The 126,062-nt window shown below is 56.6% G+C and overlaps 4 protein-coding genes, 1 long non-coding RNA gene and 1 other non-coding gene across 10 annotated transcripts; 2 read left to right on the forward strand and 4 right to left on the reverse strand.

Moving 5' to 3' along the window:
* Window positions 1-6,994: 6,994 nt before the first annotated feature.
* On the reverse strand, window positions 6,995-49,421 carry CYGB (cytoglobin). 2 transcript variants are annotated; one of them, XM_032199603.1, is made up of 4 exons: window positions 49,310-49,421; window positions 19,621-19,840; window positions 12,298-12,529; window positions 6,995-11,732 (listed from the first exon to the last, which is right to left on the reverse strand). In XM_032199603.1, exons 2-4 carry the CDS (start codon window positions 19,761-19,763, stop codon window positions 11,568-11,570), a joined length of 540 nt encoding a protein of 179 aa, XP_032055494.1. In that variant the 5' UTR covers window positions 19,764-19,840; window positions 49,310-49,421; the 3' UTR covers window positions 6,995-11,567. The 2 variants fall into 2 exon arrangements, with proteins under 2 accessions (XP_032055494.1, XP_032055493.1); XM_032199602.1 differs by lacking the exon at window positions 49,310-49,421 and having other exon boundaries at window positions 19,621-20,125.
* Window positions 48,525-52,045, forward strand: LOC116496473. Its single transcript, XR_004254024.1, has 5 exons — window positions 48,525-48,569; window positions 49,263-49,369; window positions 50,394-50,482; window positions 51,212-51,283; window positions 51,962-52,045. It is a non-coding gene; the product is annotated as an uncharacterized LOC116496473 (long non-coding RNA).
* Window positions 49,106-49,180, forward strand: LOC116496740. The gene has a single exon (XR_004254039.1). It is a non-coding gene; the product is annotated as a small nucleolar RNA R38 (small nucleolar RNA).
* Window positions 52,046-52,070: 25 nt separating the features above from the next.
* On the reverse strand, window positions 52,071-62,146 carry ST6GALNAC2 (ST6 N-acetylgalactosaminide alpha-2,6-sialyltransferase 2). The gene is made up of 10 exons (XM_032199600.1): window positions 61,782-62,146; window positions 57,604-57,693; window positions 57,439-57,487; window positions 56,714-56,888; window positions 55,808-55,973; window positions 55,584-55,722; window positions 55,296-55,399; window positions 55,107-55,190; window positions 54,376-54,475; window positions 52,071-54,268 (listed from the first exon to the last, which is right to left on the reverse strand). Exons 1-10 carry the CDS (start codon window positions 61,904-61,906, stop codon window positions 54,101-54,103), a joined length of 1,200 nt encoding a protein of 399 aa, XP_032055491.1. The 5' UTR covers window positions 61,907-62,146; the 3' UTR covers window positions 52,071-54,100.
* Window positions 62,147-69,298: 7,152 nt separating this feature from the next.
* Window positions 69,299-86,752, reverse strand: ST6GALNAC1 (ST6 N-acetylgalactosaminide alpha-2,6-sialyltransferase 1). The gene is made up of 9 exons (XM_032199424.1): window positions 86,672-86,752; window positions 76,233-77,133; window positions 73,344-73,512; window positions 72,976-73,147; window positions 72,626-72,764; window positions 71,980-72,083; window positions 71,328-71,417; window positions 70,167-70,266; window positions 69,299-69,763 (listed from the first exon to the last, which is right to left on the reverse strand). The coding sequence occupies exons 1-9, from the start codon at window positions 86,689-86,691 to the stop codon at window positions 69,593-69,595; spliced, it is 1,866 nt and encodes a 621-aa protein (XP_032055315.1). The 5' UTR covers window positions 86,692-86,752; the 3' UTR covers window positions 69,299-69,592.
* Window positions 86,753-95,382: 8,630 nt separating this feature from the next.
* MXRA7 (matrix remodeling associated 7) lies at window positions 95,383-121,993 on the reverse strand. 4 transcript variants are annotated; one of them, XM_032199552.1, is made up of 5 exons: window positions 121,452-121,993; window positions 114,152-114,212; window positions 110,596-110,695; window positions 108,622-108,702; window positions 99,727-101,488 (listed from the first exon to the last, which is right to left on the reverse strand). In XM_032199552.1, exons 1-4 carry the CDS (start codon window positions 121,914-121,916, stop codon window positions 108,669-108,671), a joined length of 660 nt encoding a protein of 219 aa, XP_032055443.1. In that variant the 5' UTR covers window positions 121,917-121,993; the 3' UTR covers window positions 99,727-101,488; window positions 108,622-108,668. The 4 variants fall into 4 exon arrangements, with proteins under 4 accessions (XP_032055440.1, XP_032055443.1, XP_032055442.1 ...); XM_032199549.1 differs by lacking the exons at window positions 99,727-101,488; window positions 108,622-108,702 and adding an exon at window positions 95,383-96,654; XM_032199551.1 differs by lacking the exon at window positions 108,622-108,702.
* Between the last annotated feature and the right edge of the window lie 4,069 nt (window positions 121,994-126,062).

Consider the following 126,062-nt stretch of genomic DNA (forward strand, 5'->3'; position numbering starts at 1 on the left):
GTGCCCCCAATATCACCCTTGGGTGCTGCTCAGTGTCACCCGTGGGTTCCCCTGGTGCCACCTGTAGGTGCTCCCAATGTCACCCGTGGGTGCCCTGTGGGTGCCCTCCAATACCACCCCTGGGTGCCCCCAGTGCCACCCCTGGGTGCTCACTACCCCACCACCCACTCCCAGAGCCCCTCTGGGTGCTGTTGTCCCCCCCAGCCACCAGCTGAGCCCCCGGGAGGACGGCACCGAGGGCGGATTTGGGGTTCCAGAGGGGCTCCGCAGGGCACTCCGGGGCCATGTGCTGCAGGACTGGGTTTGGGGTAACGCCAGCAAAGGGGACCCCCAGGGGGTGCCGACCCCATCCCCACCGAACCCCATCCCCACCGAGGGGACCCCACAGGGGCACGGCGGGCACCCTGGGGCACAGCGGGGTGGCACCACGGGTCCGGGCACGTCCCCATAAATTTATGGGGCTGCAGAGCCGGGCTCTCGGAGGTGCTCCCGGAGGAGTGACCGGCGTGGGAAGGGCTGGAAAGGGCCAGGCGTGGAGCCGGGGGTCAGTGGGGGAGCCCCGGGGGAGCCCCGCGCTGGCCTCTGGGGTCCCAGGAGGAGGAGACCCCGCAGGGTCCCCGTGCCAAGCCAGCAGAGCGTTGGGCAATAAGGAAGCGAAGCAAATGACCGAAAAAACCCCAAGGGCGTTGAGTCAGCGTGCCGGGACACCGCGTGGATGGCTGGAAGTGCCGGGGCTGGCCTGTCCCCAACGGGTTTTGGGAAGGGGCCACGGCGCTGCGCTCCCCGTGCTGGCTGACCCCACTCTGGGTGTGCCAAGGCCGGGTGGGGACGGTGGGGACGGTGTCTGGGAGGGGTCCCCAGCTGCGGAGGGGCTCCGGGGTCCAGCACCAGCTCCTCTGGCCTTTCAGACCCACAAAGATGGGCAAAATACCCCATTTTCATAACCTTGCTGCTTCTGCCCCAAACCCCACGCTCCTGCCCTGGGGCTGCACCCCAAGCTTTCATTTCCCCCACGCACCAACCCCTTCCTAAACCACCTCAACCCAGAACTTATCCCCCCCTGCTTGCCCCCTGCCTGCCCCCAGCTTCTTGTGGGGCCCCCCTGGGCACATCCCGGTGTTCGATCCCTCCTGTCCCAGTGCCACCAGCAGCCACCAGTGCCACCAGCATGGCCCTGGCCGGGAGCTGCCCGCAGCGCTGCCGTTCCCGGCACGGACAGCAGAGGCCAGGCCACGGCCGCTGCAGGCGCTGCAGCAGGGGATGCTCGGCCTCTGCCGGTGCTCAGCACCCTCGTGGCACCCGTGTCCACCCCACGCGTGTCCCCTGGGTGCCTGGCGTGGTGGCACCGCCGTCCCCTGCGCAATGGGTGGGCACCGTCACCTGCCCGTGCCCGGGGGCTGCTCCTGCTCTGCCCCCTTTGGGACCTCAGGGATGCTCCTGGCCCCCTCCAGCCCTGGGCAGCTTGGGACCCCCTGCTCCTGCACCCAGGGGTGCTGGGACCCCACTGGGTCCTGCCCCAGCTGCATCTCCCCCAGCCCATGGGCCTGGGGGGAAATCCTACCGGTGCCCCCTCCTGGTGCTCTTTCCTCCCTCCCTTGCTCCTTGGCCAGCCTGTGGTGGGGAAGCACTCAGAAATAAAGCAATCCCTAATGAAATTAAGGGTTGGCAATCAAAGACGGGCTGCCCGGAGTTCCCCTGCTGCATTTCCCCCCTCTTTTATTGCTCTCCTAAGGAAAAAACCCCTGGCATGGCTCTGGGGTGATGCAGCCGGGAGGACAGGGCAGGGGCTGGGAGCTGCCCGCTCCCCTCGCCGCCTCTCCCAGCCCTGGGGATTCTCCTCCCTCTGTGAACGATTCCTGGCCAGGCGATAAAGCTGGGGATGTCCTGGCTTGGTGGCGAGGCTGGGGGCCAGAAGATGCCACCTCTGCCCCACGCACGATGTGGGGTGGCACGGGGAGGAGGCAGGGTTGGAGCGGGCGAAGCGCAGCGGCGTGGCGCGGAGGAGGAGGTGACCTTTGTGAAGCAATCCTCCTCGCCTGCTGCTATTTATCCAGCCTTCCCCGCAGCTCCTCCTGCTGAGCCCGGCCTGGTACGTGCTGGCAGCTCCTCTCCACAGCTCCCCGGAGCCCCCCGTGAGCGTCCAGGTGCCCGCAGCCTCCGCCTCTGCTCCCCCAGGAACCTCTCCAGCCTCTTCTGGTGGGGGCGAGGGCACGGAAAGGGCTCAGACCGGGCAGGATTCAGCGCCCCCACATGCAGGGTCCCATTTTCCCCCGGGGGAGATGGCGCAGAGCAAGGCTGGAGTGCCACAACGGCCGCTTCCCCGGAGCATCCTCATCGGCACCCCGGTCTCTGCGGGCACCCGGCCTCTCCGTGGGCACCCGCTGCCTCTGGGCACCCCATCTCCATGGGGTCTCTCGTTCCTGTAGGCACCCCTGCCTCTGCGGACACCCCGGCCCTGCAGGCACCCTTCTGCCACCTCTGGTCCCACGCTGTGTTATGGCACCAGTGGCTTGTCACTCCCCAGCCACCATCACGAGCATCGTTTTAAAACCAAGTTCCTGCAGCTGCCGGTTGATCCCAGACTCCGATTCCTGCTTTTTTTTTTTTTTTCATCCGCTCATCACCAGCAGAGCCAGCACGGATGTCACCTGGTGCCCACATCGGGAAGCAGCAGGCAGCGTCACCATCCCGGGGGGACAGCGGCACCGCTGGGTGTCACACACGGCCACGCACCTGCTGGGTGGCACCGAGACCTCGGCATATACGCGGGATGACACGCAGACAGAGAGAAAATACATCAGTAGGGCGTGGTGTAACTGCAGCTCCCGGCACAGCCCCAGGCAGCGCGCAGCTCGGTGGGCACTCACCGCTCGTTTTCTTCCTCCTTCGCTCTTCCTCAGATCCCATGAACCCGCTGTGGTGTGCAGTGACAGCAGCTCCGTCACCCTCCTGCTCCATTTGTTCCCTCCCCCCCCCAAAAAAAACCCACAACCATTCTCTTTATTCTGTTCCCCTCCCAAATTTAAAGCAAACCCATTTACCCCGTCCACGCACCGCTGCCCTTTGTGTCTGGCCTCCTGATACCCTTTACCAAGAAAACGATGAAAAGAGGGAAAATATTTGTAGTTACTTATTGGAATGTCCAAAAAAAAAAAAAAAAAGAAAAGAAAAAAGAGAGAAAGTAAATGATCTGCACTATTGATTAGAAAAACATCCCTAAAAACGTCCCTAAAAGAAATCAATCCCTGGGCTGTGCTGCTCAGACCCAAAAGCACTCTGACGGGACAGGGCCCTGGGGTTAGGGGGTTTCAGGGTCTCTTCAGACCACCAGCCTCAAAACTGATGGAACAAACAGCACCTGGGATGGTCTGAAGGGTTCCCTTAAAGCAAATGTACCCATCTGTCGTGGTTTAACCCGGCTGGCAGCTAAACACCACGCAGCCGTTCGCTCACCCTCCCCCCTCCCTCTCTGGGACGGGGGAGAGAAATGGAAAGTGAAGCCTGTGAGTTGAGATAAAGACAGTTTAATAAGACAGGAAAATAATAATAACAATAATAATAATGATGATACAATGGTGATAATACGAAAGTAATAATAGTATGTACAAACAAGTGATGCACAATGCAATTGCTCACCACCCGCTGACCGATGCCCAGCCTAACCCCGAGCAGTCCGGCCCCCTCCCCCCGGCTAGCCACCCCTATATATTGTTTAGCATGACGTCAGATGGTATGGAATACCCCTTTGGCTAGTTCGGGTCACCTGTCCTGGGTCTGTCCCCTCCCAGCTCTTACTGCACCCCCCAGCCTGCCTGTTGGCAGGACAGAGCAAAGGCTGAGATGTCCTTGGCTTAGTATAAGCACTGCTCTGCAACAATTAAAGCATCGGGGTGTTATCAGCACTCTTCTCATTCTAAGCCAAAACACAGCATTCCACCAGCTACTAGGAAGAAAATTAATTCTGTGCTAACTGAAACCAGGACACCATCAGTTTTATTTTATTTTATTTTATTTAAAGGATTCATAATAAACACCGATAGTTCCTGGAGGCTGGTGTGTGATAAAGCTCCCGGAGCTGCTGTGGAGGGACCTGACCCCGCTGCCATCCCCTCGGGGCAGGGCAGGGGAAAACCCCCAAAACAGGGGGACTGAGGTCCAGCGATACAAATTACAGCTTAATTGCAATTAATTGATGTAGGGCACGAAGAGAGTGGGGCTGCTGCGGGTGCGTGGGGATGGAAATCCTGCAACTGCAAACAGGCTGCGGGGTTTGGGCACCCTCACAGTGCTCTGGGATGCACGGGGATGGTGCTTTGGTCTGCTTTGGCCCCAAAAACCAGATGGTGAAGCTGTCCGGGTTGGGTCCCTCCAGGTTGCTGGTGCTTGGGGCCACCATGGGGCCAGCTCCTGTTTGTGGGGCCATGAGGTTTCCCTGTGTGCCCTCACTCCCCCTGACCTTGGGGGAATGGGAAGGGGCTCTCCAGGAGGAGAAGGAAGAGGAGGAGGAGGAGGAGGAGGAGGAGGAGGAGGAGGAGAAGGAGAAGGAGAAGGAGAAGGAGGAGAAAGAAAGAACAAGAGGAAGAGGAGGAGGACGAGGAAAAGGAGAAGGAGAAAGAAGAGGAGGAGGAGGAGGAGGAGAAGAAGGATGATGATGAGGAGGAGGAGGAGGAGGAGGATGAGGATGAGGATGATGAGGAGGAGGAAGCCGCCTGCCCCCTGCAAGCCCCCAGCTCTGCTGTCTCTCAGCAGTGCCTGTGAGCAGAGCAACCTGGCTGTGAATTACCCCGCGGGATTTTCCTCCCCCTGGCGCTGTGCCTGCCTCCCTCGGCTGCCAAAGGCCCGGGAATTAATCTCGGCCCGCTGCTGACAGCGTTTACATTGGGCGCAGCTCAGATAAACCAGATCAGAGCAGGAGCCGGGCGAGGAAGGAAGGGCTGAGCTCCTGCTTTGTGTCAGCCCCACCAAGGCGGCTGCGCCCCGGCCCCGCGGCGTCGCTCCAGCACCCAGCGGCCCCAGCCGGGCGGCTCCGAACCCCCCCCCGGGGCTGAGGGTGGCCGTGGGGAGGTTTGGAGACAGGGCTGCTCCTGGACTTTCATTCTCTGAAGGCACTGGAGAATAAGAAGGGGAATTTTGGGCACGTGGGGTTGGTCTGCAGCCCTGTGTCCCCAGGATGTGGACCCGGTGGGGGACGGAGCATCCCCTGGCACCGGGTTTGGGTGTCCCCGTGCTCCTCAGACCGAGGGTTTCTCCTTGCGAGGGCTGCTTTTTAATAACCATTTGAACAGCTATTTGCACAGCACAGTTCTTGCAGCCTCTCTGCCTTGCAGATGGATTCCTGCCTGGCCCTTGCGACGACCTCCGGCTCTCCCCATCGCTGTCCGCGGGCAGGAGGTGGGCAGAGGGTGGGGATGTGCCCCCCAGATCCCACTCGGAGCCCCCATTCCCCACGGGCAGGGCTGGCTGAGCTCTTTGCAGACCCCACAGCCAGCAGGGACAGGCTGGGAGCACACCCCGTGCCACGGCTCAGCCACCCAATTCCCCTCTCCCTCCGTTCCCCACCCCATAAAACCCCACCGGGGCCACCAGGGTGGTTCCTAAAACCCCTGCTCCCTGGGGTAAGGGTTTTCTCCTGGAAAACATCATCCCAGGGCAGTGACACTGGGTTTTGGGATTTTCTGGGCATGGAGCAGCAGGAGGAGGGCGCAGCCCCATCACCCAGGTGCCCACGGCAGCCCCCAGCACACCCCCAGCCTCAGCCTCCCGCGGCGCCTCTGCTCTCCCTTGGGTTTGGGTTTGGGTTCGGGTCACGGCGCGCTCGTCACAGCCACCCCCGGTGACGGGCCCCGGGGGTAAATATTAGTGCGAAGTGAAGGGCTGTGTAAATATTTCCGCTCGGCAAGGTAATGATGAAGCTCCCAGCTCCTTTTCAACCAGGCGCTGGAAAAAACCAGCCCCGTGCTCGTGGTTTCCCGTCAGCCCGGGCTCTGGCTGGTCTCAGCGCTGCATGCGGAGCTCCCGGAGCCTCGTGGCCCCACCGAAATCCCCCCCGGAGCCGCCCGGTCCTTTCGCTCCTGGTGGTCCCCTGCAGGGGCTGGCCTTTGGCTCTCCACTCCACGGCTGTGGCTACCCAGAGCCTCCTGCCACAGCCCTGATCCCCTCCTTCTTCCATCTCGGACCTCTCCGAGACCCCCAGCCTCAGACCCAGACCCTAAACTGGGAGCGCTCCCCTTGGAGCTGCTTGTGGCTGGGCGCCGGGGCTCTGTCACCCCCACGGGATGAGTTTTTCCCCCCCCTGGAAGCCCGCTCTGGTGCTGAGGAACTTTTATGGGCACTATCAGAGAGGAGCACAATAAAAGGGAGCGCCTGGATGGTTTTCCAAGCCCTGCACCTCGAGGAAATGAGGCTTACGGGCCAGTGACGTGCATCTGGCTGCCTCCTGCCCATCCTCTGCCAGCAACGTTTGGACAAGTCGGCCCCGGTCAACCAAATCTGACGGGGATCCCAAATGCATCATGAGCCTGTTCTGCGTGGCAGGGAGCAGGAAAGACCCCAGAGGGAAACTGCACCGTGCTGGGACCCCATCCCACCGCAGCAGGACTCAGCCACAGCACGAGGCACGCGAGGAGCTGCGAGGGATGGAGCAAAGACCTTGGCTCCTGCTGCTTGGAGAGCTCTTTGCTGTTCCTACAGGCTGGGAACCACCTCCTGGTCCTGATCCCGGCTGCTGCCTCTCGTAGCAATCACCTCTGTGCGTTTCCCTTTTTTTTCCCCCCACTGCCTCCTGCAGCAGGGATGGGAAGGGGGTCTCTTGGGCACCTCCCCCAGCCCTGGGTAGAAGTGGGGTGAAGGACAAATTTCATCCCTTTACTGCTTATTTCTGGTCACAAGGCTCCACCACTGGTCCCCCAGCGTGCAGACAGCCACGAGGCAGCCCCCGAACCCCCATCAGGACGGCTGCAGCCCCCCAGCAGGAAAGAAACCAGGACGAGCCAGCGGGTTTTTGATCGATTTATCCACTGAAGATACAAGTTTCAGTTTAATAACACCATTCTGTCTGGTTACAAACATACTAAAAACCTACAAAAAAGGAAAAAAAACAAAAAACAAAAAACAGTTACATCCATCATACACTAGACGGCATGTATAAAACCAGCACGGAAGCGCCGAGAAACACGTACATGGAGAGCATCCGCAGCAGCATCGGTAACGGTACAGACACAGAGCTACATCAGAGCGCGCCGGCTCACGTCTGTGGGTCACTGGGGGACGGCTTCGGACAAACTAACATTAGAGACAACTTCAGCTATGGAGAATAGTTGGCGGCACAGCCCGCTGAAGGGGTCAGAGCCAGGCGGGCAGCTTTATCCCTCCCGAAGCCGGCCCGCGGGGCGGTGGCGGCGTTCCCGTCCTCGCCTGCCCTCCCGGTGCCGCCGCAAGTGGCCCTGAACTGTCCTTGCACAGGCACCAGCACACCAGGGCTGAGCTCTGGTGGCCAAATTCTGGTCCCCCCTGGAGTCTCCGGGGAGGTGCCCCGGGGAGCGAGGGGTCCCAGCTTCCCCGAAGAACGAGGGTAGGGACACGGCCGGGCTCCCCATGGGGCTCCCCGGCCCGGCAGGGAGGTGATGGAGGGGGCACAAGGTCCTCGGGGGCTCCTCGCCTCTGGTGGAGTCGGAGTCTCTCTCTAAGTGTGGGTGTGAATGAGACGCAGCGATGGGTGCACAAGCCGTGGTGGTGAGGGGATGGGGTGGACGGGGTCTGTGTCCCACCCCCACCCCAACGCTCCCGCTGGCCCCGGGCACGGAGCGCCAAACGCGGTGCCAAATTAGGGGGGAGTTGGGTGCCCCCAAAGGGAGCCACGAGGAGATGCCTGGGGCCAGATCCTGCCCTGGGGCTGCCAAATCCCACCCCTCCAGCTCAGCATTCACCCCGCTGGCGGGGGCACAAACCTTTCCCACCGGCTCACGGCTCCAAGCCCAGCGCTGAGGCTAAGCCAGCGGCACCGAGCTGCTGTACGAGCGAGGGGCCACATCCTGCCCTGGTGCCAGGGGTGACACCCCTGATCATGGCAGGCTCACGGGGGGCACAGGAGCACATGGGAGGCGAGGTGCCACGCTTCCCGGAGCGCAGGACGGCCACCAGCTGCCAGCTGGCTGTGACACCGAGCAGCTGCGCACGCGTGCGCACGTGTGTGCGCTGGAGAGCCAAGCCCTGCCCTCCCTTTCCGCTCTTCCCCACCGCATTTTTCATCCCTCTGTCACTCCGGAATGATATTTTTTCCTTTTTCTGTTCATTTTCATCTCTCCCCAGATGACAATTTTCCCGATTTAAGCCATGTCTGCTTTGCTGAGGGCGGCAGAGCGGGGGCGTTCGCTTTATCTCTGTCTCTTCCCCGAGCGAGCTCTGCCCTGGCCACCTTCCCCACTTCATTTTTACTTCCTACAGAGCTGGTAAAAATAAACATGTTTTGTTTGCATATATTTGAGTGGCTCGCAATTTGGCTGATGGGGTGGATCCTCGAGGGACAGCAGCTGCACGCATCTGGATTTGGTTTAGAAAAGTATGTCTGGAAAATAAACAAGCCCGACACACACATGCGTGCACACATGCAGCCATGGGCCAGTTTTTCTAGGCATGGAGGGGGAAAAAAAAGAATAAACTAAACAGAGGGAGGGAAAAAAGAAGAAACCAAACAATGTCCCAAGGTCCTGCAGCTCTGGGGGTGGTGTCTGAAGAGCAGGGGGCACTGGTGGGGATGGGGCTCAGACCCCAAGCCCACCTAACTTCATGCCTAACCGGGGCTGGCCACATCAAAGGACAGTTGTCCAAGCCCTTGGGGACAGGGCTGTCCCCAGCCTGAGCCACCCCAGGGGTCCCAAAGTCTCACCAGAAGCTGGGGAGGGACACGAGGGTCCCTGCAGGCACCTGGTCCATGGCTTTGAGGTGGGGGGACCTGACTGCTGCTGGCTGCTACCCTGAAGTCTGGGCACTCAGGTGGGGCAGAAGTGAACGCGGGGACTTGGTGGCCTCCCCACGGTCACCTCCCCTCAAACCACATCCAGCTGGAGCCGAGGGAGAGGGGCCCTTGGCACTCAGCAGAGCATCCCCATCCCTAAGCCCAGCCACGGAGCAGACGCCCCCATTTCTTTCTAGCTGGAGCAATTTTCTCTGATTTCCTCAGGGCCACGGCTGAGCTTAGTTGTGGTTGAGGGAAGAGCGAGCAGAGGAAAAGGTTTCCTCCCAAAAATAAGATCTCTGCCTGGAGAACATTAACCTCAAAAGGTTAACACGTGAACTTTTGTCTAAAGATGAAACATCCCCACACGGCCCGGCGGCCGCGGAGCACGGCGAGTACTGAACTCGGCGAAAACACGCCTGGCTGGCCCCGAGGATTTGGCAGAGCTCGGTGCAACTGCACTTGCGAGAGCCTGGTGATGAAGACAAGAAAACTTGCAGCCCCAATCCAAGCGATCGCCCTCTGCTTTGGGCTGGAGCAAAGCCAACGACCGGCCAGGTCTTTTCCCATCTGCAAGGGCCTGATCCTGACAGCGGCCAGCTGCGAGCGCAGCTGATGGTTGGAAGGTGCCTCTGCAAGCAGCTGCTTGGATGCTCAGAGCTGAGCCAGAAGGAGCTGGCACCTCTAGGGGTGCAGGTTGGTGGGCTGAAATTCAGGGGTGCTGACTACCAGGGACCCTGCTCCAGGGGCAGTGCCCCTCCTCGCCCCATGCCCACCTTCCTAAAGCTGCAGTGTCCCTCCCTGGTTCAGGCAGACTTTGGAAATCCTCCTCCTCTTCCTCCTCCTGGCAGCTTTCTCCCCCCTCCCTCTGCCTCTCCAAGAGGCTGAAGGCTCTCCTGCTGGCTCCCCTCGCAGCCCAGGACAGGCTGCGAGCCAGGAAGGTGCGGGAGCACAACCAAGGGGCTCCGGGTCCTCCCCAAATCCCCCTTTGCCTAAAGCCAGGGGACAACGGGACAAACTCCAGGCTGCACATAACCGAGCCCAGAGGATGCGAGGAAACCTCCAGGGCTGGTGTTTGCCCCTCTGTGTGGGCTCCCACCTCCCCAAAGCAAAACCCTGGTACAGCCAGAGAAGGGAGGAAGGGAAAACCCTAAAACATCTGTAGGGGCAGGCACAGGAGCCCCAGGGACCTCTCCAGATCGCATCCAGCTTCTTAAGGGAAGGGCCAGGGCACGTCACTGTTCAGGCAGCAAAACACCCCAAAAAAAGAGTAAAAAGGATTCCCTGCGGGTGCTTAAAAGAAGAAAGGGGCCAGCTGTGGGCAGGCAGAGCAGGAATTCCTGGCTGCTCACCCACACAGGCTCGGATGGGGGACACAGGTGACGGTGTAAGGGGCATTTGGGAAGTACCAGGTGGCAAGGATGCCAAAGCTTCCTAGCTAAATACGAGGCTCCATCCCTGAACCCCCACCAGCCGGCCCCCAAGCACCCTATAAAGCTAACACGTGTGTGCAGGAGGTAACGGGGCCGCCCCATGGGGAGCCCTCTGCCGGGACGGGTGGGAGCACTGCTGGGCCCACGAGGTCCTCCTGCACGGACAGATCCCTACACCAGGCACTTTATCTGGAGGAGCCCAGCCTCACCAAGAGGGCAGGAACATTCTTTCCACGAAAGCTTTGATTTTACCAGGGCAGGGACCTCCCTTCGCCCCCAGGAACCCCTCCTGCTGCAGCCAACTTCATCTTCCCCCTCCCTCAGTTCCCAAATTTCCCTTCTCGCCCTGGCTCCACGTCCCTGCCGGACAGACAGACGTACACACATGAACTACCAGGGCTGTGGGCAGCAGCCAAGGCACAACACGTGCCACCTGAACCCATCCTCACACACATCCCTGCCACCAGCATCGTCCCCACAGGACCCTCAGGGAGGCGAGTGGGCTCACGCGCCCACCTGGAGGCACCCCATCCATCCCTTTTCTCTCTCCTAACGAGGCCAAGCGGCACATCCATCCATCCCCTTGCTCCCTGCAGCTCCAGGATGGTCTGCAACGGGCAGCCAGGAGCTGGGGGCGAGGAGGGCAAGGAGCACTGGCCCGGGGACGCAGAGGGTGCGGGGCAACCCCGCGAGGCTGCGGGGAGCGGTGCAGGCAAAGCGAAGCGCGGTGGGCGGGAGGGCAGCCGGTGGTCCCAAAAAAAAAAGCGAGGAGCTGGGTTTCCCCGAGGGGCTTTGCATGGAAAGCGAGGGTGGCTGAGGATGGTTTCGCCCACCGGTGAGCTGCGTGTTGCTGCCTTTCGGCACAGCTCGCCCGAGGGACGCGGCGGCGGCGAGCGCGGGATTTGGTGATGGACGGGCTGGGATGGGAGGATGGAGCCCACAACCAACGCACCCCCTGCTTCACCCCAACCCCCACACCCTTCGTGGTTCTTTTTGGCTTGTCGTTGTGATTTATTATTATTATTTTTTAAACCCTATGGAGATCAAATTATGACTTGGCAACTCCCGGAGCCGGCCCCACCGGGCTCCCCAGACCGAGCGAAAGATCTTTGAGAAGAGACCAGAGCGGGGTCCTGGCGTGAGCGACCCCCTCCCCGCCTCTCGCCCGTGCCCGCTGTCCCTCACAGGGTGGCGTTGGGGTACGGTGCCCAGCCCACCTCCTTGTACGCCGCCGTGACGTGGGTGTAGATGAGGGTCCGCATCTTGGTCCAGGCGCCGTGCGCCTCCGGGGTGAAGTCGTTGCCGTACGCCTCGGAGATGACCTCCAGCAGGACACCAGTGAGTTTCTGGGGGGATAAGGGTCTGATTAACTCCACAGGCAGCGCAAAATAGTGAAATCAGTTGTTTTTTCCCCCCCCTAAGGAAATCCAGAACTGTGGGTGAGATCTGGGAACGACAGACCCATATGGGATGGGTGCAGGATGTCAGGTCTCACAACACCCCGGGGTAAGGGATGGGGCAGGAACCCAGGCTGTGTGGGACAAGGGGCGCTGCTTGTGCTCTCAGGCATCCCCCTAATTTCAGCATTTCTCATGCTTTAAGTGCCCTCCACCATGACTGATTTCTAGAAGATCCGACAAGGGGATGGACTTACAGCCACGACCGTGCTGGAAGGGGTTGCAGGACACCAGTGGGTGGGGAGAGGTCCTTGAAACCCCAAAGCTCCAGCAGCGGCTGCATTTGGGAACGGTGCTCTGCACGGGACAGCATCTCAGGGGGAAACACAGCCACGTGGGGAGCACCCCACCAACACCCAGCCTCAGATCAAGAGCAAGCAGCACCTCCGTGCCACCGCTCCCTCTCCCCAGGTCCAAAAACACCCCCCAGGATATTTTCGCTCCCATCCTTTACCTTAAAGTAGACGGGCTCCACTTTGTGCTTGAGAGCGTGGGCCTTGCCCACCAGGGCCAGGACGGAGGAGACCTTCTCGGGGTCGTTGAGGTTCTCCACCACGGTGTTAATGGCCCCCATGACCCGCTGGGCGTGCTTGCGCAGCTGCAAGCTCCTCTCCATCTCCAGCGTGTCGTCCATGTGCTTGAACTGGCTGAAGTACTGCTTGGCCGAGGGGAAGTTGACAAAAAACCTTCGGAGAGAGGACAGACACGAAGCGCAGTGAGGAGATGAAGCAGAAAATGGAGAGGTGGAGGCACTGGGAACGACCCCACCGGGTTTGGCACAGGCTCCTCGTGGAGCTCTCAGGGAATTCGGGAGGGTAACGCCTTGCTCCCAGACCTCCCCTATCTGCTAGGGGGGCGTCCCAGCTGGATGCTCACCAACAAAGCAGAGGCACAGCTGAGTTCTTTATCACCATATCCACACCTCTATCACCGTACCCAGACCAAGATCTTTATCACCATACCCAGAGGCTCCAGCCCAGCTGTGCCAGACGCCGCATCCACCCCCCGGACATCAGCACCACGGGGGCTCAGAAAGCAAGACACAAGTGTCCAAAATCCCTCCTTCAGCTCAGCCAGCCTCTCCCTGCCCCAATCCCACTGCTCCCAGTTCCTTTCTGCTTCCCCTTTCCCAGGATGCCCCCAGCCTGAAAGATCTCACCAGAGATCCCCAGCAGGGTCCCAGCCCAGAGAGAAACGTGCTGAGCACACATCCCTACCAGGAGCCATCCCCACACACCACAAGGATACCCCCCAAGCACTCAGCCTGGCCCCTGACCACCTGGGGACCCCCTTTTCTGTGGGATCAATCAACCCCAATGAAGCACAGCTGGGACAAACAAAGCAGGCAGCTGTCCCCGGGCACCAGGCACCCCCCAGCTGGGATCCTCGTCCCCCCTCGCCACTCCACAGGCAGTGGGAATTTGGGGCCCAGGCTCGTTTGCTGCTTGGTTCCCCTGCTCCCTGCCTGTCCCCGCTCCCTCGGTTCGCCGCCGCTTCCCCGAGGCACCTGGGACTCATCAGGCGGCCCCAAAATAGGCTCCGGAGGTGTGAAGAGTGCACGGCGGAAAGGATGGGGGAGGAAGGAAGGTGGAAAGGGGGAGACGAGGTGGGAAGGACGGTTGTTCCTCCCTGCTCCAAGGGTTTTCTGCCCTTCCTCCCTCCCAGCATCATGCAGCTTCCCCCCTGCCGTGCCCTGTTGTCCCCGCAGCCCCCAGCTTTCTGCTCCAGCCAGCACCGAGATCAAGGATGCCCAACCCTTCTAGGGCAGAGCTCGGGTTTTGGCTGTCCCCGTTCACGGATTTTCCCCTCCTGCTGCCCAGACATCCACCCACATCCCCCCAAAAGCCCCATTTAGCTGCAGCTCACAGGCACGATGCGAGGACCCGGGGAACGGGCTTGGAAATAATCCTGGCACGAATCATGCTGTGCCAGCAGGACCCTGGGACCTACAGGGGCTGCGGCATCACCCCGTAAAAAGAGGGGCCAAAAGGAGCCCCCGGGGGCTGTGTCCTCCCACAGCACCAGCAGAGGCCCCGACCTTGCCCCCAGCATCACCGGCACCTCCCTGCCTCCCCCGTGGCAGCAGGGACGGATCCAACCCCAAAACCCTGCGAGGAAACGTCTGCGGGGCCAGGCCAAGAGAGGGAGCGAGCCTCTCTTGCTTAATAAACAGAGAAGATTAATTTAACACAAAGGTTAAATATAACCCGAGGGAAGGAGAACAAAAAAAAAAAAAAAAAAAAGGAAGAAATAAAGTATCTCAAACAATAACGAATTAGAAGAGGTGTTTGTTGTTTTTTTTTTCCCTGTCTACAGAACATTTTTTGAGTTCAAACATCTCAGGCTCTGGAATTTTGTTGGCTCGGGGTGTGTGTGTGTGTGTGTGTGTGTGTTTGGGGCTTTTTTCTTCGCTGGAGTCATTAAAAAATATGACATTTACCATTGCATATCACGCGAAATTATGATTGATGGAAAGCAGACGCCCGAATGCCGATCTCATTAAATTTCTTTTTAAGCGATCCCGCTCTGCGCCCGCTAATTTGCTCCCTGGGAGCTCCATCTGGACGGGGCGGACAGGATGTCAGAGTTGCCTTCCTCCCTCCTCTGCCCTTCTAACAACTTTAAGGCCGCAGCCCTTCCCGGCGGCAGAGCCAAAGGAAATCATTAAGGTGCAAACCGCGCCGGCCCCGTGAGCCTGCTTTGCGCCCAGGCGCGGGGTGCTGCCTTGCCTCCTGTTCCCCATCTTCCCCCCTCCACCCATCCCTGCAGGACAAAGGGAGCAGGGAGAAAACCTTCAAACCCAGCTGTTCCCTTCCTTCCCCGTGCTCCGAGCTCCAGCTGGAAGCAGGGCACGAGGCGCTTCGTCACCTCGGTGCTTCGTTCACCTGGCAAACCGCGGGGAGAAATCTGGCACCGAGCTCTCCAAACTGCAGGGGGGCTTCAGGCAGAAGCAGGGAGCACTCGGAGACTTGTTGTTGGCTTTGCGTGCTGGTTTCGTGCTCAACCTGCAGTCTATCGGCTTCATTTTGGGGCTGGGGCTGCTGGGCACCGTGTGTGTTAGCAGGGGGAGGGAGCGAAGGGGCCGGGATGCCCCGATGGAGCCCAGGGAGGTTTGGGGAGAAGGCAGCGACCCCCGGCACGCATCCTGCCTGCTGTGCCCAGCTCGCAGCCCCACACTGCCTGGCAAACCTGGGGGCGAGGTTAAGGAGAGCACTGGATGTACAAATTACCAGAACCAGCTCGGCTTTCCCACCGCCCTTCATTTTCCCACATCCCCTCCTCCCAGAGCCTTCATCCCCAGCATCATCCCCAGCCCCTCCGCGCACACATCCCAGCCTCTTCCCTGCCTGTGGCAGTGGCACGGCTCAGGGACAGCCACGTCGGTGCCACCTGCGGGGCCCTGGTCCCCATGGGGTGCTTTGGAGTCCCCCAGGGACCTCTCCATGGCCCTGGGGCTGTGGGGATGCCCGCACAGCCACGTCCCCCCCGAGCATCCCAAAGGGAGCCGCGGTCCCACAGGACCATGAACCAAGGCACCACCGAGCACCCTCCCCTTTTTCTACCTCCTGGGGGTCTGCCATATAAAAAAAAATCCCTTTCTCTCGCCTGCCCTCAGTGCCAGAGCACGGCCCCGTTGGTCCCTGGCCTTTCCTCCAGAAAAACATCAATTCAGACGGGCCGCAGTGATTCACGAGCACGTGATGCTCCGTGGGACGGGGACATCCCCACCGGGGGGTCAGCCTTGGCTCTGGGCCCCTTCCCAACAAAATATTTCAGGGAGGGATCTCGGGGTGAGCTGCTCTGCTCTGAACATTTACCACCCGGCAGCCAGAGAGGGGCTCCGTGCCCCGAGGCGCGCCTGGACGCAGCGCAAATCAGCCTCGGGCAGCAGCCGCACGATCGTCCCTTTAAATGTCATTTTGGGGGCTTCAACCTGTGTAATTTGGGACCTCAACCCTCTTAATTTGGGGTATTCAACCTGTTTAATTTGGGGTATTTGATCTGTTTAATTTGGGGGATTCAACCCACTTAATTTGGGGGATTCAACCCACTTAATTTGGGGCTTCAACCCACTTAATATGGGGCTTCAACACATTTAATTTGGGGGCCTCAACCCATTTAATTTGGGGGATTCAGCCCGTCTAATTTGGGGGATTCAGCCCGTTTCATCAGCTCAGCCAGCTGAAAAAAGACAGACCGTTTTTTCCACCCTGCAGCCCGATTACTCAAGCTCTTTGGTATTTTCTCCCAATTCTTCGGACGGCGCCAGGCGCTTTTCCATTTCCAAGCCCTTCGCAGGCGGTCGGAGCCCAGGTGTGTCAGCTCAGACAAGCGGCCGCCGAAAAAAAAAATCCGGGGGCCTGGATCTGCCTCCTCTGCCCCTCCTACACCTCTGCTTCGTGCGCGAGAGGGGGAGCGGAGACGGAGGGATGGAGGAGGCAAAAAAATTGGAAATGTGGAAAGGCGAAAATGGGCCTGGGGCAGTGACAGGGGGAAGGGATAACCCCCCCCCCCCCCCGGGACACGGCACAGCTCTCGCATTTGGTGTGGGTTTGACTAATGGGAACCATCCCTGGCTTTCATCCCCACGAGCCCGGGGGGATCCATAAAGTTTTGTGGTCCCACATCCGCGACCGCAGAGCGTGTGTGTGGGTGTGGGAGCGGCCGGCAGGGCACGGGGGGGGCTTTGATGGCTTCCCAGGCTTCGTCGGGGGCTACGAAAGAGCCGGGACCCCCAGCCCCAGCGGTGCTCAGCCCCTCTCATGTTGGGCACCCGGCACTGGGTGGGCACCGGGGGGCTCTGAGCAGATGCCGGAGCTCTGTGCCAGGCTCCCCCGCCACGAGGTCTCCAAATGGGAGAGTTTTCCAGAAAGACCCAAATCCTCGAGCACAGATGGGGAAACTGAGGCACGGCGACGTGCCCGGGGGCACGGGGAGGACACAGGTGAGCGTCAGCCCTGGCCTGTTGGCTGTGCTGGCCGGAGCGACCCAGCCAAAATAAAAACCCCAAATGTGCAGGACTGGGGTCTGGAGCCCCATCCAGCCCCGACCCCAACACCAGCCCCAGCAAGGGTTAAGGCAGCTGCTGCGAAATGGATCCCGGCAGCGTTACCCACAGAGGGCCCCGAGCTCCCGAGGAGCAGGAGGAGGAGGAGGAGGAGGATGAATCTGTGCTTCCTCCGGAGCGAGGCTCCCCCGCCGAGGGAATTGGCAATTAGCGGGATCTGACCGCACGGCGCACGTTCCCATGGCCCGGTGGCCGCTCAGCCAGAAGTCCCCATTATTCCCCTTCACGTCCCGCTGCACCCCGGTGGCCCCACAGGCTCAGGACCCCGCTGTGCCTCTGGAAGGGACCCGACCGCTGCAGCCACCAGGGTTGGGAACCCTCCGGGCATGACCCCGTGCCTCAGTTTCCCCAGCTGCCAAGCGGAGGGTGGGAGGAGAGGGGTGGAAACATTGGGGATGGAGAGGAGGGAGCTGTGCTGCAGGTTCCCTGCGGGACCCCCCCGCCCCATGCCTGGGTTTTGGGTGGGCATCGCCCCCTCTCCGCCCTGGGGGCACAGGATCAGCCCCCGGGTTGGTTTTGACCCTTTATTCCCGAGCCCCGTGTGCATCCTGCATGGCGAATCGTGGCTCCCTGCCCCGAGCAGCTCCTGGGGCATGGGCTGGGGGCTGAGCAGCCACATGGGGCGTGGGGTTCCCTACAAGATGAGCACAGCTCCCCGGTCACCACCCCAAAAACAGAAATACGGCTTCTGATCAATCTGCTGGGCTTTATGGGGCTGCACATGGGGTCGTGCCGGGGAGGGACCCGTGGCCGTGCAGCCCCTGCCCCTCTCCCCAAGCCCCCTTCTCGCACTCCCCTCTCTGCCTGAAAGCCCAGACCCCACCTGAGGCCCCCCAGGGATGCCCCGGTGAGGGAGCAGGGCTGGGATCCCCAGGGCCAGCTCTGTCCTGCCCCGTTGGCATTTGGGGACACCCCTCAGCACGGTTCCTCGGCTCTCCTTGGGGACAAGAAACCCAGACCAGAAACTTGTGCTGGGAGAGTTTCAGTCGGGACCGGAGCTCGGCCACGTGGTTCCCAATGCTGCACCTCGCCGTCCTCGTCCCCAGCCCTGCTCCGAGCCTGTCCCTGTGCCGTGGGGACACCGAAAGCAAGGAGCTGCCCTGGGCACAGCCCCATGAGGGATTTGGCCACGCACAGCTGCCGGCCAAACCCTGCCCAGCTCTTTCTGGCACTGCCATTGCCAACCTGGCTGCTGCACGGGGCTCTGCCCACCGGTGAGACAGCAGCAGGGACCCCACACCCCGTTCTCCCCTCTCTTCCACCTCCTCTGCCCCTGCCAAAGCTCACAGGAACGGGAAAAGGGGCATGGAAAAAGGGAATTTGGCATCCCTCGGATCTTTGCCACGTGCAGGCTTCATGCCAGGCCCTGGGGGTTTGGTTCCCCAGGCTGGTGGGGAAGGCTGCGGGTAAGATTTAGGCGCCGAACCCACAAAGTGGCGGATGGAAACCCCCCTGTGCTCGGGGCACCAGCTCTCAGCCCCCGGAAAACTTTTGGGTGGCTGTTCATAAAAAGTGCGTGCAGGCGAGGGGCTCTCCACGCACAGAGCCCCCGCTGTGGGGGCACGGGGGGAGGTGACAGCCCCGGCCCCTCTTTGGGGTGCACGGGGCTGGGTGCTGGCAGTGGGAGCCTGCCCTTTTGCTGCTCCCCAGTGGGTGCTGGAGGTTTGTGGCTCCAGGGAGCCCCTCTGCTGCCTGCCAACAGGTCAGTGCAGGCAGCTCGCCTGCGCCTCTGCCCGTCCTCCTCTCCCCTTTGAAATCCCCTTGGTGCTCAGCACCGCCGGCACCGCGGGCGCTCAGCATCCCTGCAGCCCCACGGGACTCACTCAGCGCCTTCCCCAGGCACAGCTCCCACCCCAAACAACGACCAGCCAGCGACAAGAACCCCCTCCTGCCCCTATTTCCCCCCACGGAGCCTCTTTCCCTTTTTGCTTTCGGCACAACCCGGGGGCTCGCCGCTCGCCCATCTCTCTGCCACCCGGCCCCACGCTGCTGGGGGATGCTCCGAGCCATCAGGCGATGCCCCACGCCTCGGGCAGTGCCCAGTGCCCTGCTCCTGGTCCTGCTCGGTCCCTGCCACCCCCCGGTACCACTGTCCCCCCCCCCGCCTGTGCCCTCCGCACCCCCTCCCGCAGCCAACTTCGGCGCTCTCCTTCCCGCCGACGCTGCCGCCGGAGGGCCAGATGGTGCCCTCGGAGACACCTGCTTGGGTTTTGTCTTGGCTCCCAACTCGCATTATTTCACCCGCCAGCCTGGTACGTACCAAAGCCATCCGCACGGATCTATTTGGAAGGAGGGGGGGGGGAGGAGAGAAAAAACAAACAAAAAAAAAAACCAAAATCCCACAACAAAACCAACCCAGCCCCGGCGAGCCGAGCCCGGCGCCGCTCTCCCTCCTCCGCGCTCCCCCACCTCCGCGCGCAGGCTAAGGTGACCTTTCCGAGGGAAGCAGCTTCCCACAAAGTCCCCGCAGAGAGGCTCCCCCGCTCCCCCCGCCGCCGCCCCCCGGCTCGAACGTGTTGAAATCAGAGGAGTGCTGTGAAACCGTCCCTGCGCCCAGCCAAGCGATGCACCGAGCGAGCTCCCCACTCGCTGTCATTCATCGCATGCCGGTTCTATATATTGTTCTGCCTCTTCCTTAGCTATAAAGGGATGCGCCTGGATCCGCTTCTTGCTTATTTTTATTTATTTATTATTATTTTTTTTAAATACCTGATGAGCACGGAGACCCCGACGTCCTCGCAGTTGGCGTACACTCTGCTCCATGTCTCCTGAATCACCTTCTTCTCCGCCTCCGAGATCTCTTCACTTCTTTCCCACCTCTCGATCTCCATTTCTCCCTGGACTTTCTCCATGGGGAGCCGCCGGCACGATCCTCCGGGAAGCCAGGAGGAGGCTCGGGGAGATGCGTGTGAGTGTGCGCGGGGATCTCCTGCGAGAAGAGAAGAGGTGTCTGCTCGGCGGCCGCTGGCGGCTGTGCCGGCGGTGTGAGCGCTGCCTGCCTGCCTCTGGGCGAGCTCAGAGAAGATCCCCGTGGCCGGGAGCCTGCGGTTACAGCCCAGGGCTCCCCGTGCCTCCCATGGCCGCGGCGAGCCTCCGCTCAGCCCGGGTGCGTGCGGCTGACTGCTGGGAAACTGCCCGAAAGTAAAATATTCAAAGGCATTGCAAGACCAGCCTCTTCCCCAATGTGTGAACGTGAGCTCACTTTCTCCCTCTCTCCTCCTCTCTCCCACTCCTCCCTCCTGCTCTCTCTGCCTCTTTTTTTTTTTTTTTTTTTTTTTTGAGAGGCAGAGAGGAGGAAGAGGCTCTGGGCAGCATCAGGACGGTGCGCTGGGGAGGGGGGCGGGGGGGGGAGGCTGGAAGTTTTTTTATGATTTTTTTTTTTTTTTTCTTGTAAACAGTGCAGAGGAAATTCCAGATCCGAAGCGCGCCGTTAAACTTATCCCAGCAGCTGGCTCAGCTGAGCTCTGCCTCTCCTCTTGCCCCGGCGCTACCTCATTTTGCAAGCGCTCGTGTTTTGGGCGATAAATCCTCGGAGCCACGAGCAGCCTCGCCCGCGGCGCTCCTCTGCCACCCAAGGGAGCCTGTGCCCGTCCCGAGGGACTTGCTAATGGGAAGGGTTTGCTTTCCAGGGGCTGAATGGCAAAGGGAGATGGAGTTCAGGCAGTGGGGAAAGAAATGAGGGGGTTAGTGCACGGGGACACCTCCGCGCCAGGCTCCCCGCTGCCCCTGCGTGTGCCTTTGGGTTGTTTTTACCCAAATGCCATTTGCAACTCCCTGCAAATCGGGCACATCAGCCCTGCAGATCCGGCATATCAATCCCTGCAGGGCAGGGAGAAGGGAACTACCGAGACTTGTAATAACCACTGGTCCCCCAGAGGGAGATCGGAGACAGGAGAACACAGCCCGCGAGGGAGCCCGGGCTCCTCCACCGCGCTCCTGCACCCTGCTGTGCGCCCTGGCAGAGGAGCAGTGGTCGGACAGACAGACACAGACAGACACACAGACACACAGACACACAGACAGACACACAGACAGGCAGAGGGAGCAGCTCTGGAGGGGCTGGGGCTCTGTTCCTGCAGACCCCCGGAGGCTTTTCGCTCCGTTTCTCCTCCAAACCAGCCCCGGCCACCGCCCCGATACCAGCAGCGAGACCGGCGGCGTCAGCAAATCTTCTGCAGATGGAAAGGGAGCAGGCGGAGGGGGTGCTGCTGCCACCACCCCGCTGCAGGTCCCCCCCCAGGAGGCCAGGACCCCCCGACACCGGCACAGAGCCGAGCCCCAAAGCCTGCACAACCAGCCCTCACCGAGGGGGCCAGGATGATCCGTGTCACCAGCAACACCACCAAAATCGCTGGGTTTAAGCTCGAGATCCTGCTCCACCCCAGCACCAAGCTGCTGTGCTCAGGAACAGCTCGGATTGGGGCGAATATGAAAACTCAAACCACCATCCAGGTGGAAAATGGGTGAAAAAAAAAGGGCTCTCCTCCTCGGAGCTCTCCTACCTGGTGCTTCCACCAACCCAGTGGCATCAGTCAGAGCTCTGCCTGCTTTCTGGCACCAGGGGTCAAAGCTTTTGGGTTGAGAGGCCCGAAGCTGTATTAGGAATGAGTGAGGAGTCCCCAAGCCCTCCCCAAGAGGGTTCCTGCCCCTCTCTGGGGACGTCACACCCGGCTGTGCCCCGTGCACGGCTCCTTCCCAAGGAGGAAGGTGCTTGCAGGCACAAGAGGGTGGCTGTGCTGCAGTGGGATGCTCCACGCCAGCCGGCTGCCTACAAACCCCAAAAAGATCCCAATCACCCTCAGCTTCTGCTTCCCACCCCAGACGTGTATTAGGGATGAGCACAGCCCCATGCTGTCACCTGGCAGCATCCCCTTTCCATGTTTTCCCCCAAATAATGCTCCCAGGGAGCTCGGGGTTAGCATTGGCTGGGGGTCTGTGGTCTCTGCCCACCTCCTGGGGCTTGGGAACAAGGACAGGGGGCTTGGACCCCATGGAGAAGGCTGATATGGCATCAGCCTGGGTGACCCCATCCTCTGCTTTCACCCCTAAAATGGATGGGGATGGGATGGGATGGGATGGGGATGGGGATGGGGATGGGGATGGGATGGGGATGGGGATGGGGATGGGGATGGGGATGGGGATGGGATGGGATGGGATGGGATGGGGATGGGGATGGGGATGGGGATGGGATGGGGATGGGGATGGGGATGGGATGGGGATGGGGATGGGGATGGGGATGGGGATGGGGATGGGATGGGATGGGATGGGATGGGATGGGATGGGATGGGATGGGATGGGATGGGATGGGATGGGATGGGATGGGGATGGGATAGGATGGGATGGGATGGGGTGGGGATGGGGATGGAATGAGATGGGATGGGATGGGGATGGAATGGGATGGGATGGGGTGGGGATGGGAATGGGGATGGGGATGGAATGAGATGGGATGGGGTGGATTTCCCAGCCCCCTGCCCCCCGTGTGCCGTGCTCGTGCGTGGTGCGTGGCCGCCTGCCGACGGCTTCTCCCGCTCCCCTGCCCTCCCACATCGCCTCTCCTCCTCCTCCCCGCGCGCTGGGTGCAATGAGAAATGTACTTGGCTCCCGATCCTAGAGTGGGAGGTGAAGGCAAAAAAACGCGACTTCAGCTCCACGGCGCGTGGGAGGTGGCTGATGGCAGCTCTCCACCCTTGACTCCTTGCTGAGGCTGAGGTGGGAGCCCCGCGTCCACACCTGGCCAGCTCTGGGCCCTCTGGGCTGAGCCCACCACCCCTGTGCACGGGGACAGCGGTGGCGTTGGGTTCCTGGAGTAAAGCAGGGGGCTCAAGGTGTCCCCGGGAGCAGGTCCGTGCCCTCGGACCCCTCGGACCTTCCCACGGGCAGAGTTTTGAGGCCACGTGCTTGGATTTCCCCGTGGGAGCCCACGGGGAGGGAGCTGCTGGGGCTGCCCAGCTCGCAGCCCTGCTGCTGGCATGGTGCTGCCCGGCCGAGGACCACTGCTGGAGACCCCCAGGACACCGACCTGGCCAGAAGATTTGAAGAGAAATGCAGCAGAGTGCAGCACCGTGGCACAGCCCGAGGCATTTAGAAGCAGAGCCCTGGCTCCTGGCAATTTTTCCTGCGCCCAGGACGGGGCGGAGGGCACAAGGTGCTGCCACGCTCGTCTCATTTTTGCTCCCATCCCCATGGCAGAGAGCTACCGCGGGTTGTGCACACACGCAAGGCTGGGTGCTGCTCCTCCACCCCCCCCCCAGCAGCCTGCTCGCTCCCCCGGGGGCTGCGCCCTCACCCCCAGACTCTGGACGTGTCCCCCCCGGCACCGCCGACCCCAAGCCCCCGTTGCCAGAAGGGCACTGCCCTCACCCAGCTGTGAAGTCCTGGCCTGAAAAAGGAATAAGGAGACTTTAGGAAAGGGCTTTGCAGTGCCTGCTGCAGCCGGCCTCGCCGGGAGGGGAGGATTTAGCTTAAAGCCTGTGCAAATGCTCTGCGCTTATTGCAGGTTTCCTTCCCCTGGCTTCTCGGATCCCAGGAGACCCGCACACAGCCGCAGCTCCAGCTCTGGCTTTCAGCTGTGCCGGAGGGGGATGCGTGGGGAGCACAGCCCCAGATGAAAGGGGAGAGGGCCAGCACGGCCCCCCCGATCCACCTGGGGCTGCCCCACTGCCCGCACCCACCCCCCGTGGGGCTTGGACCCCCGGGTTTAATCACACCTCCGTTACCGTGCCGCGGTGCTATTCCCTCCTGAGCACCAGAAGTGCGGCGAGACCCCTCTCGGGGGCTCGTCCCCAGCCCCCTGTCCCCACACAGCTGTGGAAAGCTGTTCTGGAGAGCTGGTGTCCCCCCGCTCTGTTCCCCTCGACCCCTCGCCAGCTCCGGTCCTGGGGAAGTGAAACCCAAGCTGTTTGTGCGGCGCGAAGCCCGGGGCAGACATTCCTCCCCTGATTGAAACCAGACCTCCCGCGAGGCTGCCGGCGCTGGTGGGGAAGGCGTACGGACCGGGGCAGAGCGGGATCTCTTTCCAAAACAGATTTAGGTTCTTAGGTTTCCCAACTGGGTCGAGGTCCCAGTGCTGCGGCCTCGTGCAGAGACCTGGAGCCGAAGCGATCCCCGAGGGGACCCCAGCCCCTGGCTGCTCCCTGACCCCCATCCCAGCCCTCCCGGCACCACAGGATGGGGATATCTGCCCCGGGGGGTGTCCCGGAGGGGCAGGGACGAGGCTGGGGTGGAAAATGCTGCTGAGGCTTCGGCACAGGGAGCGCGGGATGACGATGGGCAAACACGGCCGGCAGCAGCTGCGGGCACAGGGGAGGAAGGTGGGTGAGATGGGGATGTCCCATCTTGTGTCACCCCCTCCTTCACCCCCCCAAAAAATCCCTACCAAGCCACACAACCTGAAAAAACAAACATTGAGAAATCCAAGAGGGGAAAAAAAGGGAAGTGGGGAGGTCAGCGGGGCTCGGCACGGGGCTCGGCTGGAGAGCGGGGCCAGAAGCTGCTGAGGCAGCCCCTGGTGAGCGTTTCCCCCCCGGGACCAACCTGGTCCCATCCCAGGAGCTGCTGCAACCCCCCCACAACCCTCCCCACCGAGCTTTTCGGGAACTGAAACTCTGTGCTGCAAGCTGCGGGGATGAAGCAAGAGGCGCTCGGGTAGGAAGCGGTGAGTGTGCGCCACGGCGCGCCGCGGGGCAAGGTTTATTCCTCACCACCCCGGTGCCAAAGGGCTTGGAGCCCACAGCAGTCAGATACCAAGCTCTCCGTGGGCTCCCAGCAGGATTTGGCCACCCCGTGCCCGAGCACCAGCAGCCCTGTGACAGCCTGGCACGTCGGCAGTAAGCGAGGCTGACAGGGCTATTGGAAAACAAGTCGGCACTTCCAAACAGATTCTCTTTGCTGCTCTTTTCCTTCCTGAAGCCTGGCCTGGCTGTGGCAGGGGTTGCTCAGGAAAGCCAGCAAGCTAATATATTCATGTCATCTTGCATTTGGTGCCAGGACATGAAGTAAACACTGTCAGGGACCTCGCTCAGGTTCAAAGCCGAGCCCTGTTTCTTATTCCGATCACATTATCCATGCTCCCCGTACAGATTCATTGATTCATATCTTAAAAAGAAAAGCCTTCAAAACCCATTAAGTCTGCCTTGCCATTCCAGCCCTGCTCTCAAGGGCTAGGGCAAGAAGCATTAACTAATCTGCTCACATTACTTTGCCTTTGAACCGAGCATCTCGCCGTGCCAATCAAGTGTGTTTGGAAGTGATACGCTCCGGCGCAGGGCAGGCTCGGCCGGCGAGTTCACTGCATGGCAAATAAGCCCAGGAGCCAGCACCTGGGTGCTGGGTGGGCGAATCCACCCCGCTGGGCTCCCCCCAGCCCCTCCGCCTGTCCCCTTGGGGTGCTGGGGGTCGGCACGGCCCCGGCTCAGCCCCGACCCCGTGTCCCCGCACCCTGCCCGGTGCCAGGCACGGGTCAGCCCGTGGTGTCCCCCTCCGGTTGGGTGTGGAGGTGGGAAGGGTGGAAACGGGTCCCCAGAGGAGACTTTGCCTTGGCCCTGCCACGGGCTGAGCTTTCTCAGGACCTCTGATGGTGGCTGGGGCACGAGAGCGGGGACCTCGCGGTGTCACCCGGCCAGGGGCGAGGGGCTTTCACGCAGCGACGCCCTCCCGGGGATTACGAAAGCTGCGCTGCCTCTTGCCAGGGAAGGGAAGGTCCTTCCAGTCTCCTGGGCTCTGGCTCAGCCAGCACTCGCTGTTTATTTGGCTTCGAGGAGCTCGCAGCATACCCCAACGTGCTCCTGGGAGCCCCGAGTGCTCTAGCGTGGCTGCCCAGGGCATCGGGCTGGGCTTCCCAGTGCCCCGTACCCCTGCAGCCTGCCCTGTCACCTGGGGAGGAATTATTCCCTCTCCTTTCGGTCTGGCTGAAGGGGATGCTCGGGGTGTTCCTGGCACAGGCTCCTGAAGGCTTCCCATCCCTCCGGAGCCAGCAGGGAGGCCGGCTCCATCCTCTCCACCCTCATCCGACCCCCGCGTTCAGGTCCTGGAACTGTTTACTGGACAGGCTCGGAGGGATTTGGCTTTACTGCTGTTTCAAGTGCTGCTGATGGCTGTTGTTTTTGAGGTTTGGAGCAGTCCAAGAGGATGTTGCCATCGAGCAGGGATTAATCACCGCCGTCCCAGGCTCCTGCGGTGGCTGGGCTCGCAGAGCATCTCTGGCCCCAGCAGAGCCAGGCTTCCCAGAAAGCTCCCCATCGCCTTCTGTTTCAGATCCCATCAGCTGATGAACCAGGACCAGGCGAGGTTATTTGGGTTTGACCCCGATTTCAAAATCCTTTTGCGTGGGGAATCGGTTTTCCAGCTGGGAAAGGGGAACAGGGACCTGGGGAAGGAGCGTGGGGCCAGCTCCGTGCTGTGCCGGGGGAGAGGTGTGCGTGCCGCCGAGAGCGGGGAGGAGGAGGCAAAGCTGGGGCGAGGGGAGGATGCAGACAAGGTCTCAGGATCAGCTGGCTGAGACGTATCCATGGGGAATTACACGCAGGTCTGAGCCTGTCAGATTACCCGAGCCGGGAAGGGGGGAGCGGGATGAGGCAGGAGCCAGAGGGAAAGGGAGAGAGGGGAGGAGTGGGCAGAAAGTGGGCAAGGAGGGGAGGGAGGCAGGCAGGAAAGGGGGGAGCAGAGGGGAGCCCCCAGCCCTGGCCACGAGGGGTGCCGGGGTGGGCTGGTGGGGGCAAGGAGGAGAGGGGAGAAATGGGATGGAGGGGGTGGAAAGAGGCTGGGAGCACCAGGAGCCCCCCCAGAGCCCACCTGGCCGAGGGCTGGGGCGGGTGCCCAGCCAGGGCGCGAGCACGGCGTGCCACAAGCAATTAAGTGCTAAGGTCAGAGGCGAGCGTCCTCATTTGCTGCCTGTTAATTACTCCTGATCCTGCTCTAATTCCTCCTAAAGCCAGCCCCGAGGAGAGCCTTGGGGTGGCCGCTGGGGACAGGCCAGTCGGGGTGGCCGCGGGGAGCCGGGCAGGGCCGCCAGCCCCCGGGGACCCTCGGGGAGGGCGGCGAGGGGCGGCCGCGCTGCGCGGTGATGGAGGCAGCGCCATGTGCACCACCGTCCTGCTCATCGGCACGCTGGTCGTGATGCTGCGCCGCCGCTTCTTCAACAAAGTGGAACCGTACGTCCTCCCCCTTCCCCGGCCCCTCGGGGACCCCCACAATTTGGGGCAGGATAACTGAGGGTGGCCCCCGGGGTGGTTGGAGGGGTTTGGTTTCCTTCTGGATTCTGTGCTCCGGGGGGGGGCACCAGGCAACGCGCCCCTGTGCCGGGCGTTGTGGGATGCGTTGTCCTCTCCTCCTGGTGGGCCAGCAAGGAAGAAATGCGGGCTCAGTCCTGTCCCTTTGTGGGGCAATTTGCCTGGGGAGGAAGCCACGCAGTGCTCTCGGGCATGGGGACGTGACCAGGGACACCCCAGCAGCACCGAGCCCCCAGCCTTCACCTGCTGCACTCTCGCCACGGGAAGGTCCTGCCCTGTCCCTGGGGCACAGGGAGCAGATGGGAAGGGACCTGGGACCATGGGGTGGGCTCTGTGTGTCCCCACCACGACACGGGCACGGAGCCGGCGGCTGCGGCTACCTGCGGCTCCCCGCGGCTCTCGGCAGGGAGCTTTGCTCCCATCCAGGGCTCTCCGCCCTCTCCACCGCCAGGCTCAGCTCGAGGTTTCCGCTGTAGACGCGCAAATCTATTTACCAGCGGAGACTGGAGACATCTGAAAGTGGGGAGGTCAAATTGGCACTTAATGAGCCAATTAAGTCGGGGCAAGGAGAAGCAGGACTCGAGGCAGGGAAGGCATCTCCTGCCCTGTGCGCCCGCCAGCCCTCCCTGTGCTACCTGCACCCCCGGCTGAGTTAAAGGCTTCTTGGTGCCTGAGCAAACGCTCTCCCTGCAGGCGTGGGGCTGTCAGGGGGGCACCAGGGGGTGTTTGAGGCACCTCCAGCTGCAGTTTGAGCCCTGCCCCAGGGCAGCGTGCCTGGTGCTGGCAGCTTGAGGCTGGGCACAGCATGAGGGCTCCCTGGCACGGCACAGGACCCCGAGCAGCACAAGGGAAGGACTCACAGGTAGGCAGCCAGGAGAAGCTCCCTCCAAGCCCCACTGCAGCTCTCAGACAGGCGTGAGACGCCGTGTGCTGCTTGGTCACTTCTTTTGGAGATTAATTGCTCTCATCGCTGGAGACCACCGGCGATTCAAACTTAAAAGCGCAGCAGTCACATCCCAGCGAGTCCTGCAGCGGGTCTGTGGCAGAGAACAAACCTGTTCCTGCAGGGGAAGGTAACAGGTTTTCTGCTCGCTCTATTTTGGTCATCCATCTACCCACCTCGCTCTGCGCTGGCATAAATCACTGCAGCTCCGCTGACAGGTTTATGCCAGGAGAGAATTCATCTCCAGCCTCTCGTCGTCTGGAAAATAGAAGTGACAGGAGGAAGAGAAAGAAGCGCTGCCCAGCAGGGGTTGTGGAGAAATGTTACGGGCAGAAGGGAGCAAGGCTTCGGATGGGCACTGGGGAGGGCAGGCAGTGTCCTCCGGTGTCCTCCAGTTCTGATGCAGCTGGGTGCTGGTGGGTGAAAGGGCCAGGCTCAGGCCAGGCAGCCACCGGGGTCCCCATCCAGCAGTGAGGCTGGGATTTCCACCAGATGTGCCTTGCTCGGGATGACCCCTGGATTAAAGATCTCTCCAAAAACCAGCGCAGAGCGAGGAAGAAGGCAGGAGAGCACACACGTTGTGTGGGATCAGGCTGTCGCGGCGCAGGAGCGTCCCTCCGGCTCTGACGTCCCCGTGCGCCAAGCAGGGCGTGCGTCCTGGGCAAAGGACACAAATGAACAGCACAGGCAAGAAGAGATTATGTAAAATCCCCCGCTCGTTGACCTCCTTCACGTCCCGTCTTCTATTTATAAGCCTTGGGGCTTCCAGGGGACAGCGCGGGGTGCCCTTGGCCCGTGCTGGCAGGGCCAGGGTGCTCAGCCATGGGGCTGGGGGCTCAGGCTGGTCCCTAGATTTGGCTCTCACCGTCTTGAAAAAAAAAGGTTTGAAGGGTCTCCTCCTGGCAGCCCGATGGCTGGAAGTGAAGTGCTCACCTGGACACAGAGGGGCGGGGAGGTCCAGGGGGGATCCTTGGGCTTCAGCCCTTGGGTTTGCTCATCGAGCAGTGATTTACTCGCCGGTTTATGGGATATTCAGTGAGAACATCCCGGGCTGGTTATGGATGTCTGCTCTGCTTGCCTTCCCCAAGATCTTCCCCTCTGGTCCCTGCTGGGGTTCGCTGGGCAGGGGCAGCTCCTGGAGGTGTGGGGTTTGGGGAGAGGGAGGTGCTGCTGGCCCACAGCTTGGTCTCGGTGCTGGCTCACGGCACGCAGGGTGGTGAGCACCCAAGGCAGCAGGGGAGCACCCAAAGGAGCCTGCAGGGAAGAGGCAGGAGTGCGAGGGGACACGTCCTGCAGGCAGGGTCTTGAGGAGGGAGCAGAATGGGGGCTCCGTGGTGCAGGGCTGGGCCAAGGCAAAGCAAAGGGAGCACTTTGGGGAAGGGAAACGTGGCTTTGCCCTCACTGCTGCTTTCTCAGCCCCCCTCAGCAGGGCAGGAACAAGTCCCCCAGACCCAGGAGGGTTGTTTTACTGGGAGAGGGTGCGGGGACAGGGAACGTTTGGTGCCTGCACCAACCTCTCCCCCCACGAGGACACCTTCATCGCGCCCCACGCCCCAAGGCAAGAACAGACCCTCTGCACCTTGGGCTGAAGAAAACAGAGCCGGTAGCTTGGCATCATCTGGATTCCACCTCCCAGCTCCATCCCCTCTGGGAAGCAGGACGTGACCTCCTCATTTCCAGCGCCAGGCACGGCTGGCAGCCAGCAGCAGCGGCGCACGGCTCCGCATCTCCGGGCTGGAGCAATCAGCGCGCAGCAGGCATGCACAGACAAGTGTCAGCTGAATTTCTGTGCGACTTTAAATACATTAGCAAGGCCACAAGTACAGCTCCGAAGTGCTGCAGGCACAGCCGGGCTGAGAAATAACCCCCCGAACCCACCAGCAGGGAAATAACCCACCTCCTTCCACGGGAGACAAGGCAAGAGCTGGCTTTAGCACCAGCTTCCCCCCTGATATCTATAAAGCAAGAGAGCAGCTCTGCTCGCTGCCTTGCTGCGCTTTAATCCAGTACCACAAGGGTCAATTCTGTGCCACTTCTGCGGAGTCATTATACCGCCTGTTATATAAATGTCTGGGCATGCACAAAAGGCAGTGCTGATACAGTGGCTCCGACACCAACTCTCTCCAACACCTGCTTTTCAGCTGGAGAGAGAGCTGAGCACAAGAACATCTCGAGAGCTGTCACACAGAAAGCTGCTGTCTTTCAAGCTGAATGGAGGTCTAAATAGCTCTCACTTCTCCTTTAGAATCTCATTTCTAAATGCAATTAATACTGGCACATGCATAATGAGAGACTGACGAGCGAATACAGACTCCGGCAATAGAGAAGCCAGCCCCAAGTGCTATGTAAATATTACAAATCCTCACTAGAAGCTGACCCGGGGAAGACAGCTTTCTGATGATTAAGCCCAAGTGACAATGCGACTGGATTCCTACATCTGTCACAATACTACCTGCTGATACATAATGAGCTACTCTAAAAGAACCAGCCCTCGCCGCTCTTCAATGCAGATAAAATGTCTATTTGCAGAATGTAATTAATCTCTTCTTCAAAATCAGGAACCTTAGTGTCCTTGGTAACAACATGCCAGTGACTCAGAGGGAGTCTCAGGCTTTTTCGCCTGGTTTTTGAGCGAGATGTTGGAAGTGACCCCAGATTCTCGTGCTGGAAAAGAGCGACGTGCCGGGTACCCGCAGGCGGGGATGGGTTTCACCCCCTGCTCCGGGCTCTGCAGGGTCCCTCTGTTGGCTCCAGGCGATTCCTGGGCACGGCTCAGCCACGTTCACTGAGAGGAGATGCCCACACCTGGCCCCCGAGCAGCCACGCACCAATTCCCCTCCGCCACCAGCTGCTGAACCATCACGCCGATCGCCTTCGGGTGCAGCTCGCGCAGGGAAGGGCACCAGGAGCAGGGCAGGGCGAGAATCACAGCATCAAAACGCTCTCCCCTAGGGCTCCCACGGGCAGCAAGCACCGTGCACACACGTGTGGCTGTTCCCCAGGCAGCTTCCGACCCCGCTGCTTTATTTCAGCCTGGTGGGGCAGGGGATGGAGGTTTGAAGGCACAGCCGAGGTGCGGAGCCTTGGCACCAGCACGGGGACGTGCTGCTGGCAGAGCCCCTGCTCCCTTCCCACTTGCTTGGGCACCACTGGCTCTTCTGGCCTCCCAGATCCAGGCAGGTGCCGTGGGCACCCAAAATTCAAATTCCTGCCACCCAAAAGCACCCCGGGGCCGTGGCAGCTGCCTGTGAATGGCACCGGGATGGAACCGCTGCTGGGCTTCACGCACTGACCCGGTTCGGGATGAGCCCCGGTAAAGGGATCACTGGTTGGGAAGAGGGGGTGATGGAGGGCTTGTGTGATTTCTTTCTTTTCCTGGAATAATAAAAATAATAATAGTATTTGTTGGCTAAACTCATCGTATTTGCAGCAATACCTCGTGGGACTTCAGTCGAGGTGCTTGGCCACCCTACAAGGGATGCTCACCCTTGTCCTCTGCCCGTTGCTTTGCAGGGACGGGGGAAAAATGGGGAAAATGTGGGATTTTCCTGCTACTGAGGGCTCAGCTCCTTGGGTGCAAAGCCTCCCTTTCTTGCAGCGAGTTAGCATTTAGAAAGGCAGACGAGCACAGAACAAGGTGCTGCCTGCAGGCTGCCGGGGGGCTGCAGCAGCCCCCCAGCCCCGGCTCACCCCTTCTCCTCCATCCCCAGGCACCCCGAGGGAGAGGAAGAGCCCAGGAGGGAGGCTGGCTCCGACCCTGGCACCACGTAGCACCGCTCCGGAGTAAAACCAGGTGGGATGTAGCTGTTAGGTGGGAGCCAAGCAGCTTTGGGGAAATCGGGGGAAGGAAGTGCTATCTTGGGGAAAAAAAATAAATAAATGGGTTTTGCCTTTCTGCCCTGCCACGTTGCTCATGGGCTCTACCTGTGTTTTAACGGTGGTTTCTCTGTGTTTCCCCCAGGATTTCTACGTCTCGTTGCCTGTCGGTGAGGCTGTGAGGGCTCTGGAAAAGCGGCTCGTCCTGGGGGGAGGAAAGGAGAGAAGCGCTCGGAGCCCGAATTGGCCGGATCGGAAGGGAAAAGCAGATTTCTCTGGCACTCCCACTAGCAGCCCGGGTCCCAGGTGAGGGCACATCCAGCCTCTCCTCCCCAGCCTCCTGCCTGCTGCCCCGACGTGGGGACATCTCCTGGGGACAGAGCCCGCGGGGCTCCAGCTGGGGTGGGCACGGGGCATGTGGGGGCTGCTGCAGCCTCGTGTCCTGCACCACGACCCCAGGGCATGAAGCTCCAGGCTCTCCGTCTGCAGATCCCGGTGATCTCAGCCCTGCGAGGACACCTTTGGTGTTGAGGCTGAGGATTCCTTGGCCTGGGCTGGGTTGGGACATATTTCCTAACCCCCCCCCAGCCTGCAAAGCACTGGCCAAACACCCACGGGCGGCTCGTGGGATCGCCCTGCCCTGCCTTCCCTCGGACCAGTTCCCTGATAACCCTGCCCACAGCAGCTCCCAGCCAGCCACCAACCCTTCCTCCTCCTCCTCCTGCAGCCTCCCACCTTGGCACACGCCGACACCCCCAAAAAAAAAAAAAAAAACAAAACCCCGCTGCGCTCTGCACCGGCAGCCACAACACCGACAAAGCCCCGGCGCCCCGGCTCCCCTCCTGCAGCTGAAGGGGAACCGGGGCTAAATGCTGGCAGAAGAAACAAATTCCCCCGTTTTGCAGGGAGCACATGGGGGGGCAGCCAGCAGCCCCCTGCCGATGCCCCCCGGGTGCCGCGCCGCAGCCCGCGGGCACGGGGCGCTGGCACGGCCCCCTCCCAGCGGCGGGGCTGGCGCGGCCCCCGCAGCTCTCCCAGCTCCACAAATTCGTTAATAAAAGATCAGTTTGCAGGCGCAGCTTGCTGTAGATGACAGCATTAGAGGCGCATCTGCTTCTGCTAAGCACCAGTCTCGTGCTGGGTTTCTTTGGTCCATTTGCGGCAGGGAAGAGTTGCTTTCGGCAGTCAGAGCTGTCTCGCGTCTCGGAGAGGTGGGGGGGGGAGTAGGGGGTGAGGGGAAGATATATTTTCGGCTCTATTTAGCCACAAAAATTTGGTTTCGGAATAAAGACAAATATTCCTGTCTGCTGCCAAACTGAGGCAGGCGATCTCTGTGCAAGCCTCCGTTCGTTTGAGAACCCGGTGTCCTGCTGGAAAAATAAATGTTCTGATGGGAAGAGCCTATCGGCGCCTATCGATCCGCCTTCGGGACCGGTGGACTTGCAAACATCAGCTCCGACCTAGCTGAAAAAGCAATTCCCACAGCTTTTGCTGATGGACACGAGGCAGGAGGAGACGGGTCCCTGCGCTTTTGGCGGGCGAAGCGGTTACGCAGCAGAATCCCTGCCGCGGGCACAGCTGCACCGGCCTCACCGCAGCCAGAGCGAACGCTCGGTGCCAAATACGCGGCTTTTCCACCCAGAACGGGCCGGTCGGGAGAGCTGACCACCCTTGGTGGCCACAGGCAGGATGCGGCGAGGGGGAGAGGGAAGCTCCTGATGTGTGGTGGTGAGAAACCAGCCCCGAGGCAAAGCCAGCCCTCCAAGAGTCCCCAGGGGCTTGGTTCTCCACAATGACAAGTTCACAAACGCCTCCAGAGGTTTCCTAATAGATTTTTTTTTCCCCTGAAGCTTTTTAATTAAAAAAAACTCAACTCACTTCCAACATTTTTAATTATCATTATTATTAATTTTTTTTTCCATAAAGGAATTATGATGTGCAGGGAGAATAAAAGTGGTGTTTTACCCGCAGCTGCCTTCATTTGATAGCAGATTAAAAGCAAGACGGAGAGTCGGTAATGCCAGGAGCGGGGGGGGGTCAGGGGATGATGAATAAAAGGCACATGAACCCAAGGCAGCGCAGGAGAGATGGGGGCTGGAGAAACAAAAGCTTGTCTGCACTGGAGCCTCAAAAGCAGCATCAGCTCCTCGGATGAGATAAATCACCTGGGCTCCCCTGACGTGCTGGTATTGCTGCAGCACGGCTTTTGTCTATTGATTTAAGGGAAAAGAAAGGTCAGGGGCTGAGCTGCAGGAGGCGTCGGGGCTGAGCCTGTTCAGCTCTGGGCGGCAGGCGGCGAGCAACAAGCAGGAGCCGCGTTCAGGAGCAGGATGGAGACAAACCCCAAAAGAAACGTACGTGCACCGGTGACACGACAGCCCCAAAACCTTGAATCAGAGCCCGCTGGAGCCCGTTTGCAGGGTTAGGCCAGGCAGAGTTATCCCAGAGTCAGGGAAAATCCAGATCTCAGCCTGGGCTTTACCATCAGCGACTCCGACCTTTCCTCCCATCTGGCCGTGCACACACAAAATGAGAAAAAAAGAAAAAATAAAATAAAATAGAAAGGACAACGAGGGGCCAAATGGAAGGGACACAGCCTGAAAATTGCACGGTGCTGCGGGGAGAGGGGTCACTGCGCTGCCAACCCAGAGAGCAAACATCGGCTACACGGGGGGAGGTCGGAGATTTGGGGGATAAAGGTCTCCTGAGCCCTGCAGCAGGGCCAGCTCTCCGCCTGGGGAGCTCCGAGAGGGCGGATTTCGTGAGAAATGCTCTTTATTTATGCTCAGGGAGCTGCAGCCAGCGGCTGAGCTAAGCGGGGTGAGCCCGCTGGGGCTGCTGGCCCGCGAGGTGTCCGCTGCCCGTGCTGAGAGGCGGGAGGGTCCCAGGAGGTCCTCGGGGGGTGGGAATTCGCTCACTCTCCTCCTCTGCATCGCCCCACAGCTTCAGGATGAAGGCAGGAGCAGCAGTGCCAAGGAGCAGCAGTGCCAGCCCTGGCGGGGCCACAGGCAGCTCTCCGCGGGGCCAAGAGGCTGCGGGGACGCGGTCCTGCCACCGTGGCCCCTCCGAGGAGGAGGGGAGGAAGGAAGGGTTGTGACATCTCCGCCTCCCGAAAATACACTTTGGGAAAAACCGAATGGGAAATGAAAGCGCGAGCGGGCTGGGCACAGCTGGGGCCGCTGGAGGTGGGGTGGGACCGGGGGGTCCCACGCAGGCTCGCGGCGAGCGGAGCTTCGGGGCCGTGCTGGGCTGGGCTCCCCGGGGCTTATCTGCCTGCCTGCCTCCATCGTTCATCCGTGAGAAGGGAAAGGGACCACACAGCAGCAGAAAGGCCTGGAAAGCTGCGAGGGAGAGCGTTCCCAGCTCCCTTCCCTCTCCCGTCAGCCCTGTATGCGGTTGGCTATGGGGGACGTATGGCTCTGCATAGGCTCCGACCCTGTGAGATAACGCCTTGCAATTAAATTCCTAATTACAGCCAGCGAAAGCGCTTCCCCAGCTCCGACCCTCCTGCCTCAATCATGCACGTGGTCGAACTGATGGACCCAGGGAGCCGGGGCCCCACCTCGCCGGGTCTGCCTGCTCCATCCCCTGCACGTCAAACACTGCTCTCTGTCCTCCGCTCCAAGGCGTCCCGAAGGTTTCCTGCATCCAAAAACTTGTCATTTTCTTGGGAAATTAAAAAAAAATTAAAAAAAAAAAAATAAAAGGGGAAAAAAGAAAAGCAAAGCTACAATAGAAACAGGGGGGACAGGGGGGGAGGAAATTGCTTCAAGCTTCTTTATCTCATGGAACAAAAATGCTGCTTAGGGCTGTTCAGGGAAAGAGAGGGTCAAATGTCCCTCATTAACACTGATTTACTAAGAGGGCCGGGAAGCGGCAGAGGGACGCCGTCCAGCTGCCTGGCTCCGTGCAGCGGCCTGGGATCCAGGACCTGTGCTGGGTTTCCAGCAGAGGGTGGAAACCCGCGGACCTCACCTGCTCTGACGCGGTGGCAGGGCTCTCCGGGCTGCCAGCAGCAGCGTGGAAAAGCGGTGATTTGGTGAAAAGAGCAGAATTGGAGTCCTCGGCGGGAGGCTGGCGCTGGGTCAGGGCAGCAATCAGCCCCGGGCAGCTGGAGCCTGGGGAAGGGGAAAGGGAGAAGGCTGGCCCAGATTCGAGGGTGTAAACCAGCAGGGTTCCTCTCCAGAGAGAGCTCAATTACACTGATTTACACTTGCTGCGGATTTGGTCCATTCAACCCAATTAAAACTCCAGAGGAAGTGCAGGGAGGCAGGATGTAATTACCCGCGCTGGAATCCCAGCTCGGAACAGGAGGCAGAGCTCTCCGGATCAAATTAATCCCCGGTGCAACTCTGCCGAAGTTACACCAGGGCTATAATTGGCCTGAAACATTTTAACTATCTCATTTAATGTTATTCATGCTCTGCTGGAGATGAGAATGTTTATCCTAAATGAGAGCCTCTAATGCTCCATAGCAATAATAGAGTGTGAGGCTTATGCGGTTTCTCATTTACGAGGATGCTGGGGAGGGCAGATTGTCACAGAAGATGCGGCAGATCTGGACTCCCCAAATCTTTAACCGTTTCCAGGGCTCCTGGGCTGGCTGCTCGTCCCGGCCTCCGTCTCTTGGGGATGCTGGGGGCTGGGGTAGGGAGGAAGAGGGAGCGGCAGGCAGCGAGACGGGCCCTCCCAGATGAAAGCTCCGATAAATCAGCAGAAATGGCATTTCCTTGCAACAGCCTCGATTCCCCAGCGATGGTGGAAGAGGGGATTTCCACTGCTGGGAGCTTGTCCCCGAGCCTCTGCCGGGAAGCAGCCCCCAGGTCCCCACGGGGGGGGATTGGGGTCAGCGGTGCCGGACGGACACCCCCACGGACACCGCTCCCGGCCGCCGTCCCTGGGGCATCCTCCGGCACGAGGATGGGATGATTCCCGGAAAGCAAAGCCTGGGGTTTGCAGCTCTCTCCCCCCTCCCTGCTCTGGCCGTGGGCTCCTTGCCACGACCGTGGTTTAGCCCCGAAGCCTCCCGCACGCCCCGCGTCCTCCCGGAGCCAGCCTGGCAGGTACCACTCGCTGTGGGCAGCGCAGAGCTGTCGGAGGCTTTGCTCTGATCCATCATTAAACCCTATTTCCACTCCCCAAGCTGCTGTTAAGACAGATCCCTGGTCGTTCTCTCTGCTCCTTTGCCAGTGCAAACCACAGGAAAGGCAGACTGCCTGTTCCAAAGACGTTTTTAATGCCCTGTGGCTCAGCAGAGGCTCGAGCGCTACAATTCATTCTGGCTCCTCTGTGCTCCTCGGAGGGCATCGGATCCTCCTCTCGATACTTCCTCGCCCCTCATAGACGCTACCCTAGTTTTAATTTCCAGGGCTTCCAGGCTGTTTTTAACAATGCTGAGCTTTCAAGTTGCTGCCTCCAAACTTTCTCCAGCCATGCTTTCCCAGAGCCTAAATAGCTTCGATTATTCCCAGATGTTTCTCGCTCGCTAACCCCGGAGCTGTGTTGTGCAACCGCTTGGAAAGACAGCTGGTAGCGAGCAACCTGGGCTCTCCGTCCTGCTTCACCCATTTCTTCCCAAGCAGAGCAGCGATGGGATTTGTCACGGGGATGCAATGCCTTTGGCACCAGGTCATCGTGCTAGAGAGAACAGGCCTGGAGGTGGCTCAGATCCTAAGGAAACCCTCCAAAAGCACAGGTCGTCCTCTCCCGCTGGGTTCTCCTTGTTGCCTGTGCTGAGATCTCGAAGCAGGATGGTGCTGCGGGGCCAGAAGCCCAGAGGGAAGCCCACGAGCAGGCATCACCAGGCTGCCCAGCAGCACGAGCCCAAAGGACCTCGTTCCACCCAGGCTGGACTCGAGCCGCGACCACGCCACGCTGCCAAAGGCACGACTGCAGCCCTGCTCTGCCTGGCCAAGTTTTCCTTGGCCCGGGAGGACGCAGGCAGGAGTGAGTGCGGGGAATAAGGAGCTTCACCCCGCTGGCAGGGCTCCCGACAAACCCCTGCGGCCCTCCCGACCCCGGCAGTGCTGCAGTCTCATGCTTCACGCGCTGCTAACCGCCCACAAAACATCCCCGTTCCCACCAGCAGAGAGCCAGGGCATAGCCGGGCTGGCGGGAGATGATGTTCTCCTTATCCACCATAAATCTTCCCACGATCACCCCGAGTATCGCGTAGTTTTCAGCCCCTCCACCCATCCTGGATCCTTCCCCTTCCCTTTCTCAGCTCCGCACAGCCCCAGGGTCACCGGGACGGGTGGGAGCGCACCGCGCAGCATCCCCCTCCTGCATGTGGAGGACCAGGGCACGGAGCGACCAGGAGGAGGAAAACAAGAAGGGAGAAGCTCCTCCCGCAGCTAAACCCTCGTACAGCCAGCCTGAAACCCCTAGGGAGACCCTGCCCCACAGCAGAGGGGCTGCACCCCGCAGCACCCACCCCACCGCCGTGGTGCCGAGCCCTCGGGGCCGTGCCGAGGAGGAGGAGCAGGGAGTGAGGAGCCTCGGTGCTTGGAAAGAGCAACCAATTTGGTATTATCACAGTCGGTGCCTCTCCGCCAGTGCCCAGAATAACAAATCCCCTTCCACCGGCCGAGCCTGAATTGCTGGAGGAAGCGGCCGAGAAACTTAATTGAGGAGCCGGGTGCGTGCGCGGAAAAACATCGCCCGGCATCAAGGAAGTCACTGTGCTGACAGCTACTGCAGGCGCCGGGGGGAGGTGAGAGGGAGAGCAGCTGCAGGTTTTTAAGTCACACAGCCCCTTCTTTTAGCCTGGGAACAAGGCGAGGCCTGTTTCCATGGGGTCACCCGTTCTGCAGTGGCACCGAGGGGCTCTCAGGGCAGCGCGCTGGGGCTGGCCGGGCACGGTGTGCTCCTCAGCCCGGCAGGAATGAAGGCTCGGGGGTCCCTGCACGCCTCACCGGTCCCTTGGGCATCAGTAGGAGATGTCCTGAGAGCATCCTCAGCATCCTGCGGTCCTGCAGCCGTCTCCTCCCGTGGCCAGGCTGTCAGCTTCACGCCCCTCGCCCTGCCCTGCCCTGCAGGAGCGCAGCCCGCGGCTGGCAGGGCGCAGGATCGCTTCCCCTGGCAGAAGCAAACAAGCAGCCAAAGGCCTGCCGGGGCTGTGAACCTGCCTGTCACGCTCCCTGACAGCCCCGAAACCTTTGGCTGCCTGTGTTTTTCCCCGCCTGTCACCGCCTGTCACAGCCCATGTTTAAGCCTCCCATCCGGAAAGCTTCCCCGAGCCCTCCGCAAAACAGACGGAGGGGGCATGCTCCGCGCCCCCAGGGGTCGGGCACCATCACAGGCACAAAAAAACAACGCTGCCGGGGCTCTGCAGCTCCCTCGCTCCCCGCAGCAGGCACAGGCACAGCCAAACACGAGCCAGCTCTAACTCCTGGCTCCCTCCGACCGCTCATCCCCGGCTTTTTGGCCAGGGGAAGCCGGAGAGAAGGGCAAGGGCTCGGCCGCGCTGCTCTCCTGCCCCCCCTGCTTCCCCTGCTGCTGCTTATTTGACCTGAGCAGCCCCGAGGAATTTTAGTCACGGTGCATTCCTAGCGCAGCATCTGTTTTCGAGAGCAAAACGGGAACAGCTGCCAAGAAACAAATCTTCCCCCGACGCCTGGCACTTCTCATGGGTGGAACGAAACTTCTTGAAACCCCGGGGAGAAAAACCGCCAGGGCTCAGCTGCAGCGAAAGCCATCCCCTGCAGGGAGGGGGCGCAGACAGAGAGTAATGAACTCCCTGACAGCAGCCATACGGCACCGCTCCGAAAGCCTGGAGTGAAAGAGGAGCTAAAGAAAGATCCCTTCCCTCGCTGAAGGCAGCGCCGCAGTGAAGAGCGCACTTTGGCTGACCCCCACCTCGGGTCCTGCATCCACATCCAGCACCCTGCTACCTGCCCGGGCCTGCTGTGCCTATTGTCAGCAGGCGGGGAGGTGGTGGCAATAGGGGACACGCCGAGTACACGCACAGCTTGTTGTGAAAGGGCTTTTGAGGTTTGTCAGGGCTCGGTGAGGGCTGTGAGAAAACGGGTCCTGCTGGGGTCTGGCGAGGAGGGAATTGCGCAGGCTGAGCGGGTGGAGCTGGCCATGTTCCTGGGGCAGCAGAGCTTACAAATACACATAACCCCCTTCCCCAAGGGGTTAATGTCCCCCCAGGTATGGAGGGTGAAGCCTGCACCAGCCTCTGCCATGCCCAGGGGTCGCTTCCCGGATTGCTGTGGCTCGGAGGCTCTCAGGGAGGGGAAAGGCTGGAGCAGACGGAGCCTCCGAGTGCCGGGGGAAGGAGCAGAGCAGCGCGGGGAGCTGATGCAGCAGGCAGAGCTCGGGCTCTGCTTCAGGGACCAGGGAGGGGGGCAGGCAGCCCTTCCTCCGCCGAGGCTGCAGGAGGCAGCCTGCCGGCAGCACGGAGCTGCTCCGTGTTCGCCCTGCTTGGGATTGAGGTCTGAATCGTGTGTGCACCCACCGCAGGCAGCACCCAGCGGTCTCAGCCCGATCTGATGGCACCAGGGCTGATGCACGATCAGCTCCACCTTCCCCGGGCATCATTTTAACACGACGTGGTGAAACCAGACCTGCTCAGGGAGCTGCCAGCCCCAGTCTCACACCACCGCAGCGCTTCGCCCAAGCAGGGGCATCGCGCCTTTCCTCCTGCCGCGAGGCTTTTCAGGCACGGAGCGCGTAGGGTTCACTCCTAGGACATCCCTAGCGCTGAGCTGGGAAGCCTGAGGCAGTGACAGCATGTGGACTCCAGCTGGGACGTGCTCAGGTTGTGCCGTGGAGGTAACGTGGAGTTCACAGCGCATCACAGCCCCGGCCACCAGCTCCCAGGGGGCTGCCGCGAGCGCTGCAGCGGCTGGGGCCGCAGGCAGGTGGTGGCAGCTCTTCAGCAAGCTGAACGCGGGCAAAATAAAACAAAAACGCGATCCTCGACAAAGCAAGGGTTCGTTTGTCACCCATCCAGGATCTCAGGTCGGGTGCGCAGAGCTCCCCAGAGCAGGCTGCAGCTTCTCCTTCTGCCTCTTGGCTGGGCCGGGCCGTTCTGTCGCAGCGACGCGCGAGAAGTCCGCAAACACCATCTGCTGACGGGGAGGAAGGCTTCACGCTGTGCCGCTCTCTTTTATCTCGGTGTAGGTTCTGCACAGAGCTGGTGTGCCGGGAGCAGGCTCCGGGGAGGCAGGAGGACCCGCCAGCGGGGCTTGTTCTCCTGTGTCCCCACACGCAGCCTTTTCCCAGCCCCAAAGCTCCCCCGTGCTGAGAAGCCCCTTTCCCTGGGATCCCTTGGGGGCAATGCCCTGAAGAGCAGGACAGATGCTGCGGGGCACAGGATCTGGAGCATCAGATCCACCCAGAGGCTGGAGGGCACCCACTGGTCCCCAGCAAGCCCTCGATACCCAGGGCTTCGGATCCCCGAGTCCCACTCAGCCTGGAGCCAAGCCAGGATGCAGCTCCTGCTGCAGCCCCGGCTCCTGCTGAGGTCTGACCACCATGAATTTTAGGTCTGGGAAAGGAAAAACCTCGCAGGGAGCACGCAGGCCCTGACCCCGAGAGGAGATGCCCTGGCTGTGAACCGGGATCCTACAGCACGAGGTGCTGGCCAAGCCTCAACATCAAAAGCAGCGCCAGTGCCAAACTGCAGCCTCTTGGAGGAAGAGGTTGGGGAAGTAATAATGAATTTGGAGCCTCCCAACGCGTGTTGGCAGCTGGATCCTCTGGGTGAAGAAAGCCCTGCCAAAAATTAAGGGTTGTTTCTGCAAAGCTCAAACAGCAAACTTGTTTGTCTTTCCTCCTTCCCCTCCCAATCCTGATGTTGTTTTAAACATTTACAGAGAACTTTATACTGTTTAAATAATGATTTGGGAGCGGGGTATGTGTGTGTGTGTGTGTGTGTGCCTGCGTGCTGCGTTCACTTTTTTTGCCAGCTGCACTAAGTCAGCAGCGCTGCACGCACGGCTTCTGCGAAATCAGGTGCTGCAGTTGGAGAGCCGGCCCTGCCTTGTTTGCCTTCCCCCCTGCGAACCTGGGTCGTGTCCCAGCAGGGGAAGGGGACACCCTGAGAGCACCCAGCTCTGTGTGTCCGTGTCAGAGTGCCAGCAAGCGCAGCCCCCATTTTCTGCAAAAAACGGTGCACATCCAGCTCCCCACACACACACACAACCCCTGAGCAGCGCTCCCCAAGGCGCAGGGTACGCACAATGATGCTTTCTGCCCCTAACGCACCAGAAGAAGGTGGAGGAGGATTTCACGGTGCCTGAGCTCTGCCATCCCTGAGCACAGGAGCTCGGGAAGATCAGCCATCTCCCGCGGCGTGCGCTCGCCCGCCCACCGCCTTCAGCAGCGAGGCTGCTGGAGATGACAGCCGGGGGGAGAAAAGGAGAAAGGAGAGCGCTGGGGACGTGCAGGAGGAGACGGCTGAAGGCACAGCGACCTTCACGCAATGGCAAGAGTGCGGGGTCACCGGCAAAGCCGTGGCGCACGTGGTGGTCGCCGCTGCAGGAGGAAGGGCACGTGAATCTCTTCGTCGGGCAGGTCTCCAAGAATTTGGGGGCTGCGTTGCGCTGGTGGAGCTTTGCTCGCAACCTGGCAGGAGCTGGGGTGGAGGGGAAGGCTGTCGAGAAGAGCTAGAGGTTTCTGCAGGATGTTTGGACTGAGCAAAGGCACGGAGCCGCGAGCATGAGACGTGCTGGGGAAGCAGGATGTGGGATAGAGAAAATGTTTACACAGGCGACCGTGGGCTAATCCACGGGAGGCTTCAGAGCCCATAAAAGCCAGCTGTAAGTGGATAGAGCACATTCTGTAGGAAGGCCGTGGTTTGAAACAATGCTAGCCTCCTGCTTTGATCTGTCCTGAAGAGAGCAGGCTCGGGGGCCTGAAAGGAGGGGAGGATTTGTAGATCCGTAAGTTCTGCTGGCACAGGCAGGGTGGGAAGGGGGGACTGCTCAGGATCTCTTCCCAGACAAGAACCTGGGGACATTCAAACAGAAGTAACAAGAGCCAGGTAGAGGACAAACAGAAGGAGGCTGGTCCCCCCACACACAGGAGGGATTGGGCGTTACGGGTCCACAGGGGCACTGGATGTGTTCATGAAGAGTTGTTGAAGTCTCCATTCAGGAGAAAATCCACTGGTGGATGCTCAAAACCAACACCTGGAAAGAGCACACGGTGCTGGGCAGCCCTCGGTCTGATCGGGGCTCACTCCAGGAGATGTGACCTGGGCACTGCCCTCACCAGAGGCTCTTACAGCAGGAGGAGTTGCACAGCTCTGGGACCAGCTGCCCTCTGCAATCCAGCGATTCCTCAGTTTGCCACCTTGGACACGGCCAGCTTTAGGCACTCAGCCTGCTTCCCCTGCAGAAGGGCAAGAAAAATGACCTCAAAGGACCTAAAACAACGTGACCTTTCCTCATTTAAACACGTTCTTCCCCAGTAAGCAATGAAACTAGCAGAGATGTTATTCCTAGAAGTACCCCTAAACAATTATCTCCTTCATCCAGCGTGCACAACGGGAAGCAAGAGGTGAGCCAGGGGTACAACATACACAAGTCTTCCTTCTGGAGGCTGAAAATGGAGAGGTGTTGGTGATTCGTGGTGTCCTCCAACACCACCGCTCGACCTCGGGGCAGCTTGTGCTAATCACATGCACGAATCTGCCTGCTCGCTCCGTGCGTGCCTGGCATATTTCCTCTATCTAAGCACGATAGGTGAAATATTGCTCATATGACAGCACACTTTGCATTGACTGAATCAACGGCTGCACGGCTGAGCAATCCAGGCAAAAAGAAACACTGCTTGTGATGGAAGAGGACCTGAGAGTTTCCTCATTAGTATTGCCTAGATGTTTTTACACCAGTTCACTCCCGTTGTGCTTCCCGTGCCTCTAATCTTGCAGGCTGACACAGAAAATAGAGAGGATCCAGCTCTTTGCTCAAAGCAAGGTCAGCTCCTGGCAGCTGCTTATCTGGCTTGGCCTTAAAGGTCTCCAGCGGTGGAAGCCTTGCTCCTGGTTTCACTCGCTTCAGAGTTGAAGTTTTTCCTACCGTCCTCGAGTGCCTTTGTGTAGCTGTACCCACCTGGGCATGCTCTGAGGATATATGCATTAAACAAACGCATTCATTGATGAAGGAGCTGGGTTCCTCCTGCTGCTGTTTCAACAAGACATCCGTCCGGCCCCAGGATGGTCCCTGGGCTCAGAACAATGTGCTGCGTGCTCTGTTCTGAGCCCAGGAACAAAGCTGTGAGCACAGCCCGGGTAGGCTTTGACCACTGTCTGTGTGGGACATCAGATCTGGAATTAAACAGCCTTGTCTCCTTCCCCCAATACGATCTTAAGCTCCATTCCCCATTGCTGTTGCAGATAGCGCCTTGGGACCAGGTTTGCTGCAACGTGCCCAAAACCCCGTTGAAGAAAGGGACAAGAAACGGGAGGAGCAGTGGAAGGAAGCACAAAGCTCAGCCTTTTTTAGGCCCCGATTACAGCAGAGCATTTCCGAGGCCGCTAAAATTCTCTTTAAGCATACAGGACGGGCTGTGGAGTGGGTTTGAGTTTCATTTAACATTCAACGGAGGCTTAAGGGCTTTGCTGCTGGGGGAAGGGAAGGATGCTTTGTTTGCAGCGTGCCCTGTCCTGTGTGGGAAGATGTTGCTCCTGTCTGCTCCCGAGCCTTCCTCGCATCGCTTGGGACTGATCTGAAGCAGCAGGATTTGATCTGGGAGCTCATGGAAAGCTTAACACCGCCGATCCTTTTCCCTTACAAGCCCAGCACCTGAAATACCAGTGAGCATTCCCCAGCCGAACCCCAGGGGACCGTTCTTTGTGGACACAGCAGGGACCAGCATCGATCCCGTTACCCCCACACCTCATCTTCTCCTCGTGCTTCGCAGCTCCAGCCATGCAGGGGGCTGCTGCCTGCCAGCTGCAGTTAGCCGTGGGGGACTCGCTCCTTAATGCGCTCAAACACCCCGCTCGCTTCCCCCGGCCATATGTCGAAGACGCCAACCCCAGCAGGGTGGCTCTGAGGCTGACGCTTTGTTCCTCCAGGCGTTGTGGAGCCCTGGCTGCAGGGTGGGACGGGGAGAAGCGAGCTGCTATCAGTTCAGCATGGAGAGCTGCTCCCCAGGCAGACACGCAGGCAGCCAAGAGGGGAAAAGGGTGGGAAACAGGGAGGAGACCTCAGTTCAAGCGTGGGATCAAAGCCCAGCCGAAGTTGGAGGGGTTCTGTCATCAATTTCTGTTCAGTTTTCTTTCTTCCTTCCCCTTCTCGGTCACATATTCTGCCCCTTTTCCTGTGCTCTGATCTGGGGATAACCAAATACTCTACAGCAGCACTCAAACTTATTTGCGGAGAGTGATGCTGTGGCTTTGCAAGACTGGAGAATGCTGAAACCTCCAGAGAACAGAAGGGTAAGGTCTTAATCTAGTGCAGGATCTACTGTAGGAAGTAATCTACTCCAGATGACCTGGTGGGAAGAAGCTGGGAGCAGCCCCTGAATGATCCCACATAGCAGATCCCCGTGCCCTTTTAATCGCTTTCTTTACTTGCTCAAAAAAAAAATAAAAATAGAACTCCTTTCAAAGAGGCTGGAGGAAGAAAACACCGTAACTAATGGAGAGCAGCCACAGGAAATCCATCAAAATTATGTCCAAATTGCCTTTGGGAGAAGCTTGGCAACCGCCTGAGGAAGCAGAGCGCATTGAGCCAGAACCACCCCGAGCAGGCTGCTCGCATCCCTGGGCAGGCTCCGAGCCACCCCCAGGTCCTGCTGAGCTTTGGGAGGCTTCGCCTTGCTGCAGCTCCACCACGAAGCTCGCCCCACGATGTGTGCAGCAGGAACGCCCTCTAAAGGGAAGAGCTGAGAAAACCTGACCGAGCCACACAGGCAAAATTGGAGAGATTTAAGAAAAAGGGGCACGGGGGAGGCAATGCCCACCTCCTCTCCCCATCCAGGGTCTTTGTTCTGCTTCCAGAGCAGGTTGGAAAGAGAATTTATGCAATTTATGCGGTGCAATCACGAATAAATCCAGCCAAGCTACTGCACGCTTAGCTAGCGCCATTCACCTGAGCTTTTAGTTGAGTCAGTTCATTACTCGGCACCTTTATAAGAATAAGCACTCTGTGGTGTGAGCAGCTTCCACCCCAAAATCAAGATGGATTAAGACGGTTCTGTCCTTCCAGGATCCAAAGGCTGCACGAGGCAGGATTTTAGCTGCTTTATTTTAAACCTTGATGTCCCTTGGGGATTTAAAAGGCTAAATCTAGTTTGAGTTTTACGTATCTGCTTCTCTGGAAGGCTAAAAACAGGCAGGTTGCCAGCCACATCTTCATAGACGGCAAAAGCCATTGCAACACAGGCAGTGTTATTTACATCCATTCTCTATCATCACCTGCCCTCTTGCTCTCCCTTCCCACCAGGTCAAACACCCTGCAGCAGGCTCTTGCAGGACACAAGGGCCGGGAATCCAGCTCCCACAAGGGCAGGGCATGGGACTTGCTGTCAGCTGCTCCCTTCATGGCCCTGTGCTCCCCACCAGGGCAGCCCACGAGGATTTTCACAGCTAGCGGAGGGCACAGAGGGCTGGGGAAGACCTTGCAGCCAGCTACCTACACTGGAAGCAGTTCATTTCTAACAATACATCGGTGTTTGTTTGCAAACTTCTTGCCCCTCTGTACAGAAGTGCTTCTCACAGCCTATTGACTTTGTAAGAGAGGCTTTCAGGAAGCAACGTGTCGTGTTTTGAAAAAGCAAAGAACTTGTCAGTCAGGTTAAATCTGTGCTCTGGGAAAAAAAAATAAAAAAATAAAAAAACAGGTACTAAAATAGGAGCAAGGCCAGGAAGATCCAGGCACTAGAAATAAACACGACGCAGCGCTGCCTTTCCCTGGGAACTCAACCGCCTTGCCCGGAGAGGGGCCTCGCAGCCATCCCCGGCCATCGGAGGGGATCCAGGAGCAGAGGCTGAGCTCCTGGGCAATGCGGCTCCTCGGGACAAGGTTGGGTGTTGTCTTCACAGACTCAGCAGCTCAGCAGCCAGATCAGACAGATCAGTTAGTCACCCAGCGTAATGCCAGCGTGGGAAGCTTACTGTGGTGCAGGGAACCAGGCACCTTTGTGTTCACAGAACACGTCTTTAGCCAAACACCCCCAGAAACTGGATCCCCCCACTTCAGGATCAACACCTGTTGTACATCAGGCTTTCATCCATGCTCATTTTTCTGCTTTCAGACTCAGATTAGTCTCATCTCCATTTCCAATAATGGACCTTTTCTCCACAAGGGTGCATAAAGCTTTGGGGCAAGAAAGTGGATACTGCTGATCCGCAGCTCCCCTCCTGGTTCTGCTTACACTCCATTACCGCTCGTGAACTAAACAGGATCCTGTAGATTTCGCGGCGGCTTTTAACAGCAGAAACTAATCATAGTACACACTGCAAGCACCGTGTATTCAAAGCACAGCACATACATTTACCAACTAATCTCTGACTAATCCCCAACCTCCAGCTAATTAGCCTTTTTGAAGTGTGCCCCTTCCTGCATGAGCTAATGCTTGTTCAGCCTTTTGAAGCATTTAGCGTGCTAACTACAATCACGTGCGCCTCCCTGGGCAGCGGCACACACGAAGAACCAAGAAAAGCAAACAGCGAGAAGCATGGAAATGCAAAAATCTCCATGCAAGGAGCCTGGGGCCCGGCTCTGAGCGATTCATGGAAGAACTCTACATCTCAAAGCAAATGAGTTATGAAGTAGGTATGTGGCTTATTTTGGAGCCGGGCGCATGCGGGATAGCTCCCAAAGGCATGTACACCCCAACGCGGCAACTCGCCTTGGTTATATGCAGTAAAGAGTGAAATGTGCAGGAAGTATCCCAATATACCTATACATATGCATAACCTATCCCCAATTCATATAAAAATTAGTTCCAAGAAGTCACTTCTATGAACTCCTTCTGTCTGTGCTTGCACAGTGTCTCCTAGTGGTGGTCCCTGGGGGTCATGGGGATGAAGGCTGATAACTCTTCTTCATCACCACCAGCTGACCCCCTGCCTTTGCACAGCCTCAGCTGCTCCTTGGCTCTTGTCCAAACCACAAGGTCGGTCTCAGCTGGTTTTTGGGACATTTTTGTCAGGAAACATCCTCTGTGAGACTCCTTGTTTCGGTTAATTAGCACAGCAGTAAGCAAAGACACTCAGCAACATCTATTTCTCATGCAATTAAGCAAGCCCCCATTCTTCCATTCCTGGCTTTAATAATGATTGTTTTAATTAGAAGTCATTAATGCGATTAAGCGAGCCCCCATCCTTCTATCCCCAGTTTCATGTGTTTCCACAGTGCCGCCTCAGCCACCCGCTGCCCCACTCTGCTCCAGGAGAGGCTGCAAAAGCGGCCTCTGGAGGAGCCAGGCCTCGCCCCAGTGCTACTTTATGCTCGTTTATGTCTTTATTTCTTTATTTTTCTCTTATTGACACCGCCTCAGGCCCGCCCCGGCTGCAGGGTGGAGCAGGGCCCGCCACGGGGCCTGGGGCCCTCCGCAGCCCCGGCCTCACCCCCCCGGGGGGGGGGGCCAGGACTACACTTCCCAGGAGCCCCCGCGCCTCGCCCCTCCCATCCTCTCGCGAGACTTGGCAGGCGCGCGCGGGCCGCTCTCCCTTTCTCCGCGCCGACATGGCGGCCGCGCAGCGCTCGGTAAGTGGGGCCCGCCGCCATCGCCGCCCATCCGCGGGTGTGGCGGCTCCGAGGGGCTCGGGAACAGCACGGGTAGAAGCGGGAGGCGTTTGCGCGCCGCCGTGGCTGCCCATGGCCGTGCGGCGAGGCCTCCGCGTCTTGTGGGGGGCGTCGGATCGCGGCCCCCCCGCCCCCTAATGGTGGGCCCGGCGCGTCATGGCGGCCGGCTGAAGGGGGAGGCAAGGCCGGGCCCTGTGCCCCTCACGGGGACCGGGCCGGCCCCAAAGAGCCGGGTTAAACCGTGTCCGGCTGCCCTGCGGCCCTCCCCGAGCGGGGGCTGCTTCCCAGGGATTTAACGTGGGTATTTAATCCAGCAGCGGGCACGGCTCAGCACTGCTGGCCATACAGGCTTCGTGCAGCGAGGCTCGGCGGCCCGAGGCAGCGTTCCCCATCGCCGAGCCGCCCAGCAATGCAAAACGGAGCGTGCTGTGCCCGCCAGGTGTCGTTGGCACCCGGGGAAGGAGCTGGGAGCAGGCTCCAGGAGGCCTGGGCTGCAGCTGAGCTAGTGATGATTATGTTATCCCTGGCTGAAATCACGTTTTCCCCTGTGGAATCATGATTCTGAGGCTCAGCATTAAAGACAAGAAGATAAAAGCTCCGTGTAGATAATCCATGTTACATGGATTAATGCTCAGTGTCCCTCCACTCTTCCAGGTGGCAGCACGTTGTCGAGCAAGCATAAAAATGCACCTTGCACTCACCTTTCGGGGAAGCTGATTCTTCCACTCTGTTGGCAGCAGACCTGCACCATCAGCACATGGGTGAGAAACAGCAGCATTTAGCTCATCCTGCTTGAGTTTTCTCCTGTTGTTGGGCTGTGGATGTAAGACTTGTTCTGCTGTGTCAGATGATAGCCTTCTCAGGCTGCTGGGAGGAGGTATAAAAGCCTAATGGCTTGATTAGTGTAATTAAGCCAATCAAGGCTGTGGCTTTGTTGCAGCTGCCACCTGAGTGTGCAGCTCTTTGCTACCATGGAGCTCAAACTGAAAGGCAGCACGCAGTGAATGGGGATTTGAATGTTGTTGGTGCCCTGTGGAGCACCTGGTTGTCAACGTTGTCAAAGATGAGCAAGAGTAGAAGGGATTAGAAATTAGAGGGATTGAATGGCAGCCCATTACGGAGACACTTGACACAGCTCATCTCTGAAGTGTGTTTGTCAAAGGAGAAAACCTGGTGAAAGGATAATTGGTCTCTGTGCTAACCTGGAGGTGTACTGGGGTAGTTTTGTGCTTGCGTTGGGTGGCTGGGAGTAGGGAGGTGCAGCTCACGTACACCAAAAGGTCAGCCCAAAAGGGGCACACACTAAAGAACCCTTCCTAGAAGGGATGTGGCTGATGGACATTGAGGGCATTTCTCAAGTCCATGGGTGATTTACATCCCAAGTGAGTGCCTTACTCCTCTCTGCAAGGGGAGTTGTGGTAAGATGTTCCTGTGTGGTGGGGAAAAGTAGCACTGGCTGCTTGAAACAGCTTAAAAGGGTCTAAAGCACCGAAGTCTCAAAGCTAGTGTTTTTGTCTAAGCGAGGATTTAAATAGCACCCATTTCCCAGAGCTTGTCTCTCGAGTGAAACAGATTGAAAACATGAAATATGCTCCCTGTCTCTGAGGGACGTGTTTCTGCTGTGCTAAGTTTGAGACAAAAATTGGCTCTCAGAAAGGAAACCTTCCTCTCCGATTCTTGCTGGGTGACTTGGTGCTGTTTTTATAAGAGAGGGAGAAGAAACAAGGGGAGGACAAACTTCCCTCGAAGGATTGCTGCTAAATGTTCACTGCAACTTATATTTAGGAGGAAAACATGCTGTAGAATCCTGGGTTGTGTCTTCCCCCAAGGACAGCTTTGGTGAGAAGGCAGCTCTGAAGTCGGGCATCAAACTGGTAAGAGAACCCTTGAGCACTGCGTGCTGCTCGTCTTACACCTCACACGCCAAGTCTGTGGGCAGCGTGACTCATCCGCTGACCAGAACACCTAATTTTTGAATGCTTCCCAGGAAGAACACAGGTCATAGACTCCCAGACGTGCCTGCATCTGGGCGTCTCCGCCCTTCAGTTCTGTAGAACTTGACTTCATGTAGCCAAGGACGGGGGAGAAACTGAGCCAGTGATGTGCTGTTATCCCTGTCTGACAACTCATCTGTGAGGGAAAAACTGTCCACTGAGGCTTACGTATTTCCCCTCAGCAGCCCTCCTGCGTCTTGCAAGGGCTAAAGTGACACAAATGACCCCGGGAAGGCAAAATCGGCGCCTGCCTGCTTTCCTCCTGCCCTTGTGATGCACGAGCACGCACAAAAACTTCTCCATGCGCCCGTCTGTCCTTCAGCAGCCGGCCCTCAGGAGCCCAGATGTGGCAAGGTCGTGCAGGGAGTACAATAAACGCAGGCTGCTCTTGTCAGAGCACAGTTTAGTTCTAGATCTGCGAATGGCTTTTAAGTCGCTTGTGCAAACAGTAAGGCACATTGAGAGGGCAGATAAGAAACGTGTTTTTATCTGACGCGATGTACAGTCACTGAACACACACTGTAACTGTGCTTTATCTGCAGGCAGCTGACAGCTGCGTTCTGCTGTAAGTTCCATGCTTTATTTAACAGAACCCGAATTTGTTTGCAGATCAATAATGGTCGGTGACGGGCTGAACCGGCAGGCTTGACAACAGTGGACTGCCTCCGTCCTTAAGTCCAGGTTAGTATACAAAGGGGGAGGGAACGTTACTACAGCCCGGCAGAGTGCTTGCTTTGCAAATACGGTTACCTTCCCCTGAAGTCACTGGGAAGAGCCCCTGGGGCTTCGGGTTTCCACAGAGCGAGGGGAAAAAAGGTGAAGGGGCAGCGTGATGGGAGAAGTAACGGCTGTCCGGTGTTTGGAGAACAGAGAGGGGCAGGAGTTTAAAGCAGGCATGCTAAGGGCAGTGACAGCATTGTTTTGCGGTGTCTCCCAGCACCAGCAGGAGGATCGTTCTGCAGAGGGTCTCACAACTGATAGCACTTCACTTGAAGTGATGTAAAACGGGCACCTGGGCATACTGCGGGCTCTGTCTCTGCTCAGTGGCTGTTACAACTGCGTCACTGGTAAGATCCCAGTAAGACCAGAGAGGATTCAGCTGCTAGTGCTGGTGGCTTTGGGGGAGAAGCACGTTTTAGAACCCTGAAGCCTTGGCTGCAGGGAAGTTAGCTGTGTTACAAAGAGCGGGATCACATTCAGCGTGCAGGCTTCTGCCAGCTGGATGCAGAATAAAGGCTGAGCTGTCGCTCATAAGAGCACTTCCCAGTCTTCTGAGATACGTACTCTTGATTAAATAATGCAAATCAGTGGAAACTTTTCATCTGACAGTTGCTTTTCTGACGCTGTCTTTTCTACTAGGACCTGCTCTGCAGCTGGCTGGAGGAAGGAGTGGTTCCCTGCAGTCTTCTGTTCCAGAATAAAACACAAAAGTATTGAAACTGGCTTGAGAGTTCAAGTGTTTTTTTTGTTTTTTTGTAATGGGTATCTAATCAAACAAAGGATTTTGAGCAGATAGAAAGGATTTCAGAGTGAAATGCTTTGTGAAATCACAGAAACTGAGCTTGCCCTTCACAGCACTGCCTACTTCTCCCCAGTACCTGATGAAGTCTTCAGACTTGAGTGTCTTCTACAGGAAAATGCTGAAGAAATTCATGGTAACCATGATAAAACTTTATGGAAAAGCTAGAACTGGTAAAAACACAGTTCTTGTCTGCTTAGAAGCTCAAAGAGAAGCGAGAGGCAGCAGTCCAACAATCAGGTTCCTTGATAAGGCCATAAAATGAGGGAGGGATGTTTAACTGCAGGGCTAGCCTGCACCAGCGGATAGAAAAACCTCCTTTTTTGGAACAGGAAAGGTGTGTGAGTGCGGCAGCTCCTGTGCACACAGCTCTACCCATGGAAGCTGGCTGGGAGCCCTGGCAGGATGCTTGACTATGACAGCATTCATCTTTAAAAAAAAAAACACATTGCTTTTTGCCATGTGCGTCAGTGCCACCCATCGCTGTGATTACAGCCACATGGCTTGTGCTCATGCTTGGCCAGAGCTAGTTTGAGGAGGTTTTGGTGGCACATTACTGAGGCAGCACGGGAATCAGGCTCCTTCTTGTCCTGGAAGGGGTTCTGCCTACAGGAACAGGCCTAACAGGCTGCCTGGGTACCATTGTGAGGTGATTGACGTGCACAAAGGTTAATTGGAGGCTCCCAAGCCGGGCTCCACACTGGGGATCAGCCCGCCAGCCCGTTTCAGATGTAATCTTCCTCAGCTCGCTCCTAACTAGCTGCGTGCAGCTTGCTCTCACAAAGGGAGATGGAGCCTGGGGGGGGTGCAGGGTTCCCTGGCTAGGGGCCAGGCTATCTCTCACCATCTCTGCAAGAAGTTGCTCCTTCAGCTGCTGGAAAGAAACAGCATCAGAGGTGGGGACGGGCTGCGTGGAAGAGTGCCCGGGGATCCGATCCCACGCAGCCACCGCCCGGCTGGGGGGGTTGTGTCAGGGCCCTGCTCAGCCTCCGAGCCGTCCCCACGTTGAAGCCGCGCTGTTTCACAGCCTCCAGCCCCTCTGCTGCAGGACAGAGGGCATCGTAGCTGACCCACCACAGCAGGCACGGAGGAAAGTTACAAAAAGTTCCTGTAATTGTACAAAATGGGAAAGTTTCAGGGCACAGCGCTCCCCCCGCTGTGTAATACCAACCCTCCAGCCACCCGCACGCATCTCCCACGGCACCATTGCACCCAGGGTTTTTAGTTCACTTTTAGGATTTTTTCTCCTTTTTAAATAGCTTAGCCTTGAAAAAAAAATAATAAATCTGCTGCCACCATACATTATAGGTTTTGTCACAAGAGAGGGCAGCTAAGGCTGTCAGCCCAGAGCTGCCTGACGTTGAGGCGTTAAATAATCCGGGAGAGGAGGTGTCCGAGCACAGCACCACTCTTTAATTCAGACCATCTCGTCTCCAGGCCGAGGATTCCTCCCACTTGTCCTGCCCCGGTGCCGAGCATTTGGGCTGGGGCGTGCTGGCGGAGTGAAGGGGGGTTTCCAGCTGGAAACTGCACGCAGAAAAGGCATCGAATCTCCAGAAAACTCAAAAAAATAAAAGGAACAAAGGTGGTCGGATGTACACTTCATCAGCATCCTCTTCCAGCATCCCCTTGCCCCAGCTGCAGACCAGCACTGTGTTTCCCAGGGCCTGCTGCCACCCCAAGGGACACCTTGGTGGCACGGGGAGGTGACAGCCACGCTCAGCGGCGCTTTTCGGTGCCCTGAAGTCCGCACTCGGTCTCACGGCGCCACGAAGGAGTTGCTGGAGATCCCTGAGGAACCGTGGGCTCTCCCGTTAGCACCATCCCCACGGCTCTGCTGCCAGCTTGCCCGCTCCTCGGGCCGGCCCGTCGCGTCGGGAGAGCCCTGCGGGGACGGCCGGGGCCCTCGGGAAGGAGGAGAGCCCCTCCACGCTGCGCGGGGACGCCTCGGGGTCACCCCGTTGGGCCGGTGCCCGGCCTCAGCGCTGGTACAGCTCCATGATGCCCGCCTGGTGCAAGCTCCTCCACAGCTCTGCTTCCAGCAGCATGTCGTGGTTGGCGTAGAACACCAGGGGTTTCTTCTCCACCTCGTAGTAGTGGTCCGAGAACTGCTCGTAGTTGCCCGTGATGAACCCGTAGGCGCTGACCTGCCACGGGACGGGCGGACAGAGGGCGGTGAGCGCCTCGGGGGGCCCAACAACGCCCAAAAGGGACCCCCCAGGTGTTTGGGGAAGGCGGCCCCGTGGCTTCTTACCTGGTCGCAGGTGTGGAGGGCCGTTAGGAGCATGAGGGCGCCGGTGCTGGGCATGTAGAGGTGGCCGTACTGCATGTTGAGCAGCTCCGAGCGCAGGAACCTGCGGGCGCAGACGCGGTGCTGGAGGGGGGCACGCGGCCAAACAGCACCGCCCGGCGCCTCGCCAGCGCGTGACACACACCCGGCACCTCCGGCCACGATAAGGCAGGGGCACCGAGCGGCAAGCACCCACAAATTCACCGTCTGTGGATTCTCGGGTGTCTGCTACTAAGGTTCAGCTCGTGCTCTGCGAGCTGCTAACACACGCCGCCTCGGTATCTTAAGTTGTCCCAAGCCAGGCACTGGTTTGCGTGAGATGTAGGGGGAAATAAATCCCTTTGGACCTTCTCTCTGCTTCTTTAGACTGGTTCAAAACGGGCTAACGTGTTTTGGGAAGTGGAGGGCCAGCTGAGTGCAGCAGGGCTGTACGAGTCTCCCCGTCAGGAGGAACCGTGTGGCACCGCAAGGAATGGGAATGGCAGGGGGGGGATCTCCCTGCTTTGTCTGCAGAGAGCAGGACAGAGATGGCTCCAGTTCTGGGGACGGACCAGGGCTGGAACCAGGGCTGGAGCCCAGTTTTGGCACTGGGCAGCTGCGGGGCCATGCTGCAGAAAGCGGGGCCGGGAGGCGGGCGGGCAGAGCCGCACACCTCCGGGTGCTGAACCAGGGCTTTGCATCGGGCTCCTCCTCACCTGGCTGTGAGGTAGTGTAGGAAATCTGGGTGCAGCAGCTTGAACTTCTCCGCAGACACCTCCGGTCCAAAATATTTCCGTGGACTGCAGCAGGGAGAGGAGAATGGGTGCCACTTGGGATTTAGCCCAGCGGGGACAAAGGCGGGGGCAGCTCGCGCTCCCTCGGGTGCCTCACCCAAGGGTACTCACTCGTCACCCTTGTCCGAGCCCTCGGGGACCGGGCTGCCCTGGATGGCCGACCTCAGCATGATGTAGTCCCGCACGTCCGAGGGGATGAAGATGTACTTCAGGTCCTGCAGTGGGGACACAGACACGAGGCCTGGGGGGGAGGAATTTGGGGTATTGCCCTCCCGCGGGGTGAGGGCTGAGGCTCCTGCGACTTGGAGAAGGTTTGGGGCAAGGTGTATCCCGGCCTCAGGGGCCAATTTGGGGTCAGCCACCCGCCCCCCCTGCTGTGCCCCATGGTGGGGGTCCCACCTCGGCTTGGGGTATCCGGGTGAAGCCGTACTCCTCGTAGGCAATGAGCGAGTTCTTCATGGTGTTCACCGTGAACCCGTAGAAGGAGATCTTGGTCCCGACGTCCTCCTCGAAGCCCCTGATCACGGCACCGTTGAGCCTGTGGGAGCACCGCGGGGCCGTGTCCGGGGCTGGGACCTCCCCAGCACCCCCAGGACTCCCCCTCAATCCTTCCCCGGCCCCACCTGAACACCAGGTCGTGCGCGTCGATCGCCTCGCCCTGCCGCGAGCCGTTGAGGATGCCGCCGTTGCCCACCACGGCGCAGCGCACGCAGCCCCCCGGGAAGCGGTGCCGGTCGAAGAGGTGCCTGTTGGCCGAGGCGTTGAGGAGCCGGAGGGTGCTGCTGACGGCTGGGTGGGGGGCACACAGGGGAAAAGGGAAAGGTTTGCAGCAGCACGGCTGCGAGAGAGCAAAACCTGCCCCTCGAAGCAGCGCGCAGACAGCCTGGCGCCGCAAAAAAGCTCGTGGCATCCTCATGGGGTCTGCAGGGGGGGTGGACAAACACGAGCTCGAAGTGCTCGGTACCCCCAGAAAGCCAAATCCAGCCACGTTACAGCCCCCAACGTTACTGATCCTGCTCCAAGCAGCGGCTGCCAGGTGCTGTGCATGGCACGGGGACACATCCGGACGTCTCCAGCCCCGGTCCCGTGGGTGCTGATGGCAGCCCGGCTCATTTCCCATCCTGACAATGCCTCCTTGCAGCTGCCCCTGGTTTGCCCCCCCGCCTCGCCGTCCCCAGCACTTCCCAGCCCAAGGCCTGAAGCTGGCGGCTGCCGGGGAGAGCAGGGAGTAGGTTTGGGGTTGGAAGGGAAACAATCTCCTCCGGCAACAATGGAGCGGGTTGTCCGAGGTCCTCCGGGCCCCAGTTAATAATCATGCACACACTGGAGCTTTTATCTGGGGAAAATGTCACAAGATGCTGCGAGTGGCATTTGCAGAGCCATGCCCTCCACCCTGCTCCCGGGGATGTGGAGTGGGAAGGGACCAAGGTCCCCGGTCCCCATTCCCCTGGGGTCCCCAGTTGTCCCCAGTCCCCTTGAGCCACCCCATGCCGCAGCTGCCACCACCCCCAGCCCGCTCGGTGCCCTACCTGCATGGGACAAGCCTTGCCAGCCGTAGGGGACGTGTCGCTCCTTCAGCCTGGTCCAGGTCTTGGGGTTGAAGTGCTGGTCCCACATCAGCACCGGGGTGGCAAACTGGAAGAGCTCCCCAAAGGCGGGGTGCGCCTTGGCTGCCTCCACCACCGAGCGGGGGCAGGGGCTGGGCTGGGGGCGAGAGGAGCTCGGTTCGGACCCCAGGCTGGAGCCAATTTATCCCCAGCATATCCACCCAGCTGGGGACAAGCCCAGGGACAGAACTGCTCTTCACCCATCATGTTTTCTGCTGGGTCACCTCGGCATGGGTGCCTCGTGCCTGGGTCCCCCCAGCCCCCGGCTCCCCATGGCGTGGGAGGATTTGGGCTCACGGAGTCACCGAGGGAGCACGCACCGTGACGGATGCAGCATCTTTTAGTTTTTTACCCTAGCAAAGCACAGCCCTGGGCCCAGCTCCTCGGGAGGCCGGGGCTTTTTTCACAATTCTCCAGCCCAGGTGCCGCTCAGCTGGGGGATCTGGAAGCTCAGGCGTCCTGCCACCACCCCGGGGCAGCCCCAGGAGACCCACGTGCACGGACACGGACAGGCTGCTCCTCCCCACACTAAAAACCCTTCCAGACCGTGCTGCTTTCAGCCCAACTGGCCCCCAGCTTCCCCACCCAGACAGAAAGCCCAGGCAGGAGGAAGCACCAGGAGCACATCACGTTTTGCCAAGCATTACCTGCCTCCGGTTGCGCTCCTCTGGCTGCGAGGAAGGTTTGAAGGACTCCCTGCCAGAAAAAGGGGAACGGAGCTGTCAGAACCTGTCCCTCGGGGCCTGGGGAGCCCCGCAGCGCTCTCCCAGCCTGTTCTGGGTTCCCCACGCACCCCTTTTCCCCCATGTTACCTCTCCAAGCTGCCTCGGAGGGCCCTGTGGCTGCCGGCTGGGTGCGAGGTCCCCGACGGAGCCAGGAGCAGCGGCTCTGGCTGCAGCAGGCTGCAAGGGGACACCGGGATGAGGGGAGGTGGCACCGACCCCACATCCCGACACCCCCCTTCCATGAGAAGCGTGGTGCTGTGCTGGAAAAGTGATGGGAACCGGGGATGTGGAGGGTCCCTGGGGTGCGTGGGGCTGGGTGGGCCGTGCCCTGATGCCCCCATCAGAGATGGGGCTGGTCGGGGACCCTCAGGGGACACAAAACGCTGAGCCCCAAAGGAAGCAGGGCCAGAAGCTGCCAACCAGCTACGTCCCCAGCAAAACCCTTCCCTGGGGGGAAAGGGAAGAAAACCATCAAAGATTTCTTTGGCTTTTCTTCTCTTTCCTGAAGCTGGGTACTCGCTAGCGGGGGTCCCCTCCAGCTTTCCAAGCAAGCACAGCAAGGAAAGGGGAAATAAAACCCTGCTCCCGTGCATCACCAACCGGTGGGAGATGACGGCAGGGAGCTCCCCACCCCGAGCATCTCGGGGGGCCCAGAGCCCCAGGGGTGCCCCCGGGGGGGTTTTGTGGCCCAGCAGGGTCCCAGCCCGGCGGCAGGAGGTGGGCACCCACCGGCGGGGAACAGGCTCCCATTCATCCCCGCACAGAAGGGCCCTTCAGAGCACCCCGGCGCCAGCCCCAGCCGGGGCAGCAGGTGCTCGCGGCAGAGCGGGGTATTGTGGAGCAGACAAGGGCCCCTTGTTACGGGATCTGTGCTCGGGGACAGGTAGAGGCAGGTGGGGAGCGCAGCTCTGCCTCCCCCCGCGCGGCGAGCGTTGGGTTTCCTCCCAGCCACCTCCCCTGTCCCCTGCCGCGGGGACGCCTCCTCCCCACGGGTGCCAGCCCTGTCCCGGAGCTGATCCGGACCCGTTTGCCACCAGGACGCTGCCCAGAGCTGGGTACGGTGTTCCCTGGGGGATTGGCAGCTCCTCGGGCTCCATCCCACCAGTTTAGGACGGGGTTGGCTCAGGATGGGCGATGCCGAGGGCGAAGGGGTCCCCGTTTCACACAGGCTGAGCACCAGCAGCCCCGGTATGGCCATGCCGGGGCAGGGGGGGGGCTGCAGGTGCTGCCCCCAGCCCCATGCACCCCTCGAGGCCACCCCAAACCCGAAGCAGCAGGCACGGTGCTGGGGCTGCCCCACGCACACAGAGCGCCTCGCTGCTGGGCTGGCCCAGCCGCAGGCAGCACGCACTGCTCAGAGCACAGCTCGAGCTGAAAGTCTCAAGAAACAAGAAATTCTTTGCCTGCCGGGTCAGCCCAGCCGTGCCAAACCCTGGTGGCATCTCACAGGTAGCTGAGCCCCAGCCCCGGGCATCTCCTCCATCTGGCACCGCAGGAGATGCCCAGCCCCAGCCCCAGCGCCTCCCCAAAGGAGCTCCTTGGTGTTGCCACCACCCGAACCTGAAGTCCATCCAGAACCAAGTCCTGTGGAGTTGTGGGACCCAAAGCAGAGCACACGAAGCCCCCAGCTCGGCCACCTGCCCCTTTCTGCCACCACGGACACACAGCCCACCAGCGAGCCCCTGGAGCAGTTCCCATCCCTCCCCAGGAACTGCACACAAACGGCCCATCCCTGCCCCAATCCTTCCTCATCCCCTCCCCATCAGGCTCACGAGCCCCAGCTGCACCTCGCTGCCTCCCCAGCTCCTTCCCATCCCCTCCCTTTGATATCCTGGTGCCTTTTTGGTGGGCAGAGACCCCGGCACAGCCCCAGGCTCTCGGCGCCGGCTACTTTGGGCTGTTACAGGAACATCTGGGGCAGCACGGGCTGCTAAAACCCCCTCCAGCTCAGCCTGGCGATGGCTCCCACTTCCCTTTGGTGGCCAAACACGGCGCCGGGTGTTTGCAGATCCCCTCCCAGGCCCTGTGCCGAACCCATGACGCCAACCCAGGCGGCGCCCCCGTCCCACCCGCCGGTGCCATCCCCACGGCACCGTGGCCGCTGCCCAAACCCGGCCGAGCCCGGCGCCTTGACGTCAGTCGCCAGGATGTGGCGAAGCCTCGGTGGCTCCGTGCCCTGCGATGCTTGGTTGACTCAGAAGATGACCCCCCTTCCCCCCCGGGGACCGACAGATGCACAATGGGGCTCCCGGGAAAGGAGTGGCCCGCGGCCGCCCGGGCGCACTGGCCACGGCAGAGGAGCGAGCCAAGCCTGGGTGTGTAAAGCTGTAAAGCTGCCCAATGTGACGCTTCTGGCCCGTGCCCACCCTCCTTTTCCGGAAGATAAATATGTGCACAAGTGTTTCAGAGCACACACTCCAGCGCTATCTTAACCAAACTCTCCTGGGTCCCCATGGGGCTGTTTGAAGGAGCCGGAGCAGCACCGTGGCCGTGGGCTGCGTCCCGCTGCAAAGGGCCGGGCTCGAGGCATCATCCCCTGGTGCAGAGCCAAGGCAGGATGGTGCCCAGCCCATTTGCTGGAATTAAAGCCGTGAGAAGTCCCAGCAGAAATCTGGAGGGGTTTGGAGAAACGTCCAGGCAGGGCGTGGGATGGGGCTGCAGCAGGACAGGCTGGCAGCCCGCGGTGCAGCTGACTCACAGCAGGGACAGGAGGGTTTTGTCCATCTCCACAGGGTCCTCACTGCTGCCACCAGCCTCGTACCGAACCAGAGGGGGTCAGGGCAGTGCCACACGTACCCCTGGTGGGGTGGGTTGGTGCTTGCAGCACCCAGCACCAGGCGGTGCCTCCCGACCCCCTTCGTGCCCGCAAACCTCCCCAAAACGTGGCACCGAAGCAGGAGCACTGCTGGCCCTCCCCTCTTGCTCCAACGGGAGGAAAAGCACAAATCCTGCACCGCGGCTGTGCTTTAGCAGCGAGGAGCACAGCACGCACAGATTTCGCTTCCAGATCCAGCCCTGCATCAGCCCCCGTGCAGCGCTGGTTGCTCCGGGCTTAGGCTTTAACACAACTTTTACGGACGAGCAGAGATTCGGGGTCGGGGTGCGTGTGGACACGGGGAATTGAGGCAAACAGGACCTGCTCTGCCGTGGCTGTGGCTTTAGTGTTTTGCTTTAAGCCAAGGGAAGAAAAAAAAAAAAACACAAAACTGGAAGCATTTTGGAGCCCGTGGTGCTCCCGGGCGCGTTGCTGCGGGCTCCCGGAGGGGCTGAGCAGGGAGCAGCTCAGCACCACAATCGTGAGCGCCCCAGCACCGTGTGGCAGGGGTTGGCTCTGTTGTCACCGCCATCCCCGGTCACCCAGAGCCAGCTCCTGCCACGGGGATGCTCCTGCAGGGAGCAGAGCCCCGCGCCGGGCAGGACGGGAGGGCGCAGACACAGCTCCGTGCTCCCAGCGGGGGAAGAAGCAGCGTGGGGACCCCAGGGCAGCCCACCCAGCTGCACCCCAGTAGCTCCCAGTCCAACCCAGGCAGTTCGTGAGTGGGACCAGGTCCCCACAGCATCCTCCTCTCCCTCCTGAGCTCTGAGAGCACCCACGAGCACCCAGCGTGGAGGAGAGGGGCACCCGTAGCACTCTGCTGGCGTGGTACCCGCTGCTTGGGGCAGAGGAGGGTGCCTGCTCCTGCTGGCACCCCCAGGGCTCCCCAGCACCCAGCCCAGCACCAAGGGGACTCCGGCTGAGCCTCAGGGCAGGGTGGAGGCTGCAGGGGAAGCCCGAAGGGAAAAACGAAGGGGGAGATGCCCACTGCTGGAGCTGGGGACTTGCCGGAGTTTGCCAGCAGCCCCGAGGGAGCTGAGCAGGCTGCGGGCAGCTCTGCCCCGTCCAGGGTCAGTGCTGCAGCGTGGGGCCAGACCCCCCCCGGGGAAAGGAGCCGGCTGCAGCCCGGTCTGCCCGGCTGCTAGAGGTGGTTTTAGTCCTGCCCGGTGCTGAGCACCCTCAGCTGCCCCCACACCTTCTGTGGTTCCTTGGCACCGCGCTGGGCTGAGCCCACGCAGGGACCCCTGCAGCCCCCCCCTCACCCCGGGGTCCCTCCCTGGGCACCCCTGGGTGCTGCTGGTGGCCGTGGGCACCTCGGGGAGGCAGAGCCTGCTGCGATCTCTCCTCAACCCAGCAAAGAAACCGGGGCGCAGTGGGGATAACCTGCTCCAAGAGGCTTGCCCCTGCACCCCAGCACCCCAAATCCCCCTCCCCAGCACCTCGCCCTTACCTGGCTATGACCCTCTGACCAGCGGGCAGCTCCACCGTGGCGTAGTAGTGCCCGTAGAGGACGAGGGAGGATGAAAAAGCCGCCAGCAGCAAGAGGCAGAGACGCTTCCAGTGCGGGGACCCCATCCCGCTGCTCGAGTGGCGAAGGCGATGTTCTGAGCCCTGCGTGGAGCTGAGCCCCCGCTGCCCACCCGTTGGGGTAGAGGTTGAGGCTGGCTCCCTCCTGGCCCCGCTGCACCTCGCAGAGCTCCTCGGATGTCCCTGGGGAGCGGTGGGAGGGAGAGCGTGAGCGGAGGGAGGAGGCACCGGGCTGACTGGTTCGGGCTTGCTGAGAAAAAACGCACTTTTGAGCTGCTTTTGCTCCGAGCCGGGGATTAAACATTTACTCAGACCAACGGAGAAATGAGCTTTTTTTTTTTTTTTTTTTTTTTTTTTTTTTTTTTTTTTTTGCCTCCCTTTCGTGCCACCCACTTACAGCTCACAAAGCAGAGCTTTTCCCCTTTTCTCCCCGTTTTTTTTTTTTTTTTTTGGTAACTTTCTCCTTCGCCTCCAGCCCTGCGCTCCCACGCAGCCCACACCCGGGGACCCCTCGGGGCTGGGGTGGTTGTGGCAGATCAGAAAATCCCAAGCTCCAGCCCCCAGTGCCCGATACAGCTCTGCAGCATGTACACGCAGGGATCCACAAAAGCTCCCCGCCACAGGAGCAAATTTGGGGTGAAACAAGGGGAAAAAAGGCAAAGCTGCCTGAGCGCTGGTGGGGCTACCCGGGACCCGCAGGCTTTTGCAGAGGAACAAATAATTCCCCACGGAATTCCCCAATTTCACGGCAACCAACACGAATTCACAAATTTGTGCTGAATTCGAGTTTGGGCTGGGGAGGGGAGGGCAGGAGGGAAACGTGGACGAAGCATTTTGGTGTTTTCGGAAGGAAAACGCCTCTGGGTCGTTCTTGAAAGAGCATTTCGAGAAAAGTTTAACGACATTCATCACAAGAAAGGAAACAAACCTGAAAACTAAAGGAAACACCCAAACGCTTTCACACTGGGGGAAGGGATCCAGCTGGGAAAACAGGCATTTAAAGTGAGCTGCGGGGATTTTGGGGGGAGGGAGGGGGATTTTTAGGAAGCCACCAGCCTCCGGGAGCAGCAGCAGCAACGAGCCCTGCTCCATCCAGCCCCGCATCCCCCCGGCACCTCCCCAGCCCCCCGCTGGTGCATTTTCCCCAACATTTCTCATCCCCCCCCAGATCCAGGCCCCCCACCTCCATTCCTACCCACACTGCCACACTTCCAGCGATGCTGCTGGTTCAGAGAAAGATAAATGCAAAAATCCCTTTAAACTACCTTGTTTCAGTCTCTTTTTGGCTTTTTTTTTTTTTTTTTTTTTTTTTTTTTTTTTTTTTTTCTTCTTCCTACAAATCCTCTCCTAGCCAAAAGCCAGCTTTAGGGCCACAATTAGTATCAGACCAATAAATCAGAGGAATTAGAGGCTGCTGAGTGGTCTCAGGGCTAAGGCTGAGCTGCAGAGACCCCGAGGGACGCAGCGTAGGGCAGGCACGGAGTGGCGGGGGGGTCCCCTTTAGGAAGGGGTCTTCAGCTGCACCACACCGGGGGGTGACCCTCTGCGGAGGCTGGCAGGGAAAGCACGGCTGTCCCAAAACCCCAGCCAGGGGGACGCAGCTCCCTGGGTCCCCCAGGTGCCAGTCCTGGTCCCCAGGGGGATTTCAGCCCCCAGAATAGGAGGGCACCACGCTGGCCCCATTCCCCTCCATGCACCAAGGGGGATTCCCTCCTTGTGACCCCATGCTTCAGCTCATGTGCTCTCGGCTCTTCGTTAATCATGGCTAATTATTACCAACTGCTCCAGTAAGCCATGGGGGAGCTAGCACAGCCCTGGAGGTGCAAAGTTCCCCCACGAGTGGCCTGGGAAAGTCTGGGATTTGGCACCCGGGGATGTTTGTGGCCCCAAAATGCAGACCCCGGTGAGCAGCAGCATTGGTGCCTTTGCCCTGTGGGGTGGAGGAGCTGCTTGCGGGGTGACACATTTACTGTTTTTTGTTTTTTTCTTTTTTTTTTTTTTTTTTTTCATTAGGGGATGAAAATGAGATGCAGCTCTTCATCTGCTCTGCTTGTTTCATGCTACAATACATTTTGGCCTCTGCCCCAAAATTAAGTGGCGCCTATTTAGAAGTTGAATAAGTGTGAAAACCTTTTAGGGTGATAGTTGCCAAATAAAGATTAGAAAAAGAACACAAAAGAAATTACAATGACAGCCAGTATGTATCATTTTTAGCCTGGGCTTTTTATCCCAGTAATTACCCTTGGAAACAAAACCCGAGCCATCCACATCGCTAGAGAGAGCGGGAGGGAAACGAGAACAATCTGCACCATCGGGCTGTTGGTGGAGGAAAGCCTTGGGGTCTTCGCCATGACGAACTGCCCAGCTGGGAGAAAACGATCTCCAAAAATCTCCCGGAGGATTCATACCTCCCAGTTTGTCCAGCACAGGTTGAAGGGACGTTTAAAAAAGTGCCAAAAACATATCCGTTTATGGGAAATTTCCCTGAAATTCAAAGCATGGACCTTAGAAACGCGTTGTAGCATCAGCCCTGCCAGGGAATGCGGGGCCATATGGCTGCTCGCGGGGATGAGGTGGTTGCATGAGCACGAACCATGAGCAGATGTCTTGGGATGCTGTGCACGGCCCCTTCCCAGCGGGGTGGGAGCATGGCTCGGCCAAAACTCCTCATGCCAGGTCCCTGCAGAGCCAGGCTCAGGCAAAAATCAGGGTGCCTTTGTGGCACCCTGGGTGCTCCCTGCTGGTCCCCAGGGGGATTTTGGGGAGATGTGACTGCACGGAGGGTGTGTGGGCACAGGGAACATGGTGCAGCTACAGGAATAGGGATGCTCAGGGCCGTGCTCAGCACCACCCCGTGGTGCCTGCAGCTCCGAGCGATGGGCTCTGCCTTTCTGCCTTTCACCCCAAAAGGCTGCCCAAGGAATGGGGGAATCCTTTCCCAGGGCACAGCCCCAAACAGATAGTATGGACAGAGTGGGATGCAGCTCGAGGGGAGACCCAGCTGAAGGGGCCCATATTTGCAGCAAAACCAGCAGGATCCAGCCTGCTGGGCAAACACACCCTTTAGTCCCCCCCTGCTCCCTACAAAAGCAGGAACATCACGGGGACGAGCCACAGAGAGGGTGGCAAGCTGGACAGCACCGTGGCTCGCGGTGGCTTGTGCCAGCAGCTGCCGGGCTCGGCCCCGCTCTTATCGCGGAGCCTCCTGTGCATGGCGGTGCTGCCGGTCAGCCCCGGACCATTGACTGGGACAGAGATAAGCCCAGCACACAGTCCGAAGGTCTCTGCAGGGCATGAGGCAACCGCTGAGGCTCTGGGTTATGGCCTGGAGGGGCTCGGAGCTGGAAAACACCTCTGAGAAATTGGGGTGGCACAACCCCAACCGCTCTCTCGCCAGCTCCAGGCTGGGCAGGGCAGGCCTGGAGTGATCCTGCCCGGTTCTCTGCAGGCCAAACAGCCCCAGGGGTTGCTCAAACAGGGGATTGTGTTTGCCACATGGCCCAGGGGGCTGGCCAGGCTCTGTCCTGCAAGGACACAGCTGGGGACAGGGGACGCGGCCTCTGAGTGTGCGATGCTGCTGGCCCCTTGGCTGCCTGCATGGTCCCCGCCTGCAAACACAGCTTTAGGAGGGATGGAGGGAGCCTGGCATGTTCCCAGGCCCCAGCACCTGGGATTTGCTTCCTGAGGGCCCAAACAGGCTGGGGAAACCCCACAGTGCCTGGCAGAGGAAACCCTTGGAACTGGGGCCCGCTGCGTCCCCAGGAGCTGTTTGCCCGCGGGGCCCTGCTCCAACACCCACCCGGAGGTCAGGGCTCGCTGGAAAGGAACAGCCCGGAGGTCATCTGGTACTTGTGTGCAGAACAAAGCCACGGGCTGCTCCTTTATCTTGGTCACCCTCCCCTGTTATCAATAGTTTTTCTCGTCTGACTGCATTTCCCTGCTGCCACATCCCTGCGGCAGGAGGGAACGCAGGGTGAGCGGGGTGCAGGCCTCGCCGCTGCGCAGGCAGGGCCTGCCCCCAAATCCTCTCTCTGCTTGGATAACACAAATAAATACAAAAACCACGCGGCAAGTCACCAGCACAGGGGTTTTTGTGCTGCCCGGGAGCGCCCGCTCCATGCTGGGAAGCTGGGTGCTGGTGTCCGGCAGTGTCCAGCTCACCTTGCTGCTTGGGGTTTCTTGCCTGGGAACAGAGGGACGGGAGTGACAATGTGGATGTCACACGTGGCACACGCAGCAGTGCTGGGGGAGAGAGACATGGGGTAGTCGGCACAGCCCAGAAACCCCAATCTGCCTCCTCCAGCCCAGCAGCGACATGCCTGCAAGCATGCAGTCGGCCACAGCTCCTGCTTCTGCTGGGGACAGGCGAGGCATCACGCCGTGAAAAGGGCAGCGAGGAAACCAAACAAATGATTTGAGGCCCCGCCAGGAATGTGGCACTGCGAGAGAGAGGATTTGTCTCTCGCAGCCCCGCTGGGAGCATCCAGAGGCTGTGTTAACTCCTGGGGAGCCCAGGGAGGAGCGGGGCACGGCGGTACTTCCACCTCGTGGTAAGTTCCAGAAAAAGCAGGACAAACGCGACAGAAACTTCTGGGTGTGCTGATGCCCAGCTTTGTATTTCTTACCCAGATGAGAGGCTCAACATCCCGCTTTAAATCCTGCAGACCCTGGAGCTCCTGGCTGGCAAAGGGGAGCGGGTGCTGCCACCGGCTGGCACTGGGTGCTGTTTTCGTACCCCAGGAGGAGCACTGGGTGCTGTGTTCATGCCCCAGGAGAAGCACTGGGTGCTGTGTTCGTGCCCCAGGAGGAGCACTGGGTGCTGAGGACACCAGACCTCATCCTGCTGCCGGTCCCTCCGCTCGCGCTGCCTCCAGCACCGTGCCACGTTGCACAAGCTGAGGCTGCACCTTGGCACATCCTTGGCAGCTGGGTGGCACTCGAAGCCACCAAATCGCTTCTGCACATGTCCCCAGGTACCTGAAGGTGGTCCCAGGCCATAACCCCATGGGCAGGTGGGCGTTACAAAGCTTGGGACGCCCAGGGACGGCAGCCTGGCACAGCGCGGGCAGCCACAGGGTGCTTGGCCACCAGACCTGGCTACCTCGGACACAGCAGGGTGCTGGCGGGTCCCTGAACAGGAGCTGCCACCTGGTGGCACCGGGACAATGCCGCAGGGACATAGGTGGGGACAGCTGGGTGGCCCTTCACCACGGCACTGTCCTCGGGCATCCCTGCGGCTCCGTTTAGCTGGGCTAGGGAGGCTGGGGATGCGCTGGCACAGCTCGGCATCACCACTTTCCCCCCGGGGGATGCACGAAACCACAGGGCTCCAAACCCTCTCCGGAGCTGGCTCCATCCCAGGAACAGAGCCTGGAGGGAACGGGGTCTGCTGGTCGGGAAAACACACCAGGAAATTTCCTTCCCTTGGTTCTGGGACACCTCAGCCACGGAGGAGCCAGGCACTGGAGGAAAAAAGTGTGGGCTGGGGGCTGCCAGCCCGTCCCCTCCTTGCCCACCACGGTCCCCTTGCTCAGCCCTGTCCCGTTTCCCAGAAGAGAGGGAAACAAAAGAAGAAGAGGGGGGCAGGGAGGAGTTTAACAGAAACTTCTTCCAACTTCTTGGGAGGAGAAAAGCCCTATTCAGACAGGAAGAATAGCCGCTCGGAGGCGGTCACTAAGCAACCCGCAGCAATTCGGCAGGGCCCCGGTGCATGGGCAAGGAACAAAGCCACCTCGCTGCCCACCCAGAGCCATGGGTGGCCTGGCTGCAGGGGACGGGGATGTCCCGCTGAGCCCCGAGCTCCTGGCTGCAGTGGGAGGCTGCCTCGGTTGGCCCTGGAAGGCGGCCAGTCCCCATCGGGGTGTCCCTCTAGGGGAGGCCGTCTGCTGCTTGGGAAGGATTTGGGGTCTGCCCCAAATCCCATGATGGCTCCGCATGGGTCTGGAGCTCACACAGGGCTGTAAGTTATTCCCGACAGAGGCATGTTGAATTTTGGGTAACTGCACGACACCACGGGCTACACCCTCACCCAGAGAAGCTGGATTTATTATTTAGGTTATTGGTGGGGGTAGGGGGCTGGCCTTTGCAAACCCGCTTACTCATGAGAAACCGCTTGATCCCTCCACAGCACAAGCAATAAAGAGACAAAGGAAATCAGTCGGGACAAACCCCGCTGCCAACCCATGCTGAAATGCCTCCCTCGGAGCCCCGGAGATGCTGCAGCACCCGTGAGAAATGCTGGGCGAAAGGAAAACCTCTCGCAGGCAGAGCAGGTCTGCTGGGACCGGGCGGTGGGTGTAGGGCCGGCCCCAGCCCTGAGCCTGGTGGGTGCAGGGAGAGGTGCTGGGCCTGTCTGCACCCTGCAAGTGTTTTTTTTCCTGTGGGGTGTCACGGGGGAAATAGCCAGCCCCCATGCTCTCATCTCCAGCATCTGATATACCCAGAGAGCAGCTGCTGGGACAAGGATGAGCTCTCCGGATGCTTATCCACGTTCTCAGGGAGGCATTTGGCCAGCTCTCATCCCCCTCCTGCAACAGCGGGGTGGGCAACCGGAGAGTGCTCAGCTGTGTCCAGACAAGTAGCACAGCACCCACAGACGGAGTTGTTTTAATTAACAGTCAGCCCTGCCTCTTCCTCTCCCTCCCTTTCCCGGCTTCATTACCTGCTATCTCAGCCTTTAAACAGCTGCTTCGGATGCCCACTAAATAATCACACACCACAGGGTTGGCCAAAGTGGTGCCATTTATTTTGCTTACAAAACCACATTCTGAAGGCCAGCGCTCGGAAGCCTTGCTGGCTGCCACGATGCCTCTCCCAGCACGATGCGGGCGCTGCAGCCAGCAGCAACAGCAGAGCATCCAGCCCCGGAGCTGCAGAGCTCCTACCTCCGCGGGCAGGAGGCAGGCACGGTGCTCCTGGCAGAGCTGGGAGCCACGCGTGCCAAAGCCAGGCACCGGCTTGGCACACCGGGACCGTTAAACAGGATCTGCAGCCAGGGGAGCCCCACAGCAAGAGGCAGGACTTCTGGCAGCCTGCTGCGCTACGGGGATTGTTTGCCTTCCCTTGTGAGTGGGGCCCAGGGCAGCGACTGGACCCCAGGTGTCACAGTGCTCCTTTGGAGGTGTCACAGCGAAGCCACACTCAGGGGCAGAAGTCTCATCCTCTCTCAAATAAACCATCTGGTAGCCAAGTGTCCAGTCTACCCTTCATCTCTACAGCGAGCGGAGTGACAGCAGCACCTCCAGGACAAAAGTCAGCCTCCTGAGACAAGCTCTGTGTGTCTACCTCCATCCACTGCAGAGGGAGCCTCCTTAGACAAGGCACCCGGCTCCAAGAGGGGCACCACCAGCTGTGAGAACCCAACCAGAACAAAACTGGCCCCAGCCTGAGGACCGTTTCCCTGCAGAGGGAAAGCCTGGATGCTGCTTGGATTCACCCTGGATTCCTCTCTCCCAACACCAGAGCACCTGCAGCCACCCACAGCAGTGGCAGCCCAGTCAGTTGGGCCTTCTTTGGTGGCATTTTTTTGCTGCTGTTCTCCTGGTCTGTAGAATTTGCACATTTTTTGAAGCATTGTGAGAGAATAAAGGTTCCGAAGGAGGGAAATATCTTTGTGGAGATGAAACTGTGCCTGGAAGTCCAGAGCTAACCCTGGCTCTGGTGGCCCTCTTACTCATCTGGAGGTCTCCTTGAGGCGGTGTTGAGATTTCCCAGGCAATGTCCCTTGCCACGCAATCAGGATCTCTGGTAGAGCCTAATGATATTCTCATCGTGCAGCTTCTTCCACACCTGCTTCTCCAGGTTGAAGTCATGGTTAATGTAGAAGATCAGACGTTTCCACTCCTTGTCGTAGTAGTGGTCCGAGTACTTCTCGTGACCTTCCGTGATGTAGCCATAGGCACTCACCTGGGAAAGGCAGAGGGCTCAGCGGGGAGAGATACCGAAGGCAGAGGGAGCGAAATGAAATCCTACACAGCTCCCAAACAGGTAGGAGCACAGGACAGGGCTGCAAGTCAGGGCTGCCTCCCAGTGGCCCTGCATGGGCATCCAAGATGGGCTAGACTGTGAAAAGAGGCTCCAGAGAGCCTGATCTCCTCTAAATGACTCCCTGGGAAGCATGACAGCCCTCAGGCCCTGTGAACTATACCAGGGTTGTTTCTCTTGTCCCTGATCTGTTCCCTCCCAGCTGACCAGAAGCCATATAACCTCCAGACACATGACAGTCAGGGTTGGGGCCAGCCATGCTCTGCCCAGTTATCCTGTCCTTGCTTCCAGACTGGGCTGTGTGCAAGAATCACCATGCCCTTACCTGGTCACAGAGGTGGAGGGCAGTCAGCAGCAGGAATGCTCCCGTTGTGGGTCTGTACAGCCGCCAGTAATGTTTTTGCAGATTTTTAGATTTTAAAAACCTGCAGCAGAAGAGAAGAAAGCGTGGAGCGGCTGCTGCTTGTGCTGGTTCAAGCTGGGAATGGCTTGTCCTCCTTGGCTCATGTGGCATTTTCCCTCCTTGCAGCAGCCTGTGGCCATGCTGAGCATTTCAGATAAGCCATGACCGTGCTCACGTGTGGGTAGTGCTGTAAAGCACGAGGCCAGCCCAGAATGTTCCCATCCCCTCCACCGAAACCTGCAAACCTGCACCGAGCCCTGCTCTGCAGAAGGAGGGTCACAAAACCCACTGCGAGCTGCCGTGTTTTGTGCCAGCACTTGTTAGGAAGGTAGGAGCCAGGAAAAAAAAAAAAAAAAAAGCATTTGAGCCCTCTTAGCCTTGGAAAGGACCCAAGTCAGAGGGGAGACGGCAGGACAAGCAGGGGAGTGTGAGCCATCTGGCACTGCGTGTGCTATCTATCGAGGAGGCGTAACGCAGCGCTCAAGGAGACTGAAGGGCAAACACAATCAAAGCAGGGCACAACGGGAACTCGTCTGCCTACACCTCCTGGCCACAAGGCCCACAGCTGGCAGATCTTACAGCGACAGTGGAAAGGACTGGGGACACAAAGAAGCGCAGCCAGGCCAGGTGAATGGGATACTGAAGAAGAGCCCGTTATTGTGCCTGAGGGCACAGCCAACCCCTTGGGTTAAGGCAGGGTCTCAGGAGAGGAGGACTGTTACAGAGCCTTCCTCCAGGGTGCTGAGCAATGGGGAACGTGAAAGGTTGGTCCTGAACTGCATCAACCACTCTGGCACTTGAGCAATGCTCTGCCCTCACCTAACATCGACACCTGCCTGGGACCTCTTTTGGATGCAGACAGCCAAACTGTCTGACAGCTCTTGTTTCTCCAGCTCACAGATGAGATGTTTGTGGATCTGCCCACAACCACCTTCCCCTGCAATACCACCGAGCGCTTGGCACACTGCTGAAGCTCCTCCCCAGTCTGCTGGTGTGGCTGAGCTGCAGTTACAAGAGTAGGCTGGGAAGAGAGAACCCAGAGAGAGCTGGTGCTGGCCACAAAGCACACGGTCCCCAGCTCACCTGTTTTTCATGTATCTGAGGAAGTCTGGGTGAACTACCAGGTATTTGTCCAACGTGAAATCCTCATCGAATCTATCCCGGGGCCTTTGCCTACAGACAGGAATATGGAGATTCAGGACAAGCTTCTGTATTTCATCACGGCTGAAAAGCATCAGCCCTGATGCACTTGGTGATGAGAGAAGAATCACAAACACTCTTAAGTTATTCTGCAACATTTCTTAGATGGCAAAGCCTCCACAGCCTGTGTTGCAGGGGAAGAGATGCAGGAGGAAAAGCAACAACAGGAAACAAATGTCTAAAACATGCATGCTCATAGACAAGACATTGTGAAATCAGGCCTCCATCCACGAGCAGGACCACGCACAGACACTGAATCAAGCAACAGCATGCATTCATCCACAGCTTTCTCTGAGCTCAAGCCACACATCTCTAAACCCAGCTATTTCTAAGAAGGAGATGTATTGGTTACAGCAGTGCTCATAGCTGGGGAGGAAATAATATGTTTCTCCAGATAAATATGGAAGAGGAGGGAGGATTTAACACAGCTTGACCCTGGCCTGCACCTCAGCAGGACTGAGCACCGTGGAGAGGAAGATGGTAGGGCAGAGAGCTCCACACTGAAGGGTGTAGAGGTGGGGCCAGTTTGATTTACCCGTAGTGGTTCAGGAATCCTTTCCTGATGTCCTTGTTCAGCAGAAGAGCCTTCAGCCACTCGTAGTCTCTAGCTCCCTCCAGGAAGTGAATGTATCTGATATGCTAAGACAAAAAATGAGCATTAATGAACAGCACAGGAGAGAGACACCCTGTAGCACCAAAAAGCAAGCGGGCACCTAGGTTCACCAAGTTTTTCAGGCACACACCTCTGATCTTTTAATTATCCCACCGAAGCAGAATGGAGAGGACATCTGATGTATAGCTACTCCGACATGCCAAAGGTTCATGAGGGAGTTCAAACGTTGGAACGTGCTCCCTAGAGAGGTGGCTGGCAATGTTTAGTAAGTATTTGGACAATGCCATTAATAACATTAACGTTTGTTAGCCCTGAAGTGGTGAGGCAGTGGGACTTGATCTTTGTAGGTCCAAGTGACCAATTCTCATCTGTTCTAAAGGGCTGGGGTAGGACTAAAGCAACTTGCCACTGTGAAGACTGACTCTCAAGCCAATGCAGGTTCCCTCGCCAAGGGTAATGCTAAAGGATTAGCTCAGCCCCATTGCTCATCACACATAGAAAGATCAGAACTGAAGGCTAACAGCATCCTGTCAAAGCTGTGCAAGCAAACAGCATGGACCGGACTTACTTTTCCCCGTGGAATCTTGCTGAACCCTTTGTGTTCCAAGATCTGGAGAGAGGACACGAGGGAGAAGGCTGTGAATCCGTAAAAGGAGGTTTTCGTTCCCACATCTTTTTCGTAACCTTTGATTACAGCCCCACTCACCCTAGCCAAGGAAATAAACAGAGGAGCAGAGTTAGCAGGTGACCTTGCAAAAACCTTAGCACCATATTTGTAACAGGAAAAGAGAAAAAACCTTTTTGATTTTTCATCTTTTCCTGCCACCAACCATTTTGGCACTTCAGAGTCAGTGCAATTAGCTGCTAGCCAGAACAGGCTGTGCATCTTGTAAGGGAGCAGCGATCAGACTGCCTTACCGGAACACGTAGTCATGGGAGTCGATCTCCTGGCCCATCCCGGAGTTATTCAGTATTCCCCCGTTCCCCACAACAGCACAGCTAATGCACGCTGACTCGTTTCTGCTGCTGTTGGCCAGGAGCAGCTGCTGGTGGGGCTGTGGGGGCAGCAATGTCATGACCTCTTTCACCACTGCGAAGCAAACATGGGGAAGAATTAGCATCAAGAGCCTCGGGGATGGACCCAGGGAAACCCCCACAGTTTCCCCCATAAGATCCGCCCAGCCTGATGCCTTTGACAGGGAGATCCTGCCAGCCAGCAGCTATTTGGCATCCAGTTCCTGTGGGAGGTTTGGGGATCCCATCCTGACATGCCCCCAGGGACTCACGTGAGTAATTGAGCTCCATGAAGCCGTAGGGAGGTGCGAAGTGCTCCAGGCGGTCCCACTCCCTATCGTTGAAGTACCTCTTATCGGTGAAGAGCATGATGTTAGGCAGGAAAAGATCTCGCAGCCAGTCCGACTTGGCAGCCTTGGCCTTCACTGATTCGGAGCAGGTCTTGAAAAAGAAGAAATAATGAGGGCTGATTAGCAGCGAGCTGATAAACCTGAGTGCCAGTGCATGTGTCTCTGTGTGAGAGTACTGGAAAGAACCAGAGAAGCTCCAGGGGTTCAGGATCCATCCCTCCCAGTGCCCCCATCACTGTGAACATGATGAACAATTTCAGCATTAGATTAACAATTAGCTGATGGAAAATCACTGCCAGATAAGACAGAATTACTGCAGGTCTCTGGGACTTTCCCCATAAGAACAACAGGCCTAAAATGCTCACATGTTTTTAACAGCTCTGGACCCCTCTGCCTGATGCAAAAACCCACCTGTGATGGGTCTAACCTGAATCCACCAGATAAGGCACCTCACAAGGCCCTTGCCCCAGGCAACACACGAATCCACTCACTGACAAAGCTGGGGGATCAGATCACCATTATCACTCCCTCGACAGATAAGGAAAAGCATGCAAACAACTTGCTCAGTGTCATAAAGCAATCACAGGGTGGCATGTAGCCGATAAGGGAATCCAAGTCAGTTTATTCTCTTAACAAGAGCGGGCTCAGTGCAGCTGGAGAGCTCGAGTCCTCTGCTGTGGATTTTCCACGGAGTCAGTTTGGGCTTTTTCACAGACACCTTCACCAAATACTTAGTACCAAAAGATGAAAGAAGACCGAGTGGAGCTGTGTGTCCACCCCAAACCCCCAGCAATGACCAGACATGGCCAAAGCCCTGCGGTGCGCTCCACAGCTGAGCTGGGCTCCGTGCTGCAGGTGACGGTGACATCGTGCCTGTCACAGCAGCACAATGAGAAGAACACCGCGGAGGGTTTGACATTGGCATCATTTCATTTGCAGCATGTTTCACGTCCAGAGACGAGGATGTTCCCTGCTGGCTCATGCTGTACTTGATCCTGTCCAAGGCCTGCTCCTCCTTGTGCCTCCACAGCTAGGCTGGAGGAAGAGCTGACAGCAGAGGGAAGGACACAAAGCAGGTTGCAGTGCTTCCAGTCACTCCCCCTCTCCCACAATTAGAGATCAGCTTTGGGAGCAAGCCCCTGTGCGTGCTGTCTAGATCCAAACCCTCCCTAAAGACCCTCCCGTGTGTATTTCCTCCTCTTTTCACCACCCTGGAAGGGTTTTTCACACTCCATCAGCCGTTCTGCACGCCCAGATGGCCTGCAGCCCCGCTGACAGCAGAACACGCTCTCAGCTTCCCGCTGTAAGCTGTCGGCTCACGTTCCTCTGCCAGCTCCTGCTCTGAGCTTCTGCGATGGGTGCACGTGCTCTGCGGCTCACTGGGGAGGACGGGAGCATCTGGGAGCCAGCAGCAGGATCCTGGTGACCTAACCTCGATGCATGCAGCGCAGTAACGCTGGGCAGGAGGGGTCAGGGATTACCTGATGGTGTGTACACACTCAGCCTCCTATTTCACCCACTCCCATTTGTATTTTGGGTGACTCAAGCCCAGGAGAGACCAGGAACAAAGATGCACATCCTGCTCTACAGACTTGATCGTCTGCCAGGCCCTTCTGCTGTGTCTCAGCAAGGCTGGGCCAGAATGCGAGCTCAAGGGTTTAACAGCCAAGCCTCGCATTTAGCAGAATCACAGATCTTTGGGTAAAAGAATCACAGATCTTTGGGTAACAGAAGGGCCAGCCTCTCCTCTCAAGCAATTCAATGCACGCCCTGTCAGCAAAAGAATGGCACTCACTGCCAAAAGGGGCGAATGGCACCACAGAAAGATGCCACAAGGGAGAGAGAGCTCAAAAAGCAAACTCCAAAGCAGTAATGCTTGTCCCAGGACCTTTTATCAGCCCAGCTCAGCTACCTCTGCTCTCCGTATGTCTCCCAGGGCATCCTGGGCACCCTGAGGTTGGGGAACAGGATTAACTTTTTCAGGAGCAGCCCCTGCTCCACTGGGAGGGGTGTGAGCAGAACAACACGGTGCCTGCAGCCCTGGCAGACCCCTGAAGCAACATCTGCATTCACCCTTAGTGCCAGCACCATGGCGTATGGCAATGGGAGAAGATTGGTAAAGATGGGTAAAGAATCTGCCTGCTCTACATACAGGGTAGAAAAGGTGAATCCCCAGCACCTGGTAAAGACTCCCATCTTCCTTAAAATAAACAAGTAAAAAAAAAAAAAAAAAAAGTTATTTTTTAACCATCGGTACTCCAATGGGGCACACCCACACATAGTTTAATTTTCACCAGTACAAATAAAAAACATGAAAAACGGAAACAGTCTCCACCCTACTGCCTCCAGAGCAGGCATGCAACTGCTTATCACGCATCATCTAATGCTTTTGCTCTGACCTTATTTTGACTTCAGCACAAGCAACTAAGGAAGCCTCCGTTCCTGCGAGACCCTCCTCACCATCCTCCTTTATAGCACAGCACGAGCACGTCAGGTTCCTCCCTGCTGCCAAAATTTTTTTGACTTGCTTTGATAAATACGTACTTGGGTAAGCAGATGTTCAGACGTGTTCCTGCTCCTGTTCCCTCCCCATGACCCTGTGGGGTTTTTGTGTGTGTTTTTTTTGTTTTGTTTTTGTGTGTCTATTTGGTTTTTAGCTGGGCTGCATACAACAGAGATGAAGGCACTGTGTGCCTGTGCAATAGAGCAAGGCACCTAAAAGCTGGATCACCTTGTGGCACACCTAGGAGGAGAGATATTTCCCAGATAAGGAGGTCGACAGGGACAAACACGCACGGCCATCACGCTTACCGCTGGTGGAGCCGAGCTGTCCAGCAGGTACTCATCCTCGAAATCCCACTGTGGCTCAGACTTGAAGTCAGCAGCCCTCAGGCTCTTCTTTTCTGTCACTGCAGCAGTCTGAGTCACGGGTTGCACAGTTTTCACTGACAGAGAAGGGTCCTTTGGTGTTGTTTTGTCTTTGGTTGTGTTGTCTCCATGAGCTACCTTCACCCCAGAGGATGGTTTCTCTGTTGTCTTCTCTTTGACTCCCTCTCCCCTGGGAAGTGATTTTGGCGTTGTCTTGTCATTTACTCCTTCCTTTCCCCCTGGGGTTTGTCTCACCACTGTTTTCTCCTTGTTTCCCTCCACCCTCGTGGCTGTTTCCACCGTTGTATTCTTGATTCCCTCCACCTCAGGGGGCAGTTTCAGAGTCACCTTCTGCATGGCTTCCTCTGCCCCTGGAGCCAGTCTCACTGCTGTTTTCTCCTTGTTTCCCTCCACCTTTGAGGCTATTTCCACTGTGGTACTCTTGATTACCTCCACTTCAGGGGGCTGTTTCAGAGTCACCTTCTGCATGGCTTCCTCTGCCCCTGGAGCCAATCTTGCTGCTGTTTTCTCCTTGTTCCCCTCCACCCTCGTGGCTGTTTCCACTGTAGTGCTCCTGATTCCCTCCACCTCAGGGGGTTGTTTCACAGTCACCTTCTCCTTGGCTTCCTCCGCCCCGGGAAGTGGTCTCGTTGTGTTCTTCTGCTCCTCTTCTTCCCAGCTTGGTGTCCTCTCAGCTGTACCTTGTTCAAGCCTTGTAGTGTTTCTCTCCAAACCCACCTCTGAAATTCCACTTGCGTTCCCATTAGCAGAATAGTCTGAACCTTGTTGCTCTTGGGTGTCCACTCGTTGCACATCTGGGGCGCGCTGGAAAATACTGAACGGCCTGAATGAAGGAAAAGCACACACACTTAGCAGCTTCCAGCACATTTCTTTTGCTCTTCACTTTGCACTTCAGAGCAAATCTGCCACCGAGTTTCTGCAGGGAAGCAACACAACACATCCTTCTCCGCAGGACGCTGCCTGAATTCAATTTCATTTACATATTTGCCACACCAAAGCATTATTCAAATTCCCGTCCCATTCTGCCCTGAACACTGCTCATTTCCACACAAAGCAAGCTCATCTGGGAGACTACATACTCCTCTCTGGCACTTTGCTCATGAATTATCCTCCACATTGGCAGCAACTGCAAACCAGCAGAGAATAGCAGTGGGCAGGACACCCCAGCAATGTCCGCAGGGCACTGTAGGATTGTGTTTCTCAGATGCTGAGCTCAGGACATGGGACGCATCGTGGAGACAGCCACCTGGTGCTCTGCCTTCTTCGCCAGCAGAGCCAGGAGCTGCAGCAGCAGAGTATGAAGATCTGAGGGGACTCAGAAAGGGAAGTCTGATAAAAAGTGAAATTCATTCCTTTACCATATGTCACTTCTTTTACACAGCTTGCACTTACAAGATTGGAAATTACGGCCATAAAATAGTCCTATTGTTACCATTTTATTTATAATCTTGTAGTTGGTGATTGCCCAGCCCTCTTATTTTGTTAAGCTCTCTCTTCAAAGCCTCTCCACCCTTGAGGGAGTCAACAGGTCCTAATTTAGCATCACCTGCAAACTTACTTAGTATGCATCCCAGTCCTGCATCCAGATCATTTATAAGAACATTGGAGAGAACCAAACCCAAAACAGAGCCCGAGAGGACCCCACTAGTGAGCGGCCACCAGCCTGCTGCAACCCCATTGATACGGCTGCCAACAGCAGAAGAGCCACCTGCGACAAGAAGACTGAGACAAAACCCAGAAAAATCACCCAGGCAAAAAGCAGTGGGATTTTGTCCCAAACATTCCTTCTTATCTACACCTGGTTGAAGGGTGGAACAGGAAAAAGGAAGCTGAAAAAATGCTGTGGTTGAGCTCGGACGTACGGCAAAGCTTCTCAGGATAAAGCAGCGGAGTTGCGGCGGGCTGATTTCACACTACGTTTGCCCTTTGCGTGACGCACTTATTTGCATGACGCAGTTGTTACATGATGCTGTGGGCTGCTTCCAAGGTGATAAATGGGGAAAAAAAAAAAACAACTCCACAGATAGCAGGCTGGAGAGAGCAGCTTGCTGCTGAAGCTTCAGAGCAGTATGCCATTCATTCAAGTGGCCAGGAAATTATCAGCCTGTGGAGACTTTTAAAAATCAGTTTTTATCAGATATTTGGACATTTCCAACATCATTTCTATTGGACAGACATGCTGGTAACTGGCTTATCAGCCCTTCCTCTACCTCCTCTCTTTTAGCCAGTTTCAGCCCAGTACACAGCAGTTGTTTTTTATCACAGTGCTTCATGTTTAAATGTGCTACTGTATGCTACCTAATAAAAGGGAAGTTTTTAATTATACTCTACGTAAAGAGAAGTTCAGTAAGGTTGTACTGGCAATTCTTAAATCCCTGAATGATTTTCTGTTGTAATTTTAAGATGTTTAATTTTTTTAAATTAAAAGACAGAGGACAATGAAATGGGACGGCGTGACAAACCATTCACCCCACACACGTGTTATCTCACAGGGAAGATTCCATTCTAGCTTTATTACACTTCAAATTCAAATACTGAGCCAAACAGAGAGCAAAATGCAAAAGTGAAGGACCTTCATATCCAAAACCTTGCTTCATATCTAAAACCTTGCTTCCTGCAGTCAAACCCCCGTGGCTTGTGCCTACACAGGACCTTGCTCTCCCAATCCAGACAACTGGTCAGCCCAGCCCACCAAATTTCAGGTTCTAGAATCCAGCTGGCAAACAGCTGTAGAAGCACAACGATATTTACTGTCATTTTCCTTTGCAATTTACAGAGCCCAGGAACAAGTAAACCATTAAAATGATGCTCGCTGTATTTTATGTTGCATATAAAAGTACAGAAATTGAACAGATAGCCACATACTACTCATGCCTTGTGTTTTATTTAAAATTTCAAAAATATGGATGTTTCCAGAAAAAGTAACCCCCCCCCCCAAAGATGAGCTCACTGGGAAGCTGGGAGCACCCAGGGGTGGTGGGGAGGCTGGGGAGCAGTGCTTCCTACACAGCACAGGGCACCAATGTGAGAACTGTGTTTGTAGTAGGAAAAGCTCAGTTATCTGCTGATTTAACACAAGAACGAGCTTCTGGACAACAGTACCAGAGACACTACCGTGGTCTACACTGTAATTCCCTCCACACCCATTCTTGTAGGATTTACTTAATCATTTATATAAAAAAAACCTATTTGTATTTATCATGTCTGCATGACACGAGTGTCCCAATACACTGCATATTTGTATTAGATGCAGAATTAAATGCAGAGCTCACTTTAAGCATAAAGGTAACCCAGGAAATCAATCCCAGTAATGCAATCTGGACTAGTATTGAATGAGGTCCTCACAGGAGCCACCAGGTAAAAGCAAATACGATGCAGTGCCAAACTATGAAAAGAGTCAGTAAAACAAAAGCTGCTTTCTTGAACAGCTATGCGAGGAAACACTAGAAGCTGGTGATCCAACAGCAGAAAGTTTCAGCCTGCGAGCTTCTAGCAGCGTGCTCTGACTGTCTACACCGTGGTGTGCTAAAGCAAAGCGGGCACCTAACTCCGATCGGAAGTGCAACTTCCAGGGTAAAAGGAGAGAGGAATGAAAGAGAGGATAACCAGGCAGCGTGTGTTGCAAGGAAGCTGGGCTCTTACCTGAAAACGCTTTTCTCCAAGCCAAACAAGGAGCTAAAATTAGTAACGGTGAGGAAAAGTAGCATTAAGCCAAGAAGCCCAACAAAGGCTCTGGGAGCTATCAGAAGCTTTCTGATGAAAAGAACCATGGTGAGATGCCTGGGAGAGACGAGAGGCTCTGCTGCTGCTACCCAGAGGTGCTTGCTAGGCAGTGCTTTCCACAGGTATGTGGAAGGAGTGGGCTGGTCTTCTCTCTGGGTTTCCCTATGAGAACATGCACACCCTCCCTGCCGACGTTCCCGGACACTTTGCACACAGATCCAACTTCTCAGACCAGCCAGCCACCTTGCACTGCTCCCGACTATCACCCTAAGCTCACTGCAACACGGAGCAGGGAACGAAACACCTTTTCCTGCAGCCAAGGGAGGTTTCCTCTATTTTCCTCAGTGAGGTTAGTCTGGTGTGAGAAGGAAACCCTTCGCCTCAAATCTGGGGAGAAAAGTGGGAACATTTGTGTGAATTAGGAGAGCACCACACTTTGCAGACAAAGAAACTAACTTTCAGGCTACCACCTGCCCATGGGCACAGGAAGATTTTTCAGCGTAGCCATAAACAGATCTCTCCTCTTTTCTTCTTGCTGTAACTGCTCGTAGCTCCGATCCAAAGCCAATCCCTGCCCCAAAAAGCTGATGGCTACATACACATCCATTTTTACCTTGTGACTGCTTCGCTACAAGTCGGAGTTGGACTCCTTGCAAATCCACTACAGAGGAGGAATTTGTGTTTAAGGCAGCTTAGTGCTCAGCTAGCGCATTGTAGGGCTGGGCGCAGCCAGACAGTCCCCTCCCTCTCTAACAAAGCTGACCTGCCTTTGAGGCAACTGGAAAAACTGCAATCCGGCATTTCACTTCCTTGGAAAGAATCAACTGCATCCCAAACTAACCCCGCTACAGCTGACAGACTTGTTGCACGGCCTTGCCTGGAGCTCAGATTCCCAAGCTGTCTCAGGAACAAGCCACCTGAGCTCTGAGCTGCTCGTACAGGTAGCAGCACCGTGTGCTCTCCAGCTGCTCTGCTTTTGGGGCTCTCAGTCAACTTTCCTCCAGTACCATGGCTAGGACTGGGCTTTTACTTTTGGCTTTTCAGCTCGCAACCCAGCACTTCACAGCGATCACTGAGTGGCAGAAAATGACAGCACTGAAACAGGACACAGATGAATTTGGGTCTGTGGCTAGTTGGAGAATTCAGAATTGGATCACCTTGGTGACCCCCACAGCACAGCTACCTGAAATTCAGCTGGTCTCAAGGAAGCATTCAATATATCTGAATTTTTATTCCACGAAACATTTCATGTTTCTCATGTGTGAATTGTTGTCATGGACAGACAACTGCCTTCTATGCTACTGTCCTTACTAGGACCCTAGTCGTTTGGGAACTAAACATTACAACCAGGCTTTGATCATCATACTGTCAGGTCAAACAAAGCTTCACGGATGCCAGGTGCATGTGAAACTCTCCAAGGGTAATGAATCCATGCTGCAACCTTGGGGTTCACACCTCACTTGGAGTAGAGCAATCGGGACATTCAGATCTAGGATGTGTTGCTCCTCATTGACATGTAGCACCTGACAATCCTTATGTCTCAACCTCTCTTCTTTGTGAAAATCAGCAGTTTGCCTAGAGATCGACTTCTAGCAGTCCTAAAAACATCTCCCTACTAGCAGAGGGAAGGATGAGCACAGATGAACAACAGAGATGTAGTTTTACATACTACAGCAAATGGATATTTTTAACCATGGGAAGCAGTTAAAAATTAACCCTAACAGTTAAAATGAAAAAGGTTATACGGCCTCTTACTACAGAAGTTGGTTTGTACAGCTCTTATCAATAAATAAGCTCAGATTGAGATTTTCTTGCTGACATCACAATTCTTTAAAGCTAACATTCACACTGTTACTGAATACACAGAGAGCTTTCAGTTACAAGGAAGCCAATCAGATTTCACACCTACCTTGTACCCATCCACACATCACAGCAAAAAAAAAAAAAGCTGCAAGGACTCCCTCTACAAGGACTCAGAAGCAGCTGCATTTCTCTACTGCCCATAATTGCAGATAAATTAATGTCTCTGGTGCAAAGTGCAAAACATCAGCTCTCAGAGGGCCTAGGAGAGAAAAGTTAAACAGCAAGAAAGGTGCTGAAGAAACATGGGGGAGGTTGTTAGTCCAGGCTATAACCCTGCTTCCATCTACAGCGAAACATTTCATCCTTCCCAAAGTGATCCTACAATCAAAGGAGACCCACGGCATAATTAGAGGCATTGAGAAGGGAATCAGTCATGGTATTGTCCTACTCCTGGGTAGCCCTCAGGAGCTCCAGGCAATTCTGGAGAGATGGGCTACAGATCTGGGTGTGCAGCAGGCAAGCAGTGACTCAGTGCTCAGAAGATCCCTTCCAGTGGCAGACAGCAGTCCTGAAGCACTGATACGCACCATGTATAGCAGTGGCTTCATTTTAGCCTCCCTTTTTCACTCCAGGCATACCGCTTGGAAGACGCTGCTTGTGTGTGACTATAAGGCTTTTATTGTTAGCAGGATCCCAAAGGGAAATTCTGGAGGCAGCCAACGTTTTCCTTCCAGTCCTTCCATGTAACATCACTGTGAAACCAAGAGCCACAAGGGAAAGCAAGATCCCTATAACCAGAAAAAAGACAGCTTTCTTTGCTTTTAAGGCACTGCGCTGGCAATCGGCAAACATGTCTGTAGTACTCTGTCTTTGACAAAGACCGTGCTTGGGGGAATATCCGAATCTCTGGCAGGCAGAGTGGCCGAACCCAGGCTTGCTACGCCAAACATACAGCTTCTCACCTTCTTGTGAAAAAACGCCCTCAGAGACTACCGCCTTGGACTTCCATGGAACATTATTTCATCATCTTTCCACCCCAATGACTGGAGTCAGCCCATCATAGCTCAGCCAGGCTGGCGAGCTTAAACACAAGGTCAGCTTAGTAGATGGGGCTGTGCACGAACTCTCATCCAAGATTAGGGATGACCGTATCGAAAGCAGAGGCCAAGAGCAGAGCTGCTCCATTTGCTCTCTGTAAGCAGTGTGACTCCTGAGAAACACTGGGCTCACAGTCCGTAAAAACTGCTCTCTGACCTCCACATCCAGGGAGGTAATTAACAAGACTGCACCTGACACAGCAGCTGGCAACATCTCTAAACGCCACAGGCCAGATACCAGCTTCCTTCAGCAAAGGAGAGGTTGTGAGCGCTTCTCTGCAGCCCTGCTGGCAATCCCCAGAGATGCTGCTACCCTTGTAGTGCTGAGACTCCTAGCTCTGGCACAACTGCTCCATGACCAGTGTGTCCAGCTACCAACACCGGTGCCTACAGCAATTCTTCTGCTCTTTAGCACTGAAAACAAGGCTTTTTTTTCTAGGAAAATATCCGGGACCATCAAGCGAAGATGGTTCTCTTAGCGCTTTTCCATCTATAGCACGCCATTTAATTCCAGATCCACTTAAATACATCCTTAGTTACACCCTGGACAGATAAAAAGCAGATTTGCCTGTTTTGTTGTGTTTTTTAAACAAACTATCTCAGTTAGATTTTAAGCTGTGTGTGTTGTGGCTGCCAGCTAGAGTCTGAGCTATGCCAACAATCTGAGTGCAAGCTTTTGAGGGCTGTGTATCAAATCTTGTTGACTTGCCTCTGCCCTGTGCACTTACCATCCAAACGCCTCCATCAAGTCAACATCCTTTTGTCTGTCCCACCCCGACAGGAAGCCTATCATGACAGAGAGCTGACAGGGACACAACTGACACCACGTCACAGTTGATTTGTAGGTTTGATTTTTTTGTTTTTCCTTCACAACCTATTTGATGGAAAGATAAAAAATATTCTGTTCCCTCTGGGGAATATCTGAGAAAGTTGTTCCCATATCAGCAGGACAGTATTGTAGACAGGTGAGCAGCTAGTTTATTAAACTTATGTTTAGCTGGCCCCCTTACCAGAAAAACAGCCTTTTCAATTCCTGCCTCTCACAGCTGCCAGGAACAGGAGCATTCCGGGATTCTCTGTTGCTCTGGAGAGGGAAACAGAAGGACCACAAAACCTACATCCCTCTCCACGCCCCTGATAAGACATGCAGGCACACCTCGCAGCATTTCACACCTGGCTGCACAAATCAGGATCCGCACAGTTGTGAATTCATAGAATGGGTTGGGTTGGATGGGACCTTAAAAATCATCTAATTCCAATCCCCTGCCATGGGCAGGACCCCTCCCACCAGCCCAGGTTGCTCCAAGCCCCAACCAGCCTGGCCTTAAACACCTCCAGGGATGGGGCAGCCACAGCTCCTCTGGGCAGCCTGTGTCCGTGCCTCACCACCCTCTGAGTAAATAATTTCTTCCTTATACCTAATCTAAACCTATCCTCTTTTAGTTTAAAGCCATTCCCACTTGTCCTGTCACTGCACTCCCTGACAAAAAGTCCCTCCCCAGCTTTCCTGCAGCCCCCTGCAGGTACTGGCAGGCTGCTCTAAGGACTCCCTGGAGCCTTCTCTTCTCCAGGCTGAACACCCCCAACTCCCTGTCTCCACAGGAGAGGTGCTCCAGCCCCTTCATCACCTTCATGGCCCTCCCTTGGACTCGTTCTAATACTTCTGTGTCCTTCTTGTGCTGGGGGCCCCAGAGCTGAATGCAGGGCTCCAGGTGGGGTCCTATGAGAGCAGACGGGGATAATCCCCTCCCTTGACCTGCTGCCATGCTCCTTCTGGTGCAGCCCAGGACATGGTTGGCTTTCTGGGCTGCAGGCACACATTGCCAGCTCATGTCAAGCTTCTCATCAACCAACACCCCCAGGTCCTTCTCCTCAGGGCTGCTCTCAATCCATTCTCTGCCCACCCTGTTTGTGCTTGGGATTGCCCCAGCCCAGATGCCGGACCTTCCACTTGGTCTTCTTGAACCTCGTGAAGTTCGCACAGGCCCACCTCTCAAGCCTGTCAAAGTCCCTTTGAATTACAGAATCACAGGTGCAGGTCTACTACTTTTGAAATCAGAAGTGAAATAATTCTTGGGAAGGCTTTTCCCATACTCTTCCCACTGACTCAACATCAAAAACCATCACTCTTGACCTCTGGCAGGACAACTGTGCTGCTTTTCACTCCAAAGGATGCTAAGTGCTACAGGAATGTAAGCCTGCTTCCTGAGTGGTGGAAATCATCATGTCCCTGCCTTACAGCTGGAAATTTGTGGCCTCACAGTGCCTTCATCTGTGTCCCTGACAAATGCATCAGAAAAGCGCCTTCACGCTGTTAGCTGCAGGAGTAGCAAAGCCATGGGGTCCCGTGAAAAGTTAGATGGGTTTCATGCTTTTCTTCCCTTCTCTCTTCCGTATATTGTCTTCTATTCAACAGTTCTTCCCCTGTTTTATTTAGAAACCTAGAGGTCCTGTGCTACTTTTCTCCACGTTACTCCTATTAACTTGGCAAAGGCTTTCACCAGCCAGGGAGAGAAGGTGACTCTTTGCCACCCCAGCTGCACATCAGCTATAAATATACTGAGAAAATCACAGGCAAAGAAGTTGCTGGACAGGAGAGCAGCACACTGCTGCTTTAGGGGAAATGTGAGATCCTTGTGCTCAGGAATGGCATACCGTTCTCTCCCAGTTCCCTGGAAGTTACTTAGGATCTTTTCAGCTGGGGTTTGCCTCGCAGGCATTAGATCTTAAGGGAGGTTTGCAGAGTCTCAGCCTGGGCCAGGAGCATCTTCCAGTCCGTTTCTAAGAATGCTGTGTTATTATACATCTCTTCCCATAAACTACATTTCCCGAAGACAGGTGCTCCCCCAGCGAAAACCATGGCACAGAGAAATCAAGCAGGACACACACTGGGTCTGTTTAATCCCTAGTTCGGTGGCTTGCACCTTGAACTTTCTTTCCCCATTCTTAGTTATCAGATGAGAATGATCGAGACTCTAACAGAAACAGTCTAAGCTGTGTTGTTAACAGGATGATGCCAAACGCTGGTGGCCTTTAGCCCTTGTGCCAATCCCCACTAGCCTGCACTCAGAGCTCTCTCCTCCCTGTAGCATTTTGCTCTCAGACACTGCATGCCCATTTGTGTAGAGCAAGTTACTCACACCACACAACCCCAGCCACGAAGGCTGGAAGAGACATCTCATGCAGTCCCTAGGCATCACGTTGATATCTGAACCACACCTGTGGGTCCAAGGAGATACGAGCTGCAGTTTGTTTATTGTTCAGTGCTAGCGTTTTCCCTCCCTCTCCCTAATCAATCCATAACACTGTATCACGCTCCAGTGTGTAAACTGTAAAAAAAACTCTATCAAGTTTTTTGTGATACCAATCTTGTTCCACCGAACCTTTCAGCTTGGTTAATGTCAGAGTTTATGTTTACCCTTTGATCTTATAACCATAAGAAAACAGCAGCCAAATTTACTTAAAATAAAATAATATTTGATAAGACAATGCACAAAACAATCAAGAGCAGACACTGAGAATCCGTTGTCCCAGTGGCTGTCCTTGATCTCAGATGTCTTTTCCAACCCAAATGATTCTATAAAAATAAGGACTTTAGAATATAACTGTTCCGGTTGTTTATCAACTTGTGCTGTTCTGTGGAGCAGTATGGTAAAGCAGCCTGAGAATCCAATAGCATATAACAAGAGTTGGGTTTATAACATTTATGTAATTTGTCCTAATGCATTTGGGTATTACCTCACTGCGTTTCCTCCCATTGGTACAGAAACACAGACTTTACTGCAGGCATATGACCAGCCGTGCTCCAGCACCACATGTTTTCAGACAGAAGTTCCCTGAAATAAGCAGAAAGGAGACAGTGAAGGAGCAGTAAAAGGCAGTTAAACACAAGAGAATTTAATCAGGATGATGCCAACAGCCCTGCTTTCGCCAGAGCTACGAGGATTTCTTTTTGGTTTTAGCTTCATCTAGACACTGGTGGCTCCACCACAACATGCTGAGAACCCTGATGGCTGAAGCCACAATGCTCCAGCAGCTCTCAAGTCTAAACTGGGCTTTTTGTTTTGCCACTGCCAAAATATTTCACTTGTTGTTCAGCAAGACTGCCTACGAAAATCATTTGGATGATGACAAGTGTCCCACAGATACATTAGAATAACTACAATGTGTCCTGGATGGAACTTTGATAAATACAATTTGATTTCAGAATCAGAAAAATGTACGCTACATTGTCTTTTGGCTTAATTGCTCTTTCTGTTTAAAGATAAATAGTCATATAAAAGATAATAGCATTTTATTTGTGGATTTTTCATACGGTTTGCTATCTAATCTGTTCAGGAAATAAAAATACTTCCTGTCACGTCATATGATTAGCCTTTGGTTTGTTATCCTTCAAAACAATGTATTGCCTAGGGATCTTATTAATTGCAATAGTTTTCTACAAGGTCATCCCCTTCAGTTGTTTATTGTTCCCTGTTAAACACTATTCAGTGAATACAAAAATCAACAAAAACGGTATCTTACGGCTGCCCGATCTTGCGTCAGGGACTCAGGGTTAGGCACACTCAGCCACAGACACCCATTCCACCTGCCTGCTTGGCAAACTGCACCTGGAATGCCAAAACCAAGACAGGCTCAGCAGTCACCAACATCACTGGGGTTTTCCTGAAGGGCAAACCGAGTCACACTCATACCTGCAAGCTCTCAGCCACCAACTGTATAAAGCTGGCTTGAGTCAGAGTCCAGATGATGAAGTTCTGTTTCACCACCCCTTCTGGCAGGTGGAACTGATGCACGGAGAGCAGAACTGGCACATAACGTGCCCTTCTTACCCCATCCCTTCCTAAGTGCATTGAAACATGATTTTACATGCCAGGCTTGTCAATATTGTCAGCTAAGTGACCTGAGGAGCGCACTGCCAGTCTCCTAGCCACACCTTTCTCTAAATTAACCACCCAAAGGCCTGGAGGATCACTCACGGCTATTTTCTGATTCTTACAAAGCGCAAAACAGACTCAAGGACACGACAGAGGCAACAAACGCAGAGCAACCTGCCATCTGTTCGAATTGTTTAGAGAGGGAAGGGAGGTTTGAACCAGTTGGCCTTGGATCACACCTCTGCTGTCCCACCACATGCTGACCCCCCAGGTGGAGGGGACAGAGCCTGATCGCTGCCATCATCAGTTGCTCTGTCCCCTTAGGACAACATGATGGACCAGTCTCAGGCTCCCAGATCCTAACTCCACTCCCTCACAGACATGGAGATGGTCGTTTGTCCTCAGTTAGGGTGGTCAGGGGGTGGATATGGCTGCAAAGGGCAAGGTAAAGCCCACCATTTTGTGATAAAATTACCACAGGGATCTGCCCTGTCTCTTGTTGTGGAAAGGTGAAAAGAGGCATCAACACCACCTCCGTAGTCTTTTCAGTATAAATATTATCCAACTGTCACACACAATGCCGATCGTCCCTGGGTACAGAATATCCATGAGCAAACTAGGATGACAGCTCACCCTTTGTTAAGAAACCATTTGCCACAAAGGGCTAAAGGGCGAGCTGGCAAAGAGAACGAGTGGTAGCAGAAAGGAGGTGATGCTCCTGCTGCCCCACAGGAACCCATCTGGATGGGCAGCGTGTCTCAGAGCAGGGCACTGCTCACCAACACCCCAGTCCACAGGATCTCAGCACCCGACTGTGCTGCATCCCAGGCGCAACATTTCAGCAGTGGGTGCTTCACAGCAGGCATTTCCTCACAGTGAAAGAGCAGGGCCAAGAGCCAACGACGCCAGGTTTTCTTTTTATTCCTGTATCCCTCAGAAATTCCTGACGAAATTATATTCTCAGTTGCATTAACATCAGGTTTCTTCCCCTAGTTTTGCCCTCTGATGTGTACGTTATTTGTGAGAACAGCTACAGGGGAGAGCAGAAAGCTTGGGACTGAAATCCCCTGCAGGTTTCAGGGCAGCACAACGGGCTGCTGGACCTTCCAGTTGCCTGAATGAGGTATTATAACCAAAAATATACCAATATTTATATACCAAAATACCAACAGCATACAAAATACCAAATAGCATACAATGGCTATTTGTAGACAAATAGCCAAACAGAAATCCTTCCACCTCCACTGTGCTGACAGAAGGTTTTAGAAGACAGAGGTCTGCAGGAAAGCGTGCAATTTCCTCAGGACATTTTAGGGAACTGTCTCATCACCCCAGTCCCAGCATTGCTAATTTAACAGTGAGATTGTAGGGTTGCTGAAACCGGCAGGGCCTACACAAGAGAAGGGAGAGAAGGACTAAGGCCCAACACCCGTGTGTCCATGGGCAGCCTGAAAACAGCTGAAAGAAAATCTCCCCCTAGAAATAAGTTTTCAGAAAGTCACTTCCCCTATTTCAGGGGTGACTGGGATTCATATATCCTAGTATTCCCCCTCTTCACATAGCTCTATCCTGTCACAAGGACAGCAGATATGAGACAGGAACCGTTACTGCAAGACAAAGAAACCCAGTCCACACAGGAGGAAGAATTGGCAGCACCAAGCCTACAATTTTCATGCAGCACTGCCTGAAACAGAAATCTCGCTTATGCCAAAAGTCAAACTTCTCTGTTGATTTAAGTAGATTTCGGTGCGTGGGTGTGAAAACTTCAGCATAATCTACAGAGAAAAGCTGGGCTTTCTATTTTCTCCATCCAGCTTCCACAGGTTTTCTATTATTAATACACAGGGTAACACCCCAAGCAACTCATCCATATCGCAGTGGAAAAAGAAACAGAACACAGATCATAAAAGAGGAACAGACAACAGTTTTCCAGGCTGAGGAGACGAGTTAATGAAAAGCCAAAACAAAGTTCAGAGACCAACGGGTTCGTCTGATTCTCCCTTCCAGCCACTCTGTCCTCATGTAAACCACATCTCAGAAGCATCCAGAGGCAGTAACTCCTCCATTTTGTTAAAGACAGCTCCGATTTTTAGGACAAATGTCAGATCCTGGGACAAGCCAAGGCCATCAGTCATTCCATCTCCCTGAAAATCCCTGGGCAGCCCTATTTTGTCTGTCCAGTCACATTTTCAGTGCCTGCTGTCTTCCTTCCAAAGGTCACAGCAGCGCCCATTAACTGCTGGGCTGCAACATTTCACCTCCCATATAAAAAAGCTGGATTTTCAAATGGTCCTTGCTGCCATGAAAGGGCACTAGACACAAACAGAATGGCAGCTCGTGGGAATTCAGGGTGACAGGAGGAATTAGAAGATTCGGTAGAAGCTCCCTGTTGAACTAATACCAAGTCCAAGCTGCTTACAGTAGGATGAGAAATGCAGGGATGAATCTGATGTTATTTATCTTAAGTCAGGACCTGCTTCACATATGACCCAGTAACAGCAGAATACGATACCATCTCTTCTGACGTCCTTCATTTATAGGGGCTATTCTCTAGATCCTGGTTAGTCACACCTGGGCGTGCATCTCACCAAATCAGCTCCCAGTTAGCTCAGACATGAGCTAACAGGTACAAACACAAACAGGCACAAGCACAATACTCTGTACTCATCAGCGTCATCACACACTGGTTTTCAGCCTGTACTCCACAGACTATTAATGGTCTTCAGAAACATCTACTGCCAGCAGGCTTCTTGCTGCCACACTTCCTAAGTATCTGGAAACTGGAGAAAGCTGAAAGCCAGTCCTATGATGCTGGAAGGCATTAAAGATTAATTAATATTGCTTTTAGGAAGACTTACTGAACTGAAGCAGCCATCCCCCTTGCTACAGATGAAGCACTTACATCACTTCTTTTCCCACCCTCCCATTTCCTTAAAACCAGAACCTTGAGTAATTCCCGCTTCCATCAATTATCAGTAGCAGAATTCCAACAACTGAGTCACATCAATAGAGGTTGCACAATAATCTCTCACTACATGGGCTACTATTCTTCGCTTCCTTTCTGATAAAGGGCTGTAACTGCCAACAAGGCAGACAAATTACAGAGAAGGAATGATCCACAAAGTCTTCTTCGTAAGGATCACAGTTACTTCTTTAAGGGAGTTAAAGAGAGAAAAAAAAAAAAGTCAAGAATATTACAAAAATGTAATATACGTTGCAAATACCTATTTCAGATCTTATCTGACGCTATGGCAGGCAAACAATTCAAACACGTCTTGCCATCGGGAAAGGGCTGTATGTGAGGAATGCATCTTCTCTTCCCACACTATGAGGTAAAACCACAAACTCTGACAACAAACTTTTACTGCGATGACTTAGCTAACTTACTGCACTTGAGCGAGCCAACAAATATTCATCCTGAAGATGAAACAAAACTTCATCTTTGGGGACTGGAGAACTGAGGAAAGTTTTCAATATATATATAGTTTAAATCTGGTTCTGATTAGGAAGAATTACTCAGACTTGAAACAGGCTGGGTGGAAACCAGTGAAAATATGAGTTTTCCCATATTTAGTAATTAGCTAAGTTTAGCCAGTCCCAGGAATGCTAAATAACAGGCGGATCACAAAATAGCAATTTTCTGATGAATCCTGTTAAGGAGGAAGATTGTGCACATCCTTCTTCCTAATTCTTGCTGAAGCAAAACTACTCGAGGTCTCAGTTGGAGCTGTGAGGAACCTCTCTGCTGTTTGTATAAAACAACAGCACCATCCAGCGGATAAGCAGCACTTGCTTTTCCTCTCCCACCTCCTCACGTCCATCTACAGAAAACGCAGCGTATAAGCTTTATTCCAATTTTAAATGTCCTAGTGCTGCACTTATTTTAGCCTTGGGTAAGAAAAGGTCAGACATTTCAGGAGAGCGGTAAAAAATAGCTCCCAAAAGAATTAAATTTTCCACCGCCAGGCATCTCTGTCAGCAGACAATTCCACAGCACCATGCCCTCCAAACACTGCCATTCCTTGCACCACGAACTTCATCTCTTAATTGCTGCAGGGGTGGAAAAAATGACCCCAGCAGAGGTAATTGGTCATCATACCTCACCCTTGGATTTTACCACTGGAAACAGCTTCGCAGCCAGATGTGCTGCAGTGAGCCTATGTATGACCACACGGAGAAGGCATGCAGCTCCCCCGCTACGTTCAGCCCAATTTTGGTGATGTGTTGAGGCTGGTTAGGATTCCCCAGGACAACGGCTGTTTCATCTGTCTGTACAGTGGGAACCTTAACAATTTGGTTTAACACGTGAAAACAGCCAATTCCAGCAGTGGAGGTATGACACTACCCTCTCACAGAAAACAAGATCAATTAGCCCCTTTCTTTGAGACAAATGAAGATGAAACAAGCTATGCGAGGCTTCCTCTTTTGTTTATTGTTCCAGATGCAATTTGGCAGTGAACAAATGTGAGCAGTACACAGCATTCTCAGCAGCTGACCACACCGTGACTCACTCACTACACACTGGTAACTCAATGACTGCATTCCTGACCTACTTGGGGAATTAAGCTGGCATTTCAAGCAGACTTTCCACTTCAGAGAAAGGAGCATCTCACAGCTATTCCAGAGTTCCTGGCTGGTATCCACTAATTAGATGAGCTTCATACGTACAAGATAATATTCAAAGTGAACATAACTCACATGGACTCCCAGGTTGTCCTTGCAGAAAGCCAGATTCAGAGATGTGGTGCTAGCACTATGCTTTCATCTCCTTAGCTTACCTTTAGGAATTCTTACTATCTAGTGCTTCTTCCACAACTCACAGTCTGAACATGCACTCAGACCAGAACCTCTGCTGTGTCGTTTGACATTTAGAGAGGACTCACATGAACGATCAGATTCCTGGAACACATCAAAAGCCCTATAAAACCCCACTTCTGTGAGAAAAGCTTTAGTCATATCACAGAGAAAGGAGAATCATGCACGTGCCACAAAGGGAAGGTATGCATTTTCACTACACGTTTTCTGCCACCTCTGAGGTTATGCCAGACAACTTCCAGAGAAAAACAGGCAGAAAGGGCTAAAACATCCAGGTTTCAGAGATTTGTTTCTTTGGCCTTTTTCCATATTGTCCTCGTGTCATATCAACATGACTCATTGAGAAAAGCTTGGGAGGTAGTAAAGGTGAAACTGCCTTCTTAAGGAGATGCTTACGCCACACATTCACTGCTTGGTTACCACACAAATTCCTTCTAGCCAGTAGTTACTGCATGTTTCAGGACTGGCTATTTCACTTTTCAGAAGAAAATATATTTTCTAAAATAGCCTGTTATATACAACATGTTTTTTCAGTTCTCTTCCCACCATTATTACAGAAATAAATCCAGTTTATTACAAATTCAGAGAGACTGCAGATTTAATTCCCCGCCAGACAAACACACAGCCTGGATACAGCGATTAAGAGAAACAAGGGACAAGGGGGAGTGCTTTTTCTTCCCCAAAACTAGCCTGGAAACTTCTACGTGTTCTCCTCTGGTGGATATTAATGAGAACTTTTGCCTTTGATTCATTCTGAGAAATACCTAAGAGGAATTTAATCAAAATATTTGACATAGTTTGCAAAAACCCTGGAACTCCCCCGAAGAATGCAGAAGGCGGCAATGTAACATAGAAAATACCACTGTAGGAACAAATAGCAGAGGGTTTATGGTGGGTATGGGGCCACAACCTGTCCCTGCTACTACTATTCCTTTGAAGAAAATGATAGTGGAAACCCATCTCTTTGCTATGAGATACATCTGCCACATTCACTGGCACAACTCCTCGTAGGGTAGGCACAGTCGACCACTTTAACTACTAATGCACTGGGCCAAGCCCAATTATAGGTAACTTACACCAGCTGGAGCGCAAAGCAGATGCTCTCAAATCACACAGCACAGAGTTTACCGGTATCAGAGGTAAACTACGCAAAGAAAAGCAAACATAGATCTGTAGGGTAACTTTCTGAAGATGAAATCCCTACCAAAGCTCCTAACAGAGTGAAAGGAAGGGAAATCTGTTGTGTCCTGTCTTCAACTCTACCACCTAAAGCTCCATAGCTAAATCATTATAACTTACAGAAAGAAAATAGAATGCACTGGATCTCTACTCCCTGCTCGAAGACTTGCCTGTATGAAAGACAATAAACACATCCAAAAAGACTGCGGGCGTGTAACAGAATGCTCTTATTCCCTGACCCGCCCCAGCTCAGACCCAGCCAGCACAGCACATTCTTTATTTGCTCAATAAGGGGTCGTAACACTGGGGCACCCTGAGATGAGGAACACACATACGTAAGAGCCCCAGAAGAAGGGAGAATAACGAAAACTTGAAGAAAAAAAATAATAAAAAAGGCAGCTACAAAGCACTTTAGCACAGCTCTCTGACACACATATAAACATATAAACACATAAACAGCCCCGCGCCAGCAGCCACCGCCATTTTGTCGTGCGGCCGAGGACGGCCCCGCGCATGCGCGTCCCTCCCCCGCCCATCGCTGGCAGCGCCCGGCTGCGCACACAGAGTGCGCATGCGCACGTCCGGACGCGCCCGCGCATGGCGGTTTCACGGCCGTTCCTCCCGGAAGGAGTTGTCGGTTGCCATGGCAACGGGGCCTGCTCCGGGGCCTGCTCCTTCCGGTCGCGCCACCCGGTTGCCCAAAGCTCTCCCTCCCGCTCCCGAGCGCCGTCTCCCCTCTGATGCCCACGGCCATGGCCAAGGGGCTCCCGTTTGTCAGAGCCCGGCAGTGCCGGGCCTTCCTGCAGCAACCAGGGGCTGTACACGCAGACATCCCTCTGCCTCATGGCTCAGGCAGAGGCTGCTTAACTGGCTTCATTTCTGTCTTAAATATGGGCCTCGTAAACGGCAGAGGGCTTTTACTGCTGTCCTGTCATCAGCAGCATCTCAACATTTCGGTCACGCCGCCCACAGGAGGTGTGGCGGGATGGGATTGATGGCAGCTGTTCTTCCGTGCTTGAGGCTGTTGCTGCTGCACGGAGTTAAACCGAGGTGTTTGAGGAAGTGGTTTTGTTCAGGGAAGGCTCAAATGTAAAACAATAAATAAAAAAATACTTTGGGAATAAACTGCAAAGTCTCCAAAACAAAGACTAACTAAATAAATAATCATCCAAATCTTATTTCTCCGTTCCTTTCTTTCAAAGAGAATTTTGGAAAAGAACAAGGTTGGAATGAGGGAGAAGTCCCACATAAAATTTCCTACCTTTCTCCTATTGTACAGGTTGACAAAGGAAATAGTGGGCTAGGCACACAGCAGCTTTCTGTCTGCTTGATTTTTAACGTGAGACAACTTTGCCCACATAATTGATGTTGAACGAGAGAATTTTCAGATAAAACATTTAGGTGAAGTCATGACTTGGTAGTAAAGCCAGCTTGATCTCATAATAAGGGTACACTGACTCAAGTGAAAACATTTAAAGTTAAAATGATTCCTGTAAGTCAAATGGTATAGTATTATAGGATGTGCTGTAGTGGGAAACTGACCAGATAGAGAAACACTTGGTACAATTTTCAGATTCAAAAGAATTACACAAAACAAAAACCTAATATGAAAATATCATTCCATACAACTGGGTCAGAAATTTTTTCCTCCCTTTGTCAGCAGTTATTAAAACCAAGAAGTCCTTCCTGATAATAAAATGTTTAACAGGAGAGAGAAGTACACAAGAAGACATTCAGTTTAAGTTAGGAATGCTCACTGATTTACTCTGTCCAAACCACCAAGGGTCGGTCAAGACTGTTCAAAACACGGTAAGTTCACAGAGGTTTTCAAAGCACATAGTTTCCTACATAATTTTTACACTAGGAGAATAGGATCTGAGTTTGACACAATCGTCCTTGTAAAAATGCCAGCCACCTTTCTGTACTGTTTTTACCAGAGTCAAGAGGCGAAGAGATGTTTCTGCTTCCAGGCTGAAGCTAGCTGCAGTTTTCACAGGCATGAAGATGAGCTCAGCGGGGTCAGCCGGAATCGTCTTGGATTTGTTTCAAAAATCCAGTGTGAAGGAGGATGAAGTATTCCTTTCAAGGAGATGGGAATGGCAGCTCACATCTAATCAGAGCATAAATGCTTTGTCTTTGGCTGTTTCCTTTCTAACTGTAGGATTGAAAGCCTCTCTGCCAAGAGAGGTTGTGCAGTCTCCATCCATGGAGATTTTCAAGACCCGACAGGATAAAACCCTGAGTAACCTGGCCTGATCCCATAGCTGATACTGCTTTGAGCAGGAGGCTGAACTACAGACCTCCTTTTGTTCTTCCAACGCAAATTGTTTTATGATTCTATTCTCTTCATCCATTTTAAATCTGTTCTGTTATCATCTTTGGCTTCTATCAGGTCTCAAACCAATTAATGACGAGGTTTGAAAATTCATTCTTACAAAGCATGACCAGGGAAAAGTTTAAAGTTTAACTGTTTTGTATGACTGAGACATATGGCCCAGCCAGAAAGAGGTAAAATCTCTATATGAGATGAAAATGCCATGATAGTTCAAGAAAAAATGATGAAAAGGGTGAAAAAATGCACGTCTTTAAAAATACATATCATAGACCTATACAGATTTGCAAAACAACCTGGAAATGCAAAATAACTACTGAAACATGTTTATAGTACTACAATCTCCAGTGTCCTGCATAAGGGCCAAGATGACTTCTGGGCATAGTCTTCACTGGCTACAGGGTTATATATCATACAGTCTAAGCTGCTCCTTCATGTCTCCTTCAGACATCTCTCCAAATGTGTCACTTTTTTCCTTCATGAGCCTGAAGATGGCAGCCAGCTGCTCTCTCTGAACCCTGTCAACAAGAAAAGGAGAAGTAGGAATAGCCAGTCCCCAGCACGCACTTCAAGCAAGCACACCATGGTCAAACGAAACATGAAACCAAACGTGGGTCATTTTACAAGCCCTGCTGACAGCAGGAAACCTGCCCGTGTGAGATGAGAAAGGGATAGCTTCTGGTTCTCCTTCCCCCACCCTCCCAGCTATCCAATTATCTTGCAGATCTCTCTGTGGTTCTTTATATATGGAGAGGAAACTGACTGCTTTAGCAGCAGCTTCAGAGTTTCTTAGGGTTTATCTATGCTCAAAGTTCCAGGTTAACTCCACAAGTGGAATTTTGTAAGGCCACTATGTCCTGATCTAGCAGACCCTATAACAAAACCGCATTAAGCTTCATCAGCACAGAGTCCTTTCATTCTGTAATGAGAATACGTATGCAGATACAGAGTAATTCAGGAATAACCATCAAATTGAAAATGTATACCCTACCTTAAAACTAGAGACTAGACTGCCTTCCAGGGTGGACATGACTTTAATCAGCCACTGGAAGATAAGATCATAGATAAAATCTGCTTAGATTCAAGGGTTGATCTGCCACTGTCAAAAATGAGATGGCCTCTGTAGTCAGTACAGCAAAAAGGTGATTCCTCTGTGGGCAGAGTCTGACCAACAGACCATCTAGCTCAGATTTACAACCCTAGGAAGTCCCACAGCTGATGATTAACTTCCTGTTCCCCATAAAAAATTATATCCTGACTTTTGCCTAACCTGAAGAAGTTAACCATTGTTATATGTCCTGCAGCCCAAAGATTGGTATTTGTCAGACAGTGCTTTATTTGAGGAATCTTTATAAAAGAGTTTATATTGTTCATTCATCTACTGATCATTGCCCAGAAATACAAAAGGGTGGGCTGTACAGGAATATTGTGTTCTCAAGTACATCATGAATTAATGCAACTGTTTACAAAATCACTTTTTAGGTCCAAATGAATGTGCACCGTGGCTCTGATCTGGGCTGGTACATTCTCACTACCAGACTCCTGTAGGATCGAGATCAGATTGCAGCGCTGCCTAGCACACCTCATACCTGACTCTGCTGTGTGAGATTAAAACAATTCAGGAGGTTGTGGTGCTTTAGGTTGTACCAAGGGAGAAGAAATTTCTGTTACTTCAAGGCTCATTTTGTCCCTGAAGGACTGTGGGGTCACAATTCAGCCGTGGCAACTCAGAGCACAGATTTGTTGCAATCCCAGCTCCTCCTACATCTTCACCATCATCAGTCCTCCCCTGGGCTGGAAATACAGCCTCTGGCTTTTACTTCCACATGGTCGTCCTGTCAAGAGTCCTTTGTCCCCGCCACAGCCAGTTTTCTGCATAAGGCTTTAATACGCCGTAATTAATCCACTTAAATTCATGTCATTAGTCAACCTGGGGTAGTCTCCCTGCAAGTCCTATGTAGGCAAGCTGTTGCCGTAACAGGAGCAGTACAAATATGTATTGACAGGAAAAACTAGGACACAACCTTTGCTAGAAAGAAGAGAGCGCTGCATCAACACATCAGAAGCAATCATGCCAGGAACAAGATCAATGGAAGAAGACCACTGGGAAAGGGCAGAGGAGCCTTCGCGTGCTGAGCTCCTGATGAGTGGGGCTCTGCGTTTTCCCCTCTCCGAGGCTCAGCCCCAGCAGGAGCAGCTGGCTGTCTTCCCAGCACCACTGCTGCAGGCAGGGCTGGAAGAAAGCGGATCCTGGCAAGAGGAAGCTCGTTTGCCAATTACATAGTATTACAATTAAAATGCAATTGTCCCCAGGCCAAACATAGCCTGATAATGACGTGGGATCTTCCGGTCAAGAAAGCTCTGCCCACAGGCTGTCAAGCACCTGGATTTGTTTGCCTCTTTTGTATATTTTTGCACTCACACGAAATACAACCGAGTGCGCTTTCCAGACCAGATGAAGGGAAGCACAGTCGTTAGCGATCAATATTTTATTTTAGATCACTGCTGAGCACTAGAGGGCACATTTCCATTCTGATGTGGAGAAATTCAATACACATCTTTGCCTCACATGTCGGAAATGCATGCCAGCTGGGAATGCTCCACGCAGGTCTGCAGCCCTCGCTTATTATTTCACAGGCATCAACACTGCTGAAACCTTCAGCTCCCCAAAGCCCCGTTTCTTTGTCTCCACACCTCTAAAATCAAGATCACAAACAATACCCACTTGTTTTTTTAAACACACCAGTGCATTTTGCTATCCCCTTGACTTTAAATACCACGGCTGTGCATGTGAAAACAGAAATTAAAAAAGAGCTGGTACTGCTGTGTGCTACATAATCTAAAACAAAGGGAGAACAAAACAAAGATAGAGAGAAAAGAGCCTGGGAAAGAAGAGAAAGGCATCAAAAACATGAACATGATTTCATAAAGGAGCTTCTCCTATCAAAGGCGACCTTGTAAAACAACTTTGTAGTGTTCTGGGTTGTATTTTCTTGACGACTTCAGATCAAACCTACCCCATTTGTGAGTAAAATCATTCTCTCCATAAGTGCTGTCCTCAAAGCTACTTGGATTCAAGAGGTAAATCAGGATTTTACTTATTGCTGACAGAATAATTAAGGCTTTTCAAAGCAGCCAACTTCTTGATAGGGAATTGAATTTGCATTCTTAACTCCCTTAGGCTCCTCTAGACATTTCAGTCCCAAACTTTTATAGTTAGCTGAAGTTTTGGGACAGTTAGCCAGAGGCATATTAAAGGAGATTTATGTTTCAGGAACTGCTGGGCATCTGTGTTCACAGCAGCTGAAATCCTGGGCAGAGCTCTGCCTTTGAGACTTTTGCTAATTGCTCCACAGCCAGACAAAACCAGGATCCTTCTGCAACACTGCTGCTCCAGCAGAAACAGCAGAAAATCCCTGGCTTTCACCACTGGCCTGACTATTCCTGTTCAAGTCAGTGGAATCACTTCTGGGGTAAAAGGCACGAGAAAGCAGTATGTACCTCTAACCTAAAACCCAGATTTTCAACACAAATCTCTTGAGGGAGAAGTTACAAGCTGCTGGAGGCAGGGAGAACAAGCACAAACCAAATAAACTATTCAAAGGTTTATTGGACCAAACAAAGGCAATTTTTACAGATTCAAGCCACTAGAATTACAGTCCTTGGTATAAGAGCCACCATCAGATACAAAACAAACAAACAAAACAAACAAAAGTAAAAAATACCCAGACAGCCATTTGAGTTGAAGAAATGGTTTGACTCGCCGCCACTAGCAAAAAACCTGGGCTCGACTATAGACTTTGCTCGATGTACATATTGCCATGTAACAGAAACACAACGTATATAAGGCATTCTTTGCATAGTTGGGTGCTTGGGACACAGTCAGCCGGCCAGCACCGGAGGGGGACAGCGGCCGTACTAGAGGGATGTCGAAGCAGAGGGTCTGGGTGTGCCTAAGCTCATACGCAACCCACCGAGCACGCTTGCAGTTGTTGGCTGGGAAGGGGCAGCCCAGCCTCTTCCGAAGCTGAAGTCTCCTGCTGTTCCTTAAATGAGCCCTTTTATTAAGAGTTTGCCAACCCCAGGCGCTGGAAAGGACAACTGTGTACAAGGTTTCAAGTATTGTCTGCATAGGAATTAAAAAGGAAAAAAAAAAAAAAAGGAAAGCAGCCTGTTGGGGTTCTGATATGTTTGCAGCTTTAGCCAAGAGGCTCTTGTCATGCAGTGAGGGAGAAACTCTGAAGGACGCATCCCCAGCCGGCCTGGTGTTCCTACAGCATCGCTAGAGAGCTGGGACCCTCTTCTTGTCTCGCAAACCAGCAGGGTTTGGTTTGAAACTTGCTGTGCCTGAAGCAGGTAAATGCCCCCAGCCAAACACATCTCCTGTACGTGACAGAGCTGGGGGGGGTGCTGAGTTCTGGCTCCCACGGACAAGCCACGGGGCTAGCAAGAGAAGAGGGCAATGGAACAGCAAGTGGGCAGAGGGGCAGGGAGGCTGTCTCTTCCAGGACCCCCCCAGGTCTCATCCTGAGCCACAGGGACCCCGTGACACCGTAGCTACCTCCTCAGATCGCTCCCCCTGGGGACCAGAGTAGGGAAGCGTGAATCCAGAGTACCAACAGCAGCCGAAGTGTGGGCTCCTAAACCTCCACCACAAACAGAACCGCTAAACTATCAGTCCTCAGCACCTCTCGAGTCTTCCCTCTACCCGCAAGAGCAGCTCTCTGCTAAAAGCACTACAGAAGCAAGATTTGGGGCGGTCCAGCTACCAGCTTCCCTCCCTCACTTTGACCTGCTTTATCCTTCAAATAGAGCAACGCTGTACGTCTGAAATCCTAGACAGCTCCCACCCCCCAGCAATAAAAAGGAGTTTGGCTCTGGGGAGAAACAGCTTTGTGGTCTGGGACGAGGGCCAGGCTGGTCTGGGAGAAGAGCTATGGTTCACCCACCCCTCTAAAGGAACAACACAGATTTCATGGCAGGGCTAACACACGGTGATGAACACAACTAATGGACTTGCTGCAGATTTGGTATCCGATTTGGGTTCTGTTTGAGGGAGAGGGAAAAAAGGTTCATCTCCTAGGACATCCCAGCCCCCCAAACACAACTCAAGTCACTCCTCGGGCCCAGCCCCGGTCCCTGGAGCCACACAACAGGATCTCCTCAAACTTGATACCACAGGAGTTTTTGAAGGACTCAACTTCAGACCAAGAGGGGATGCCAAGTTTTGAGGGCTTATGGATTTCTCTTATGGGTGTGTTTGGTTGGTTTTGGTATTTCTCTCAAGCCTTTAAAGATGCCAAGGGATGCCTTTAGGAGGAGGCTAGGGACAACTTCATATAGTCTTCAGTTCTGCAAAGAGAAACAGGGAGAGAAGAGAAATCATTTCAGTCCTTTCACCCCTCAGGTTGGTTCATTATTATTCACATAAACGAGCAGGGGGAGAACTCAGTGTGTCTGGGGGGAGGCAAGTCAGCTTCCCCCTTCTGGGGGCAGCAAGCCCCTGTTTGCAAACCTCAGCCCCTAAGGAGGCACATCGCTTCATCAACTGCAGCAGGATAGCTGAAACCCAACCAAAGAAGTGTCAATCCTCATGTCTGGCACCAAATCTAAACGACAACCTCTCTGAGCTACTGATGAGAGCTGGAGAAGCCCAGCTAATGGGAAACCTCCGTTAGCTCCAGGGATTACTGCCTCGCCGTCCTGTGCAGAGCCCCCTTGGGCTGCTGGCACACCTCACCAGCTCTGATTCCTCCTCCCACCTGCAACCAGGTGAGCCAGGATCGAGTCCTGGTCTCACAGAGCAATGTGCCTGAGCAGGTCGACCTTTCTTGATCTTCCTACTGATGTGTCTGATCGTGGAAATGAAGCAAAAACCCCAAAAAACAGAGCCTACAAGCCATGGGGCTTCCTTTTAATGGAACTTTTTCCCAATATCTCAGGGAAGGAGAGTGAGTTTATGAGACATGTCTCATGGATGGGACATTCAGGCACTCCCCAGGGTCTTGCAGCATGTTGTTAGCAGAGCAGGGCTAAAAGAATGTGGTCCTTTGTTCCCAGCTTGAACGCTGCAGATGCTCTGCCCTGAGTGCCCCAGCATCTCTCATGGCCCACCATCCAAAACCAGAAACACCCAGCAGGAGGCTGGGGAGCTCCCCACAGCCACGGAGACCTGTGCTGAGGAAGCCACAACGCCCATTACCTTGCACTTACAAACACGCGGATGCACCCCAGCCTAATTCCCCTGAATTCAGCAGGATTCGTGGTCCCTAACGCCTGAGTCTCATCCAGAAGTCACCAGCTCCTGGCAGCTAGGGCAGGAGGGCGAGTTGCAGCCTCATTTCTTCCTTATTCTTCTGCAAAAGGTTCCGCTTTCCAGCTGCCTTGTGAGTGCAGTCGTCGACCCGGATCCTAGCAGAGAGGTGCAGGCTGAAGCCTCATGGGGGTGCAGGGTGACTCAGGCAGTGCTGGGGAGGCTCAGTGCCTGGCCCATTAGGCCAAAGAAAGGAAATTCTCCGGAGTGGATAATCGCTCTGTGGGATTCGCAGTGCTGAGGATCAGATCATCCCGCTCAAGCCACGCGAGCGTAATCAGATTTCACGCATGAGGGCATAAGCTCGTGGCCACCGGGGCCAGAAGGGAGAGGTCCCCTCCAGCGTGCCGCCGTTGGAGCGGGGAGGGATGGAGGGTGTCAGGGAGATGGGCCAGGGATCCCTCCGCAGGGATACTCACCTCCAGGATGGGGCCAGGCAGACAGCTGGGCTGAGATCTTTATGAGGACGTCTGTCAAAGCCATGAGTTCCCCACTGCACAACAGGGATACCCCTGGCTGCTCCTGGAGCGAGCTGGGAGGGGGATTAAAGAGCACGAGGCAGTCTGTCACCAGGGACATCAAAGCCACGTAACCCCCGGGCTGAGAAGCTCTGGCATTGCTGCCCCGGAGTCTAAGAGACTTAATTATCTTGGGGTAGAGGCTGAGCCGTGAGCCTCTGCTTATCCTGGGCTCTTCCCTCCTTTCCATTTGCCTCAGATGGTGAAATCAGCCAGGCCAGCGTGCTTTCCCCCAGCAGCACGTCAGGCAAGCCAGGTGAGGTTCTGCTTTTGCTAGACGCCCCTATTTGAATTTAATATAAAATTGTACTTTTTGTCAGCTGGACGTGGCCACGTGCGAGGAACACCCGGAGAAGAAGAAGCTCAGACAAGGGAAGGGCCCTGGTTGTAAGGAAGGTCTGGGAGCTGAAGGTCTCGAAGACATCACTTCTGAGCTATGAGGTGCTTGGGGCAATATCTCCGTGGGAGGAATGAGGTAGCAGGGACTCATACAACATCCTTCTCAGCAGAGCAGCCAGAGGCAGCACACCGAGACCCCCAGGTGCCACACCTGAGCTGGCAGTGGGAGCACTGGAGCCTGAGGCTGACCACCAGTGCAGGAAGCAGGAGGTGACTGGCCTCTGCTGCTGGGGACACGGGGAGGATGTTCTGGAGGGGAGTTCAGAGCCCTGGAGCCCTCCTTTCTTTTTGCCCAGTTCCTCTGCAGTCTGCCATCAGCATCTCCAGCACAGATGGAAATTGAGTGTCACTCCCATGGGCTCAGAAACATTCCCCTCACTCTGGCTCAGCAGTGGCACTGGCACAAGGGCACGGACTTCTTGCCTCAGAGAGCAGACAGCACTGACAAACAGGGCAGGCTGGCGGCATCCCCACGTGCTTTTATCCTTTGTGCATGCAAACTCCACAGCAGGAGGTCAGGAAATCCCGGAGCCCATCCACAGACCAGAGCTTTCCAGAGCGGCCCTTGCACTCCAAGGAGAAGATCCCAGAACATCCCTTGCTCTGAACACCTCTGGGAATTGCTTGCACCCTTTTCAGGAAGAGTTTCCCTCAGAAAGCTGGTTTTCAGAAGCATGGAGCATTCCCAGCTCCTTTCCCTGGCGGGGAAGCCAGTGCTCGGCTTCTGAGGAACACCAGTCCTCTGGTCTGCAATGCTGGCAGCGAGGGCGGCTAGCAAGGTGGCTTTGGGCTCTTCTCACCCCAAAGCTATGGCTGACCTTGGAGGGTCGAGAGCAGTGAGGAAAGGCCCCAGGCACTGCTGCATTTCCCCCCCATCTTGCTACTGGCTGGTCCCATCACCAGCACGTCCCACGTCTCTACCCCTGGGACAGCTACCATCTCATTTCTGGTAGCGACCATACCCTGATCTCGTCCAGGGTCACAGCACTGCAGGAAGAATATGAGAAGGCCATACTAAATCTAAGCGTTCCCGGTGGTCCCAAAATTGTGGGCCTGTTGCTTCAGCCAACAGGTAAAATACGGAGAGAGGCCGGTACAGCAGAACAAGGAGACAGACAGTGCTTAGAAAAGAGAAAAGTGAGAGCGAAAGGTACCAAAGGGAGATTTTATCAACACAAATCTGAAATTCCTCCCTTCCCGAGGTACACAGGACCTCGGGAAGTACCTGCTGCTCCTCAGGAACACCAGGGAAGCAGCCAAGGCTGCCAGAGCCTGCGGGATCAGGGAGCACAGCTCCCAGCACCTCGAGGACGGGGGCTGGCGAGGAGTTTGTGGGGTCGGGGACTGTGCCGCCGGCCAGGCTGCCCTCGCTCACCGCTGTTTCAAGGCAGAAGCCTCCTACGCTTCCCAGCCACAGCCAGGAAGGTGGCTCAGAGGCCGTGATCACCTCCTTCAGTTGCCTGCCCATCCCTTCACATCGCTCCTGAGCCGCACCAGCGAGGAGAGCTACGGATGGGGCAGCCTGCACTCCCCTCCATCCCTCGGCGCCGCTGCTCCGGCTTGGGCTGGCAGCTCACATCCAGCCTGGTGCTGTGCCCAGCTGCCCCACAGCCCTCGATGTGGCACAGGAGGCTGTCCCAAGCCCGCAGAGGGTTAGCAGACAGATCGGCGAGCTGCCCATGCCGCGCGGGACTAAGCAGAAGCAAATGAAGAGAAGTTGGGAGCGCCGGGCGAGGGAGGTGCGGGGAAGCAGCCATAAGCTGGGACAGTTCGGGGCCTGAGCCGCAAGGAAAGCCCTGGGAGCTCAAAGCAGAGCTGCTGTCTGGTCTGAAAGCTCGTCCCACGGCAGGGTTGGAGGCTCACACCCTGCAAAGGCTGCGGGGGAGCTTGGAAAAGTTTCCCCTCTGGGATGGGAGAGGAGGGGACAGGGAAGGGGCCTCCAGGCCTCCCCTTCCCCTGCATTTCTGAGGGAGGCGCCCTGAGCTGCTCCGTGGTTAAAGCCGCCGGGGACTCGTGACTCAAGCCGATGCTCTATAAATAGGGCCAGAGCTCAACTCCTCTGCCATCCCGTAGGCTGGAGGACACATTCCCTAGGGAGCTGCTGGAGGCAGAGAACTGCTGGGCCACCAGGAGATCGCTCCTTGCACCAGCACCCCTGGCACCTGTGGGGGAGCATGGAACCAAGGGAGCTCGCTGGGCGCCCCAAAGCACACGTGTTCCTCCAGGAGGCAGGCGATGGTGTTTTGGGGCTGGAGGAAGCCTTGCCTATAGTCAGTGCCATCCCTGAGGCTGGTGGCTGCGGTGAAGCGGTGGCCAGCCTGCCCTGAGCAGTCTCACAGCCCTGGTCTTTGTAGCCCTTGCCACTACTCCTCCTCCTCCCTCAGCCCAGGACGACTATCGTGCTGCAGGAGATGAAGAGCAAACAAATAATAAAAACCCCAAAGCAAGCCCAAACTTACCGGCGACCCTCATACAAAAGAAGCACCATGCTGGACGGGACAGGACAGCAAAGCTGGGCTGGGGGCGAGGGTTGGCAGAAGAGAAGGAAGGAGAAAGAGGCCCAGAGCCCATGCTGTAGAGAGGGGAGCAAGCGAGCGAGCCAGGGCAATGTGATGGAAGGCAGGGGGTGGACAGGGACAGATGCCGATGGAGTTCTCCTGAAATAAAACCTCCCCCAGATCAGCCCACCCCCTTCTTTCTGGAGGGCTGGGAGCGGAGGTGTTTGAAATAGGTCAAGGTCCATCAGCTAAAGCCCTGCAGCTGCTTCCTGCCCTTCTGTGCTCCCCATCGCTGCAAGCATTGTCTGCTTCACAGCTGAACTTTGGCACGGGTCTGCCCAAAGCCACAGCTGCCCCCCTGGTCTCTCCTCTCCTCTCTGCCTTTCCCTGGAGCCAGGCTCTGGCCGGCCCCCCCCTGCCTTGCTGCAGGCTCCGAGCCTGGCTTTGTTCAGTGCCTCATCACCGAGAAGCACTCTGCACCCAGCTGGGGAGGAGCCAGGTTTCCGTTGCTAAATGACCACCAAGAAGAGCACCAAGGGTGAGATTTACAGCCACCCAGCTCCCCTTGCCTGAATCCCAATTTGCAGTTGAGCCCTAGGCTTAAGTCTAGCCTGGATTCCAGCAGCGTCTCCTCGGCCCACCCACGGCTGGCCAGGAGGAGAACTTGCTCCGAGGAGGGCGAGCTGATGCTGGGAACCTAGCAAAGGAAACCAGGCAGCTCCTCCTGCCTTCTCCTCAAGTCTGAGAGAGGCTGGAGTGTGCTTGGGGGTTCAGCTGCCCCGTCCACGAGCGCAGCCTGAGCAGTTTGGTGCCATTCACTCAGACCCTGCTCGAGGGGATCCAGAGCGTTGTGGGCTGCTGGGACAGGGTTTTGTCCAGCTCTGCAGATGCCCTCCTGCTCGCAGCTGGGCCCTGTGGGGTCAGGGGCTTTCCTGTCCTCTTTCTGACTTTCCACTCATCTCCCAGCACTGCTTAGAGTTACACGAATCCACAAACACTTCATCCGAGCAGGCAGGGAGCGCACGCACAGCCTCTGCCTGGTGCTGCAGTGAGAAGCATCTCGGTGGCTTCGTGCTGCCCAGGGCAGCTGACTGATTGGGAAATGTCACTGCGGGACCCAGAGCTTCACCTCCGTGCCCAGGAGGGCCAGGGGACAGCCTCTGGCTTTCCACCCCACCTCTCCCTAAACCTGAGATACCAGAGAGGATAAAGGAGAGACCTTTCTGTGATGGGATCCCATCTCTTTTTTTTTTTCCAGCCTGCACACCAAAGGAAGAGCAGCAGGGACAGAGCGCAGGCAGCTCGACCTCTCGGCATCACCGAGGCCAGCCAGGACTTTGCCAGGTCCTGCTCTGCCTTGCAGAGAGAACCGAAAACAAAAACCCAAGGGAGCCGTTCCCCTGATTGTTTTCTACTAAAAGCAAAGCCTCATCGCAGCTGTCGCTGCTCAGCACAGCCCTGATCATGCTCCTAACTGCAAAAACAACCCCACTAACGTCTTTCTAGCTCAGGGGAGGGCTGAAAAGCAGCTGGCAGAGACCACTGCAGCCCATCCACGGGAGCCAGGCCCTGCAGCACATCGGGGAGCCCTTCCTCTCCCTCCTGCACGTGCACAAGATGCCCAACCAGGCCGGCAGACGGGCACAGGCTGCACAGCTCGAGCCCCACATCCCATCCCGTACCCCTGCTTTGCCCCACGGCAGCTCCGGCCGGCAACCGATGGCCAAAATCCTCAGGTGCAGTGCAGAAAGATTTGGGAACCACGCTGCGCTGCCCCGACCAAAAGGCTGCATCCTTCCCCTGCACTCTTCCCCTTCCTGCCCAGACTGTTTTTCTCCCCCAGGGGAACAAACGCTACGTGCCTCTGCTCGAAAAGCCCCGCTAACCCACCAGGTGTGGCCGAGCAGGGCCAGCACCCAAGCAGATGTGTTTGCCAGCAGCAGTTACCGTCCTCCCCTCGCGAGGAGCCCCTCTGGTTTTTTTTTTAAGGCTGAAGGGCCCAGGAGCAGGAAGTCGCATCGCTCCGTAGAGGTCACACTCCTTCCCCTTTGAGGACAGATTTAGCACCAGCCCGAAGCCACAAGGCTCCCGCGAGCAGTCGGCGAGATAACTGCAGCTTCTGGAGGGATGTGGCTTGGAGCAGCAGTGGGTTTGCGGTTAAACAACCCCTTCTCCTGCTGGCCTGCTCTCTCCTGCCTGGAAAAGGAAGGAATTCAATGGCATCTCCAAAATCGGACGTCCCAAATTAAGACTTGTGGGCTATGACAAGCAAAATGCCAACAGCTTTAAGGGGGCCTGGGGGACCCACCTGCATTTTGGGGCTGTTGATTACAAGCTGCTTCACATGGGTCCCTGCTGGTCCCTGGGGAAACGGGGGGCTTAGCAGCACCCCAGCTCCAGCTCCGTTCCCTAGGACTAATTACAAGCTCGCCCAGCAGCCCTAAATTCCCAAATCAGGCAACAGAAGCAGTTGTGGGATGTCTGATGAGGCGAGCACCCAAACCTAAAGCCTCGATCCTGGTCCCTTTGGGGCTCGTGGAAGGCGAGATGGAGGCAGAGGGGAGCGGGCTCATTAATCTGTTATGGGGAGGGAAGGGAAGAGAGGTGGGGAGAGAGGGAGGGGGGACAGGCAGTCAACTGCAGTCAGAAACGAACCCTCCCCCCCCAAAAAAAAAAATAGAGCCCCCAAAGCAAAACCAACACGTTAGCAGCCGTTACCGGTGGTACCGCTACCTCTGAGAGCCGGCGCGTCCTTACCAAAAGGGTTTGCAAGAATGTGTGTGGCCGAGGACCTAAGGTACGTGCTACAGGGATGTGAGATCAGAGGTCAGCTCAATCCTGCAACATAAAGGTGGCAAACCTGGGTCACAGCGGGTCGGCGGCACGGGCGGCGTGCGGGACAGCGTGGGGGGCGCGGGGACGGGGAGGGGGGGACAGGGCTGCCGAGGGAGGAAGGTGCAGGACCGGGCTGAGCAGGGACCTTACCTGGCAGCAGCCCTGTCCCCTTGCACCACCCGCGAGGCCTGAAATGAGAAGCTGCTTGATGCCACAGTGAAGATTTTTTTTTTTTTTTTTTTGAGGGGGGAAGAATATAAGCCAGCGACATAGCGAGACAGGGAAGAAAAAAAAAATAAAGTAAAAAATCACAAAGCTGCCTGAAAGAAACGAACAACAGAAATACAGAAGAGAGACGAGAAAATAAAGGAGCGGTAGGAAAACGCTGCTGAGGGCCCTCAGGGTGGAAAGATGCTGTGAGATCCTATAAGACCCCAACGCCCAGGCAGTGTCTGTCAGTCCCAGGTGCACGGCCCTGCCCTGGGACCGCTACAGACGGACATGAGCAGCGATGCCTGGCAGGTCCCCTGTGCCTGGGAAGGGTCTGCCACCCCCTGGAGCCCGTCCTTTGATCCAGAGCACAAAATCCCAGCCCCACTGCTGTCCCCAGCCGACGTCCCCAGCGCCACGGGTGGCAGCAGGAGGGTTTGTGCCATGGGGGAACCACCCGAGGCCCTGCGGGACTCCCATCCTTGACACCCCGAGCAGTGATTGCTCAGCGGGTTGGAGGGAGCCGCTGTGCACAGGGTTTGAATTTGCCTTCAGGGGCAGATTTTTGTATCGGTGCCTAACAGGATCCTGAAAAGCAATTCCCATCACGCCCCCAGGGCCTCATTCACATTCATTTGGTCCTTCCACCATCACCCTTCCCGAGGGAAAACACAACACGCTCACCGCCCTGCTTAGTGTCGGACATTTGGGTGCTCCAGGTGTGATAAAGAGAGCAAAAGGAAGAGAGCAAACATTTCTCCTGACACCACCAGCAATGCAGGGCGAGGTGCGATCCCTCCGTCCTTGCCTTCTCCATGTGGGGCTCGGTGGCACCAAACCACAGCACTGCAAGGCTGACAAATCCCCCCCAAATCATCCCAGGAGGTGACACCACCGGGCACCGGGCCCCACAGCCCTTCCCCCGGGATGGTGAGGGAGGGAACAACATCTCAAAGCCTTCTGCAAAGGCTGCTTGTAGGGCAAAGCCCCCGGCTGTGGGGTTTGAAGGCTCCAGGTCAGCACAGGCTGGGGGTGCCTGAGGGCTGTAGGGCTCCCCCCTCACGCTGCCAGACAAAGGGACCTCAGCCCAGGCTGGGTCCGGAGAGCGTTTTGCAGCTCCAGGTGCAAGGCTGGGGCTGACTTTCTTTGTACAGGCTGGGAAGTGGGAAACGATCAGCTAGAAAGCTGGGTTGTGGTCACAGGACAGGGCTCGAGCTCAGGAGGAAACTTCAGCCAGGACCGTGGGATGGATAAATCCCCAGCAGGCCTGCTACACGCCAATCCCAGTCTCAGCCCCATCCCAGTGAGCTCTAAAGCTCCCCAGACACTCACTTCGCTCTGGTATTTCTAAACTATGCCCACGTCCTCAGCTTGGAGGCCAGCCTGGGGCAAAGGGAGGGGAAGAAGCTGGCGAGCAGCCCCGCAGCAGACGGGAATCAGCGAGGTGCTAACGGGGCCGGGGGAGCTACACCGACTTGGACAAGCTGGGATATTTGGTCTGAGCTCAACCAGCCCCAGATACATGTCTGTAGGGCCACAGTGTCTCATCTCCCCGATCGGCACGACTTTGTTCCCAGGTTTTCCTGGGTGGGAGAGGCCTGGACCCGTGGAGGGCTGCACACACCCCGCTGGCTTCAAGGGGGTGCCGACCGGGCCGGGCGAGGAGAGCAAGGAAGCTCGACGTACCTTTGTTCTTCCTCGAGTTCTTCTTTGGTCATCATCGACTTGTACTGGTTGCCCCTCAGCTTTCCAGGACTGTATTTGAAAGAGAACGCCTCGTCTGCAGCTGGAGAGGGCGAGAAGGAAGAGAAAGGAGATGGCGTGAGGCAGAAAGCACCCGAGAGTGACCATCGACACCCGGGGGCTTGTTCCCTGCAGCTGCTGACCCCTGCTGCCACAGACACCCCGGGTTGCCCCACCACAGGAGACTCCTGCCGTCAGCTCCAGAGCCTCCAGAAAACCCGGGCAGTGCCAGGGATCGCAGCAGAGAGATGGGATTTCGCCGGCCTGAGCGAGCCGCCTGCTTTGGGAGCAGACACACAAATCCCACAGCACGGGAAGCGCGTGCTGCGCTCTGCCTGCCCTCAAGAGCCTCGCAGACCCATCCCGGCTTATCCAGGCATGCTAATCCTGCCCTGATTAGCTGGCAGCATTTACTGCTTCTCCTCTCCAGACCTGCATTCCTCTTCTCTCCCCCTCCTCATCCAGGGGACCTTTCAGGGGACAGTGCCCCGAGCAGAGCTGGTGCGGGTCACATCACCCAGCGGCTCCCCTGAGCTTGCAGCCCTCGTGGCAAAGCTGGCGAGGAGAGGAGGTGCCAGGCTGTGCACCCCGGGGTGCAAACAGCAGAGCCTGTGAGACCCCCACAGCACCAACACGGCTGGCGCTGAGCCCCCTCCGTCACAGCAGCAGACCTGACGAGGCCACGGGGGTCTCCTCCTCTGGGCTAATTAGCACCGGAGCTCACGGCCTCTGAGCCAAAGCCGATCCTTCCCCAGTCGGATTTGGTGGGAGCGCTGTTTGCTTTTAAGAACCTCTCCCTGCTTTATCTTCCCCCGTGCAGGAGAAAACAGCAGGAGCAGAGGGCGAATCCAAAGGGCAGCCCGGGAGGAGCGACTGCTCGGGGCAGCTGCCTTTCCTGGTTAGCTGCGGGCTCTTATCTGCGAGCCTTTATCTCCCCAGGGCTGCCTCCCCTCGATCCATCCAGCCTTGCTCTTTCCACGTCCACACAAAACATCTGCTCCTGCCACAGACCCGCCGAGCCCTGGGGCCACTTCTGAGGAGCCGGCAGATGTTATCTCGCTCTCCTTGGAAAGCTGCACGTTATCCACAAACCAAATACCCCGCGTGATACCTCCGGGGGACCAACAAGACCCCAAAAGTGGTGAAACCGCTCTGACTCCTGGGCAGGAGAGAAAACCCCACCCGTGTAGCCTCTGGCCCCAGGGAGCCCCTTCCAGCCTCACAGTCTCCCCTGCCCCAGTGACCACCACCCCACAGCCTCTCCCCTCCCTTCCTCGCTCCCGGGATTCAGCATCAGAACCTTTCCTTTATTTTCTGGGCCATCCAGCCCGTAAGGATTTTCTTTGGGGCTCGATTTGGTGATTCCTCCAAGCACAGGCTCCCACATGTCTGCAGCGGCTGCCGGAGCTCTTGGAAACCTTGGGATGCCCAGGCAACAGGAAAGCCAGAGCCTCATCCTGCCTCTGTCTCTGACCCTACAGAGCTTTCCCGTGAAGCCCTGGTGATCCGGCCGCCTGCTGGTCTGCAGCATTTTTGGGTTGCCCTGTGTGGTGCCAGGCGTTGGACTCGCTGATCCTTGTGGGTCCCTTCCAGCTCAGGAGATTCCCTGATTCTACGATTTCTCTAATCCTAAACCGCTGCCAGGGAGCAGCCTGGCCAACCCAACCCTCCGTGCTCCGATCCTACAGCCCCACACGTTCAGCCTGGCCGTATCCCACTTCCCTGGACAGAAACCCCCCCTCCAAACCAGCAGCCCAACGAGCCTGGCCAGCTGGAAATGGTAACGCAGCTCCTCAGCCCCTGGGGGTGGCCATAAAAGTGCACGGGAAGAAAATTGGGCTGGCCCTGCCCTGGGAGATCTTGGGGGGGACAACAAAAAAAGCAAACAAACCCCAGGGTGTAACATCCTGTTCCTTGCCCCGATGCAGAGCAGGAGCTGTTTTACTACCTTTGTCTAGCCTGCCTGATTTCAAGAACAATTAAAAGCATTTCCCTCACGCATTTCTCTGCCAAAAAAAAAAAAAAAATAAATTGTATTTGGGGATTTGGCCTGTCCGAAAAAGGGCAGTTTCATTGCCGCCCTGCCAGAAAAGAAGCAAACAGGGAGGAGAGGAGGTTACCTATCTCACTGCCCACGTATTGTGGTTAAAAACGAAAAAAAAAAAGAGCCAGCACACAGCTTTGGAAACCGCTGGATGTTTTCTGAACTTTCTCTGCAGACTGAAAACAAACTTCAGGAAACGAACCCAAAACGGCAGGCAGGGCTTCCGCGGGGATGGCGAAAACACTAGGGGAACTCGAGGTGACCTACTTACCGGGAGCCTCGCGGAGATCCTATTAAAGACAATATTTGTCTTTCATCTCCCTGCGCTCGCATTGCGACAGACCCTGGGCTTGTAGGGGTGTGAGCAGGGTGGGGGCACCCCCGAGCTCTGCAGCTGCTCCCTCCCTAAGGGTGGGATGGCACGGAGCGGGGACGGGATGCTCTGGTGGTCTGCCTGTTCCCGCAGAGACATCCTGGGTTTTGGGGGATGCTGAGCAAGGCACGAGCCCGAGATGAAGATCTCCACCTGAGCCCCAGCCGCCTGGGGGTGACGCACAGCGGCACGGCCCCCAAACAGCCCTGAGCCCAAAGAGGCAAACCCTGGCGGAGCAACATCACCGAGCATCCTTAGGGCAGGATGAGGCCCTTGTGCCTCAAACCGGGTCCTGCTGACACCCTCGCCAGCAGCTGGACGCCCAAGCGGGTGCAGTCGGCGTCCCCTGGCTGCCCTGCCTGCCGGGGAGGCGCTTCTCCCACCCTGGGCACGGCACCGGGCTTCAAATTGGATTCCCCGGGGCATTAGGTGTAATCCTCCTGAGCCAGGATCGCAGCCTTAAAAAGGGCAGGTGGAAAGTGGGGCAGGGAAGGGGGAACATCCCGCGCCCTTCTGAAAGACCAGGGCTTGGGGGACGTCCCAGCACCCCTGGGCAGGGCAGAGTCCCCCCGGACCCACTTTGCTTGTCCCCATCTGTTTCATTTTCTTAGCCCAGCAGTTGTCCCCCCAACGAGCCAATTAATCGTTTTCCAATCAACTAATTGCCTAAGCAGTTAAACGCGGCTCTGACTAAAGCTCCTGGAGATCTTCCTGGAGGGGAGCGAGGAGCTTTTGGGGCAGCTCCATCGTGCTGTGCCAGGGGAAGCTAAAAGGGGCTGTCGGGGTGCAAAGCTGGGGCTGAGCAGCCAAGCGAGTCTGCCCCTCGCCCACCCTGGCTCTGGGCACTAATCCTGGCTCTTGCCTGCTCCCAGCTATTTATAAATAAGGACATAAATATAAATACAAGCTACGGGAGCCCTTGGGTTGTTGGGGGGACCCTGGTACCTGCTTGCCCTACATTTCCCTTCATTTTGGGCTGTCGGTCCCTTCTGTGTTGTCTGGAGGAAGGAGACCAGCCCCAAGCTCTTGTGGGTTCAGCCTCCCAGAGCCTCCCCCTGCACGCTGGCTTCCTCAGCACTCACCATCCTCATCCTCCGGCTCTCTCACCACCAACTTCTCACTTTCTGAGTCCGGATCTTCCTCCTGGAGGGGATAAAAGACAGAGCAGCCGTGAGGGGAAGGCACTGCCCTAAAGAACCCGTGCTCAGCTTGGCCACGAGAACCCACAGCTGGGCACCCCTTCCCTGCCTCGTTTTGGGAAGAAGCCAAAAGGATGCCCACTAACGAGAAATGCTCATTAACCTGCTTCTTTCTTGCTGGGTGCCAGTGGGGTTTTGGGCTGCAAACCTCCAGCACCTCCCCGTAAAGTTGGGGACAGCGAGGAGCCCCCAGGCACAGCCACGCACCCACCGGGGCCGGCATCCCGCAGCAGCGGCTGCGAGCACGCACACGCGTCGTGGAGGCTGCTCTGGTCCCCGTGCCCACAGGGCTGCCATCAAAGTCATTTCCTCCCTCGGGCCCTCAAGCACCAAAAATAGCCCTAGGAGGGCAGGAGGCAGGTTTTGGGCTGGGTCCAGGGCACGGAGAGGCACAAGGAGCATCCTGCCCTGCCACCCTGTACACGTGCTCCGGGGGATTCGTGCTGGGACCCCAGGACGCACCTCCCTGCTCCTGCTGCACCGGCTGGGCTGGGCTTTGGAGCACAGGAATTAAACAGCTCGGCTGTTTTGTGCGTTGTTTTTTTTCTTTTTTTATAACACAAAGCAAGTCTGAAAGTTTTTAGGATTGCCTCCCACCAGCTGCGACAAACTTTATCAAGCCCAGATTCCTCGCGCTTGCGGTACGCGCAGAACGAAGCCACGCAGATGGGAAGCAGGGAGGGAGGAAACCTCGCCAGCCCCGGAGATAAGGCTGCAAACAGCCCCCGGGCGAAACCCAGGCACCCACAGCACCCTCAGCACCCACCGTGATCCCAGCTCACAGCAGCAGGGCTCACGTGCCGAGGACAAAGAACGTGGGATGGGGAAAGGGAGCGTGGGGGAGCCTTGGGGGGGGGGACAGGGGGAAAATCAGGGGTGACGGAGACCCCAGGGAAACCTGGACGGACCCCACGCAGGGTTCGCAGTGCACGGCTTTGTAGAAACCGCCCCGTGGTGGCATGCAGCGGAGAACCGGGCTGCTTTGTCATCGGGGAGGAATGTGCATTATTCACGGCCACTCCTCGCCACCCGGCTCTCGGGCTCCCCAGCAGGACACTTGGCCGAGCCCCCCGCCCCCAGCAGCCACCGCTATTTCGGGCCACGCTTCCTAACATGGGCACTTTGCTGCGACACCCCCGGGGCCAGCAGCACCCAAAGGAGCAGCCTCGGGGAGGGGATGCTCGGCCCTGGCCCCGGGGATGCTCCCAGCTAAACCCGAGGAAGCATTTTGGCCACATCCACCCCTCCTGCAGACCTCACCCACCCAGGAGCCACCCAGGAGGGTTTTTTTTTTAGCCTGTTCCCTTCCCAGGCATCGGGAAGGGAGAATTTCTCAGCATTTATCAGTGGAAGCAATTAGGAAACGTGGGTGCTTTGTTTTCCAGCACAGGGAGCAGCCTTTCTCCCCCAGAACGCTGCCGAACCCCCCAGGATCTGGAGGAACAACCCCGATGGGTTTACAGAGTTTTGTCCCTGCTGAGAACGAGGGAGAAGAGGAGTCCCAGACCTCCAGGGATGGAAAATATTTCAGCCCTGACCCTCTGGAGGCACCACTTGATGGGAGCAGAGCGGGAGCAGCCGGGGCTGCCAAGCTGGCAGGCGACAGCAGCGTGCCCTGGCCGTGCCGGGAACCCCTGCCCGTGGCAGCCGACAGTTTGCTGGAGAGAGCGAACGTTTTTCTGCTCAGGGGCAGATGCCAGCACCTCCCTTCCCCCTGTGCTGCAGCTCTGGCTCTGATATCCGTCTGTCTGTCTGTCTGTCTGCTCACAGCCAGCTGCCAAGGGGCGCGCATGGGGCCAAGCCGTGCAGCGCTCCCAGCCCTGGGCGCACATCCGAGGAGCATTTCTGCACCCCCAGCACAAAAATCCAGCTGGGAGAGGATCCCCGAAGCCCCAGGGGAGCGCAGGGGGCAGGCTTCACCCCCTTGGCCCTGCCACCCTGGGACCACATCGTGTTCACACGGGGATTTGGGGATGCTAAAGCCCAGCAGGCTGCTGCAGCAGGGGATGATAGGAGAGGAGCAGCTCCGCTCCCAACCTTCTCCATCGCAGGGAAGCATCCTCCCCCTAAATATTCTCGCCCCCCAGGCTGGGGTTTCTGCATTCTGCAGCTTGGAGGCAGAAGCCTCCCCTCCCAGCCCTCCCCTCCCAGCCCTGTGGTGCCCGTGGAGGCGGCTGTGCGTGGGCAGGGAGCAGGAACGCCGCGTCCCCGTGGCCTTGCAGCCGAATACCAGCCCGGGGATGGGAGCAGCCCCCGGGCAGCCTTGCAAAACAGCAGCCAGGGACAAAACCCACGCCGTGCCCGCAGCCCAGACAGCCGGGGCAGAGAGAAAGAGCATCACTGCACCCCAGGGAGCAGGTCCCGGATTTCCAGCAGGCTTTTCTACACGAAGCACAGCCCAGGACGATGCAGGGAGCAAAGAAATGCAAACCAGGGCCGGAGAGCAGCAGGAGCTGCTGGAGATTTGGAGACCCGAGCGCTCCGACCACCAGCCTGCGTGTTCCTAGTTTCACATCAGCAAACATACACCGAACAAAAAAAGCCTCCCCGCAGAAAAAGAGGGTGACAAAAAGCGCCGCAAGCTGTAGGGGGGCTGCTCACATCCAGGAGGAGGATTGACACGGGCTGTCCGGGCCAGCTGCTGCAGCAGACAAAGGTGGCATTGCCTTCGGCGAGGGGACATGCGGGGCAGCAGCTGCCTGGCCCCGGGGCTGGGAATTGGGAACGTGCCCGTGGCCCCCGGCTGCTCCCCGCTGCAGGCGGCCAGATTCGGCCCCTGGCACAGCTCCTGCCTGCTCCGCTCCCAGAAACGCCCCACAGAGCAGCTTTGGGAAGCCCACCCTGGCCGTGGAGAGGGGGAACCAGGTGGAGCAGGGGCAGCCAGGAGCTCAGGGGAGGGGATCGCGGGGGCAGCCGTGAGGAACGCAGCCCGCATGGCCACAGCCCTCGCCCACGAGCAGGGTTAAGAGCCAGCAAGCAGTTTACCTTAACCAACAACGCGGCAATCCAGCTGTCTTGGCTCCTGGCAGGCCTTGGCTTTAGAGCTGAGGCGTTCGTTAGCTCTCAGAAATGTGCTTTTGCCCTTTTAGTTTCCACGGCCCGCACGCAGACGCCTGCACGCGAGCCTGACTCCAGAGCGGAGGCGTCAGGGAAAAGCAGGGGTGAGGACAGGACCTGCGGGGATTTTTGGGGCACGGTGGCACTGGGCACAGCCCCGCTCCCCCAGGGAAGGCAGCTCGGGTGTGCCAGGTTGGTGCTGTCCCCCCAGAAAAACCCACATGTGGCTCTGCCACCAGAGGGGCCCTCTCCCAGCCCGACCCTAAACTGGGAGCAGTTCCAGGAGAGGCTCAGGGGGCAGCTCGGTGCCACGGGAAGAGGCTGGGATCCCCACCACAACCCCATTTGGTCTTTTCAGCTCATTTCTGGCTGATTGGAGACGTTTCCTCCCCGCTCCCTCCATCCCCAAATGGGTTTCCCTTCTCATTAGGGACACGAGGAGGCCGTCGGGCTGGGGTCCCTCTCCCCTATCCCAGTCAAAGGGACAGCCCCGGTGTCTACGGGCAGGATGGGGACAGGCAGAGCCCCACTGCGGGCAAAGGGAAGGTCCCAGGGCTGCAACGAGCGGGGAGAGAGAGGTCTTGGAACGAGCTGCGGGCCCTGCGCCTTGCCATTTATGGCTGCGCTTTCTGATCCAAGCCTGATGCAAGACTCTGCAAGAGAAAGAATACAAAGAGAGCAGAGCGGGGCCAGAAGGAGAGAAGCCAGGAGGAAAAGGGAAAGGAGGAAGCCTTAAAAAAAAAAAAAAAAAAAAAGAAAGAAAGAAAGAAAGACGTGGGGCAGGGTTTAGCAAAGAGGAGCAGCTGCTGTGTCGGCAGCTCCCTTTCAGCCCGACCCCGCGGCTCCCCATCCTCCTGGCAGCCCAAGCAGCTGAGCCACGCTGTGGGGATGCTCTCCTGCCCCGGGGCCGTGTCCCCATATGGAGAGAGGCAGCACCCTACAGGCCTGACCCCACAAAGCCGCCCCCAGCACTGCTGCTGCAGGCAAGGACGGGTCGTGGAGCTCCTCTGGTGCAGCTCCTTGGCCGTACCCAGGCTTGGCTGGAAGGACGGGCACGGCACACGTGGGCTCCCCGGAGGGCCGCCACCTCCTGCCTCCCTTCCTGCCTCCTTCCCAATTTGTGGCATGTTCATTAGCAGCACGGATGGAGCCAGGCTAAAGTCAGGGCACATTCAAGTTCTGTGGGTTCGGGAGAGTCCTCCTGGATCCACATCCCCCTAGCAGGGCTTGCACATCGCCCCATCCCTCCCCACCTCGCTGCAGGGACAGCCTGGCCCAGGGGCTAATTAAAGGCAGGCTAATTAGACACACTCCCCTCCAACAGGGGGGTGTGCTCGGGGCTGCTCGGGCTCGGCGTTAGGGGCAGGTGGAAACCCCCCGGGTGACAGCAGGGACACGGGGGGGGTGCTCAGCCCCGTGGTAGCAAAGTGCCCCCCTCCTGCCCACCCTTGGGGAACAGCAGCAGCCTCTGGGCAGGGCAGAAATTGGAGAATTTCTCAGAGGAGAATTGGAGATTTGGGGCCATTTTTTGCAGATTCAGCAGCCTTTCGTTAGGGAGCACTCCAGCAGCAGCAGCGCCTTGTCGCTTAACGAGCTGGGGCTGGGAACAGCCAGTGACACACTAATTAACTTCTCCTTCAGTGATGGAAGCCAGCAGGGAGGAGGGGAACCACGGCCAGCAGCGGATGGGCACGAGGGCTCTGGGCTCCTCTCCCTCTGATCCGTTCTCTGTCAGATCTGCCCCAGGAGATGGAGCCCCCGGGACAGGGCACGGGGCCGTGGGGAGGGAGCAGGAGGGCCGCAGAGCTCGGCAGCTGCCCCCAAAGGGAGAGGAGGCAGCAGGGTGCAGGGCTGCAGCCGGCCATGAGACGTGCCAGCGCTGCAAACCCCGAGCAGGTTCATCCGTCAGCACTTGGCGGAGCGCTTAATGGCTGCGGGGAGCCCCGACCCGCTGAGCAGACAGGAAAAAAAAAAATAAAAGGAAAAAGGAAGAAAGATCTCAGAGTGCAGCCCTCTGCTGTATGGAGTCAATTGAGCAGCCCCAAAGCTGTCTGGGAGCCTCTGCTGAGTCACATTGGGGCCGCAGCCCCCGGCACGGCCACGGCCGGGCTGGATCCCAGCAGCAGCAGCCTGCGAAGCTCACGCTGCTCCCAGCCAGCTCCCTGCCCGAGGCCAGTCCCATCCACGGGGCTTTACGGAAAAGCAGCATCAAGGCAGCTTGGAGGGCATTTACAGGGAACATCCCACAAAAACAGGGGGGCTGCAGCGCCGGGGAGGGTCTGCCCTGCTCTGCCCATGGGATCGATACTCCCCGCTCCCTCGGGTGCGGTGCCTGCGGGAGGTGAATGCCTTCCCCCATTCCCTGCTCCCTGCCGGCTGCCCAGCACCGCCAGCCCCCACCAAGCTGGCAGCCTGCACCGGGCCGTGCTGGCAGCCCCACGATCACGCACAGGGCAGCGCTCCCAAACACTTACTCAGCAGCGGGACGCATCCCTCCCCCTTCCTGCTGCTCTCCATCACCGCCCAGATCGCAGCCGCCCCCTGGTCCTGCTCCTTCCCCAAAAAAAAGCAGCTCGGGGGCCACGGCACCTCGTCCCGCCTGGCTCCTACAGCCAAAGGAATCATTTGGCAGGCAAAAAACAAACTGGCCAGGACCCTCCTCGGGTCCTGTGCCCGTTTTTGCATTGCGGTAAGAGGGGCTGGCAAAACCTGCGGCATGGCAAAGTGCCCTCGAGACTGTGGCCACCCAGTGCCAGGCTCACCAGGGCACTTGTGGGGTCAGGAGCCTCCCCGTGCGCCCCGAGCAGACCCCACGGTGCCGCCTCTGCCTGAGCACATTTCTGAAGGATTGCAGCGGTGCCTGGTCGAGGAAATTGGGGCTGAAGAACAGCCAGAAGGCAGGAAAAACATTCCTGAGAGGACTCAAGCTAACGGGACGGGCGAGGAGCTGCGTGCTGGGAGCTCTGGACACGTCCCACCAGGGAGCCCTGCTCGTTCCCTGGCCCCGCAGCAGCTCCAGCTGGGTGCTGCCAACAAACCCGGCTGGGATCCGGCCAGCTCGAGGCACGCACAGGGCTCCCAACCCGACAAAGCAGCTCAAAGGCACCCCTAAATCACCCTGCCGGGGGGCAGATAAAGCTGCTCGAGAGCCGTGCCCACGGCCGAGAAGGGCGCAGGGGCTCGGGGAAGGAAACGGGAGGCAAGGAGGGGTTGGGGTGCCAGAGGATGGGCACAGCCCTCAGACCCCAGGACAGAGCTCAGCCCGCTGGGACTTCCCCGAGGCCATCCAGTGAGTCAGTGGCGAGGGCTGTCTGTCTGTCTGAGGGCTGTCTGTCCGCCTGCGTGCTGCCCAGCAGCCTGGGCACGGTCGCTGAGTATTACAAAGGCTGCTAATAATAGCCAGCAGGCGCCAGCGCCCAGGGCCTGCGCTCCCCAGCCGAAACACGCAGCGCGAGCAGGCTGCGGGCAGCATCCCTCCCGGGGCCGGCAGCCACCCCATGGCTCACTTCCCCCTTTTTGGGGCCGAGGAGCAGCGAGCTCAGACCCCTAGGCTTGTGATTGAGCCCCTGGCACAGGGCAGAGCCGGGCGGGAGCAAAGCCAGGCGCTTTTTCCACGGCCCCCGGGTCGCCCTTTTATTTTTAAACAAGATCCAGGGCTGGAGGAGGATTTAGCAGGCAGCCCCCGCCGCCTCCCCCTTAGTTCAAGCAGGGGTCAGAGCTTGGGGGCAGCGTCCTGCTGGGGGTGGGAGGGAGGCAGGGGGGAGGCAGGACCCTCCCTAGGGGGCAAGGACAGCAGCAGGGCACCAAAGGCATCCCCGAGCTGCAAGGGACCAGATGGGGGCAACCCACAGAAAGAGGGCGAGGAGAGGGAGCACCATCACCCCACACCCCCAGCACCTGGATGAGCTCCCGGGGGAAGGAGACAACCCCCTGGGGCTGGATGTGGGGAGAGGAGAGGCTCCCCCAGCCCTAAATCCCCCTCCCCACCCTTCTTTTTTTCCGGTGGGGAGGATGCTGGCAGCGGAGCCCAGCCCGCAGCGCTCCCCCCAGCCTCACCCCAGCAACCTCAACCCCCTCAAAGCCTCCTCCGTGCCCTCCTCAGCCCCCAGCCCGGTGTCGGCCTTACCTTGGTGTCCTTCTTCTCCTTCTCCTCCTCCTCCTGCTGCTGCTGCCCGGCCTCCCGGGGCTCGGTGGCTGGAGGCTGCCTGGGGATGCTCTCGGTCTCCGCGGGGCTCTGCTCAGCCTCGGGGCCCCGCTGTGCTGCTGCTGCTGCAGCCTCCTCCTTGCCTCCTTTCTCTCCTTTCCCTTCTTTCTCCTCCTTCTCCTCCTTCTTCTCCTCGTCCCCCCGCCGCTCGGAGGCCGCCTCCTTCCCCTCACCGCCCGCCCCGACCTCCTCCACAGGCACCCGGCCGCCCTCAGCCTCCGGCCCCTCAGAGCCCGGCTCCTCCGCTTCCCGGAGCCTCTCCCCTCTTCTTCCTTCTCCTCCTCCTCCTTCTCCTTCTCCTCCCGTCCCTCGCAGCCTCACAAAGACGGAGGCCAGGACGAGGGCCAGGAGGGTGAAGAGCAGCGGCACGGCCAGGTAGAGCTCCATGGCCGGGCTGCCTCCCTGCCCCGAGCCGCCCTGCTGCGGGGCTGGGCCGGCTCCCGGCCGGCTTTACCCGGCGTCATCTCCCCGAGCCCTGCCCACAGCCCCGGCCCCCTTCTCCTCCCACTCCCCGAGCCGGCCTCGACCGAAACCCGGAGGGATTTGGGGCGAGGGAGAGCCGGGGGAGGCTTCCCTGTGGTATCGGGGAGCCCCCCGCGGTGGGTGCCCCCCCAGCCCCAAAAATCGCAACCCTGGGGCTGGGAGGGTTTTTTTTTTGAGGGCCTTTCTGCGGGCTGCTCGCTCTCTGGGATCGCTTCACGCCTCGCAAAGCTCCCCGGGGAGGCTTTGTGGGATCTGGGGGTGGCAGCCGGGCTGCGGGCGATGCTCTTTGGGGAGCGTTTGCGCCTTTTTGGCCCTCGCTTGGGAGGTGCAGGGGCTGGGGTGGCAAGGGGAGGCTGTGCCACCCTCAGCAAGGGGCATCTGTGTGAGGGCACAGAGCATCGCTCCACCTGCCCGGGGGGCTGCAGGAGATGCCCACATTCCCCAGGCAATGCCCGAGCTCCCCAGGCAATACCCGAGCTCCCCAGGCAATGCCCAAGCTCCCCAGGCAATGCCCAAGCTCCCCAGATGATGCCCAAGCTCTCCAAGCAATGCCCGAGCTCCCCAGGAGATGTCCAAGCTCTCCAGGCCATGCCCACGGTCTCCAGGCCATGCCCGAGCTCCCCAGGTGATGCCCACACTCTCCAGGCCATGCCCACACTCTCCAGGCCATGCCCAAGCTCCCCAGGCCATGCCCAAGCTCCCCAGGCCATGCCCATGCCATTTTCCCCCTGCCCACAGCACCCTCGGGTGCCCCTGATGCCACGACACGAGCCGCGCTCGTACCCAGTGGGTGCTGGGGGCAGATGGGCTGCAGGAGCCTCCCCCCGGCACCTTGCTGCTGGGGGGGGCTGGAAAATGGGAATATTCAAAGCCTGGGTGCTGGGAACCCACCGTGAGCCGGCAGGGAGTCTGCCCAAGGGCTCGCCGGGTCCTCCCAGGCCCTGCTGCCGAGGATTTCCTGCCTCTGGGGACCGCGGGGAGGATTAGGCACCGGTCCGCGGGGCGGGCTGAAATTAGAAGGCCTGAGCTATTCCTGCCAGGGCAAAGCCAGCCCCAAGCTTTCTCCCAGCTGCACGCACGGGGAGCAGACATGGGAATGTGCCCCCAGAGCTGCCTCCAGGGAAAAGCTTTGGGAGCTGTCTGTGAGAGCAGAATTTCGTTACGGACGGGCTAAAAACAAGCCGGGGACAAAGAGGGGATTAAATCCCCAGGGTGGGAGGAAGGAAGCGAAGCCGTGATCCTCGCTGCCGTTTGTCTTTACTGGTAATCCTATCAGGCAGGCAACTGTCGGCGTATGGATAATTGTATTCTTAGTAACAATCGAGCCTGGCACTTATCCTCCCCTCTCCTGCTTTGTGGTTTGTGGGCGCTGATCGTCAGAGCTGCTTGAGAGCTCGGCCAAAACCTCCAGAGCCTGGTGGCATCTCAGCACCATTCAGCAGAGGGTGGGCTCAGCATCGTTTTTGGATGCATATTTGGTCCCTTCTCCTCCAAATCTGCTCTTTATCTCAGCAAAGCTACCGGCTTCCAGAAGTTTGACTCACCAGGAGGAAAAGCACGAGGCGCACGCCTGCCAGCCATGCTCAGCAGAGAAATACAAAGCAGCACGAGTGGCTCCGAGGGCAGTCGGATTGAAATCCTTCCTCAAGCTGAGTCCCCCTCTGGGGGACTCTGCCAGGGAGCAGCAAAAACCCACAAAAACCCACAAAAACCTACAAAACCCATGGCACCGAGGCTTTCGGACTGGCTCCCTGCTCCCCTGTGTGGGTGTGCGGTCGGATCTGGGGACAAGGAGGAATTTCCTCTCCTGCAGAATAGGGTCTGGCGGGGATGATGCCCCAAGCAGAACCCAGACCCAGCGTGCCCCGTGTGATGCCCTCTTGTCCCCTCTGTGGCTTTCCAGAGGCAATGGGATAGAGAAAACTTGCCCCAGTGCAGCCAGGATCCCACTGGCAGGGACGGAGGGTATCCGTATGGTTCCCCCATCAATTTACTCATAAAAATACACTGCTGTCCCTCTGAACTGCCACAGGGATGGGAAATCCACACGTCCAGCAGGGTGGGAGGCCCACAGAAGCTGGCGGCAGCTCCTTTGTGTTCCCAGGAGCCAGGCTTGGTGTCACCGAGAGGGTCTGCGAGACCACGGAGAGGGGGCTGCAACCCGACAGGGGGGTGAATGGGATCGGCTCCTGCCGTGCAGCATCCCAACAGCGGGATGAGCGGGATCAGCTCCCGCTGTGCTGGATCCCAACACAGGAATTAATGGGATCAACTCCTGTTGTGCGGCATCCCAACACCAGAATTAATGGGATCAGCTCCTGCTGTGCAGCATCGCAACAGCGGGATGAACGGGATCGGCTCCTGCTGTTACACCACGCGCTGCGGGGCCGGCTTGGTGCAGGGGGAGCGCCAGGGGGGCTCCCATGAGTGATGCTCTTCGTGGAGCTGCTCCCTGCGTGGGAGCCAAGCCGAACGGGCAGGCTGCCCTCTCTTGGGAGAAGCCCAGCTCTGCAGCAGGGAGCTGGCTGCAGCTGGGGGGGGTCCCATGGGTGCTCACTGGCAGAGCACCCTAATATAAAGGCTGCTGTGCCGCGGCCGGCTCTGCCCCCCAGCACACGAGCGGTGCAGCGCCTCGTCCAGGGAGCCGACTGTGCCCCCAAGTCATCCCAGATCCCATTTCCCTCCCAACGCAGCACGAGCACACACCGGGCCCATTGTCCGAACTGTTTCTGCAAGCCCCACTCATGCTCCCCACGTCCTCTCTGCCCTGCCACCAGAAAGCAGAAGCCATCTGGGGAAAGGGAAAGCCCTGGTCTTCAGCTGGCCCCAGCTTGGAGGCCACCAGCCCAGCCGAGTGCCCCGCGCTCACCTCCTCACACCCGGCCGTGCCCAAGCTCCGACGTGCCCGAGAGCTGCTCCGGCTCTCAGCCTGGATGCCCCGAGGAGCTCGGCTCACCCAGGGGTCCGAGCAGCACCAGGGAGGTGTTGGACAGGCCTGGCTTTCACTGGAAGGACGGATCCTGCTAAAGGGCTCTCTTGGGAGTGCTTGTTTTCAGACCTTCCCCCTCAGCACCCGTTCCTACCCCCCTGACCCAGCACAGCTGTTCCTTCACAGCCTTCAGGCCCACATTTTCCAGCGTAATCCCTAAACTACAGCAATATCCAAGCTCTCCAATGCCCCTCCTGCTCTCCCCGTGTGGCAGCCCCCAGCTCCAGGTCCCTGTGTCTATGGAGAGGGCACAACTGCTGAGGGCAGGCATCGCGCACAGGTGGCAGCTGCCAGCTCTCAAATCAGAAGGGACAGGGAATGAGTTGTTGTTTCACCCCCCCCCTCTTTTGGACACGTTTCCAGCCAGCTCCACCTGTCCCAGTTTGTGCTGCTCAGCTTTGAAAAGCAGTGGAGGCTCTGCAAACACATTAGTTTAATCCCAAACCATCCCAAATCACGCAGTCACTTGGTGCTGTGGCTAACACCCAGCTAGGAGTGCCATCCTGCAGGAACTCCAGCAGCGATTTGCTTTTACACCAAACTGGAAGAAAGGCACAAGGACATCAGCGAGGCGCAGCGCAATCAGCTCTCCACATCCCCACTCATAACCTTGTGTTGGCTCCCCAGGAGCAAGGAAAAGCTCCCCACGTGCTGTTGCTCTTGTTTAAATAAGATATTAGGCTGCAACTGTCACAAAAAGGAAGCCAGGTAAGTAAATCAGGGGAATAAAACCAAATCAAGGCCGCAGCGGCGCTGAAGGAGGTGCCCTCAGCACCTGCAGATTAGGAAGAACAAAGGGATTATTTTAAAGCTAAACGCACAAAGTCACCTCTCTCGGGAAAGAGAAGCAGGAGAGACGTTAGAACATTTCTACAGCGGCTCTGCACTGCTCTCAGCCACCACAGCTTGCTGGAATTGGGGCTTTTAAGCGCTGAGCACTGGTGCCCCCCGCCCCAGAGAGCCCGCACGAACAGAGGCTCGTCACTGAGCACGGCTGCCCAGAGCGAGGCAGCAGCCAGCAGAGGGTACCGACAGGGCACCGGGGGGAGAGCTGCTGAGAA

This window comes from Aythya fuligula, chromosome 18, assembly GCF_009819795.1.
Source record: "Aythya fuligula isolate bAytFul2 chromosome 18, bAytFul2.pri, whole genome shotgun sequence".
Taxonomy (NCBI): domain Eukaryota; kingdom Metazoa; phylum Chordata; class Aves; order Anseriformes; family Anatidae; genus Aythya; species Aythya fuligula.

What these genes read in the sequence shown, in the direction of transcription:
- MXRA7 (XM_032199549.1), bottom strand. Translation starts at nt 121,916, where the DNA reads ATGGAGCTCTACCTGGCCGTGCCGCTGCTCTTCACCCTCCTGGCCCTC. An exon ending in AGGAGAAGAAGGACACCAAG is followed by an intron (nt 114,213 to 121,451) that starts GTAAGGCCGACA and finishes TATCCCCTCCAG; the next exon opens with GAGGAAGATCCGGACTCAGA. An exon ending in GAACTCGAGGAAGAACAAAG is followed by an intron (nt 96,655 to 110,595) that starts GTACGTCGAGCT and finishes TCTTGTTGACAG; the next exon opens with GGTTCAGAGAGAGCAGCTGG.
- ST6GALNAC1 (XM_032199424.1), bottom strand. Translation starts at nt 86,691, where the DNA reads ATGGGAGGAAACGCAGTGAG. An exon ending in ATGGGAGGAAACGCAGTGAG is followed by an intron (nt 77,134 to 86,671) that starts GTAATACCCAAA and finishes TCCTTCATTCAG; the next exon opens with GCCGTTCAGTATTTTCCAGC. An exon ending in CTCAGATACATGAAAAACAG is followed by an intron (nt 70,267 to 71,327) that starts GTGAGCTGGGGA and finishes CTTCTGCTGCAG; the next exon opens with GTTTTTAAAATCTAAAAATC.
- ST6GALNAC2 (XM_032199600.1), bottom strand. Translation starts at nt 61,906, where the DNA reads ATGGGGTCCCCGCACTGGAAGCGTCTCTGCCTCTTGCTGCTGGCGGCT. An exon ending in AGGAGCGCAACCGGAGGCAG is followed by an intron (nt 56,889 to 57,438) that starts GTAATGCTTGGC and finishes TCTCGCCCCCAG; the next exon opens with CCCAGCCCCTGCCCCCGCTC. An exon ending in GCGCACGACCTGGTGTTCAG is followed by an intron (nt 55,723 to 55,807) that starts GTGGGGCCGGGG and finishes GTGCTCCCACAG; the next exon opens with GCTCAACGGTGCCGTGATCA.
- CYGB (XM_032199603.1), bottom strand. Translation starts at nt 19,763, where the DNA reads ATGGAGAAAGTCCAGGGAGAAATGGAGATCGAGAGGTGGGAAAGAAGT. An exon ending in GGGGTCTCCGTGCTCATCAG is followed by an intron (nt 12,530 to 19,620) that starts GTATTTAAAAAA and finishes CTCTCTCCGAAG; the next exon opens with GTTTTTTGTCAACTTCCCCT. An exon ending in TGGAGCCCGTCTACTTTAAG is followed by an intron (nt 11,733 to 12,297) that starts GTAAAGGATGGG and finishes TTATCCCCCCAG; the next exon opens with AAACTCACTGGTGTCCTGCT.